Source organism: Spea bombifrons, chromosome 12, assembly GCF_027358695.1.
Source record: "Spea bombifrons isolate aSpeBom1 chromosome 12, aSpeBom1.2.pri, whole genome shotgun sequence".
Classification (NCBI taxonomy): Eukaryota; Metazoa; Chordata; class Amphibia; order Anura; family Pelobatidae; genus Spea; species Spea bombifrons.
This window is the reverse complement of record NC_071098.1, coordinates 6227456-6371634: the sequence shown is the minus strand read 5'-3', so window position 1 is coordinate 6371634 and position 144179 is coordinate 6227456. Positions and strand designations below refer to the sequence as shown.

Genomic DNA, 144179 nt, shown 5'->3' with positions numbered 1-144179 from the left:
AGACAAGCAATAATATGACAAATGACATCATAACTCACCAGAAAGTACATAACAAATTCGCACAAAGACTTCCTACCATATTAGCTGATAGAATCACAAGGAGTACTTTTCCCCCCCGGTATTCTGATTACAATTGAAATATTTTTAATAAAAAAAAAAAAATTTAATTAAAAAAAGTTAAAGTTGAGTTTTATTTGAGTTTATTACATTATTGTTTTTTCTTTTTGGCTGCACCACTGAGTATATTTTTTTTTAAAATTTGCACTAATTTTAATTTCTTTGCCACCCCCAGATCTATTCCGGGGACTAATATAGCATATAGACGAATTAAGTGTTTATACGATTATTATTATTATTATTATACAATATTTTTTATTTTTTTTTTTTAAATAAAAACTTACCTGGGGTATAAGGAATTTACCGAGGATGCTCGCAGTCACGAAAGCAAATCTACTGCTAAAAGGGCCGACTAACGCGATGGTTTTAGCATTATATTCGGTGAAGTTACTTTGCATCTTGATGTAAGGCTTTGTGCACTGGGAGAGAACCTTCAGGGTTCCGTATAAATTGGCCGATTCCGAGCAGGTGTCAAACAGATCATATCCGAGGGTGACGTTGGGGAGCAAAGCGGTGGAATTGTTGATCTGCTCGACGCCGTATCTCATGGCTTGAAGCAAGTGGTATCCATTGGCATTAAATGTCGCGCTGTAAGAAGAACCATTGTCTTATATGAACAGCATGGAACAGTAATGATATCATGACATATAATATTATATTATTACTATTTATTGTTTTATATAGCGCCATCAAATTCCGTAGCGCTGTACAATGGGTGGACAGGACACAACAAGTAGCATATAACATAACAATTATGTCTGATATTTATCCCGGGACTTAAAATTAGGAAAATATCTGTAGATTCTCACTTAAATGATTATATTTAATATAGCCAAATATATCTAAGAAATATAGAAACATCAAATTTGCTGGCAGATTTTTTGCCCGTTTGTTCCCTCAAACCTTAATCCGTCGTTGGTCTCGTCTTAGATTCAGGAGCCGTATGCCTGTCCAATGCATGATTAATACCCTCACTGTATTACCCTCTACCACTTCTCTTGGGAGGCTGTTCCATTTAATCGATCACCCTTACCTGTCGCACTGATCAATCAGAGGTGTGGATACTGTAGCAACATCGGCCTGATGAAACGTGAACAGCCCTCCGATGACATAATCTCCAGCGGTGCTAAATTCATTATTATATTTCATTTCTTGGCAGCCCGAGGTGAGATACACCTGAAGAAAGGCAGGGAAACAGCAAAGCGCTGCTTTTAAATGAGCCATCATTTTTGAAACGGTGAGCAGGTCCGCCTGTTGGCTCGCCTGGCCGTCCACAAGTAAAGCAAGCCGACCTTTAAATGATAGCTTGTGTTTTTTTCTTTTGTGATGCGCGTAAATATATATATAAGATCTGTTACTGGCTCGCCCACAAAATCAGCATACTATATTTACATCTACGCATTTCTTGGACTGTTGTGGAAAGGGGAAAAAACTGAAAAAAAATGGAACGAACAGAGACATACATAAAAACTATTCAGCCATACGTACACTGGGGTTTAAAGGTTTGGGGTCACTTAAAAATGCCCTTGTTTTTGAAAGAAAAGCAAATTTTGTCTGTTAAAATAAAATGAAATGGATCACAATTTCATTTTATCCAGCGCAGACGGGGTTAATGTTGGAAATGACTATTATAGCTGGAAACTACTGATTTTTAATGTAATATCTTCATAGGTGTACAGAGGCCCTTTATCACTCCCATCACTCCTGTGTTCCCATGGCCCTTTATCATTCCCATCACTCCTGTGTTCCAATGGCCCTTTATCACTCCCATCACTCCTGTGTTCCAATGGCCCTTTATCACTCCCATCACTCCTGTGTTCCAATGGCCCTTTATCACTCCCATCACTCCTGTGTTCCAATGGCCCTTTATCACTCCCATCACTCCTGTGTTCCAATGGCCCTTTATCACTCCCATCACTCCTGTGTTCCAATGGCCCTTTATCACTCCCATCACTCCTGTGTTCCAATGTCCCTTTATCACTCCCATCACTCCTGTGTTCCAATGGCCCTTTATCACTCCCATCACCCCTGTGTTCCAATGGCCCTTTATCACTCCCATCACTCCTGTGTTCCAATGGCCCTTTATCACTCCCATCACTCCTGTGTTCCAATGGCCCTTTATCACTCCCATCACTCCTGTGTTCCAATGGCCCTTTATCACTCCCATCACTCCTGTGTTCCAATGGCCCTTTATCACTCCCATCACTCCTGTGTTCCAATGGCCCTTTATCACTCCCATCACCCCTGTGTTCCAATGGCCCTTTATCACTCCCATCACTCCTGTGTTCCAATGGCCCTTTATCACTCCCATCACTCCTGTGTTCCAATGGCCCTTTATCACTCCCATCACTCCTGTGTTCCAATGGCATGTTGTGTTCGCTGATCTGAGTTTAAGTTTAAAAGGCTGATTGATTGTTACAAAACCCTTTTGCGATTATATTACAGACAGAAATGTCCTTTTTTCCCATGAAAGCAGCTCAGTGACCCCAAAGGTGAATAAGACTTACGCTCAGCACCGGCTAGATAATACGTTAATTCAATGAACCGATTTACTAAAGTGTAAGGTGAGATATACCCAAAATATAAAAATTCTCAAGTAACACACCAAGAATTAGGACTAAGTAGTCCTAACATTTTATATAAAGGGAAACGGTTGCTTTTGCAGAATTTAAAAGAACTTTATTAACGCTACCTGTAGCTTGTGCTTTTTTTCTCGGTCGTTGTAATGGTTTGAAGATATTTGGTCTGAAATATTTTCAAGCTAAATGTTAAGATATACATCCACTAGTGTGCCCAGCAGGCCTGTTGTGCGAGGACCACGGGAGGCAGTCTCATTCCTTTACTATATGGATGCCTGGAATGAGACTCAATTATCTTGTCACAGACTGTGTGTGAGTGTGTGTGCAGCCCAAAAAAGGGTCTTCTGCTGCACATGGACCACCAGATGTGAGCACCGACAGCCACAGAACAGAACTCTTGTGACAACTTGTTAAATTCAGTGTATTCAGGTGCAGTACCACTTCACGCCACTAGAAGTCCCTGTGAGGTTACAGATTTGAACTGCACAGAAATCTACAGAAAGAGAATTCTACAGAAGAACGAGCGTATGGTTATCATGTACACCGTGCACGCACACACATGGACTATAAGGAACACCAGCGATTTCCCCCTTTTGCTATTGTAACGGATGCTGGACCCCCATTTCAGAAGTCTTATTGGGACTGCAGTTTTACATTTCACATTAAGGGGTTAAATTGTAATGTCTTGTGTTTTCATTTTTATTTATTTTAAGAATGACTGTCTTGTCTATGTTTAAGTATGACTTCCCTAATCCTTAAACCGCTGTTGTGTGTTCGCCATTGTTGCACGTGTGATGAGATTAGTCTGGTGGTGATGTCCGTGTCATCCCTCGGCATTATGTTATGTGTTAATATTGTAAGCTTGTGATCAGGGCTCTCTCCACCTAATGTATCGAGTTGTCTTAGTCTGTCAGTACTAGTCTTGTCAGACCCCTTGAATATATATATTGTATCAAGATTCATAATATCAACACAAGACAACCACTATTACAGATGTACGTTTCAGCCCCTCATCATGGTCTTCATCAGCGACATGTGGTCGTTGTCTATCGAGGTGCAAAGTAGCAAAGAGTCTACAACTGGTCTACCTTTTACACACAGGGTGATTATACAGATGCAATTCAAATACAGGAGTCCACCTCTTGAGCAAATATTAAAAAAAAAACACACAAAACCAAAATGTAATGATAGGTTCCTTTTATGAATCTGAAATATTTTACAGTGAAAAACAGACATTCATTTTGCGCAACAAAAAAGACAATAAAGAGGAATCATGCTACGAAACAATTGTTTTACATATTACATCTAAAAAAGATCCTATTATATATATTTACAGCACAAATATAATGAAGCTAACAAATTTATTACAGCTTATATGAGACAGCAGCAGAAACCCAATCTCTACTAATAATACTGGTCACCTAATCAACATGCAAATACAAAGAAGAAAAGATTTCCGATGTTTTTGCGTTACAGAGGCAGCATTTCCTTTCACTTATTTTTATTTGAATTTAGTTGTTTTGGTTTTTGGGGTTTTTTTTTTCCACAAAAAATGCAAAGTAATACAATGCCCTCCTAGTACATTACACTGTTATTTTTTTACCAGAAAATTAAGTTTCACTTTTTTTTTTTTAAATTAAAATATTGAAATGATCTTGAGGTCTATTCTTGAGTCCACCTTTCCCTTTTCAAAGGAAGTAGAGTTAAATGTATCAGAATTTCAGATTTTCACCCCAATAACAATTTCTCTATTACGTTTTCTTAAAGACGTAAGAATTGTATGTGTTCTAGAACATATGCTTTCTGAAACGTAAGGTGATTCCAATCTACTGTTCCGATTGTTTCTTTGTATAGTTTTGGATCGCTGTTTTGAAATGTTCCGTGGTGTTTAACTCCTTCCTAAAAAGGATGACGTAACATTTCGGAGTAAAGAAGCCAATGACAATTCCAAAGACGCTGGCTAAGACGGCCACCACGTTGACGGCCGCGATGTATTTCCCCTGATACACTATGTAAGTTGTGAAAAAACCAATCCAGGAGAAAAAGTACACCAGCAGGCTGAACGAGATGCATTTGGCTTCGTTGTAATTCTCCGGTAGATCTTTTCCCATGTAGCAGAAAATAAAACAAAACATACAAAGGATTGCGATGTAAATGATTTCAAGGAACGACCCAACGGAGTCGGTCTCGGAACATTTAAAAATGATTTGATCCGGAAAGGTGGAGTAATTTTCAACTGGCACTGGAGGTTTTACCGCTATCCAGATGACAGAAATGAGTATCTGCCCCAAAGAACTTACGACAATAAAAATATCTGAACCATTCTTCTTGACCCAGATTTCATATACTTTGGGCAGATGGGTGGCCATTTTGAAAATACACACAATCTGGAAGGCATGGACCACGAGGCAAGAAAAACATACAGTAAAGCCTATCGCAAAGACGGGCTGTCTCATCATACATCCGACTGAAGTTGGTTTCCCAAAATAACAGTACAGTGTAGAACACGAAAACGCTAAAGAGGTTAGCATCACCAAACACATCTTTCCTCCGGCCGATTTAACCACGGGGGTATTTAAGTTCATCCCAAAAATAATTGAAATGCCGACGATTAATACCAACAGTACTATAATTGTAACCAGGAGAACAACAGAGATCGGCTCAGTCCATGAAAGGTATTCCAAAGTTCTGTTGTAACATATTTCGCTCCGTGATGGTGACCATTGGTGAAGCTGACAGTGTTGGCATGAGTACGGATCTGCAGAATACATGTTATATAAATAGTAATTTAAGACTGATCCACCATCAAATGCCTGTCTGAACAGTACTGTAATAAATAGGGTCATGAGGGGGAAAAGTTGAGATGGAGCACTTGGGTCCAGCTACTCTGGTGGGCTACAAGAGGGATTTGTACCTCCTTCAAGATAACTATTTTCATAGAGTAGTTAAGGAGTCAAGTGCTAGGCCGTGGCATCGTACTCCAAAGGCTATGATGGAGACTCAGATCCTTGTTAGAACATCTAAGACCCTTGGACTCATACCTAACAGTAAAGACTGGGTAGAGAAAATAAAGGGGGCTAGAAGATATTTGGAACAATGGGCCCTTCCCTTCTAGATATGGTTTTAATTGTGAATTTGAGATGTTTTGGGCTCAACAAAGCTTCTCGAATGATATTTTGTAGATGTTGACTTACCACTTGTATTCAGAAAGGTCATTTTGGGGCAATGAATGCATTCAAAACAGCAAACATGAGAACCGGTCTGTACCCTCCTCTCGCCTTTTCCACATTGTTTGGAACATATGGATTCTGGAACCTATACTCAATACAACAAGAGCAGAAGAAATGACACCCAAGCATGTTCCATTGACACCCAATAACAAACTCAGGGTTTAGTGATACGTTCTCAGGCAGTGAGACGACTTACCGAGTTGTCCTTCGTGTGCCATGTGACAGTTTTTTTCAGGTCAAGTCTTTTTGGATTATTACTGAATGAGCCGATGACATCGAAGGCCGGATTGCCTCCATTCCAGTCCCACATTACAATGTCATAACCAGTGATGGGATCTCCATTTTCATCAAAATAAATGGAATGGTTGTAGAGGCTAAAGTTGACCTTCTTCACTTGTTCTAGAAGCTGAAAACATTGAAGGACTGTGAGTGTCAAAAGACATAAAGGAACATGAACAGGTAAAGAGAAGGGGCATTGAACTAGATTTTATATCATTCATCACCCCAGGAGGGTTACGTTCGGATGGTGTAAGAGGGAACCAGAACCAGTGGTTGCTCTCTTATAACGCAAAGTGAAGGCTCTTAGTCGAAATGTTTCACTTCAACGCACACTCATGGTTTTGTGGATAACCCCATAGATTTTACTTTTATTAAAATGGTCAAATTCCTTCTAGTGAGGCTTCTTATTAGGTTACAATTGGTGTTTGGGCATGGATACTCACCTGCCACGGATGAACGGTCTCCTTACTGCATTGTCCAGACGTGCAGTTGAGTAATTCATGCAAGCCATGTGCAATTGCGTGGACAGCGGAATAAACATTGAAGGAGGCAGACATAGCAAACTGGGTCGGAATGGCCATGGTCTCTAGGGTGAACGTTTGGCACTCCTGGCATCCTTGATTACAGCCGTATTTCCGAGTGGAGCTCACATTTAATGACTTGATGTAATCAACATAAAAGTCAAGAAGCCCCGGCAGACTGAACTGGGTGACTGAGACCCCTAACACTGAGCCGATTTTCTTAATGTTTGGAATACTACCGATTTGTGAGTCAACCGACCAGCTTTCGCTGCCAATCCAAACCAAGTCGGTTACGTCTACCTGAGCTACTTCTTCAAAAAATACCCTGGCATAGGCATAGGCAGCGAAGACCACTATGACGTTGACTTTGGTCTGCTTGATATTTTCCACCATTGTCCTAATGGCTGCTCTGTCCATGGTAATCGGGATGGTTCCTTGATAAGCGACACAGATTCCATTGTTGCTGACCGAGTTGTACAGGTTTTGCACGCCTTGCCTTCCGTAAGCATCATCGCTGGCAACAACTGCGATCCACGTCCAATTGAACCTCTGTAGCATATGCAGCATGGCTTCCACCTGAAGTTTGTCACTCGGGATTGTTCGGAGAAATGAAGGAAAAATCTGTTTGCGGCTTAGTCTCTCGTTTGAGGCCGAATAACTTATCTGAAAAATAATAGAAAAATAAAAAAATCGTAATTTTTTTAAAAAAAATTATTAAAATAATCAAATTAAAATAATTTAAAAATAATATTTAAAACAATCTTGATTTTCCAGATGTATATGTGAATAAGCCAGTAAGTACCTTCTAGTTTACATGAGCCATAAATACATTTATGTTTATATTTGTCAACATTATGGCTAATTTTGATTGGTCAGATGTCAGCCAATTCATTATTGGAACTATTAACTGATTAAAAAATGTGGAATTCTTTTAAAGCCCATGCAAAAATATTTTTTATTATTTATTCTACCTACCTGGGGTATATGGAATACTCCTAGTATGCTTGCAGTAACAAAAGCAAAACTACTGCTTGCCGGTCCGACTAACGCAATGGCTTTGGAGTTAGTATAAGACTTTGTGCACTGGGAGAGAACCTTCAGGGTTCCGTATAAATTGGCCGATTCCGAGCAGGCGTCATACAGATCATATCCGAGGGTGATATTGGGAAGCAAAGTACTGGAATTGTTGATTTTTGCGATGCTGTATCTCATTGCTTGCAGTAAGTGGTATCCGTGGGCATTAAATGTCGCGCTGTAAGAAGAAGACAGCAGGTGATTCTTATATTCCGGCTCCTCCTGCTGAACTTTAACACTTTAAAAGTCAACATTAGAAACCTCATTCCTAGAACTGTTCAATACCCAAACCATTCCCAGAAACGATTATTTCATTTTTTGCTGGGAATACTTAATCGTCATGTGACACAAATGCAGACACTGATAGGTTATTGCCATAGAAACAGAAAACGCGTCCTAAAAAAAATTACAAAAATAATTAAATGACAAATCTGCTAAGGTTGCTGAGCATCCTAGAAAATGTGTAATTAGTAGAAAAGCACATTTAAATATAATATTAGTACGCCTTTATACAGGAAAGCACAACATGGTCATAAAATTAAAAAAGTATATATAAAAAGTATATATCTTATTTTTCTGTGCCTAATACACATTTGTTTTAATATGGTGGATAAAGAATGGTACATTTTCTTATTTTTCAAATATTCAAAGCTCGGCCCTGTATTTTTTTCTGCTTTATAAAAACACCGGTCAACATGTCTCAAATTTTTTTATCATCTGATATAACGTTTTTATTATGCAATAAGTCATTGGAAAAATCAAAAAAGCATACAGGATGACATTTTTTAGGGGATTTTCCTTTTTAAAAAAGGAAACTTGGTTATCTATTATTATTATTATCATTATTATTTTTATTATCATTTATTTATATAGCCCCAACAATCTACGCAGCGCTTAATACAATACATATATTCAAGGGGTCTGACAAGATGAGAATTGACAGACTAAGACAAACCGATACATTAGGAGGAGAGAGCTGGACTCGCAAGCTTACAATCTAGAGGGTATGGTGTGAGGACAATATTTAGTGTTTCTATGTTATAGCCCGGCTATGTATGCTCCACACTGTGCGATTGGTGCAAAAACCCTGAGACTCAGGGTCAAACCTGAGAGTTCCCAGGTTTGTGGATATCCCTGCTTGAATGCAGGTGACGCCAGTTTAATAACGTAATAAAGTAAAGATTTTCTTGAGAAAAGGTGCTAGTGCCATTTGGCGACTTCATAGAATCTTCATGATGGGCTATTAAAGGGTTAATATTCCAGATTCATATAGCAGGGAATATACAGATTAAATTGTAATACCAAATGCACGGTCCCCTTACCTTATGTCACAATAATCGATCTGCGGAGTCGACACCGTAGAGAAGGGCGCTCGATGGAAAGTGAATAACCCTCCGATGATGTAATCTCCAGGGGTGCTAAAGTCATTATTATAGTTCATTTGACAACCAAAAATCATATTTAAATGAAGAAGGATATAGGAATAAGAAATAAACGTCGTGAGAACAAACATAATTTGCTACGAGTCCGGGTTGCGATGCGTGCTTAAGATGTCCCACGAGAAAACAAGCAAGCCGTCTTTCGCAAATATCTGACCCGCCGTCTATTAATAGTAATATTTGCTCTGCCGTAGTGGAGATGCCGGCGGTGGCCAAATACACATTATAAGTACTGGTCCCAACCACAAAATCAGCATACCGTATTTGTGTATGAAGATCCCATTGATTGCTGTGGCAACAAAACCAATACGAAAGAGGAAACTTTAGGAGCAAAACCAATTTTATCCAAACACGAATGCCATAAAGAACTGCTAAAAACCAGGGAGAGACGACGAGTCCTCAAGAGCGCGATATAGAATTTAATATCAGATGAGAATTGTGAGTTTCCCATCCAAGCTCTCGTTTTCTTTTATATATGTTACTCTCTCGTATCGCGTTAAAGAGACACCCGAGGCAATGTAAACTCTTTAATGCATAGATCGCTGCAAGGTCCCTTTAAATGTCCGTGGTGTCCCATCGTGGTATCATTTTCGTGGTATCCTCCCATTTACCCATTTCCACCATAATTCAGCTATATCCCATGTAGGAAATTTATTCGGCCGAACACATCTCCGTTCATGTGATATCCTCACCGGCGGTCGGTTCCAGCGACGGCACTGCGAGCCCCTGTGCAGAAAGCACAACCACTGATTTTAAGTAAGTGCCACGCCAATGTGTAATGAATTGGATTGGGGAACATGCTTTCCTATAATGGTTGTTGCCAGGAACGGGATTACTGAGAGGTCCCGGGACTTTAAGGCCAGTTGCCACCAAATAACATAAGTGTGGCCATCATCTGGATACGTGCTTTACGTCTTTATACCCACACTGCAGGACCCCATGAGTAAATATTAAACCCTATCGGCCACCAGCACACGGGGCATTTGTGCCAGATCCCATTCTGATTGTTACGCAAATAATGTGTCCTACTAATGAGTGAGTGTATATATTTATAAACACGTCCGTGCGTTTTAAGTATCCATTACAGAAGATATTAGCGACTGGCTCAGCAACACATAGGAGCTGCATTTACTGATGGTGGTTATGCAAATAATATGGATAGCTCATTTCAATGAACACTTCAAAGTTAAAACAAAGCAGGCTTATTGTACTTAAGAGATGCTGATTGCCATTGAAGGTTATGATGGCCTTCACTCTTCTATCTCAGACAGCACGTTATCCTTTTGAAATGTTTTCTCCTAATCGGGGTGTAGGAGCATCATTAGCCTGCTATTTGTGGCACATGTGGGTTCAATTTGCACAAACACTTTAAATGGCCAAAGCGGACAGTCTTGTTTCATGGGGTCACGGCTGGGAGGTAGGGCTTCACCAAGACTTTTTATGTGACCTACTGATAGATGTTCTTCTTGCTCATCTATATCTAAAATGAAGAAGGTGGATGGTGGCTGAAAATGTTCACTCTCTGTAGGGATTTGCTTCTCTTTCTTCCCTTCCTCAGCCAAAGCCAGTTACATGGGGATGGATCTTCTAAGTTCCCCCCAAGAAGTGCCATGAAGGGACCACTTAAGCCTCTCAAAGAGAGGTGGGAACCAAAAGGCGTAACCATCATCAATAAGATGAATCTACTTGTATCTGGCTCTACTGTGGCATTTTTCAGTAAGGCAGCCTTGTCCCTATCAATGTCTGTGTTTGCCTGCAGACTTATTCTGTAATAAACTTTCTTCACAACCTGCCAGCCAAGGACCAAGGGAAGTAATAAATGGTGGAGTAGAAGGACCATCAGTTCTCCACATGTGCTTCCAACAACTACCAATATGATGTGCCAAACACACCACTCATAAGATACCAGATGGTTGAGCACGCCCCCAGGTTGGGATCTCCTCGGGGGATCAGGAAGCCCTTTTCTGTCACCTTAAGGCCAGATTCAAGTGTTTGCACCCATCACAGAAGCCACTCTTGGCGTTGGCCAAAAAGCTGAGAAGATGGCTATTTATGGAACTGAATAAATCATTCATATGAAGAAAGCACTTAATTTCCTGCTGTTTCTATACACATTATTGAGACTTTTAGGGCTGTAGAACCCTGCGATACCCTCAGAGTCGTATCTCGGCTGAGACATCCTCGGCCAAACCCAGGGCATTACCCCAGCCTCCCTATACCACTTTAATCTGTGGCCGCCGTCTACCACGCCGAGTGCCGGCGCTGTGGATACATGGACGTGGGAACAGTCACAACTGAGGCTGTGCTGGTTAGACGCGGCGCTCCAGTGTATGATCTCTAATAGGGCAATTAGGCACCCGGTTATGCTACATAGGTAGCCTGGGTAAGAATACACCGCTGGACGCACTCCCACACAGCATACATTCTGTGCTCATGGAAAAGACATCAGGGGAGGGAAAAAGGCTATGTAATAACACAGGACATCGCAACTGTCCTGAAAACTTTAATTGGGATTATGGAGCTCCAAAGCCAGGAAAGTGACGTCATTTCTGTGGAAATTAAATAGTTACATTTGGAAAGCATCTATTGGCTGATAATTTTGCGTCAGATTCGGGTATATTATGTAAGTGACACTGAGTCCTAAGCAGTGCAGGAGGCTGCTGAGGAGGAACACGCTCACAAGCTTCTGTTTGTCCCAAAGAACTTTATTTAATTCATTCTTCACCTCAGGCCTAATTGAACCAATCAGCGCAATGTAGGCGGAGCTAGTCGCGGCGATGCAGTGTGCGGGACAAACATAGTTCACCCTGGGATTCAGAAAGCGCTCTATCTTTACCGACACAGAGCCAGTAATTCTTAGGCACCGGGGGAAGCATGGTTGTCCCGCCTCCCTCTTCTGTACCGTAGGACTCGAGCCTGGCTCCTGGCGCACGCTTGGGGTTCGCTGGCCCTCACTCGGTGCCTAACATGAAGCATAGGCCACAGTGTGCGTGGCCCGGAGCCTCCTCCAGGAACCGGCCGGCGAAGAACGGGTCGGTACGGGCCCGTCGTACCTTGGCTGAGCGCTGCAAAGCGGCTACCGAGGTCGAAAACTGCCCGCAGAGGCCTAGCACATCCGAAGGCGATGAGCAGAGCCGGGAATCGCCGGCCATACTGGTAGAGGATGGCATCTGTGCGACTGTCCTGGCCCCTGGGCAGGTCAGTGGTTTCCATGGTTACTGGGCATGGCTGGTCCGAGCAGCGGGCATCCTGTAGCTGTGCCTGTACTGCAACCCACATCATCCTCAGGCAGGCTCGGCTAATGAAAGGTTTAGGCTGCAGGTTGAGCTGCGCTATGTGCCATGCCTGTGCCATTTTTATTATTATTATTATTAGGCTTTTAGGCCTAGCCACGTTTCACCAATCGCTTATTCTTTTCACGTAGACTTCGTGTTAAGTTCTTCTTACCGATCGCTAAAAAAAATAAACTGAACAGAATTAAACGGAAGAAAACATATGATTAGTGGAGGAATAGATACGTAAGCGTGCGCAGTGCCGCCAGGAGCTGACGGTACTCTGATCCCCTTTAATAATGTCACGTAGCATTAAAGGGCAACCAACATGTCTCGCCTCGAGTCGTTCCAAACCGCAGGTAGTGGACTCGAATTAAGTGTTACCAATAAATATTCTACCATGGGACTTGCCTTTTAAACTCAAGTCTCTTGCCGCATATGGTTTGCAATATAACGCGCACTCTTGTAGGAAGCGGTGATGCCAGTTGATGCTCCGGTTGCCAGCTAATATATCAAGCCGGTCACTGAAGCTTTAGCTAGTGCAGCTGCAGCTGAACCAATAAAATAAGTATTTGGGTAACTTTGGTAATGAGGAATTTTCACGCTTCGTTTTCACGTTTTAGAAACTTACTTTCAACGGCAAGTGCAGTTTGACGTGTCTGTACGGCAGTGTGCAGGTACTGGGCTACGTCATCCACCGGAGCCAGGCTGCCTACGAGCTGTTCTCTCCGAACACACATTCACCGCTGACCATCGAAGGACTCCTGAACAAGAAGTCATCCAAGACGCGAAAAGAGATCCGCATGGAGGCCAGATCAATGCTGCGAGGATATCTGTCTCTGGGTAACGCTGGAGTTACTGCTGAGTTTGATTCTCCCGCGTGATTGTGTATTCACTACCGTTTAAAAGTTTGGGGTCCTTGTTTTTGAAAGAAAAGCAAATTGTGTCCATTAAAATAACATGAAATGGATCAGATTTATCACTCCCATCACTCCTGTGTTCCAATGGCTTTTTATCACTCCCATTACTTCTGTGTTCCAATGGCTATCACTCCCATCACTCCTGTGTTCCAATGGCCCTTTATCACTCCCAAGTTTTAAAACAGAAAAATAAAATATGCCTCCTGGTTTTCCTCTCCCCCGTACTTCCTAACAAAAACTCTGATCTCTTCTAGATTGTAGACGGGCTGTGATGAAAAACTTTAAGTCCACGTCTTCCATTATTCTGCTGGAACGTATAGAAGATGCAGCAACAAATTATATCCGCAGTCACCCAGATTACGCCACTATATTCTCTACAAAATTGGTAAACTCTATTAGTTTCAGCACTTTTCACGTAGCTCTGAATATCCATTGATTGAAAAATCACTAGTCATTAAATTTTAACTTATTTTTTTATTAACAGAAAGAAAAACGTTCACCGTCGTTTGACAGCAAGGTTCTAAGTTCCGTGGGAATTGAAGATCGTGATGTAAATAGCGGCATCAGAATGCCCGACGAGTATGTGTCGGCAGTGCAGCAGTTAGTTCGCGCGTGTGTAGGTAAGCGTTAAGAAGCGGGTTATAAACCTATGGATTTATGTAGTCCTCGCAGCTCATGTACATGTGTCATTCTTCACAAACCATAACTGCTTCCTGTTTTAGTAATTTTTGTTTATTATAAATATATATTATTATATTACATATAAATGTAATTAATTATATTTTATATTATTATGTTATAAATAGATTATCTATCTATCTATCTATCTATCTATATATATATAATAATTTACTTTTCCCAATGTTGGTACAAAAGCCGATCACATGATCAGCTGCCAATAATTCTGTATTAATTCTACATCGTTGGCTGGCCTCCTAATTTTCTATACTATTATATTTTGACCAAATAAAAATGCTTGTTAAATGGAGCCATGGCAATTTATTTTCTCCTATAGCTGACGTAGCCCTTCAGATGAACTCAGTCGATTAAAATAATGAAATATCTGTAAAAATCTATTTAGTATCTCTGTACTATTAACCCTTTGACAGCACAAAAATGGTTATTTCTTTATCTTGTTTATTGCAGAAGAAGATAGTGGCTGCCCTATCATTCTTGTTTGCGGTCCAAAAAATGTTGGGAAATCAACTTTCAATAGATGTCTAATCAACCAATTATTAAACCAGTAAGTAAAAAAAAATATATATATATCTGTATCCACCAAATGTATCGGTTTGTCTTAGTCTGTCAATTCTTGTCTTGTCATATCCCTTGAATTTATGTATTGTATTAAGCGCTGCGTAAACTGTTGGCGCTATATAAATAAAGGATAATAATAAATAATAATAATATATATATATAGTCCCATAATTAAAATTCTTAGTAGGTTTTTACAATAAAATGTGTGTTGTAAGAAAATAACATCTATTAAATTATTTATGTGTATAAATATATATATTTTTACAATTTTAATAGAATTTTGCTTCATTTTTTTGGTGGGTAAACTGTAATGGAAGGATATTTAGATTTGTCATTGTCTTTTACTTGTTAATCTAAAATGCCTTAAATTGTCTCTCCTTCTAAGCATATCATGCGTTGGCTACCTTGAGTGTGACTTGGGGCAAACCGAATTCACTCCTCCGGGATGTGTGGCCTTGATGCATGTTACAAAACCAGTTCTCGGTAAGAGATTGAAGGTTCAGTGTCGCCGTGTAGGGTTTATGGTATACTGAGATTCCACAATGTTTTTACCCAAATAGCTTGAGCTTTTTTATATGTTTTGACGATAGGTCCACCCTTCACTCACCAACGGGACCCGCATAAAATGGTTTACTTTGGGGAAACCAGCTGCGAACAAGATATGGAGCGGTTTATCGAATCGGTGAAATATGTCATCGTGTCTCATAAAAGAGAACATCCTCTGATTGTCAACACGATGGGATGGGTAAAAGGTAACAACGAGCAGTCGCTTTGTATTTGTTTATAGTCGACGTACGCCGCCGTTCAATAGTTGGGAGTCACTTAGCAATTTCCTTGTTTTTGAAAGAAAAGCAAATTTTGTCCGTTAAAATAACATGAAATGGATCAGAAATCCAGCGCAGATGGGGTTAATGTTGTAAATGATTTTTAATGGAACATCTTCATAGGCGTACAGAGCCCTTTATCACTCCCATCACTCCTGTGTTCTAATGGCCCTTTATCACTCCCATCACTCCTGTGTTCTAATGGCCCTTTATCACTCCCATCACTCCTGTGTTCCAACGGCCCTTTATCACTCCCATCACTCCTGTGTTCCAACGGCCCTTTATCACTCCCATCACTCCTGTGTTCCAATGGTCCTTTATCACTCCCATCACTCCTGTGTTCCAAAGGCACGTTTGTTTCGCTGATCCAAGTTTTAGTTTAAAAGGCTAATTAATGGTTGGAAAACCCTTCTGCAATTGTGTTTACAGCCAGAAATGTCCTTGTTTTCCATGGAAACAGCTCAGTGACCCCAAACTTTTGAACAGTGTTGTAAAAGTCAGTAACACGGCTTTGGCCGATAATATTCTTTACGTTTTCATCATGTTATTGCTGAGTATTAACGTGTGTCCCCTTTCAGCACAAGTCATATACGTTCCTTTTGTTTTTAGGATCCGGGCTGCTGCTTCTAATCGATTTGATTCGTCTTATGTCCCCGAGTCACATTGTTCAAATCAACGCTAAGGGTATTAATGACATGGAGCCCCTGACGCTGAGCTACGTTGAAAACGCCCCTGGCTTCCTTACCAAAAGTAGCTATCGAGCCCAAAGCAGAGACTTGGGAATAGAGATTTCTGAAGACGAAGAACCAGACTATGCAGATGGCCTTTATTATAAGTCTGTGGGACATTCTCTCATTCCCCTCGAGACTGATTTCAGTGGAGCAGGAGAGGCCGGAAATGTGTAAGTGGAACCAGAGCTTAACTTTTCCCTTCATTGGACTGTTTTAATTAAACCTTCAAGTGATTAATACAGTTATAAAGATGCAGCGCTTTGTCCTAAGTGATAAAATCCTTAAAATGATGACATGGCAGATTCTGTCTGCTCCGTGGACCCGGCAGACATCCACACGACTCCGATGCAAGACACACGGATAGTCTCTCAAGTTTGTCTGCAGACCTATATTCCCTTATGTATCAATGTCCGTGGAAGCTACGTGGTCCTCAACCTAACCTGAATGAAGAACTGGAATTTGGTTGTGAATAAAGCCCGACCTTTAACCTGTCCTATCTTTTTAAGGCGATGCCATAGTGGAATCTTGCGCGATCTCGCGATGCTGGGCTATGTCAGCAAGTTGCAGCAGTTTGACCCTGAACAGGTTATTCCATTAAACAGTATGCTGCCCTATGAGGTAAGACTTTGTTTCAAATGACCTTTTTCTTGTCCTTGCAGCAAGTTAACATCCCTAATTAAAGTTCTGTAGGCAAGGGGGAAGTGACTTTAAATTAGTTTCCGATCATCATAGGGATGGGGGTTGGATCAGTGGTAGTGATATATATATATATTTATATATTTGATGGCTCTATATAAAACAAAAAATAATAATAAATATATAATATGACTCCTGTATAATAATTTCCCAAGACCTCTATAGTGTGACGCATGTCTTGCGATAGAAGAGATTCATGTTCTGTTCTTTTACAGGTGCCGTTTAACGCGGTCGCATTGCGTGTCATTCATTCAGATGTTGCCCCTTCGCACATCATGTACTCGGTCAACGCCAGCTGGGTCGGGCTCTGCCGGATGCTAGATGATATTAACAGCGTGAACGATGGCCCTGTGATATTAACTCAGACGCCAATCTGTGACTGCTTGGGATTTGGTGAGTGTATTCAAAGTATATTCCAATTCCTCCCAATAACGTATCGACGCATTCACGTTACGCTCCTACTGAAAATGTGCCGGATTAGTCGTTTTTGGTTGCTTTTGTGTCAAAGGAGACTAATAGGTCTGTAAATGGCTCTTTGTTAGGAATTGTTCGGGGGATTAACATGGAGAGAAAAGTATACCACATCCTAACGCCAGTTCCGCCCGAGACCCTACGAACGGTAAACTGTCTGCTGATTGGAAACATTTCCATTCCTCATTCCATCTTGAAGAACCAGGTAATTTCTTCTTTTTGTCTTATTTATTGATGCAAAAAACGCCATCAATCCTTGGTGCGTTACTTTAATTATTGGTTAGTACCAATATCCACATTTTCAGGCTGTACTAATTAACACATAATAATTGGGGCCACACTGAATATTGACGTTGGGTTTTGTAACATACCTTGAGATAAAGAGCCATGTTATATTTATCTATAGGAGTTTGGAAATAGGGTTTTATTATCAAAAATCCCAATAGTGATTGACAATCTCCCTTCAGACTAATTCTCCGGGCACCGGGGACTTCTTTTGCAAGATGTCTTTTTAAAGAATACGATACGTTATGAGCAAAGCCAGAAAGAAGACATTCGGTCCAGGCCTGAACCGCGATACTTGGGGTTGACATACATAATTGCAGAATAAATAAAGCTGTGACAAAAGATAACCAGAGCTATATATCGTAGTTTACAGGGTGATATTTTTTTCCTACTATTTATTTATATTATTTTTCTTACTACAGCCTGGAATTAAAGGGGAAATTCCATATGTAACTTCAGACTATGACTTTACCATTTATGGAGCCGGCAAAATGAAGAAAAACAAGCAGTTAAAGAGACGGGAACACCAATAATACCCAAAAAAAATCCAGGGATCATAAAGTAAATTGAATCGTTTTGTTTTAAATTATTCCCACTTTCCCGGTGGCCAAGAACCCATAGAATATCATTGTGTAAATATGTTTGTTTTTTTTCTACATAAAGTTCTGTTTACAAAGACTTGTTCTGCCATGAGTTTGTCAATAAAAGTTGTTTGTTAAAACAAAGCAAATTTGTAAAAAATATTGGTTAAGCGGAAGAAATGATTTATAGTGCAAACTTCTGACAAACTTGTTTCATATTTACAGAGTATTTTTTATTACCAAAAAATAAAATGAGCTACAAGGTCGTGAACGGGATTGAGTCTTAACGTAGAAGTCCCAGTATTTTTAGTCCAAATTTTTATACATGCGCGGGGTAACGGGCGCTTTAACAAAGCATCAAAGAGTAAATGAGAAACTAAAGGGTTTTCTTAACTAAAACTGGAGATTGGAGGTGAATTGTAGTTCATGGACCTCGTTATGATGGGCTGCATACAGAACTGGGGGGTTATTGATGTTTACATCACTGGGGGTTATGCCAAGGAGTATTTATTTTCCATGGGGGTTTTCCCTTTGAATCATTTAGATGTCTTTCAATCAATCTCCGTAACTTCATTACTCGGACGTGAAACTTCCCAACGTCTGTTCAGCATTCATACAGTTTATAGTGAACTTGGTCCTTTGAAATAACTGCTCTGCAAACACCCAGTTTAGTAAATAAATCCCTAAGACTCCACGAGAGGCAGAGATTAAAGGCAAAATGGCTCAGAGACGACTAAAAGCATTTTTTTTTTGGATTTTTTTCTGCTAATTTTCTTGAATTTTCTTCAGCTCTAGTAATAATAACCCAAGTGATTCCTATTACTTTTACTAAATAACAAAAAGTTAGAAATGTAAGGATATGAACAGCCTCCATTCTAGACCCACAGGAGCCCATCCATAGCCTGCATACAGAGTTGTTCGTTCTTATGTAGCCAGGTAGACCAATCTTAAAAGGACTTTAAAAAAGATTTGCTAGTGACTTCTTATTGTTTATTGGAATATTCTTTTCGATATTGTGCTTCCCAGAAGATTGGAACGCTGCCCCGTTACAACAAAATGTTTAATTTCTCTCTAAAATAAACAATTTTAAAGATATATCTCATTTTGATGCTAATTCTCCTGCTTTTAAGACAGAAGAAGTTTGGTACGAGGCATTTTAAAAGCCTCGTATGTAAACATGTCTCTGAGCACTTCAGATATACTCATGGTCTGGTTTTTTGTAAAGAAATGCCTGTTTGTGGATATAACGTGTTTCTGGATGAACTCACATAAACTTAGCATTTTTTTTTATTTTTTTTAATTTTATTTACCAGAATGTAGAATTGTGGATACAGATGAGATAATATAGTAATAATACAAATATTATAACATTTCTTTAAAGGTGGAGGTTCTTCTCTATCATGCATGATGTGTATTTCGAGGGGCAGTCCCTATAGGATCCCTGTAAATGTACTTTGGAGGGTTTTTTTCCCCCTGAGTTTATGGAGTTTAGGTTTATGATCTTCCAAACGGGTCTAATGCAGCTGCTTTCTCATTATTCTCTTTATTATTCATCTCTATTCAAGGAGGAATCTCAACTTTGTGATACGAATGAGAAAATGACCAACTGGGATGTTTAGGTACCATTAAATCATAGAATACGAAGGTCTTAGCTCACTAAAGAAAATTGTCATAGTTCCCTTGGTCCAAGAGTAGATGAAGACTTGTAGATGATGCCTATAATTGAGGATTTGGAAATCCTTTATTCTTTGTTCTCATTCATTCGCTTTGCCGTCATTCATAAAATACGCAACGCAATTATTGCACGTAAGTCCATACTTTCAGATCGTATAATGGAGTTTTGTATTGTTTATCAGCAAGTCTAAATACTCCTAGCTAATGGATATTTTCTACATTGTCGTATGAAAATACACATTCATTTGCACAAATATTGAGAGATTTTTTTTTTTTTTTTTTTTTTTTACAATTATAAACGTTTGTCCGTCCTCTATGATGTCAATTAAATTATATTAAATGTTGTTATTTTCACTATTGTTTTTTTTTTCTGTGATTAAAACTTTAGTGAATAGAGATTTAGAGCTTTTGGCCGACAATCAATCCTGCACGGTGGCGAAAGAAAAATATATCGGCCATCTGTGCGGTGTGGAAAAATATTTAGGCTGACACTGCTGAGTAAAGCAAATGCGTGTGCAAAACCAGACAGGGCAAATCTACCCCTGGAACTGTTTACTAACCCCAGTCACTGGTACCATGGCCAAGCTGACTTAACATGCCGCCAATAACGTGACAACTGACGGTTGTCATGGGAACAGCTCCTGTGATTTAAATGTTTCATTAGGCACTGGAACTAAAGTTTAAAATAGACTCCAAACGCCTTGTGCCGCGATGCTGACAGACCAGACAGATCAGTTTAAATGACACGTACTGTTTAGACGGGAGCGAAAGGCAGAGTAAAAGTTTTCTGATGTCTCCTAGTACTTTTTGTCACTTTTGAAACTCAGTACAGCGATGAGCTGAGACGGCCTGGAGGTTATGGAGAACAGTAGGAGACCCGGTAACCTGGTACTGGCTTTTATTATAACTCATTGAAAGAATACAAAGTAACAGAAATGATGTCTTTTAAGAAATGTAACGCATCCCTATAGCTGAGATCTGAAGAGGAATTTCATCCGGATATCTTGAGTATCCAATCGTCTAGCGGGACACTTTGGATTGCAGAAGCGTAGATGATCACCTCCGCCATGGCTTGGTGTGGATCGCCTCCTAGTAGCTGATGCGAGATAGGTACGTTTCTTTTCAATGGCTTATGGTTCTATGAAATCAGCAATAAATTATAGAACCCATAAAAATATCAAGTCTTTAAATGATTCGCAGGCAGAGAAGATATCTGATCAGTCTACGGCGCTCTTTCTACAAGAATTTTAGTGACAATTTTATTATTATTATTTTATTTTAGATTTGCAGCAAATGTTCAGGTTTTGTTTTAAAATCTAATTCTAGCTTTACGGCAGACCCCTTATACCTCCCTTATTGCTGCAAATTTCCACGAGGGTACCAGCGGTCCGTGTGCCTAAACATTCTCCTTTCTTCTGTTGTTTTAAATGATGCATACGTGTGTATCCAATCTTAAACATTATTCTGTAACGTTTCTTATCTGTCGTAATCTGAATCACTTTTGCCCGAAAGGAAAATCTGTTACAACCAAATCTGATGCTTGGATCCAGATTGATTGGATGTCTCTTCTGTTGGTCGTGTCCAAGAATAATATAACCCTTTACCATTCAGCTTCCTTTATTATAGAAATATCTATACATTCTATACATTCAATAAGATTATCTGTATATGTATGCCTGCGTATTTAGATGTTCGAATAGTTTCAAGTCAACTCTTCTTCCTCCCCATGATCAGAGACGTAGAGTCTCGGGATTAAGCGCTGCCTCCTTGAATCTCAAGGCCGGGGAGCAGTGTTTGGACTGCTTACTGGGGCTCGTCTCTAATAACTTTTTGGGGGAAATACATGTTAAAGGGACAGGTTAGGGTCCCTGATGACATCACTATAGAAGAATGCATATTAAAGTACTCTGCGTACAACACTCTATGAACGCGTTCTTCAAAGCTAAAGCACTTACCTGACCCAAAAGAGACTGCCCTGCTGTAGCAGCTGCCCTGCTCCTCTATAGCCCGACTGTTCTATCGGCTGATTGGCTGCTTGAAGCAGCCAATCATGGTCAGGAAAGTGTTTGTATTGAAATGAATGGTAGCATTCCTAAAGCCAGCGCTGGAGGTAAGTATAGCTAAGCGGATACACTGCAATACATTCAGCTTGGGGGGCGCCTATGGGGGATCCTTCAGAAACCCCCCAATGCGCTTCCGAAATAGACCGCACGGAAATTTAAAGGGACCACGCAAATATTATATGCATAAAAGTGTGTATGATGGCAGGGATGCCCCTTAAAAATCTGTAGCATGTTTTTTTTTTAGACATAATTACCCTTTTCGATTGTTTTCCACAATAATTAAGATACCGCTGAATTCCCCTTATTACATTGTGTATAATAACCTACTTACTGAGCAAATTATGAACAACACGCAGGGAAAAGAAAACCCGACAGCCGCTCTTGTGCAAATAATTCAGCTAACCCTGAAAAATGAGGGTAAATGTGCGCAGGCTATTTTTCTCTAAAATATTCACTGTTTATTATATGATATTTCTAAAGTTGTATTTGGATATAATAATTCAGCGAAGCGAGCAGACATTTGATCTCGCAGCCAAAGCCAGAATCTGTCTTCTCTCCTGTTTCTTAAGAAAAGAGAGCCGGGGGTTTCTTCCCCTCTGTAACGCTGTTGATAATATTCATTCTTGTCACGCAAATCTTCATACTCTTGGCTGGCACGACAAGCTAGGAAGTCGTTCTTTTTCGCCAACTGGGATCTGATAATCCCATGAATTACTACCAGCTCGGCTGTTTAACTTTACTGATGCCAAGGGATGAGTAACATATTCCTGTATAGTTTCCCTTTTGAGTTCCAGAAGGATTAAAGGTGCATAATTTACTTTACTGAGTGGGGGGTAGATAAGTGGAAGAGCCTCCTAGCAGAAGTGGTAGAGGTTAATGCAGCAAGGGGACTTAAACATGCATGGGATAGAAATACAGCTCCTGAATCTAAGACAAGACCAACGACTGATTAAGGTCTGAGTCCTTACAGCAGGAGGAATGGACAGACCAGACGGGCCAAATAAGGGCGGATCTCCCTTATTCAAGCTCGAATCTGTGGAATCTACCTGCACACCTCTCTAGCCTAGAAGCCTGCAAGGTGTCTGGATGCTAATCCGGCTACTCGCTTCCCTCAGATCTTGTGTCATGTCTGATGTCAACAAATTGCTTCCTTTTATATGATGATGCAATGTTTCTGTGCTCGGTGATGTCAGCGAGGTAACCCGGCCAGAAAACTCTATTCCGGATCAAACACTCGCAGACATCTGAGAGCTTCTTTCACGTTAGAGGACAAATGTTGCGACATTTTCGAAGTGTCAGCTAACACTGTGAATCTTTTTTCCCCCTTTCATCTATGTTTCCGCACAGTGTTATTACTGTGATAGATTCATCCTCCGCTGACCGCAGATCTTCATATTCAGGAAACATAGGAACCCTTTTTTTTGCCGCGTCTGGTAATCTGCACATTTTCTTTCGTCTGCATTTACTTTTTGAATTGTGGATTTCCTGTGGGTTTTTCTCTTCTAAGAAGCAACGCTGGGCAGATTCGAGGGATTCAACGAACCAAACCAAAGTGTTACAGACTTTATGCAAGAATTCAGACAGCTGTTTGTGAACTGGCCGGTTCAATGAAGGGTATTGTTCGTACGGTAAAGTGGTGCGGTTGTATACTAGTTTTTGTGGTTATGGGTGCGTTGGCTGGCCGGCATGTGATTCTTTAGCTGTTGATGGATTTAAAGTTTCGTGATAGATTGGGTCAGCCTTTAGCAGAATGAGGACATTGAGAGCTGTAGTCTTTGTAACCTCTAACGTATTTGTCTCAGTAGAGCAATACATAAATGTTATTATTGGCCAGATTAAGGCATTTTGGGCTCTGGAGCAGTTAGACAAGAAAGGGCCCCTTTTGCTCCACCACCTGAGAGGTACTTACCACATCCACTTCCTGGCACCCAGACATCCTTCATAACCGGTTCTTCGTGCTCCCTGATGTCATTTTCAGGCTTGTAGCTCCCTCACTGACACTGTGCACCGGAGATTGACGTCATTTTCGGGCTTGTAGCTCCCTCACTAACACTGTGCACCGGAGATTGACGTAATTTTCGGGCTTGTAGCTCCCTCACTGACACTGTGCACCGGAGATTGACGTCATTTTCGGGCTTGTAACTCCCGCACTGACACTGTGCACCGGGGATTGATGTAATTTTCAGGCTTGTAGCTCCCTCACTGACACTGTGCACCGGAGATTGACGTCATTTTCAGGCTTGTAGCTCCCTCACTGACACTGTGCCCTGGGAAGCATTATCATTTGCATCATCTGCAATGCTGGGGTCCTGGAGCAATTGCTACATGTCCTTCACATGTGGCCTTGTTCCTCACCACTATTTTATTGATGTACTATAAATACATGATACACAGGAGTCCCAAAAATCTATAAATTGTTTAGTTCTATGTCTCGAGTCACCACAATACACTCAATACATTTGCAGGAAACCAATCCTGTTTTCTTAGACCCCATACCCATTGTTGTCAAACTCCCCTTTATATATAGACTTATTATTATGTTATCTAAAGGAAAAATAACCATATTTCTATAGTCCAAAAACAACAAAAAATCCAAAAATGTATTAGAGATCTACATGCCCCCGCCCCCACCTTTGGCCTAAGCTTAAATTTATCTGTGCTTTTTTGGGGGCTTAAACTTGGTTCTGGCTCAGCTTGTCCCCCGTATCTTCCATCTTATCCTCCTTTAATGACATTCCTAAAAACTCTTTCCAAAGCTCGACTTGGAGAGTTCTATTTTTATTTTTATCTTACATATTTCTCATTGTATTTAATGGAAAATAAATGGAAAATTTTCACTACGCTGACTAAACTATGCCCTTCTCACGTGCAGTCCAACATATCAGGCTACACCCTCGATAAAAGAAATTTAAAGTGTTTCACATTTTTTTTTTTAGTGATTTATTTCCTAGACAAAAATAATAAGTGTGTCTGCTTTAATTCTGTTACATTCTTGCGGAACCAATGATAATTCAAACAAATCTCGCAGTAAAAGATATCAGCATTTTTTCCAACCTGCGGAAAATGATTGATTACATTTTTCTTTAAAAAAAAAAATTGTTCTTTTGTGCCAGGAATTGTTTCTTTAACGGACAATCGGAAAATGCAAAGACGTCTATATAAAGAGCGTCAAGACAGGTCGAGGAATTATTATGTGATTCTTCCATAAAACTCACCCCTGTCAGTTCTAATCATGAAACTTTTACTTACCAAGTCTTAGAAAAACACAGAATCGTTTGGGTTTGTTGGAACCCCATAGTTCGTAGTTCTCTGCCCGAAGAAGGACAACATTTCTTAAAAAAACATTTTATTTTTGTTAAACTGTGGTTGTGGCTCATTGCAGAAGCTTTACGACTGTTCCTCTTGCTGACTTTGAGCTTTACCTTTTTAACTTGCTTGCTTGCTTAGGTGGCATGTCCCTAACTCAAATATATTCTTGAAGGAAGCCATCTTTGATGTTCTTAGGTGGCGCATCCCTAACTCATATACATTCTTGAAGAAAGCCATCTTTGATGTTCTTAGGTGGCGCATCACTAACTCATCATATACATTCTTGAAGGGAGCCATCTTTGATGTTCTTAGGTGGCGCATCCCTAACTCATCATATACATTCCTGAAGGAAGCCATCATTGATGTTTTTAGGTGGCGTATCCCTACCTCATCATATACATTCTTAAAGGAAGCCATCTTTGATGTTCTTAGGTGGCGCATCCCTAACTCATCATATACATTCCTGAAGGAAGCCATCGTTGATGTTTTTAGGTGGCGTATCCCTACCTCATCATATACATTCTTAAAGGAAGCCATCTTTGATGTTCTTAGGTGGTGCATCTCTAACTCATCATATACATTCCTGAAGGAAGCCATCGTTGATGTTCTCAGGTGGCATATCCCTAAATCATCATATACATTCTTGAAGGAAAAGTTTTTTGTTTAAAAAATATAATTTTTTTAAACAAAAAAATTTGATTCATGTTACGTTTCTATTTTTCAACTTTCGAATATCTCTCTCATGTGGCATACTCTTCTAAAAACTGGGACTAGATCTGATTTTTTTGGGGCACGTTCTCCTTTCTTCAATTTTCTTTCTCGGTCTGCCCTGAATCTCTATAGCATGATCTACATGACTAACATGACCCTCCGGCTTCTCCGAGATCAGCAGCAAGGGGTATAGATCGGCCCTTGCCCTTGTACTTCAAGCCTGCACTTACTAAAACTCTGATTTAATTTAGAACATTCTAGATTTAAATTAATTATATTTACAGTATTCTGTATCTCTACCTCCATTGTTTACCTTGAAAAGGCTCAAGGTTTGACCAAAGAATTCATATTTAATGGCTACCTTAAGGTAGGACAACTGCCTACTACTAGAGTATTTCTTTTCATTTCCCGTCTACATGGGACAAAGCCGCGTGGGAAATAATTATGCTTTGCTTGTTGATTATGCTAATCTTAAATGTCATATTTCTTCTGATGAATTTCATTGTAGCAAATGAAAAATAAAATGTTGAAACCGTCTGTAGGAGGCTAAAGAAAGGTCCTTTGTCTGGCCTAGCGCTCAATCCATTGGTCGATCTACGACGGTACCCAAGAGCCGTAGCAGGGTTCTGTCTCCTTCGCAAATGAATTCATTATATGTTAAGAATCCAGAGATTGTTTCTTTGAGAGGAAACACTGACCACCAGATTTTAACCCTCGAGGATCATACAACGAAAATGCTTCAACCAACTGTCTTGAAAAATGTTGAAAATCGGACCGATATTTTTTTGAAGACCAAGTAAAACTCTCTCTACAACAGAGCATTTGTTTTGTTTTTTTGTTTTTTAACTTGGGGATTTTGTATTTATCCTAAAAATGTTTCTGTATTGGAAGAAACGGGGAGCGTACGAGTTGGAAACAGTGCCGGCGTCTCTGACGGAAATGGGATACGGTGCTGTGGAGAGGTTCTCTTGGAGCTCGTCTCTGGATATCATTGAAGATCTTGCTGGTAGGTGACATGAAGTCCAAGACTGAAAGGGATTAAGAGTACATGGGGTGTTCTAAAAGTGCAGAACCTATGTAGTTTCTACATGCTATCAATATTGAATAATGTAGAAATGCTTGGTATCATTAACTCATGGACATGTAGACATTTAACCATTGTCTAATCAGAATACGGAGCTGGACTGGTCCCAGACTCATATATATATATATATATATATATATATATATGTATATTACAATCATACTTTATATGTATACTCTGAGCAGCCATCTTTACTTCCTGATCTCAGGATCTGTGTTGTTTCTCCCCGTTATCTCTCTTCTTCCGTTAGGTTTCTGATTGTTGTTGCGCCTTATCAATTCACGCCTTATTGATGCACAAAAGTCTTCTTCTTACAATACCTGGCTAATCAATTCTGATCCTCCCCTGACGTGTACGAACGTACGCCATAGTTTGTAAAGATAATAAGGTTTTGTGTTTACTGGCTGAAAAATGTAATTAAAGAAGCAATCATGATTTTTTTTTCAATAGTAATTAATGCGAGGTTTAAACATGCATGGGATAGACATACGGCTCTTGAATCTAAGATGAGACCAACGACTGATTAAGGTCTGAGTATTTACAGCAGGAAAAATGGGCAGACCAGACGGGCCAAATGGGTCTAATTCTATGTTTTCTGTTTTCATCCTCCGTGCGCCCTGTCGGGGTACGAAGCCCACCCTTGTTTTATGTAACCCTAAGTTTACAGAATGGAGGACCAATGTTTGACTTGCTTAGATACCGGGATTGCCGAAGCACGAGCACATTATTATACCGATCATCGGGAATAATTTGTATTAATGCTCCTTTAACTATATTCCACTCTCAGAAAGCAACCTTTCAACAAAACTCTTTAAAAAAAAAAAAAAAAAAAGACATTTTTACAAATGTGGAATTTTACAGACATTTACAATTCACTGTTTTGCAGACCATGGTAAAGTACCCCTCGCTGCGCTACGACGCAACCAAATGATTTCTGCTTTAGTAAATGTCCTTTTCTCACGTGCTGTTTTTCCTTCTGCCTCCAGACTATTTCATTGTCCTTCCTATTCTTAATCTAATGAAAGATTATCTTGTTTTTACTCGAAGTATTATTCGTAAAAAGGGCAACAAAAATGATAATTTGTACAGTCTGGCCAATGAAATGTAGTTGCTGGGCTGTGAGCCCTCTTTGTCTTGTAACGTCTTACACTGGGGCATTGTCTGCTTTGTAGAACGACTGTAGGCAGAGAGACCCCCTCAATATGCACATAATTCAAAACCAAAAGAGATAATTTTACTTAGGCCTATTCATGATCAAATTCCATAACTTTAAGTCTCGAAGAGAGAGAGCGAGGCCGCCATGGAGACATTTCCATTGGAACGTTTAATGTTTTTCGATACAATCACGTAAACAATTAAAATCAAGCCGTCGATGGAAAAGCTTTGGTGGAACCAACGAGGTGTTTTGATGCTGCCTCAACAGATGTGACATAACATTTGTGCACGAATGTGGCTTTAGAAACACACAATTTTATGGGAGAAAAGACCCATTTGGCCCATCTAGTCTGTTGTAAAGACCTTAATCAGTCCTTTGTATTGTCTTAGATTTAGGAGCCGTATGCCTGCCCCCTGCATGTTTAAATTCCCTTGCGGTATTAACCACTTTTGCTGGGATGCTGTTCCACTTTTCCACCCCCACTCAGCATAGTCAATTATGCACCTTTAATTCCTCTGGAACCCAAAATTGGAGCTATAAATGAATCTCATGCATGTTTAAATTCACTCTTTGGGAACTTTTCGGCTCCGGCTACCAAGAGCCTATCCTTGCAGGACACGGCCAGGACTACCCGCTGACGGCAGTGGGTAATCCCACCGATGTCAGTGTGCGTTCCCACTGATATCGCAAGACGCCCCCACCATTTTAGGGGTGAAATGGGTGGGGGGTCAGGCATGTCAGGACCCCGGTCTCGCAAACCAGAATATTCGTGTGTCGATCTGGAGAAGTGGTGCTTCTCCCGGAGTTTTCAGGTATGCTCCTTGTATTATTTATTACATATGTATTGGTCAGACCATTGTCTCCCTATACCATACATAGCCGAGTCAGTATGATTTTTTTAAAGTCTCCTTACCGACTGCACCATGCATTATGCATACCTGGCTTAGGCCTTCTGACTTAAGAAACTCGCCAATGGTGGCCCTTCACAACACATAACGAAGTTCATGAGTTACAACTGAAACTCTCCCACTGACTCCTACTTTAGTGAATAAACCCCATGTTGGTGTACCCAGGATTCCCAGTACTGCTCGATTTTATGCCTTTTAAAATAATGTCTTAGGTCATATCCCTTATGCTCGTTGGTACCCAATCCAACCAAGACTTCTGCCTCGATCACCGCGCCACACATGTGCCTGTTGGATTATCTTTTAATATAAAGGAGAAAATCTTCGTCCGATCGTTTTCAAAGGCTTCTCCATCTCGGGGTATCAAGGGATTCTTCAAGAAATAAAGATTTGATTACCTTTGTTGAAGATCATAAATCCAGAATGGAGAGGTCTGGCGCTGCTAACCGTTGTACTTTGTAGCAGAACAAACTATTTTAAACAAAAGACTTTACAATATGAAATCTTAAGAAACGTTCTAAAGGAATAGAATTCGAAACAATATTACATCTCGTAATTCTCTTTTTTGTAGCAAATTCCCTTCTGGATCTCAAATAGATTTTCTCTTTTTCTTCATCTTTTTTTTTTTTATCTGCGTAGCGCCGCATTACGAAAACATCAAAAGATTTATACGGGGATCTTTTTTTCATCCCCAGCTCCCTGGGCAAACTCTGTTTGGAATAATTTTGAGATGAAAGCGAACTGGTAAATGAAATTCTTGGTAATTACGATTTCTTTTCTTATCCGGATTTTCTGTCGGGTTACAGGCGGGATGGAGAGGAGAAGTAACTTCAATAGAACTTAATGTTTTCAGCGTATAGCGCTAATTAAACACGGATCCGACACAAGATAACACCATCAATAGCCGTCGGGATTTATACAGATGCAGGGTTAAGGAATTAAATCCTTCAGGAAGGTCTCAGCTGCTGCAAAAACATGGAGCACCAGACCTTTTATTTATTATTTATTGGTATCAGATTAAAAAGTATCTTTTCACAAATATTGTTTTATAATATAAGTTTTTTATAATATATATTTTTTCTGGCAGCTGCCTATTAGCCATTTGTACGAGTTCTCGCTCTGTTAACTGAGCCCCAATCTATTAGACAAACACCCCGACTCCTTATCATTCTGTCTCATGGTAAACAATAGAAGTGCTCAGTCTTAATCACACAGCCTCTGACTAATGAAGGTCTTTGTAGGAACGGACTTCTTTAGCATTACCGTAAAGCATCAGGTCAGTGTGGTGTTTGAGCCGGGAAAGTCACTGAAAATATCACATATCTACTTATATTTTAATCTTTTCTAATACCAAAGTATGCAGCCCTCAGATTTTCAACTCACCAGCTTTATTATGAATTATGACCATACCTGGGAACTCTCGGGGCTGACCCGGAGTCTCCTGCTCCAGCTCTGCTTCCCTGGGTCTCTGGGTCACATATTACTTTTCCATGCTTACTCCCCGCCCACCGTCCCTTCTACACAAGACCCTATACACAGAGAGCCCCGCCCACATGACAGCTAACCACTCCCCCAGAAGAGGGAGAGCTCCTGGTAGCCTGCGCTGAGAAAATCCCAGGTGTGACTATGGTTGGCCATGCCAAAAGCAGCTGAGCCAGTCCTGCATAGGTAAATCAGGGTAAAGTCAATGAGGTTTGCCCCTCGTAACGCATAGTACTATCAGGCAATTGGAAAGTTCAACTTTAATGCTCCTAATTCTGTGTATCAATCTTAATTTTCTGCGGGGGAGGGGTAATGTACAAGAGGCAGGTTTCCATTCTTACCCGATCCTGTAGATACCCATGAACTTGCCCCTATTACCCCACCACTGATCACTGCAACAAAAGAGGCAACTTCTATCACTTGGGCAATGATTTCAGTCTCCTTCTGGGCCCTCTCGCAGTAAAAGGATTAAAGCTGCTTTATATAAAAAAAATGGGTGATATATCTTTGTTTGATTTTTTAACGTTAACATAAATATCTCAGCTGATCTCTTTAGGATGTTATGTCAGTTACTTTACCCCATGAATTATTTCTGGCCCTTGTGTTTATGAAGATGGAATAACATACATTCATAATTCCGAGCATACCATCATAACTCACCGCATCTTGTGCGCAGCGTGATGTCATAATTAAAATACTTGTATCAAGTGGTCTGTTTCTCGCGTGTCGGGAGTCAATTTATTGCTATTTAACGGTTAGAACTTGCCATTTCTGCTTTGATTTTAATCGTGAGTTTCCGTAAATTATTTTGGTCCAGAGTAAGCTTTAAGTAAATCATAGTATTGTTTCCGCTTACAATTTGGAGTGTTGGAGGTCCTTAAAGAAGCTGAGAAGCTATGTTGGTTTTTTTTTTTTATGTGTTATTTTTTTTTTTTCACTGTCTATCAAAGTCGGTAGAAGAACTGTCTCAGAGCTCCAACACTTCAGCTCCATTTTTATTTGGGCACAGAGAGAGAGAGATAAACAGATTTGCACTTAGAGAATCTCGAGGCTTTACCGGGAATTCGCATGAGAAATGATTTCAGCTTCCCCGTTTCTGTTTTCTCTTCCACTAAAACATTCTAAGCAAGAGGACGGAATAAGGAAAAGCCTCTGCTAATCAATGGGTGAGTCAAACGAGCTTTTATTGCAGAATAAACCAATAAAATAAATAGCTGAGAATATAATGCAACAAAGACTGCGATCAGATCATTCAGAGCGGGAGGGCTAAGGATCTTACTGCATCTGAGCACAGATACCGTTAGCTAAAATATAATTTATTCACTTAGATTAACCTCTTATTAAAGAATAGTTTTCCGTATAAAAATATAGGATTATTATAGTATATCGGCAGCTCCTTGGCAATCCTTACTTCCGTATTTGACTCTGAATCTCTTAGTTTTACTAACTTGTAATGTTACCGAAATATTATTCCTTAACATGAAAAATCACATTTATTATAAAGCACTGCACACCCATCACGGGGTTAATCTATAATACTATATATATATATATATATATATATATATATATATATATATATACTGATGTAACTATACTTTTATATTGAATTTTTGTGTTTTATTATTTATAATAAATATATAAGTGTTAAAATATATATTATATATAATATATAATATAAGTTATTATATTATATACAAATATAACAATAATTATAGCACCATCCTATTCCGAAGCGCTGTACAAGCACTGTATAAAATTTACTGCAAATGAGTTTGACCTCTTTATGGTATTAAATGAGTTAAGTGTATTAGATGGAAATTATAAATTAATAAGCAGAATCTCTTTCTCTATAGCTACAGAGCGTAGATCCAGCCTTGGTGCGGAGCCAAACATCGAAGTGATTTGTGATTCAGACCAAAGAGGCTAGCATTTGAAGCTGTAATACTCTGCATGTCCCTTAGTTCATTTTTCTTTTAACGCTGATTTAACGTAATCATTATGTTCTGTACATGCTGTACCCTACTCGCCTTTCAATATTTGTACAGATTCACCGTATCCAAGCGTGTTCTTTCCTTTTTATGCATTTTTTCAGTATATAGAAGTTTCTTTTCAGACTTGCAGGATACAAAATATCAGGAAAGACGTATTCTGTACAGCTTGGGGGAGAGAGGAGAGGCAATCGGAACATTTTAATAGTTAAAGGGATTTAACAAAGTACAGGAGAGGTTTATCTCAAAGGAGGAGAAATGAGATCATAACCCAAAACTAGAGGGTCCACGACTTAGATGTAAATAAATTTTACTTTACCGAGAAATGGAAAATAAATTGTATTTTAATACAGCGAGGGTATTAAACATGCATGGGACAGGCATACGGCTCCTGAATCTAAGACGAGACCAACGACTGATTAAGGTTTGAGTTTTTAAAGCAAAAAAAAAGAGCAGCTAAATAGGATGAATGGTTCCTATCTGTTTTCTTTGGGGCTGTTTGTGAATAACTGACTTTCCTTCTTTTTTTTCTTTCTTCCAAAACTTTTCTGGGTGATTCCAATGTCTGTTATTTCTGTTAAGTCACTTTACGTAAACATAATGATCCACAGAGACTTTGGACAGAAAATACCCTTTTCTGCAAAAAGTTCTGCATGGCAACAAGTGTCATTTTCCCATTTTTTTTTTCTAAAACATCGGCAAAAGACTTCTCCCACCAGTAATTCTGGGTTCCTTCGCCCTTCTAGGCATGGAGATCGACACACTTTCTCCAGTACCAGTCCAATCCTTTTTAATTTTAATTATGTCATAATCAAATAATCAGTATGGCGACACAGATTCAAAAACGTACAACAGGCTTAAAAATGATAGAAAAGTCATAGGTTTTTCTTTGTCATTCATTAGATGAACAAGCTGTAACAGAAGAGAACGTTCTGGTCTGTGAAAGCTCAGCCTGCCTTGATAAAAGAAGAGCGACGAAGGTAACATATAATCTTTAATATTATTCCGATATATTTCAATATGTATCTCACTGTTGAATTGATCATGTGGCTGTTTCTGTGTCTCTCCTATTGGTCCATCCCCATTCCGTGTCTGTCCCCATGGACATGTGTTGACAATGTGGTTGCATGGCTTTCGAGTTGAACATACGTTCTATATCATATGCCACAGGTCAGTGTGTAGTCACATTTGTTTGGTAAATCCACCGTTTGAACTCCATGGGCCATGAGGTCATCGCTTGGTGGTACTGGTCAAGCATGTCCCTGTGATGTCTGATATTTCTCTCCTGGATTACTTTTTGGAGAACTGGTTTTCCAGATGACTCTTTATAATTGATCTGTAGACCACAATATCCTCTTCTTATGACCACAAACCTGGTATTCCAACCATTTACCCTTCATCGGCTCGGCTTGCCCCAATCTCTTGGTACGTCAAACACATCAAAGTGCTGTCATTCTTCTACATTGCTACTCTACACCAAATAATACTATAGGGTTCTAGAACCCTAAATTCATGACATTTATTCACAATTGAACTTCTATGCCTCTGAAGCCCAGAAGAACCAATGGTTGCCTTATAACATGATAATATCTTCTATGTAAGGATGCCATAGTTAAATAATGTTGGAAGAGGAGTAATGTATGAGGGACGCTAGCCTGACATTTTGGGGTGAAATGTCTATCAACTCCATTGTTACTGGTGATATAGAATTCGTACATCTACCCTTACCCTCTTCTGCTGTGCATGAAGAATATTTAGTTTGCTGTCAACCAAACCATGACTCTTTTCCATTTTCACCAAGTTTCGTATCATTGATAAATGAAGACAGATATTTGCTTTTGATGCTTTGTAGCCTACAAGTATAACCCATATTATTGTTTGGGATAAAAAAAAACCAAACATGACTTTTGAGCCAGAGCTCAAGGACGTTAGATTTTCTATTTACTTCGGCGTAGATAACTCTACATAAACCAGATGCAAAAATCAAGCAAACTGTTTATTTGCATGCGTTATCTCTACTGCCTGTATAGTCAAAATATAATGCACTTAGGCTTAAAGGGACTTTATCATGAAAATCTGGTAATTTATCTTGTAATTCTGTACAACATGAAGCCAAAAACATTTTTATTTACAACGTTTTTATTATTTATCTATTTAAAAAGTGTTTTGAACCGCAAAACAATCATCGATTTTTCTGGTTTCCGAGTTTCTCCTGGAGAGATACATATTATCTAAAACGCCCGTGTTGGGAAGAATGGGAAAGTGGACGATGAAAGGACAAGGAAGGGTTTTTTGGGGGGGGAAATGTTTACAGTTGAATGTAAACAAAAATGATCAAAATCTGGATTGTCCAAAAGGCCTCTTCGTGGTTTGGGTTAAAAACAATCATTGTCTTCTCTGGCTAAAACTAAGATTCCAAGTGTTGTCTTGCTTTATAGAGTTTTTTTTTCACTGTAGTTTTCTGAAATTTCCCACATTTCAAATTCAGTGTCCTTAATCTCTGTTTTTGCCTTAATCTCCAATCTCTCATTTCCATTCTTTTCACTACAGATTCCTTAAATTCCAACTCCAACGACATCACCAACTCTATTTTATTTTATTTTAGCTCAACTAAATTAATCTATAATCCCCATTTTTCTATGTTATAACTCTCTTAACCTGCTGCTTCTCTTCTTCTCCAAAGCTCCTATAACCACAAACTCCTAAAATGCCCAACGGTCATGTCTGAGACCAAATCCGTAGCACCCTATTCTTCATCTTCTCTGAAGTTGTCCTAAATCTCAACAGCGTTCTCTACAGTTTTCCCCATAATCTCCTTCTCCGAAGCTTTTTGCCACTAAACCAACTGAAGAAGGGACCTCTGGGGTCCTCAAAGCATCTTTTTTCTACGTTGGGCCAATAAAACATATTGACTTTTGACTAAAGGAGCCATAAACATAAAATTGAGCAATTGATGATTGACCAGGACTTTCATGACTACCAGACCCTCCTGATATCTCCTGAAAGTCCCCATCCCCATGTACTCGGTAGGTGGATCATGGTATGGTGGAGGCTACTGGGGAAGGCGTATTGTCTTTGTAGCAGGTTCCTTGCCGTGCCACTTTACATGTAATATATGTAAAGTGATGAACTCCGTCAGTAATATGTCACAAGCATTATTAAATACATCAGGAGTATATTTTGTGTATGATTTCCCTTCGAGGCGTAGACCACCTGTTTAAATCCAGGAGGTATTAGATGTGCTTAAATGGGTGCTGGGGTGGAAGGATGTCCTCTAAGCTGAATTTGTATGTTCCCAGGAAATTATTTCGTTAGAATCGGCGCGGAATTCTACTAGAGACCTCAGCTGAAAACACAATGTAAATTTGGAGGCAGTGATAAGTTTGATGCAATTTTTGAGGTTGACCTCACATTTTTTACTATTTTAAACCCAGTTTAAAAGAGATTTCATGACCTACAGACGAATCAAAGCTAGGTTATGAACATTCTCTGCTTTTCAGCCCGGTGAACATGGTGCGTCAGGGCTTCTTTGTTTAAAATGTCTGGTGTGGGTCAGACATTGTGAAATAATGTATGTTAAGTATGCTGAGAACTGCCCGCTACATATAGTGATGTATGTATTTGGGTGGTTCCCTAGTCTTTGGGGTACTGTTTTATTAGAATGTGGCCCCAGAGGGCCCACCTGTAATACACTCTTACCTCCCCAATGGGCATACTCATTATTGATCCCTCCCCATGAAATATCAACAATGTTTTATATTTATTTTTAGTTTCTTTACTTTTATTTGCACTTTATGCTGACATGCACCGTCCGCTATCGTCGTAGGTGTTTAGTAGAAGTTGATACTTTTTCTTCAGCCAAAAGAAAGAGTAATACAAAGTCAAATAAGCATTCAAGACCTCAGAGGTCTCTTTCTCTGATCCAGTGATATACTCTAGTTGGCCTAGGCCCTTCTACCTTCAACAATTCAACTACTCAATGGGACGTTTAAAAGAGAGATCACTGATCCCCCCCCCAGCCGGCCCATTAATCCTGTGGAGGGCTGAGCCGAGTCCTTCTATGCCACACTTGCTTTAAAAGTGGGGTACCGGGATATGATGTCAGAAGTAAGGGGTGTGACAGAGTGACAGAGTTAATACCTCACTGCTCTGATGGAATCGTTTAAGCAAAGAAAAATATTATCATTATTACATTCTATTTACAAACAAAAGTTAACAAAGTAAACAAAAAGAGGCTGCCTTGAAGATGGCAAGAATAGATTTCTTTAGAGGTTGGCCCTTCTGGAATGACATAACGTCGATATTATATTTTCATATAGTTCCATTGTGTTCATAGTACAGCTGCTGGCACCTACAGACCTTTCTGTTAACCCATTAAGTGCCGAAAGGGGCAAAGAAAAACTTTGTAGAACAACACGCAGCTGCCCTTTCTTACATACAAAGGGTTAACCCGAACCGAGTGTTGAGTAAGATTTAGACTTAATCTAATTTACCGTTATTGTAAAGCTTCGGGGATTTAGTCTTCGTTATCCTGTAAGGGATCATCGAGCTGTGTAGCATTTGGAATATGGAAGAGGATTCTTTACAACCCCTGGGAGTCCATACAGGACGAAACCTACATTTTAAAACAGATTGTTCAAAGGTAAGGGCTGAAAAAATGCAAACGTGTCCCGGAATTCGTATTTAATGACAAATTATTTTTCACAAACTCAAAATACAAGAAAACGGGGCCGCTGGAGTATTTTTTTGTATACTTCACGGATGCCTGAGGGTTGTAAAAATGTTCCTCGCTCCTCTTGCATTTTGGAAGGGTTAAACATTACTATTTAAGATAATATCTTAAAAATGGCTTTTTACAATAAAACTTTCCTAAAACAGTGGGTTATTTCCATTGTAGCTAAATGATGATTGGCGATTGGTTCATAACCAGATCTTATTCCCAAATACTGTATATAACGGCATTTCTAATTAAAATAATGGCTGGCTATGTTGTAAATTGCTTGTAGGTTCTGCATTTATTAATTTTTTATGAGTTTTACAGAAATATTGAAGCTGTGTTTTTGTTTTCCATGTTGGACGCATCCTACGTTTTCCCAAAATGACTTAGAAGTTTGTATTAACTCTTCGTGTAACAGAGAGAGAGGCATTTTCTGGGATTCCAGTTTATATTGACCACTATTATTCCGAATAAACTCATCTAACAAAGAGAAGGTGCGTTGCAGGGAGCCAAATGCAAAACAGCCTTTCTTTAGATAAAAGCATTGCAAACCCACTGACATCATACGAGTTAAACGAATGACATCATAAGGATACATAAAATCTCTATTATGTTGGTTGGATTACCCTTGCTGTTAAGTGAATTTGGTGTTTGGTCTTAAACTCATAATTCGTTGGTCGGTATCGTAAAGGGGAACTTCTAGCAAAGTCTTTACAACAAACATCACGTTAACCATACGTTTTCAAAAATATTTATTTTTTTCTGTTTTTTGCCCCATAATATAATGTTTTCTGGCAGCTGCAAATCAGCCATTATTATGAGTTCTCTCTCTGTTATCTGAACCCCGATCTACTAGACAAACACCCCGACTCCTTATCACTTCTGGCTAATGGATGTCTATATAGGAACAGACTTCATTAGCATTGCCATAAAGCATCAACTCAGTGTAGTGTTTGTGTCGCAAGACTGATAACAATGGCGGCCTCCAGGCCTGCAGATAAAGGGCTTGTAGCCACTATTTTCCAATACTGTCGTTACTGAGAGTTTTCGCTCTCTGGTTACCATGATATCTTTAAGCCACACTCAGAACACCCTTTGGTGTCCCGTGATAATATCCTTCCTTTAAAAGATATTACTGAGTACGAGAGAGCTAATTATTTTGCGTAGCTCCAGCTATGCTTAGTCCATCAAGTTCAGCTCTGGTGTTGATCCAGAAGAAGGCAAAGAACCCTCATTAAAGGGATTCCCGAGGAAATATTCCTTCTTGTCTCAAAGATAACTATGATTTCTCTCTGGATCAACCAACTATAAATAATCCGGCCCTTATAACCCGGGATATCCCTGCAAGGGCAGACTAAGAAGCTTTGGGCCTTGGAGGATCTTCACAGGAAAGTCTTCTTCTCAGCAATCTCTTTTTTTTCACCTCACTGACTGACATCTTTTACTCACATTTTTCTGCCTTGTTGCTAAATTTATTCCCAATTACAATTATTCCCAAGTCCTTTTCATTCAACGATCTAGTGGTATAGTGCGCATATTCATTTCTTGAATCAAAATGCATAACTTTGCATTTCTCAACGTTAAAACTCTCCTGTCACTTGGCCGTTGAGTGCTCCAAAGTGACCAACTCTCTTTGCAAAGAAATTACATCTAGTATCAAATAACAGTGGACGTAGAATAGTTATTAGTTTGATGGTAAACACATTAAGGATTTTTTTCATTATTTTAACATGTTTGTGTGTTTTCGGTGCAGTAACAGACAGCGAGGCGCCCCGTGAAGTGACCCATTCCCTACCCCAATATATTCTTCCTTTGGTTTAAGTAACTGATTCAAACTCTGACGTTTACCATGCGCAAATAACCAACCAAACAGCATCATTCAATGGCATTCACTAAAGGGCTCCAGTTGGACTGAAAATAAAGCATATTCTAGTAATTCACGTAATTATCCGTTCAATACATAATTGTATAAGAGATCACCATCTGTGATGACGAAGTGCGAAGGATTCTGTATAGTACGTCCTCCTACCTTACATCTGTTCGGAACATTTTGAAGATGAGAATTATAATTGATTCGGTGTCACGGAAATAGCCGTTTTGCATGAAAACCAAACTATTTTGTTATACTAGATGCGATGAAACCACGGATTAGTCCATTAAGGAGCAAATGGTGAAGAGCCACGAGCCGCCAGCGCTTACAGGTGCCAGAGGGAAGAGAAAGCGCTACAGACGGTGTTTGATTTTAATAAATATTAAAAAGTTTTATCCATATAGTTCAATCAGCCAGAACCCCACCATGTAATACGCATTAAAAACCCATACTATGTTAGCTTCCATGCTTTACGTTCTCAGGATCTAAATGGCTTCTCCTGTCATGAAATGATGTCATGAATTATGAATTATTATTATTACTATTATTATTATTATTATTATTTATTATTGTTTCATATAGCGCCCTCATATTCCCCTTTTGTTACATTGTCACGCTAATTGTTCTCGATTGGATCAGGCCACCTTGCTAAAAGGTGAATGAGCAGAAGGTAGAGAACTTCAGAACCGGAAATTAATTAGGTATTAATTACCGGTAATTGGAATTAGATAGATGCTAGTTCTGCCATACTCAGACAAATATCTCAGGTTTCCTAAACTAAATATATCCATTGATTAAAAAATAAATAAATAATAATTTAAAAAAAAAAAAAAAAAAATAATAATAAAAAAAAAATAATTAAAAAAAAAATACATATATATATAATAAATAAATAAATAACAAATGATTATAGGTAGTTTTAGTAAATTGATTTAGTTAAAATGATAGGTTCCCTTTAAATATTTCTGGAATAAAAACATAGAGCCCGCAGGGTTATGGAAGCCATCGTGACACATCCCGGGCTGCTGTTCAGCTGTGAATGACGGAGATTAGTCTTTGTTTAATTTCAGCTCATTTTCACTTCACGGTCTGCCGGGTTTGATTGGGTTCAACAGAAAGAAATGTTTATACAGTCAGTTTTAAATTAAACACCGAGTGAAAAAAATGGGCGCAAACATCCGAAACACGTTGCAGCTAAAAAGTTAGGGGCGTATAGAAATTTAGGAAGATTCTAATGCATAGAAAAGGAAAAAATGGTTTTAAAGTGGCTTCAAGACTACTGATTGGTTATGGGGTGTAAAACCATAGAACTGAGAATTCTATAATGTGCCAAATATTTACAAAATATGAAAATTCCCAAATAAAACCCAGATTTTTTTTTAAAACATAGTAGATTGTTTAAAAAATGTGTTCTTTCCAAGGCTGGCCTGTGCGGTCAAGTCCAACAGACGAGCTTCTGGAGCTCAAATCGCTTAAAAAGTTAATGCTGGCTCTTATAGAAAGGAGTCAGAACACACAGAGCACCGCAGATTGTTGTGTATGGGGGGTCAGGGTCCCCATGCTGCCCCCTGTCCGCTGCCGAAAGTGCCTACAATGGGCACGTAAGCAGAAGAACTGGACCACGGAGCAATAGAAGAAGGTGGCCGGTCTGATGAATCACGTTCTTTTACATCACGTGGATGGCCGTGCGTCGCTGGAGAACACGCGGCTCCCGGACGCATCCATGGGGGCCGCACCTCGCTACTTACAGGACTCAAAGGACCTGCTGCTGACGCCTTGGTGCAGATACCACAGCTCATCTTCAGAGGTCAGTGGAGTCCGTGCCTCGAAGGGTCAGGGCTGTTTTGGGGGGCAAAAGGGGGACCTACACATTTTTTTTTTGCTAAACTATTTATGGGAGGGTACTAAAAATATATCCGTATTTAAGCTAATTTCTCTTAATGAGATGAAGGACTTAAATCTTTGGTAGCAGCTTGTTCAATACCCTTGAACGCGTTGACGTGATTTTGATAAGTGTTGTTCTGGCAGCTTGGCTGAGAACTTGATTAGAATTTACTTTGTTAATTAATCCAATTTTTCTCTTTCTATTGACCTGTGAAGCAGAATGCCGTGGACGCCAGCGCTTAAGTACTGCATGGCAGTCACAGTGTGTTTTTTCAGTATAAAGTACCATTATAATCTCTCTAATTACATAAAAACAGATGCTTTTCATTCCTCCTTACACAATACATTAACAGCATATAACTAAATGTACTTGATATCTGTGTTAATATTTTTATTAGTTGTACATCAAAAATTAGGGTTTTATCAGATTTCATCGCACAATTTTTTCTCTACAATAGACTGGTAATTCCACGTGAGTCCACTAGGTGGCAGTGTACAATAGACTCATTTGGGACTGCTGTTAATTGTCTAGCAAATATTTAGAAGTTCCAATTATTACAAGGCATGTCAATAATACTCAAATACCCTGCATTCCATGTGCCTCTGCCCCAAAGCAGGGGCTGTTTGAGAGGCAGGGCAGGCTGAGATGAAAGAGAGTAGGGAAATAAAACGATGGGAGTAAACTGGAAATCAATATGGCTTTCACTTAAAGAGGGAAGCAGGAAAGGTAGATCGAAAATCCTCCTGTTATGCCTATTAAAACACCATGTGACAGTTTTGAGATTTTTGTAAAGTATTCCAGTTCGGAAATTACTTTTGCCTTGGGAGCTCTAGACCTTCATCCAAAGCACCTTTTATTTCCCATTTTCTGCACCAATTTAAAGGCCCGGCGAGGTTTCCAGTGATCAGTACCGGGACCCTCACCTTTGTCAGAGATGCTAGGTAGCATAATCATTGGGTCCTGGTTAATTCTTCTATGCTCATGCCCTGACCATGGAAAGTTAGACCTAGAGGTGTTGCTTGAATTCTGCAGGAGTGGAGACACCAGATGAGCTTATTTTCTGAGAGCTTCATAGGATAGGCTACCCGGAGCTTTCTCACGGTAGGGAGGCTCTGCGAGGAGGCATGGCTAGCGGCGCATGAAAGTGGGGCTAGCCAGTGTGTGGAGTGGGGCTAGCCATGCATAGGGCCAGGGTTAGTCCTAGGCAGCCGTAATGGTGGGGAGTGGTCATGGCCAAAGAAAACTAAGACCCCAGAAAGCTGTGCTTCACCCAGAGGTGGTGTGGAGCTTGTGTTAGCGGTAGGTAAGTTCTTGCTACAAAGATGGTATGCTTCTCAAGAAGTATTGGGTTTTGAGATTTTTCTTGAACGTTGAGCGTAAGGGTGAATGCTGGAGGTCCGGTGGGAATGAGTCCCAGAGGTAGGGGGCAGCATGAGTGAAGGCTTTTAATTAGGAAGAGGAGGAAAGCCTTACCCCACGGGAAGAATGTAAAGATCTAGTAAGGGAGTACTGTTACCACTCCTGAATGAAGGTACCTGGACCCTGTTCCCACCTCCTACTAAGCAGAAGACCCAACATGTCCTTCAAGTCAACGAGCCGGCACTTGGGACTATGCTCATTCTATTTGTTAGGATAACAAGGTTATGTGTACAACTTCTGTAAGCTCAGCCCTGGAACATTGTTTAACTTCTTAACACTTGTCCTGCTACAATTACTGCCATACGTGCTTGTTATTCCGTGGAAGGGGCGAATAATTGCAGCTTGTTCGTTATTTTGTTGGAAACATATTCAGCACGGTGTCTCTTCGGTTAGGTATTAAATGAAAATACATTTCCACATAAAAGTCAGCCTACAAATGCCGTTATTCGGCGGATAGGTATGCGCTCTTGTTCCAAGTATTATGAGTCCTTTAGCAAAGGGCTATTATTCTTTCTATAAATAGAATAGGGTAATAATAAATATGGTTTCAATTTGCTTTGAACTTTTCTTTTTTTTAGTAGAAGACCGAAAATCTTATTTATATGAAAATGTTATTTGACGTTTAAGGTCTAATAATTAAACCAACTTCGTTCTTGAGTTGAGGTCTATCGTTTAGGGCATTTACTAAGCTGAATAGAAGGGAGGAAATGTTCTGGACGTGACGGCTGAACCCAGCAGGCTTTCTTGGACCATGATAAGTTCATACAGAGCTGCAGGGTTGGATGAAGACTTCATATCAGGTCCATGTGAAGTCAGAGGGAATCCAATGAAGCCGTTGGGACAAAATGAATCCGATGAGCTGTCTTTGGCAAGTTCCGGCTAACTTCAGCCATCGTGTCCCAATTTGACCTTTTTTGACCTACTTGGCCTTAACGTTAGAAGTTAGGACTGACTTATGGATTGGGGTGGCTGCTCCTTTGCTGCTTACCTACAGGTGCCATCGCCAGATGTTTGTAGGCTTCTAAGCAGCAAATTAACCCCTTAAGGACAATGGGTTGTCCTTAAACCCCATGCATTGGGAGCCCGTACATATACGGGCTTTGTCATGAAGGGGTTAAGAGGTGAAAAGGAACTGACTTGGTTCTAGTCCTGCCTACCCAGACTCTACCCATTGTGGCTGATCTTGCCCCCAGACACAGGGGTATTAGTGTCCTTTATGCCATTCTGTCTTCAGATTTATTATCATTATACCCGCTGCCTTAAATGATTGGGGTTACATAAATAAATCATGATGATAAGAACAATTACACTACTTCTAATAACTGCAATAAAGATTAAATGCTGGGAGCCCTATAACCCCCACTTTACTAATTTTATAGAATATGGTGAAAACTGAAATAGTTAAAGTGCATCTTCTTTTTTCCTATCAGTTCTGTGCACGGGATCATCCTTTTATGGAGATTTTTCCGCCATTTTTGATACTTTTGCTTTCCTCTTCTTATCGTTGGGCAGACAGCTGGAATTCTCTTGTTTTCCTTGGGGAGGAAATGATAAGTTTCATAAACCAATTATTTGTACTTTTAATATCAAATGATATCTCGTTTATAATTTACAGAAAGTCAACATTCCTTAGGCTATTTTTCTTTTGTCGTTAATTCTGCTTTTTTGTGCCCGGAATGCAAGCATTTATTATGTTTTTGTGTATGATACTGGCCGTAGAATGATAACCTGCCTGTAATGCGCTATATACTGACTTTTTGTGTATTTAACCCATTCAGCCCTGTTTAAAACAGCTGGGTAAAACTAGCAAGAAAAGGATGATTAAAGAAAATGTAATTCCAAGAGGGTCGTTTGAGTAAAAGGCTACGGGAAAATGGCTTAAATATTTCCTAAATTATTATTATAAGGAATATATTATTATTATAGCCATAAAGTAACCGGTGTAGTGACATAAATGAAAAGGTGCTGTAAAAATATTAGATATTAATGAGCTCGAAATCAGCAAAGCATGCTTAGTTCAGTGTATTTGATGTGTCAATTTCCTATATCACGGGGAAGAAGATAGTCACTGTTTTATTCAATAAAGTGGGGTGAAACGCTGTATTATTATTATTATTATGGTTATTATTATTATTTTATATTCAATAAAGTGGGGTGAAACACGGTATTATTATAATTATTATTATTTTTTTATTTTGTTATTATCATTATTGTTATTATTATTATTATTATTATTATTATTATTTTATATTCAATGAAGTGGGGTGAAATGCTGTATTATTATTATTATTTATTGTTTTATTATATTTAGTGAAGTGGGGGGAAACACTGTAAATGTATTATTATTATTTATTGTTTATATAGCACCATCATATTCCGTAGCGCTAATACCCCCAGTTCCCTCTCAACAATTACTCTCACATTAATACATACACTGCTCTCACGTTAATTCATACACTGCTCTCACGTTAATTCATACACTGCTCTCACGTTAATTCATACACTGCTCTCACGTTAATTCATACACTGCTCTCACTTTAATACATACACTGCTCTCACGTTAATACATACACTGCTCTCACGTTAATTCATACACTGCTCTCACGTTAATTCATACACTGCTCTCACGTTAATTCATACACTGCTCTCACGTTAATTCATACACTGCTCTCACGTTAATACATACACTGCTCTCATGTTAATTCATACACGGAGTGCCTTTAAATAACTCAGCACCGGTTAACGACTTTGAACCTTTGGAGACTCGCGTGCCGCAACATTAGGCAATAAACCCATAAATAATTAATGCGGTATTATACCAGGACGCAATGCATAGAGATTTCTCCAGTGTTCAAGGATATCTCTATAAAGAGGCGGTTGCTTTAGAACTCCAACCCCACGACACTCAGCCAACGGCATTGGGAACAATGCTTTACTTAGCTTCTTAGAACATCATGGGAGTTGCAGTTCTATCAGAGATGGAAGATACTTGGTTACCGCCAGGACATACAATATTGACGGGTAATGTCCCTCGGACTCCTTGCAAAACAGGGAAGCGGTCAAAGAGCGACTATGTTACTGATAACTCGCTTGCCGGTCTCGGTGGTCAGAAGTAAACCCTGAGCCAATACATCAGTTGGCCAGCGGGCCGGGTACAAAACCTGCCTATGCGGCTTTTGAAAACGTAAAACAAAACGTGACAATGTATGGTTGGGGGAACCAGTCAAACAGGCAGGAAAGAGAGGTTTGTGTCTTGATGCCCATCTAGTTTGCCCTAAAGACTCTTAATCAGTCCTTGGTTTTGTCTTAGACTGAGGATAGCCATTTGCCCATCCCATATATACTATATGGCTCTTACTGTATTAGCATCTACCACTTCTGCTGGAAGGCTGTTCCACCTATCCACCACCCTCTCACTAAAATAAAACTTATTTCTGGTAAAACCTGTAGTTTTAGACTATGTCCTAACATTTCTTCTTCTTTGAAGCATAATTGCCCCCTTGCAGGTATGGAATGAATCCTCCTGTAATGCCAAGGAAGCCCAAAATTCATTGTGCGCCCCCCGCCATCTCCACCCCGGGGAAGTTGCAGTACGGCAACTGCATTTCTTAATTTGACTCTTCTACTAACCCTGTCGCCAATGATTTAGATCCATTTCTCATCATTACCAGGTTGTCCCACTTCTCTGCGACACGGACCCCCTGCTGCTTTTAATGGGTTCTCTATGATTTCTGCCCGTTTTTTAATATCATTTAACGCAGTATCTTCAGAAAAAAACCGTCTAGCGCCAGGAATCCCGATGACTTTTCATCCGCTTTGAAGTTGTGCGGCTTTTCTGTTTTCTTTAGTAGGAGCGCTCTCTGCTTGGCGCGTGTTTATCCAGCGCCATTTACTGAACAGTAATATTGCTGTTGAGCCGCTGAATATTTTGCCGGCTCCGGCATACTTCTCGTTGTTGGCATTTACACCTCGATAGCTTCATTCCATCTGTCATTCCCTGATTCATAAAGCTGTGCCGGTTACCGGCTTGGCTGTCATCGCCGAGCACTTGCCGTTACATTTCGCTGGACTGATTCCACTTTTATACTCGGCCGCATACGTAAGCACCCGTGTCCTAAAACCTTTCAGTGCAAGTGAACTGAGATACAAGGGGTTAATTTTCTATGATTAAAGCCATTCTACAATGTTCTGCTCCCATACAATTTGGCCCATTGGGCCCTGGCCCATTTTTTTTAATGTAGATCTTAATCAGTCTTAGATTCAGGATCCATATGTCTATCCCATGCATGTCTGAATTCCCTCGCTGTATTAACCTCTACCACCTCTGCTGGGAGGTTGTTCCACCAATCAACCACCTTCTCTGTAATGTAAAACATCATGTTAAATCTAAGCCTTTGAGCTCCTAGTTTTAGATTGACATCCAGGTATAACGTCTCTCCTCCTTTGAAATCATTGTGTTCTATACTTTGTTGCACATACTGAAAGTACCAAGTAAGAGAGCAATGTTTTCTGTTTCGCCGCCACACATTGAGACAGCCACAGACAGCGAAAGAGATTATAAGATTATCGGGAAACCAGACTTTCTTCTCTAAACAGTCTGTCTACTAAAGAATGACCCGGCTGCATTTTACGCACTTAACTCTTCTGAGTTCATCTATTTCATCACCTCTCGTGTAGAAATGTTATTTAGTGGAGGTGGAAAAGTGATTTCATAGAGAAGAAATGGGGCAAGTTGTGAAAAGGATCATCCAACCAAAGTGGATCCAGAGCTTGGCCTTGACACTTACCCAGACACTTACTCGCACACAGACACTCAACACACATACACACACTAATGTACTCAGACGCTCACATTAACACACACATACAGACACTAACACAACCAGACATTCACACTAACAAAACCATTCACATTTACACAACCAGGAACTCACAGTGACATTCACACCAACTCACACACTAACATACCCAGACACACACTAACATACCCTTACACGCTAACATATCCATACACGCTAACGCGCCCAGACAAACACGCTGACATAACCAGCGACACACAAACCCAGGAAGGTCCAACCTCGGCGAGGCGGAGATTTCTCGAACTTCACCTCTCCAACTTAATTCTGCATTCATTCCGGTCGGCTCAACCCTTCTTCCTGAACATAGTTCATAGTTAACTTGAAACGTTCAACACCCCGGTTAGTGAATTGCGTCCCTTCAGTGCGGATGACAAAGGCTGGTGGCTTCTCGTGCAGTACCCGCATTGAACAGCAGGTGGCAGCGCACAACGGTCATCTCGTCAGATGTTTCCCATTTCTGTTCTTGCGAGTTTTCTCCATCAGCTGATGAGTTTACCACCAACAGCCCATAATCTTTAATAAATCTGTGAATTACTAAAGATAGTATTGAGGGTAAAATGATACTTCAGGACACCCCCAAGAATTTGCCTTTAAGTACTGGTGGGCCTTTGGTAGCCAGATTTAAATATACAAACATACTGTATCTGACAGCTGGGATACATGAAGAAGGCTCCTCAGTCCCAACCATGTCCTTTAATACAACACAAGAAGAAACAGACAGACAAAAGAACTTATCGGATAACGAGCTCTGGCGTTCTAAATCCTAAATTCTAAATCACAGACATGCTCTGCAAGCGAGGTCACGTTTAATCTAATGCCTAGTTTCAGCCTTCTTACTGGATATCATGTTTATGTTTTCTGATTAGTTCACATGGCTGGGCTTTAAATATTAATATTATTATTAAACATGTGTATAGAGCAATACAGTGAGTCCGAGTACCTTCTTCTTAAAATAATAATAATAATAATAAATAATAAAATACTTAAAACAAGTCACAAATGTGATTCTTAAATATTATATGCTAATAAATTGCTGGGATGAAAAAAAACCCTTATAATATATTTCACCTGGATGTTTAAATACACCGGATAAACCGGATGCTCTGTGTCTTGGTTTGCAGTAGAATAATATTACATAGCACTTCAGGCTCTGTGTGTTTGCTGAATGGGGGAACTAAATGAAATGCATCTAAGTAAATACTAAATGTGGCCCAGCATCCATTATTGTTAAGATAAATGCATGCCCTCTGAAAGAAATCTTTCCCGTAATGAAAAGAGTCTGTATGTACAGACGAGAGGAGAGCGTTTACATATGACTAGGCAGATTTCATTTGGCTTTGCGTCAAAACAATTAGGAATGAACAGAAGAAGAGCGCATGTGAAAAACAATGATTCCTACCAGGGACGAAGAAACCAGTCCCAATAATTATGTCAGCTGTCTAAGTACTGTTAATAATACAGCGGGTAGACTTTATGGGCTGATATTATAAACGATAGCGGTTTATATCATCGGTGGAATGAGGACCTCTAGTCTGGAAGGAAGAGGCTTGTGGCCCCCAGAAGATTGGGTACCTGGGGTTCCTCTGTGGCTCTACCAGTTCCATCGCTAAGTTCACGGATGTTGTTTTAAAGCACGACACATCTGGCATTGATCAAGATGCTCTAGATGCAAGAATTGCTGTTGATTCCCTTTGCATAAAACCTTGGTGGATTTGTCAGATGAGCTTAGTATGGTCCCTCATCAGGAGAAACTCTATCGGCCAACAATGGTAGCTGATCTTGGAGGAAACCAAGTCATTTGCCGATCTGCTGCTCCATGGTGGTCATCAAGGACCCAACTTGTATGAACCCAGCAGAACGATGAGATCTGTGAGAAAGTTCTTACTCCAAGGTCAGAGCAAAGAAACCAAGTTGCACTTGGGTTGTCCTGAATTATAGAAAAAAAACTCAGGTCTCGGAGGGGAAAGGACCCCTTAAGATATGACTACCCAGCTGGCAAAAGTCATCGGCTATTTATTTAATGTCACAGTGTGCATGTGAAAGCTCTTGACTTAGCAAGCGGGGAATGATGTTTTCATATCAAATCTTGCTGCACAGCCACAAAAGGCATCTGCTGGTCTCAAAGGTTTATCCACCGAATAGACTTGGAAAATGATAAAATGGACCATTAAAATATCACAGGCCATAAGGTGATTTATGTCTACTGAGAATATTATATCACTATAAAATGCCTTGGCTCCTTGCTGGTAAGAGCCATAAAAAGCATATTTCCAGAGACCAGGAAATTTTCCTAAAATAAACACCTGGCACTCTACACTTTCACATCTGGTCCTTGATACTTTTAAGAAAACCACAGTTTATAAACTTAAAAAGGAAATATACCCCTGAAGGAAAAATCCACTCTTAAATTGCCCCTACCATGAAGAACATGAACTGTATTCCTCTTTCCCAGTCCATTATCACAAGGTATGAACCTTCCTGCTTCTCAAGGTCAAAGCAAGTTTCAGTCTTTCTGTTTCAAATTTCGTGTTATTGTAAGCAGTGCCTTTTGAGTCTTCACCAAAAGCCGAGGTTCAGACCCACGCTGGCCACCTGGCACAGCAGGTAAATCCCAATCCAGTCCTGCCTAGGTGGGAATAAATACTGTGGCTATACTACTTCCATATGGAAAATGACCTTGGCGCATTGTAAGAGAAAAGCATCATGGTAACCAGAGAGAACCCTAAATAATGCTAATGAGAATAAGACTAGCCTGTCCTGCAGTGAGTCCTCCCTCAGAAGCCACTCAAGTTTTTGTTACAAGGGAAACCAAACCACCATATCAGATCTACCCTACCCATTAATGTTGTCTACTCCCAAAATGCTGGTCAAACGTCTTCTGCACAAGGGTTCTGAACCCCCAAAGTTGTTGTCTCTCTAGGCACAATGAGCGAGGAATTCTAGTCTAGGAGTGCCTAGACTATGAAAAAAAGTAAAATGCAACAAAAGCCAGCAAAAAAACCCTGAACCTATGCCTGTATAGGCACGTCTAAAAATAGTTGTCTGCATTGACAAGGTCCAGAGTCACCGATGCGCTGGAAGAATTCTAGGTGGAGGCATGCAGATAAGGACACAATGTATCACTTTTCGCTTCATAACTCACTTGACTCACGTAACAATAATATTGTAAAAGAAAAAAAACACCAAAACTTGAAACAGTTGTGGCTTTGCAGAAAATAAAAGTAGGATTGCTGGAGGAACGTTTGCAGGACCAGACGGGGGATGATGAGGCATCCATGGCATTTTAAGGCCAGTAGCCGTCTGATGACATAAGTGCAGCCGCACGATATGTTTTTATGCTCACGTGGCGTGCAGCCAGGCATGGCCACGCACCGTGACACCCGATCTGGAGTGGCACATACCCTCCCGGTAGAATAGAAGCAATTATAATATAATAGATATTAATTAGCAAGTTTGGAAGTCTCTATGGTGGAGGAGCCTAAATTCATGTCTGTTGCTTGGTTGTGGGTCTGTCTTTTGAGTCAGATCACATGTATATGAGAAGGTAACACCTGGCCCTATAGATGCTTGTGGAGTTCGGTGTGTTTGCCTGATTTGGGGTAAGGTGCGCCTGTTCACTGTTGATACAATTGCTGGTAATTGGAGCTAGACTTTTTATTTTTCTACACGGTTGGTTGTTGGGTAAGGAGTAAGGACAGAGAACATCCAGCCCTTCTGTTGGCCTTTGGCTGAGAAGAGAAGGAAGGTCTGTACCTAGCTTTGAGGAAAGTGACCTGGTTGTCCACCATGTTGCCATTGTTGACATCACCAACATTTTTGACGGATTGCACTTCTGTACCAGGACATGTTTTGCTGAAATTTGGGACTTCCCCAGGCATGGGCTCATGGTTAGATAAGTCAGCAACAATTATAAATCATCTTTGAGTCATATACAACGTTTTTGGAACATTTATGGTCAAGAAGAAAGGATTATTATGACATCACAGGCGTCATTTTGCAAGGTAATCACCAAGGGTTCTCTGCAAAGTAATAATGGCTGGATCCTGGATGGACTCCACATACACATGAAAGGGCTATAATAGGATAGACCAAAATCCTCACCCCATTAAAGTACATTGTTGCCCTCGGTTACTGTTACAGAGGATCAACAACTGGGGAGAAGCATCGCATGCGCAGATCAGTTCGGAACGGATTTGGAAGAGTCCGCTTTGTTGCTTACGGTAACTCCTCGAGAGAATATACAGTAGGAAAACAGAAAATTAATGTACTAATCCCGAAGATGCAGAGTGTCGTCTTGGAAACAGAGAGCAGGCATGGAAATTTTTTACATCAGTACAGTGACTGATATGAGAATTAACCCTTTGTAACCGCCTAGCACAAATCTCCTCTCTCTGCACTGTGTTCTGCCACATGGGGGGCAGTAGAAAAGAATACGCTTCAGTGGAATGGATGGTTTTAGAGGACCCGGGGTGGTACCAGTGGTGGACGGCACAATGGCACCGGTCACCTAACTTTAATCCCCAATCCTTCCCCGTGCGTGTGCCTAGTGGCCACCAAGTCCTCGAGGGGTCTTGATGATGTAATGGATGATCTCCTGACCAAATACATGACCCCAAAAAATGGGGTAACAGCCAGGAACGGGCTGAGGATAAAAAAAGAAAGGGTAGTGGCCGATTCATCACATGCATGCCCAGTGGCCCATTTTGGTGGAATGAGGACCTCTAGTCTAGAAGGAAGAGGCTTGTGGCCCCCAGAAGAAGAAGATTGATTGATCTTTCAGTGATTAATAGATTTGGAAATCAGAGAGCAACAGGCTATTTATTTTTACATACAGTATATTTTTACATATAACATAGGCTTTTACGGTGCCAGTAAATGACATCACCAGGTCACGTGCAATCTGCTCGATCTGTTTGGACAACAAAGTTCCTGCTTTGTTTTCATGACTTCATTGTGACTGCGCCATTTAACGGTGGAAATATTTCCCCACAAGTTACATGCGTACATTAACAACAAAACAAAATGTTTATGACGGAAACTATGATGTCATGATATTGTTACACGCACAAACATATACCACGGTTCCTTTGGAATGTTTTGGGTCGGAGAAAAACACCTTCTAGATTGTAAGCTTCTTAGCTCAGTGTACTCCTTACCGGTCAAAATTGTTTCTTGATGCATTGCTTGTTATGTCCGTTGCGCAATATGATGGCGCTAAATCAATAAATAATAATAATAATAATATTAATAATAATTATATTAAGGCTACCTACTTGGGCTATCGCTGGCTTGTCTTTTCCAGACACTGCAGGCTATCACACTATTGTAAAAATACACATTTTCTTTTCTTTTTCTTTTTTTTTCTTGTTTTTTTTTCGGAGGAAAGGAGTTCCTTTACCTATTCAAAACGTACTTATTTATTTCATACCACGGTATATTTATCTGAAAGCACAAGCAGGCTCTTTCAAGTCTAGCAGACGACTGATCGCCGGGCTCATCTAGGCATTATTTAACCGGGTTTTATTGTCTACAATTAAAATCCTGTAAGTCCTGGCATGTCAGCGGGGCTTTGATTTTCCTTTCATAACAATCATCCCACATGCAGGGAAGTATTTCAACACGCAGAGCCTCTCTGTTTGTCTAGTCATGCATTCTCACTTGTTTCGTACATTTTTTTTTTCCTTTTTCCCCCCCGTTTTTACACTCACGCATGTGTCTCACTAGGTGCGGCTAGGAGCGTGTACACCGGTGTCTCGTCCGTAGGAAAAGGGAACCTTGACTAATCCTTCGCTAGACAAAGCGTGTCCTGGGTCGTTTCTGTAAGGTGTGGGAGGAATCGGGAGCAGATCTGCGCCAGTGAGGGGAAAGAAAAGAGAGAGAAAGAAATGAGAAGAATAAAAACAGCTGTTAACACCAACTAAAGATAGAGAAATACAGAACGTGGTGTGAGTGGTGTCAGCGCCGAGAAAAGTATTGGTAACAGAACTGGAATTTATATATATATATAAAAAATCACAATAAAATACATTAAAAAATAATAAATACGACCGGTTATGTATAAAAAATATGGGATTATTCTCGCAGTTTGGCAGCTTTGCATTACATTATTTAGCAGCCCCAGAGTAATCCCCGCGCACATCTCCTCGTTACTGCGCTAGGATCCTTCATATAACTGCTGCCCGTAGGACTTGCCTTATAATTTCCAGGACATCTGTCCTTATTGAACACGCTTTTTTCCCCATTTGGCACAACAAATATTTATCACGCTAAAAAAAACCCCTCTATTTGGCACCTTTTCATTAAGAAATTGCTTGTTTTATTCTTTTCTCACCTTTGAAGAAGCCACGCGGCAAAACACGTTGTTTTTTTTTTTCACTGTACAAGAATAATTTGTTTTATACACAACCGGTTGTATTTATTACATTTTATTGTGAATTCATGTATTAAAATGGACAGTCTATTAAACTTTTCCTGTTATTTGTTGGCCTAATCTCATACAAACTTGGGGTTTTGGAGACACTTGGGATTCTCCTTAAAGACAATTGAGCCATTGGCCTCCTTACTCAGTATGTTTTCACACGTTTATTATTATTATTCTTATTTCTTAGTAGTTTTATTGATTCAGTTCCATTCATATAGATTTCTGACATGGTCTGTTTTCAGTGTAGTTTGGTAACTGAAGTCTTTTACTGCGGGAGATGATTTGGCCTTTTGAACACCACCTGCCATTGAAGACTTCAGCGGTTCCTCTCTCTTGAGTGGGACTAAAAAATTGAGCCTTCCCTCTAGCATGGGCTATGGAGGGAATAAAGAGACTACATAACCCTATGGAGGGAATAAAGAGACTACATAACCCTATGGAGGGAATCAAGAGACTACATAGCCCTATGGAGGGAATAAAGAGACTACATAACCCTATGGAGGGAATAAAGAGACTACATAACCCTATGGAGGGAATAAAGAGACTACATAGCCCTATGGAGGGAATCAAGAGACTACATAACCCTATGGAGGGAATAAAGAGACTACATAGCCCCATGGAATGGGGATGGAATGGAACGTGGTTTCATAGGAAGAAGATTGGGGGTCCACAGTGGGCTCACTTGTCACTTTGGAGCACTAGCACACAATGAATGGAAACACTACAAAAATAAAAAGAACAGTTCCGGACTCCTATGGGTGGGAGAGGTCTACGGCACAAATAGAGATCTTTTTCTCTTTAAAGAGAAGCTATCAAGCTTTTCCTGGCTGTGCTAACCTTGGTCTCGTCTGTATTTTTTCAGCACAGAATGATGACCCAAATTATATAAATTTTTATTTTTTTTGAAGACCATTCCTTTTAAACGGAATTAATTTATTCTAGTTTTGTAATCCCATTTAGTTCATCATTTGGTTATCTAAATGATTCCTTTGTGATGATTTTTGGCCACCAATATCCCTTAGTACATCAATGGAAAGACTAGGAACTGATAAGATGAGTCTCAGAATAATTAGGAGAAACTAAAAAGCAGCTAAGCCCATCTCTAATCTAAGATCAGAAAAGCGGTGTTCGGCTCAGCTCTACAAATACGGAAACCCAATGTTAGTGTTTCTATTTTAAACTGATTTCACTGAACAGTTCCAAAGTTTTGATACATCTCAACTCTCCAAAAAGCCGTAGCCGTTTCATGTTACCTGGGGTTGTGTAACAGGCGAAAGCTGTAATAATATTGTGTTTATGCTAAAACAAAAAAAAACGTCTTTGAGCCGGGTTACCAGAGGCTACTTAACCGATCCGTGAATGCATTCGCTTGAGTCAAGGACGGGTCTGGAAACCAAATATAGTCTTAAATCTAACAAAATCTGTGAATGTTAAAAATGTGAAGGAAACTTGGCAAATTTCTAAAACTGAACTGTTTTCATATGAAAAAAAAAACCTTCAACAGTTTGAGTCTGGCATTGTGAAAAAAGTATTTATAACTTAATTGTTTAAAAAAAATCAACGGTATAGCAGAGCGATAATAACTTTTGGTTCTCGACCTGCAGCCCCCAAGGACTTGGAAGGAATCAGATTTCAAGATTTTTGTTATGTATCAGCACAGGTGGTCTTGTTTTCTCCATGGCTGAAATAGTTTTTTTTTAACTTAAAATCCACCTTGTACCGGAGACATATTCTGGCCCAGGCCAACAAGGAGCAGGGCGGCAGGTCCAATGGGGGGGGGGGGTTTGAAGACCCTCTGCTGGAGGGAGCCTCAGGTTTCTACTCAATGAGCCAATGAAAAGTGAGATGAATAGCAGAAAATGTTATGGTTTCCGAAACCACCAAATATGCATGTGTTAAATAAGTACATACAAGTAAGAACACATATGTGTATTAATGCATGTATGTCCAGTCCATACGCTTCCAAAAGGTTTACAAAGGGAATATGGTAAATCCAGAGTCCCGGCAACGAAAGGTTAAATTAGAAACGTGCAGCTGCAGAGCAGAATGGGAACGTTAGCATTAAATATAATTCTGGCTCCGAGTCCTGTCTGGTTCTAAACAACATGGTTGTTTTATGCGGGGTTTTCATCATCTCATGAAAGAGCAGTTAAAAATACCTGGTAGAAAACGGAAAATTACAGTTTTAGAGCTAACATTAAATATAAAATGTATGCTATTTCCAAATCAGTGCCTTGTCATTAAATGCTGCAAACCTAACCTTAAATATTTCCAGATGCTACACATGGGTATAAACATGGATTCCATCCATGGAAGAGACTTCTGAGATCCTGATGTGACTTTAAGATTTTGTATGTTGCCCCAAATGAAAAGTTTCAGCTTTTCCTTCCTATCTTCACCCTGAAGAAGAGACCTCTAAGGCCCCGAAAGCTTTACATCTTTTCCTAGGATGGCACAAAAAAAGGTACCAACACCAACTAACTATACATTAAAAGTGTAGGGATGTCTCCTATGCAGTACAAGCCCTTGAAATTACAATTTATTTCACATCTGCCCCCAAAGTGTCCTTGTCATCCCTAATTAATCTAAGCAAAATAAAAAACATCAAACACCCTTACACCTTTAGATATTTTTTCCCCCTTGAAGCCCAAGGTATCTCATGCTTCACCTATTTTTAATTATTATTTATTGTAATTATTTTATTATAATTATTTTTACAAAAAATAAATCTGACGTAACTTTATATTCACTCTGTTTTATTTATAGAGCACCGGTAGATTCCATAGCACTATTACAATAGAGGCGGGTGAAAAATAACAAATAACAAATAACAATTAAAAAAAATCATAAATTATTATTAATAATAATAATAAAATAATTTACAAAATTGATAATAAAATATATACATTTAGGGTATAGTGGTATAGAGGGAGAAGAGAGCTTACAGTCTACCCAGTAGACATAATGTCAGGGAGTAGCCAGGCTTCTGTGTCTTCTTGGATTTAGAAACATGATGCCCAAACAGGTGTTTACTGAAGCCACTGTTCACCTGGGGAGGGATGCACAAGGAAAGGCCCTGGAGGTTTAACTTCCAGCCATGAGAACTCAGTGGAAGGGGAGGGTGCAGGGGAGGATCAGGCAGAATGAGCACAGCACACACAGCCAGCCTGGAATATAATACAGAACAAAAGTAGCCAGGACTCCAGAGCTAGCACAGGATCAGCATTCTGCTGTGAATCATTCAGAAGCTCCAGGTCTGAGCCTTGAAGAGCCTTCCTCATCCCCAAACCACCAAGGATGCTCCTCCTCCTCCTCCTCCCTGAGTCACAGCACAGTGAAGGATCAGCCAGCAATCCCTGTGGATAAGTCAAGGGGAATTCAGCCCATTTACTTCTCTGTATGCTGATCCATCTGGGATTCCCACCAGACACAAAGTGCCCTCTCTCTCTCTGGAAAGAATTACCCTTAATGCCCCATCCAGCGTGGATGTATAACCAGCAAGACTACAGCTGGAGGGACTCACCCCACAGATAGCTGAGAAGCCTCACTCCATCTGTGTGAAAGGTGAGTGAGGGGAGTGCAGGGCTGATGTGTCTGGCATGGAGACTCCTCGCCTGCTGGCTGCATCGAGCCTTCTGGGTCAGGCGGAGTGGAGTTGACTTTCACAATGGCCGGGGAGTGATTAAAAATGCAACAATGTTGCATCTGCCCCTTGGCTTTCTTAATGATTGTTTCAAGTTGTTATTGTTTGTAATTGCTTTTGTTTTGGAAATAGAATGTTTTGTTACTAAAGGGGGTGTAAGAAACAGAAGATTATATGTATGTCTGTATGTATGTATATATATATATATATATATATATATATATATATATATATATATATATATATATTTATATATATGTGTGTGTGTTTATATATATATATATATATATATATATATATATATATATATATATACCGGTATATATAAATACACAGATGAATTCAAAAGGGAAGCATCTCACCTGAACTAGCATTAATTATAAAGGGGTGCTGCTGAAGACCAAACATACACAATTCATAGAGCAACATATATATATATATATATATATATATATATATATATATATATATATATATATACACACACACACAGGTTGTACTACCATATACATAGAACAAGCAGGTCCCTAATTGACATGGTACGTATGCTTGAGGATGTAGGGGAGAGACCCCTGTAAGTTTTAATAGGGGTTTGTACAATAGCTATAGATATAATACATAGCAATACAATATATGATACAGATATGTACAATATATATATATATATCATTGCTGTGTCTCTGTGCCCTCTCCAATGACACAAGGACCCTTGATGCAGAGGAAATCATGAAGACGCTTAGCATTTCTTTAATGCTATCGTATTTTATATTTTATTTTCTGCCCTGCGGATAGAGATAGTAAGCCGGGTTAAATATTTGCACACTGAAGGTGACTGCTGGATTTTGGCAAAAGGTGACCAGGAATTGTACTGTTTTAGCTATCAGTTCTATGCCTTTCCGCTCCATTAAGCACTGAATTTGTTGTAATAGAGAATATTGTTGTGGTGTAGAGAGCCGTTCTTTTGTATGATGGTCATGTGTGTGTATATATAATATACATACACATTATTATATAATATATAATATTATATGCATCCACAGAAATATAGCATGTATTCCAAAGTAATCTGTTATTCGAGAAACTTTAATGGAATATTAAGTTTAGAGTTAGAATTTTAATGTCATTTAATGATGAAAAAACATTATTATCAGAAGGAAAACACAGCTGAAACTTCCATTCAGTTCTATTGTCTGTGAATTTGGCTTTTTGTGACCTGGTGTGACTTTTCCGGGTCAGTAAAAGCTCCTTGGATAAAGATGGCAGTGTCAGATTATCCAGCCCGCTTCATATGTTTCTTTTCTATACATTTTTTGAAAAAGCGTCACCTCCCACCGTGAGTTGAACATAATAATAAAAATGATAAATAGTTGCATTTGTGACACTGACAATAAACCTAGCGCCGATCAGGCTCCATAAACTTCAAACCGAGTAAAAAGTAGCTGTGAAATGCACCGGGTTCCTAGCTTAGCCCACAGATTTGTCCCTCTTGTCCAGGAGCTCAGAATGTTTGCCGGGTAGGAAAAAACATTGAATTTGATGGCAGATAAGACCCATTCGCACCATCTTTCTGCCCATTTATCTTGATGTAAAGACCTTAATCAGTCGTTGGTCTCGTCTTAGATTCAGGAGCCGTATGCCTGTCCCATTCATGTTTAAATCCCCTCGCTGTATTACCCTCTACCACTTCTGATGAGAGATCGTTCCATGTATCATCCTCTTGGTAAAGTAAAACGTTCCTTACATTACATATCAACATCTAACCTTCTAGTGTTAGACTATGGTCTCTTGTTCTTTGAAGAGTGTATGACAATATTCTAGGGCCTTAAAAGTCACAGTAATGTATATAGAAATAGATTTGTACATTAAATGAAGTAAATAAACAACACAATTCTTCAAGTTTCTTACTCAATTATATACATAATTTTATAACAATATAATATTAATAATAGGATGCAAAGTAACAAAGCCACACTCCCTAAACAGAAATTTCCTTTGGGATGTGTGCTAAAATTATCATTTTCTTCTTTTTTGTAAAGCTGTTCACTGATAAATAGATGCTGTTTTAGTACAAATATGCTGGAAACCGACTTTTTTTGCTACAGGCAAATTTTCAAGCCTCTAAAGCCGTAGGGCTTTAAAAAATATGGAACCATGTAACTGGGGAGCATGATTGGGCTGGTGAGCTCAGAGAATACCCTGTTTTGGGGCTATTACATAGATCTCGCTTTCTATCTTGATCAGTGGTGTTGAAAGGATAGTAAGTTTTATGAAGATAAACCCATTAATCTATATATATATATATATATATATATCTGGGTTGCAGAGAGAGATACTCAAGTTCTTCAACTATAACCTATGCCAGGCTGCCCGTAAAGTTCAGCAGTATCCTCGCATGTTGCCAGCCTACCATGACTGTGCAGCGTTTCAACGAAGCAGACAGTGATTCATAATGAATAGCAATTAGGTTATTGAGGTCATCGATGACAACCATGCATATTCAACAAGGCGAATAATGAGTAACAAGATAAAGCAAGCAAAGTAAAATGCATTCATGCCCATATGGGCATCTAAGTCCTGTATATCAGGAGTCTAAGGACACTTTGTATCTCACTTCTTGACTCCTTCTCATGGTTATGTGCGCTTTCTCTCATTTCCAGAATGCCTGCTGTTTTAGACAGAGCTCTGGGCCCAGCATCGAGTTGGAAATGCATGAGCCCGAGAGCCCCGTCTTCTGAAATCAATAAACCTCTTGCCATTTTCTCACTTAAATGGCCTATAAAAACTTGTCATTGACCTTGAGTACATACGTCATGTAAAAAAAGACTTGAAGCTCCAGTTGTTAGACTTTGGACCATCACCTAAACCCCTTCCAATTGACTTCTGGTACCCTGTCTCTGCATCACAGTTCCTTCTTAGATATGAATAATAGATTTACTGATACCCAAGGTCCTTGTGAGGGTTTGGTTTGGTTGATATTGTCCCCTGGTTGTACAGGAAGGAAAGAGATTAGAGGTTAGGTGGGGACATTGCTTTCCCGTATCCTACATTTAACAGCTTGACAAGCATCATTTTATGCAGTGCTGCCTACATAGATTACGATAAAGTCCATAACCAATCTTCGATAACCATCGTCCCCTCATATTACAAGATCTGCATAATCATTACTTTAAGTTTTCCATCATATTCTCTGGAAGTTTAATGGTTCTGGAAGGGAAAAAAAAATAAAAAAGGCAGAACGAGCAAAAGAGAGGTGAGTTCAGGACAAAGGAAGCAATTAGTTATTTAAAATACATCGGAGACTAGCTCGGCCAAGAACAGACAAACCTAATAGATTTATGGAGAGTCCCATCTGGTGGGACCGGCGTATCAGAAGAAGCCTGTCCACAATCCCTGGTCTACACTTTGGACTTTAAAGGGCATCAGTAAGGTGCAGCTGGTTCCCTCCAGGCACCATTGATGGTGCACTGCTTTAAAAAGGGTCTAGAGTCTTCCACAAACAGAAAAACATATAAATACAAATAAATTTGGCGACAGGCAAAGACAAAAGGTACCGGGTCATCTCATCTTGGTCCAACATAGGATTACGTTCACAGCTCGCTCGCTGATGCGCGTGTCAATCTCTGGCTGGCTTGTAGGAAAAGACACAGCGTAACTTCATACGTAATAAGCCTGTGAACCAGTTAAGATCTGAATTAATGCCAGATATACTAAATAGTAAAACTATATAAAAGAGAAGAATCAAAAGATATTTAAAAGGGGAACTTCCACCACTTTTTTAAAAATATTGTGCTGTTTTAAAATCTAGTTTTCAGATAACTTAACTACTTCAGGCAGCTGCATATCAGTTTGTGTTCTTTTATCTGAGCCCCAATCTACTAGACAAACACCCCGACTCCTTATCATACTGCCTGTGGGGAAAAATAGAATGGCTCAGTCTTAATCACCCAGCCGGACACTGTCTAATGAAAGTCTCTCTCTCTCTCTCTCTCTCTCTCTCTCTCTCTCTCTCTCTCTCTCTCTCTCTCTCTCTCTCTCTCTCTGTATCTATCTATCTATCTATCTATCTATCTATCTATCTATCTATCTATCACATCATCACAAAGCAAGACAACATAGAAATCATATAAAATACACAGTAACACGTATGTGTGTGTTCCTGTGAAATCGCAGCATGAGGTTCGTTGATGAATGACTTATTATGATTATTTTCACTTAGATTGTATTAGACTTCAGGAAATAGCACTCCTGGGATTGGCTTTATAAACATACAGAGATTCAGTTAATGTAAAGCTGATAAAGTCAAGGAGGTGGATTTCTGCCAGTGTCCTTGCCAAGGCAATGTTTGTCTTATTAAAAAAAAAATCGAATGTATAACCTCATTTATCACATCTTTAAGCCAACGTAAAGGCAAAAGTTCATCTAAGAGCAACTGGGTCCAGCACTAAAATATATTATTTTTTGGATTTTTTATATTGTTATTTTATTATTTTTTGACATACAAATATAACATTTTTGGGTCGGTTTTACATATTCCTTACATTTAAAAAAACCCCATGGGGTCTAAATCTAGCAGGTCCACTATCTGCTAATCCGATTTATATACTTGGTTCAAACCAAGGTCATAAAGACACAAAGTATCGGTATAATGTCACCCCTAGCCACACCTCATAAAACTTGGTGAATTATCCACCAAATGACATAAATGTTTTTATATTATGTTTCAAGAGACAATGGATATCCAGGCTTTCGGTCAGTCCAGGCTTGCTCCCATTGAAATCATACGGAGTGCTTTCTGTGCATGCGTACAGTGATCTTATTAGATCTTCCAGCACTCGAGCTAGTTATCAGTGAGTGTACCGCGAGTGTGCACTCGTAGGCATATGTGTATGGATACCTCCATGCCTTCGCAGAGGAATTATGGCAATGTTAGGCTCAGATCTACTATCATAGGCATTAAAGTGCATAGCATGTCCCTTTAAATGTCAGAGATAATGTTCATGAACGCTCATTAATTTAACTTCGTGTTATGCAGGCCAGCAGTCCTCCACTGGGTTGCTCTTGATAATGCATGAGGAGTTGAAACCGTTTAACCCACTGTGACTCATGGTTTAGTGGATAAACTCCAAAGGTGTCCAAAGAGGCTACAGAATTGGTAACTGGTGCTTCCCAACTCATTCGCTAGGAGTAGGGACTTCCAACGGAGTCATTAAAACAAAAAAAGCTTTTTAATCTCTCAAGTGTTGAAATGTTCCTCAGAGCTGCTAACCTGCTGAAGCGTTTCCAAATTACTAAACACGCATTAGGAAAATGTGAGAATTGCTGCAGAAACAAAGTTTGCAAAATCACTTTTTCCGAAGAAAAATTTATGTAGGATTAGAATGAGAAAGAGGCACTCGAGCGCTTAAAGGTGGTTTTGATCCCAAATGTGTTTCTTGCGCTGACTAGCATGTTAAGCAAAACCTTAGAAGATCCGTCACTTATTACTTCAGTCACTTTTTTTTAATCACATAAAAAGCTGAGTGTAAGCGTGTGCGCCGGGCCCTCGCTACCGAATGTATCGGTTCGCGTTAGTCCGTTCAGTTCTGGTTTTGTCAGACCCTTTCAATGTAAGACGCACAGTGGAAATTGTGCTATATAAATAAAATAAAAAAATATCATAATTTTCAAAACACAGAAGCATCTGTGGTTTCTATGGCAACAACCTATCGGTACTTGCTTTTGTGTCACTTGAGAATTGACGGTTCCTGGCAAAAATTCTGAAAGAGACAATGTTACATAATGAAAGAGTTAATCGTGGAAAGGGTTCTAGCATACAACAGTACTTGGAATTGTCCTTCTAATGCTGAATGGGGTTACAAAGGGTTAATTTCAGCAGAGTAGCTGGAACTGCACCTTTAACAAAAAATATTTTAATTCAAAACATGGACACTGGTTGAGATAAGATGTGTGGCCGTACTTTCATGAGACGTTGTGGCGTATTGGTAATGGAATAATGTATTTTATTTTACATAATTTAACCCCATTTCAATACACATTAACTCTTTCATACCCTTTCATACTTTTCATATTATTGGGACGTTAGATCATACCTTGGAATTTTTACGGGTCAGGTAGCCTCTGTATTGTTGCAATGTGCTTGCCCGGGGGCAAAGTGTCCCTGGAATTTAGTTGTGATGTTCGCCGCTATGTATCATAGATTACACGGAGCCTTCCCGTGTGTTAATATACCTGATCAATAACAACACCTCCTGAACACCTAGCAGCGCGTGCTTCGATCCACGTATTTTCCAAGATATGTTTCCCTCGTTGTTTGGTTAGCAGCTTCACCTGCCAATGTTTTACATGGCCGAGGGACTTCTGTTGTTTTATGGTGAAATAACATATAATTACCGCCGTCTGTACAGACTTGTTGCAGCGCAATGCTTGGCACAATCACACTGCTGCACTTGAGGTATGCATTCAGATTTATGTGTACTTTCTAATGAAAACATCTACAATAAGTTAGGAAAATATATTTAACCTCCATTTAGGATCTTGCTTAAGTTTATAACGATGGAAAAGGCAGCCTCATCTTCCATGTCCTTTGAACTACAGTTCCCATGATGCTCAGCCAACGTCCGCCATTGCTGTAGTCTGTAAAGAAGAGCTAGGTGGGCCCTGTGTAATGCATTTTCGAAATGACCTCTCTATGCCTTATGCATTATGGAGAGGGGGCACGGCTCTTCCTAAAGGAGACACATGTCCGGGGGTGGCCCTCTATAATGCACAATGGACTTGGTGAACTGAAACTGCAACTCTCCTGCAACATTTACTGAGTACACTTTAATGAATTGAAACAGCAATCCACCCAAGCTCACACTTTAGAGAAAAAACACTTATAAGAAAAAAAGAGACGAGGCATAGCACCTCATACAATAATTGGGGGTTTTAACCCCCCCACTCTACTATTCATCTCTAGATTGTAAGATTGCGTGCAGGGACCTCTTTGCCCGATGTATCAGATTGTCTTTGTCTACTCTAGTGTTGTCATATCCTTTGACCAGGCCTTTGGCCGGATCCTACAGCGTCCAGCCAGTTGCTGCATATGGCCATCTGCAAGCTATATGACCATAAAAACATAGCGTGTGGCCACCCATATCAGGCCACACTTACACCATGAGGTGGCTGCTGACCTTAAAGTGCCAGGGCCTCCTTGTCATCCCCAGTCTGGTCCTGCCTTTGAATGTAGGAAGCGTTGCTTCTAAAAATACAAAGCCATTGTTCAAGTAGAAAACTTGTGCGCTCAAAGCCCCACACATGAACATACATGGACAAAGCAGCATAAAATGTTTCTCCTGCGCTTTAGAAATTTTGGGTAGCAAAAGCAAATGAGAACAAACAAGCTACATCTGATTTGATTAATTTGCTTCTGCGAGACGGATTACTTTGTAGCAGATGCCAGCTGGTTCACAGCTTCCAGGTACAATGCGCTACGCAAGTTCATGAACCAGCTAAGCTACCTGCCAACAGCAATTTGGAGCTTTTAGGTCCCTTATGTGACGGCTTGAACTGGTTCACGCTAACTGGGAAGACGTCAGAAAAGCTACTGACTGTAAATGTATTATGCTTATGGTTATCAAATGAAATACAAGGTATCTTGGCCTGTAAATCTGCACAAAATCATGGGCAGGTCTACTTACTAAGTTTCCAGTTGTTGATTTACGGAGGTAACACAAATGACTTTACTTAAAACCACTCATTGAAGCCACCTCAAACAGCAGCTCATCTATTCACAAGTCAAGTCATTGACAAGTTGATTTGGGAGGTGTCAAGTGAAACATTTTACATCTTCCGTTGAGTTCCCATTGTGGTTCACAAGAGCATTATAGAATCCCGCTCTGACCTCCAGAAGGATCTTGATGTACAGAAGATGGTTCAGAGGAGGGCGACTTAAATGGTAAATAGCTTACTGGATGATCAGGAAAAACTAAAGGATCTTAATACGTGCAGCTTTAAGGAGAAGAGATGTGAAAGAACCTATCACAAAAGCTTCAAAAGTGGGGCCAATACAGTGGGGGAATTTAAACATGCATGGGTATAAAGCTATCTTGAATCTATGACAAGACCAAGAATAGAGTCTCTACATCAGGATAATGGGCAGGCTAGAGGGACCAAATAGGTCTTATCTGCAGTCAACTTTTTTTTCTATTCCCTTTTAGACTGTGGTGAAGTTCACCCCTTGAACCTTTGTAAATAGACCCCAACAACAGAAATAAACATGGTTTAGAGCAGGAAAGAAACATTTAAGGTGGCTTTGCTAGTGACCGTCCATCAATTTTTAAGCAGGAGTAATATCAGATACAGAAGTGTAGCGTTTCAATAAGAAGCTATTGTCAATATTTGTGCAATGTGATACGTAATAAGGATGCAATCCTATATTATTAGGTCATGGATACCAAACTGTGATTTATCCAGACCAGTGGGAGCCGGTGGGGGAGGAGGAAACCGAATTCTCTTATTTCTAAATAAATTAATTTCCATTTCTGGCTAAAAAGACCTTGGTGAGCATCAACATCGTTTTTGTAGCACAACCCTCACTTTTATTAACGCTCAGAGGGGCTTTAGTGAGGTTTTCAACTTGAGACACATGATATGACCGCCAGGAAATCACAATGCTTATCGGACATCGGTCCAAACGCAATATTTTTTTTAGAAATACTTAAGGCTAAAAACGTTCACTAACTTTTGTACCATTGTATTTTTGTTCATTTCAAGTGTATTTGTCTTGGGGCTGGTTTTGAATCCTCAATGTGTTGCATGGATGAGTGCCATACATGGAGAAGAGGCATTAAGGGGGTCAAGGAACCTGCAGTCTTGATCATCTAAAGAAAGAAGGAGTGCCGGCCAAAGCACACCCACAGAAATGCTCTTATATAACATCACAAAACAAAAAGAAACCAAGTTTAACTTAATTTTTCCAATAAAAAAATGTTATATAAATCCCACTGCACAGGGCTATGAAATAATTTTGGCCCTACTGATCTATGGAGGGCCGGAATGGCAATGTCGAGGCAGCCCTGGCACTAGCCACTGTCCGCATCTGGAGTGGCAGATCTGGTGAGTGTGTGGTCAGCCACTGGCCCACCATGCATTTGCCCGGTGTGCCAAATGGCCAGTCCAGGTCTGGATATATGATAAGGTATATCAATAAATGACTTGCAAGAATACATTGTATGGGACAAACAAGACACAGCGCAAAGGAAAGTATTAGATAATTACAGAAGAACGTGACGGCAGCTCACAGCTATTAGGTCCATCAAGCCTGGCCCTCTACTCTCTTAAAGCAAGACCTCAAACCTTACTTGGTCCTTCACCCTGTCTTATGTTCAGCGCAGCCTTAAAGAGCCGATAAACTCTTACAATAACTTTGACATCTCTGATAGAAGCCATGGTTATTTTTTTCTTTTCCTATTGGAATTTTCAGAGTTGGAATTTGCCGAGATACATCTCATTTTCTGTTGCCGACTGGCAGCTGATGGGCTTCTAGATGCATGCTGGTGACGGTCAGTCAATCAGCCGAGACCTAATTCTCTGCCTGCTTTTCCTCTTAGATGAGCAGCGTTCCCATTCCCAGTTGAGTGCTAAAACTTCCGATCTAAGAGGAAAGGTAGGGTGAGACTTGGGAACGCTCTAGTGTCTACAATAGATGGCAAATAAAACTGGGTGTAAAAACCTAAAATGTATTCCATACATCATATATACCTGCTGCTATTTGGTTCTTAGGTTCATGCATGTTTTAGCAATAGGTTGGCTTGTGATAATGAGTGGTTTGGTGATTCCAGTAAATCATGGCGCCTTATTCTTGATACGTATCCATACATTTGGGGTGCGATTGGTAAAATAAAACACAGTTCCAGTGCCCGTTTGTGTCCACTGGGAGACATCTTCCGTTGTAGCAGGCTGCGTATGAGCCTCTAATAATAAAGTACGCCTGCACGCTTGCGGTTCTGTTTTTTTTCATGAATATTTGAGTTTAAGGCAGCGATATAAAACTATAACTATCACATATATTCCAACTGGGAAAGAATAACACAGGTAATTTGTTTCTGGACTCTGTAATAAAACAGTACATGTAAAATAATGTTAAGTTTTCCAGCGTCCCCGGAGTGCGAGGGGGTAAATGTTTAAATGTAATATCACCAAAAACAGTGACACAGATAAATACCGATCATGTTCCAGCTTTAATAAATGGAATTATACTAAAAGTTGGGAATGTGCCAGTTCCCCTTTAAAACAAGATTAGCAATGCGGTAAATGGTGAATAACGCATCACACAGACGGTTAACGCACACGCACACGCACACGCCTCTGGTCTCATCACATGTACTTGTGTTGCACAATAGGACTCATCATGCTATAAAACAATGATTCAAATAGGGTCAGACTTATCCCTTTTCAGCTGTGATTTCCAAGGCAGCTGTATTTGCCGATGAATCAGCGATGACTGAAAAACCAGAACTCAATTCCTCACTAGTTTTTATAGGTAATGCTGTTGGCAGAAATGGTGAAGATCTCCCCCAAAAATGTCAAACCGAATTCTGCATAACTATTGCCCTGTAGCATGGATGGCATTTCTGCAGCTGTGAACTACAATGCCCATGATCCACAGCCGGCAAAGTATCATTGGGATTTGTAGTCTACAGCAGATGAATATTGAGGTACGGCAGCTCGATTCTGGGGCTATGGCAAAGAATCCCCCCCATGGCAACCTGGGATGGCTCCTTATTGCCCGCATATCTGGATATAATGTAACACTATGCAGGATTTCTATGGCTTTCAATTAAAAGTATATTATTCAGGAGGAAAGGTACTTTTCATGGCTCCATTTGCCCGCCATTTGCGTGAATTGTTAAATACCTGCACACTTTGTCATTGAATATGTGATTTCGTACCGTACCGGTCTCTCACCTGTATCAGTGTTCCTGGTTAGATATGGGTCTGCATGCTTTACAGATGACCTTCTAGGAGGGAGACAGAGAGGTGATATTCAGGGCTCGATAAGCAGAACCCAAATGAAAGGTGATTCCAGGTCAGGGCCGTCCATTAGGATGTTCTGTGACGCCAGGTCAGGATTGCCCGCTGTTTTGGAGTGGAGCCGTCACACAGTCCTAGGTAATGATGAGCCGAATCATAAACTTTAAAAAAAGTTTCTTTTACCAAGTTCATTAAAATTCACAGAATCCATGGGCAGGCTCCTTATCAACACTTCTTCTAATGATCTCTACCTTAGAACAGAGAGGGAGGCAGGTGGGAGGGAAGGAAATATTCTCCTAAAGTGGCAAAAAATGTGGATGCAACTTCATGGGGAGTAAGAAGTGCTAAATGCCCCCCAGCCAGCAAGTAGCCTCCTGTGCAATTCTGATTTTAAAAAAATAAATAAAAAACGTAAGCAAAGCTGCTATAAAATTATAAAAATTGCTAAAAATTGGAACGAAGAGCTGACCTATTGTATCATTCTAAAAATGAATTCTCTTGTGGTTAGATGTAGCTTTTTGTGTCCTTGCCTGCATTGAGAGGTACGAGACCTTGTGATCTAGAAGGTGGGTCAGATTCAGCATATGCCTGTCCAAAGCTGACCACCTCGAATTAGGTTTTAAATATGGCTACAGTTTTAAGCTTGTAACATTATGGCAACGCTCTCTACTAGGCCACAACAACAAAACCCAGCAGGAAGGAATCACGGCGTCTTGTATATTGGGCGTCAATATCTCTGTAAATAGTTTATCATGTGTCATTCTTTGTGTAAAATGTGTAGTGTTATTTGTATTCTTCATGGGGTTTCTGGGCAAGTGTCTGCTTGAGGGCCCCAGAACCATCTCAAGGTACCCCAAGTATCACAGAAACTTCTCAGCACCCTTGTCCTTCCTCAGGGGCCGGCCTCATCCTTTGAAGGTTGGTTGGGTTCTCCTTGTTGGAGTAAACCCAAAACGTAGGATCCATGCCTCTGGGTTGTTGCCCTTTTCTTTGCTTTGTCGTGTCTTCTGTTTGACCCCATGTGGAGGTGTCAGCTAGAATTTAGAATAATGGCCCTAGAAGCATGGCAGGATTTAGAATAATAGCGTTCCCTGTAAAATATACAGTGTCTGTCACCTTCCCATTGTATATGTTTCCGTCGTTTAGTAAATTATACTGATTGAATGACCTTGACAGAAAATTGTTTTAGATGTGTGCCAAGGCTCGCTGCCGCCTTGCGCCGGGGACAGTCTAACCAGACATGTTTATACAGCTGCAGGCATTTGCCAAATTAATATACGGCAGCCCGATTCCGAGAGGGAACGGGCACATTTTTAACACCCTGTTGTTTGCACTCCAGCAAACCGATTTAGTTGAATGCATTTAAGAGTTTAACCCCTGCCTTCCTGCTATTGTTAGCAAAGGTTCCTCTCCATTCTTGCTCGGCCTCGCGTTACGTTTCAGATGCACTTTTAAACCTCTGCTTCCCGACTTAGCCTTGACAACAAAAAAAAAGGGGGGAAAAATAGAAAATTTATGAGGATGCCTTTTCACATCCCTGAGCGGATTGAAGGGCTGTCATGGGAACAGAAAACAAGAGGAGACCTGAAATTATTCAGCGAGGGAGAGCACTTTTTTTACTTTGTTTCATAGCTGGGTAGGAGGCTCTTGGTTTCCTTGTCCTCCAACAGCCGCTAAAAGGTCCTCCACCTGTTGTTGTCCATCGTATGTCATTACGGGAAATACTTCTCAATTCCGCCCCGAGACCCTCTTAGTTTAAGCTGTGGTTTCACTGTAGGGGGATTTGTAAAGCTGGAACCACGCAATTACGTCTAAGGCTGGTGACGACGGACACCACAGCCCTGTCCTCCCGTACTGGTGGAATTCTCCGAGGATCACATGGAATCACGTGGGACGTTAAGGTTCTTTGATCTGTAGTCTGATTAAATGTATCTCTCCAAAGGGAAACGTACGGCAGCGAAATGGAAAGGCCCTGCCTTGTGTTTATTTAATGCTAGCTTTCATCTTTTAGAGGTAGGAAGCACCATAAAAAAAAAAGATTGATATTAGGTTCTCCGCCGAGTGACTCATTAGTTGAAGGAAATTGAGTACAATAAATAAAACACAGTACTTGGGACCCTGCCTAAATTGTTATAATAAATGACGACCGATTTGACATCAGACGGTCAGTTCTTGTTCTTTTTTTTTCTTTAAAGAAGACATGGTTCAGGGGCTCTGCCAGATTTAAAATTCCGTCCAAAATATCAAAGTATCGGTTAGGCCAAAACGTGAATTAACACACAGAGCGTTCTGTAGCACTTAAGATGAAGCCGTACATCTAGGATACATATCGAGATATATTATTTGCATTTAGGAAAGTATGATACATGCTTGAATTGTAGTCAATGTGTTGAGTAACTGGGATTCAGCTATGTTGCCCTTAAAGATCTTCCAGAAAAGTAGACTATCCTCCTATTTCTTTGGTAATTCAGATATAAATCACCATTTTATTTTGCCAGAGGAATTCTGCTGGGAGTCGCTATATGGGGTCTTTGTGGTGGACTGATAAAGGGTTGTGTTTTTAGAGTTCCAGGGTCATCATTGTGGTTTAAAAGTTCCAAGGTATGTTTTATTTCTCAAAAATAAATCTACAAAAACCATAGTCAGCCAAAAGATACAAACCTAGAATCGGACCCAGTCGGCCCGTTCAGTCGGCCCTTTTTCCTGCTGTAAAGACTCAGACCTTAATCAGTCGTTGGTCTTCAAATGAAACATATTATTGTAGCAGTTTAAGGCATGTATATTTTTTTTAGATCCAGGGCTAATTTTACCTCACGTGATACATACTGTTAGGTCATTTCCATCTCCTGGAGGTATACGGCGTCACTAAGATAAAATGTACCGTGAAGCCGATCAAACATGTTGTTGCGGTTGCTTGTGGCTCTTTAAAATACCCAACCGCTGATTTCAGGGTCGTACGTTTACTCAAAATCCGAAAATCTTGTAAAAATGTTAGCTTTTAGTTATGGCGACTGGTTGCTATGCACCCGAGGCACATTCCACTGTTACCTGTTCAGAGATGAGTCCTTGTGATGATCATCAATCTTTGGAGTGTCATAGATGGAAAGCAACATTTTAAAATACAGATATAATGTAACATCAAGGTAGACAGATGTTCTCTAAAGTTGAAAAGAACAATGGGAAACTCCATTCAACTTTAATTTAAATTAGAAACATGGAGAAAGCAAACCAGGTCCAAAAAGAACTTTCCAATATTCTTGTGATCAAAAATGAGTTCCAGAATCTTTAAACAGATCTTTGCCATCAATAAGATTCCCAAATTGCCTCCAACGAGGGCTTTGTTGGCCCTTGAAACTTTAACCCCTTAATGTCAAAATGCATTGTTTTCAATGGGTTTAGGGACCGCCCATTGTCCTTAAGGGGTTAAAATTAATGTGGCAACAAGAGATTTGGATCTGGCTTAATTTAGCCGTAACATGTAAAATAAAACAAAAGTGACAGATTCAGGAGATACTTGGACAGCGGATATTGAATGATGGGACTGAAGTCACTCTTCAGGCGTTGAGTGGTGGCTTGGAGTGGTTACTTTCGACTTGGAAACCTCGGCCTTGTCTTCTGGACCGTTATTCTCACAGCACGTGGTGAAAATATACTCTTCAACCTTCTTCCTTGCAAGCAACTAACTGTTTCAACAACTTTGAACTTAATAATGCTCGCTACAGTGGCAAGATGGCGCTTACGTTGTGTGTTTTCTTTTTTATTGTCCATCGTGGGAAGATTAATGACCATTTTGTTTGTAATGCTTTGTATGTTTTTTGGACTTTAACCACAATGGCAGATGCTGCTACCGACGGATTTCCTGTGTTTGCCTTTTTTTATTCTCCATGGAAACAAGCGTTCTTTTAAAGATTCTATAAACTCCCTTATACTTGACAGCTGGACATTGATGCATGATAAATTCAATGTATCACTCAGCGGCATTTTATTATTATTTAAAAATGCGTAAAAGATATATAATTTCCACCATCGCTATAATTTTATATATTATTATATATTTTATTAACATAAAACTCAAGAATTTCTAGATGTTAAATTTGGAGCAGTCAGGAGTAAAAAAAACCTCCAAAAGTTAGTATACCTCCCCAAAATGTCTCCAGTTTTGCCTAGAGGAATATTCCCAGAATATAAATTAATTATGAATGCGTTGTCTACAGTTCTAAAAACATTTTTTTTTCATTTCTGAATGAAAGTTTTGTTACACAGAAAATGAAAGGGCAGATTTTGCTGAACAGCTTTTCCGGATCAATGAGTGAAAAACTAATTATGGCCATTCGAAAAGCTGTGGAATGTACTCTATATGTTCACATACATGTCTCGTTTTCATAGTTCACTTGACATAAGAGGATTGGAAATTAGTTGTTTTTTTAAAAAAATCCTCCTAAAATATGTCAGGCAAGAGTAATATGCAAAATTCTTCAATATATATACTGCAATGTTAACACTTTAAGCACCAAGTAGAAGTATCTTAGCAAGAATCAACAAAGCAATTATACATTTTTTTTAAAAAGTATCAATATTGTTTTGTTTTTTTAAAAATTTGCTCCAAATTTTTGGTGAAAGGTTTTATAACTAAAAATAGATGATTGCCCCAAGTGCCAAAAGCTTCATAAATTTCACGGTATATAGACCATTATGGCATACAAATTGCAAACATATACTGTAGATGCCGTCAGGGCTGGTCCTAAACCAAATAGCACCGGGGACAAGAAGCCCCTTTGTTGCCCCACATCAGCGCACTCCATTTTTTTTTTTTTAACTCTTAGATTGCCGTTAAAGACATAGATCTCTTGCGCATGTCCTCCACACATTATAGAGGCTTCTACAGTGCCTTCCAAACACTGGGGTTAGGATGAGTGTCGGCGCTCCCTGGTCCAGGCGGCTCTTCCTGACTCACCCGATGCTTAGACCGGCTTTGGATCCCGTCTTTGAGCTCTGTTGATTATTCTCAATATTTTATATATCAAATTCATGGTTTAAAAGTTCTGATTTCCAGATGTAGGACAGGGCCGACGAAGTGCGTTGTTGTCCACAACAGTGAAATAACCGGTTTATTAGCAAACGCACTTTGTCAACATCTTAAAATCTTAGTCGGTACATAAAAAGCTTTTTAATAAACACATCGCAGAGCTGGCGCTTTTACACAAACCGTCACAGAATAAGGCGAGGACTTGCTTACAATAAAAGGAAATGAATTGGCTAGGAGGTATTGTTTTGCTTAGCAGACATTTGCTTCCTAATTCCTGCTATGCGGGACACTGATATTTAGGAGAAGAAAAAAAAAACCAGGCGCACATTGCCTCCCGAAGGAGTCCCTTTTTAGAATGGGGTATTTGGTTAAGCCCAGTATTAAAGTGACAGCGGGTAAGCGGCACGGTGGGGTTGTGAATGTTGGTGAAGATGAATGGTCATTTATGACCGTTGCACGTTTATAATTATTCAACTAAATTCTTAGATTTCCCACTTTATTCATTTAAATAGTGCCGTCATATTTGTAGCGCTGTACAAAGATTTACTGAAAATAAATCTGCTTTATTTTTACAAATTAATTTCAGTGGAATGGCTAATAAACATAACACCAAGAATATAATGCAAATAAAGAATTAAGAATGTACTTTTATTTTGCTATATTAATATTGACTACAATGAGAAATTAAAGGGGCAGTGTCCCTTAAAACGACTAATCCATGTTTGCACTTAAAAGCATTTACAATGTTGCTTACAATATTTGTTTTGCTAATGAGCACAAAAATTCGTCATCATCTCGCCCTTCCTATGAATGTTTATGCAGAAAAAAGTGACTATTCCGCGTATTCTTCTGCACAATTGCATTGATTGCTATAAAATCTTATAAAAATGCATGTTTCTGTTAAAAAAAAAAATTTAATTTTTAATTGTGTAATTTGTAATGTTACCGTCATCCTACCTATGATTAACGTATTAGTTCTGGATAGAAGTTTGGCCATAGCTAGATGATTCATTTCCGCTAATATTATAGCAAAAGCTGGCTTTATCAGTAAATGGTTGTGCAAGACTGGGCATATTCCGTAGGGCTTCCTAAATAAACCCAACACTACCTAATAAAATAACGAGTTTATTATACCCCGCCTAATGGAAACAAATGCTTGGCTGTTGTGTTATTTATACTGCAGCGTGTTTTTATATAAAGGTACGGTTTCACTTAGGAAAAACATTTATTCTTTCCTCTCTTTATGTTGAGTCACGTTCAATTCTGTAATTCCTCGTTCACGTCTGTATGGAAACGCACAAGGACCAAAAATACCAAAGGAGGTGTTCTAGAAAATAGTAATTGGGTGGGAAAAGGGGCAAATGGATATGGGGGATTCTGCAGAGCCCCCCATGCACAAAATGTCAATGTATGATAAGGCCTTTAATTTACACATAATGGGTCCTCTTCTTTGTTTTAAGGGGCCATTGACCTTATAATGTATCTTAAATTAGATACAAATAAACAATGACTTCTAACAATAATTCAACCTGAATTACAGAAAAAAAGGCATTTTGTTGGCACCGTAAGATCTATTATTGTAGCTATTTTTGGAGAGGCAGAGAAAATGAATAGCCATATCATGTTCAGACAAATTTTATGGATTATAATCTTTAGAACAAAAGGATTTTATGGGCTTTTTTTTTTTTTTTTTTAAACTGTACCAGGAATTATAAAAGAACATTGAATTCAAAATGTCATTACATCACGTCTATTATTCTTTTGTTCAAATGAAAATATATTTTTGGCTTTGTAATTGTTTTTCATATGATCTTTAAGTGTGTTTTTTTTTTTAATAGCTTAAATGTTCTCTATTGCGTGTACCTAGGCCTGGTGCTTAGACTATATAGGTGGGCTCTGCTAGTGGGTATAACTATGTACGCTTCGTGTCCAAGAGCCATAGGCATACCCGGGAGCAGGACTTATGCCCCAATCTCAGGGTGAAGGGGCAGATTCTCAGGACCACAAATTCTGGAGCCCACTCCTTCCTATTCTACACCGCCGTGATCATATATAATACCCGGAGCATTCAGGTGTTGAACCGGAGAAGCAACGCTTCTCACCGGGTCAAGCCTGGAGATTTCCTAGGTATGGTCCCTACATAGATTCTTCATGGTGGACTATTAAAGGGTTAATATGAAGAGTCTCATTTAAAAAGTTCCCAGGTATAGCCGCAGGACACCCAGTTTTGAGAACATTTGTAGTTTGTGTTCTTGACTCTGACCAAGTTGAGCAGAAGCCAAAGGTGTAACTAGGTCTCTTGACGCCCTTGACGGCCTTGGCCTGACACCACATTCTCTTCTGAAAGCCGAAGAGGCACAGGGGCATTGCCACCCAGCAGCTCAAGTGTGCTCCTCGCCACGTGGCTGCCCTTCTTACCCCATGGCAGTTAAGGCCCTACGAAGTGATGGCTTCTAACGCAGTGGCAAAGTAACCATTTACTACACGGAGCCCATATCCATGACACCAAAACAAAAACTGCCAACTATCCCCTTAAACTTTTTACTAGAGTACATAACTTCCTGTATTTTAACGCCGCCATTATAGACTCCTAATAAAAAAAAAACCACATCACCACATTGTATTGTGATTTACAGCGTTCTGTAAATGCAGAATCTCCTTTTATATAACAGTAAATGGAATAGCATGGATTTCAAAATGGCAGGTGGTAGATCACCGCCGGGTTACCAAAGTAATGAACGGTTTTAAGTTCGGGATAGAAACCACCCGCCGCAGCACACATCCCTTATAATTAAGGGGCTGCAGAGAAAAAAAACAAGTTGTAATTCATTTCTTTTCTTAGATGTAAAATTCCCTGTTCAGCAAAATATATTTTGGTCGTTTACGAGGCATTATTCAGCTGCAATAAAAGCAAATTACTATCTACAACGAAAAGTTACTCACAGCTATGAACTAGCAGTATATAGTAAAACAGAAAATTAAGTAAATTACTCACAAAAAGCTACAAATTGCGCAGCATTATATTTTTATTTATGTTTTTGTGGCATAGACATTTTCTTGATATAGGCCTTTGTGGCCTGTTGATTTAATGTGGACTGGCATAACTGATCGAAAGACGTAGGCCTCAAAAATAGACCCTGTTAGATCAGCATAGAGCTAAATTGTTTAGTCTGGAAGAATTAATACTATTCTTATATTAGAAAAAAACCCAGCGCTGTATACAGGAATAACCCCCCAGCGCTGTATACAGTAATAACCCCCAGTGCTGTATACAGTAATATAACCCCTCAGCGCTGTATACAGTAATAACCCCCGGTGCTGTATACAGTAATAACCACCAGTGCTGTATAAAGTAATAACCCCCAGCGCTGTATATGTAGGTTGGGATTGACAGAAATCTGCTTTTATCTAATTTTCTTCCAATAAACTCCCTTTATCTGCAGGCCTGGAGGCGGCCATTGTTGTCAGTCATGTGATATTTTGGGTGACTTTCCCGGCTCAAACACCACACCGAGCTGATGCTTTGTGTCAATGCCAATGAAGTCCATTCCTCTACAGACATTCACTGGTCTATGTTGAAACAGACTTCATTAGCATTAGAGAGTCCAACTGTATGATTCAGACTGAGCCATTCTTTTGTTCCCCACAGGCAGCATGATAAGGAGTCGGGGTGTCTGGTAGATCGGAATCCGATAACAGAGCGAGAACTCGTACAAATGGCTGATAGGCAGCTGCCAGAAAACATTATATCACTGGACAAAAACTACAGCTGTTTAAGAAAAAATAGAAAACTGTAAAAAATCTTTTTAAAACGTATTTTTAATCCGATGTCAGTAATAACAGCATTTGGTGCGCGTTTCTCTTTGAAATACTGTACGTGCGACTGATAAACAAATACCTGCCCTGTGCTCATTGTGTGTTTTCTGTGCCGTAGGTATGTCACCATGCAGACTGTCAGCTAATGAACCAAAAGAATCCTCTGAATTTGTGTGAGTCATGTGATATCGAGTTCCACAGCACCATGCACTTTGACAGACATATACGCTTTGACTTGCCCCCTCAAGGTAAGAACGTCTAACAACGTATGGATATACAGTACGTGTTAACGATTGCATTTCTTGTTAGTGGCCATTTATTCCTTCATCTAAAGGATTGATCACAAATATAATAAAAATAATAATAATCATAATAATAATAATAATAATAAAAAGCTTATTTCAGCTGCTATGGCACCAACCTGTATGTAATAATTTTTTTGGAATTAATTGCGCATGTTTCAAATTTAATGTGTTTAATTAAGCAGAGTAGGTGGGACAGCATCTTTAATCTAGCCGTAGTCATTAACAGACATCTTCTGCCTGCTACATGGAAGGGGACATGTGGATTATTTGTTGTCTCTTCCTACTTATTCTTAATTCTTTGAGATATTCCGAAGTGCGGTACTGCAGAGAAATAAAAAAAAGTTTATTAATTCAATTTAATTTAAATTTAATTTTTACATTTTTACATTTAAACAAAAGGCAAAAATATCTTAAATTCATGTTTCAGCATTGACATGTTTTGATGTAATGGAAAATTATATTTTATATCATCCATAATGTGAAAAACTGTTTTGGGTGCTTTTTATATACAAAATCAATTCAGTTCTTAGTGTCCCCTTTTCTAATTTCCAATAACTTTCTTGAACAAAGGAGCGCTTTATAATCAGAGTTTGTTCATAAAAGGAGATTTGTTCCTTGACCACACCTAACATTTAAATATAATGCCTCTCGTAATCACTCCTCTGTTTACTTTCCAAGCGTATATATATTCTACACTGCGTAGGTACCTAATTATTAATTTATTCCATAAAACTCCTTTTATCTTTCAAATAAAATAAAAGGATGTGGGTTTTTTTGTTTGAAATTGTGCTTGAGCGGGGAGGCCGCTTTATGGGAGGAACATTCATTGTTGGGACTCCTAGACACCTACTGATAATTTGTTCTCGTCTTGAAATTCTGCTATTCTGGACCATCATGGAAAGGAAAGATAAATATTAACACAACTAGGAATCGTCAAAACATATAGTACGCTGTGAACACGTCTGCATTTTAAGTGTAGGGTTGAAGGTACTGTGAGAACCAAGGAACGTAGGAGCGTAGGAACGTTAACAAGTCCTCTTGCAGGAGCTGTATAACTTCCTCTTCTTATTGTTACAAGAAGGGTGGCCTGTTGTCATTTTACAAATCGGGGAATTATGTGCTACTGGCCCAACCCAAAGATTAACATCCTGTCCCAAGGACCACCAATGAGTCATCATACCTAGGACCTCCCGGCCAAAGCTGGAGATTAGTCACAATGACAAATATGATCATGCTTACAAGATTTATGGCTTATCAAAGACCATGGAAGTTGTAGCTCCACCAACAACCTGTGGGCTACACTCACCATAGATCATAATTACAATTTCATATTCTTGCCGACCGTTCTAGGTGCTCAATGTGACTTCCACAATCACAAGACGTCATGGAACCTTTAAGCTAGCCAACACCGAGTGTACTTGCCCAGAGTCCCAACCTAAATTGGTGCTGATTTGACCCAAGTTGCACTCAAGTATCAGGGAACAAACCATTCGCTCTAACATAGCAGCTTGATATGTATTCAGATCCCTAGGCATCCCGCTGTCATACACTGCTTTGGGGACGTGTCTTCAAGGCCATTTAAGTTAAAGGGGTGAGAAGCATTTTGTTTTTGAGATGGAACTGCATACAAAATAACAAAAGTCACAGGGATCTTAATTATACTGGAATTTTACAATTACTTAAGGCACGTGACCTGAATATATCTTACTTAGTGAATAATAGCACAGTCTGAAGAATATAACCTGCGAGATGCCTTCGGTTTACTTTAAATGGTATTTGGATTTGCCAAGAAAGGCCCTTTGATGTGTCCTCATATCATGCAGGAGCTGTTTAACAGAAACATTAACTTGTAAAAAGTACAAACCTCTGGTCAAAATCTCATAAACATCTAAGCTTCATTAAATCGACACTGCTCAATGTCATTACAGTATGACATTACGGATGGAGGTAACATGGAATATACATTCATAACTGGAAACAACGTTCTTTGATCCTAGGATGGATCCAAAGTTGGTTCCTCCAACGTAGACCCATGGGGTCACCAAACACTACGTGGCTACTTACAACGTGGCGGCTTGCATCAGGAATTCTACTATTGACAACTCATTGACCCGAGAGTAATTTAAAATTGTCTTATTGGCTCCCACCAACCCAAATTACCCTGGGGCTAATCCAAATATTATCCATTTAATCGTTCATCACATCATCCTATGTCGAAATAGCCGCAACCAAATGGTCCTTGTGATAAAAAATGTAACTTGTGTGTCTCCGTAACTAACATCTAGCAGCCGGTGCTTTGTGTTTTTAGTAACATACAACATTTCGGGCGCTTTATCCTGTAACTATGGGCTGTGTGTTATTACTGCATCATATGATTTTTGCGGTGCTGATGTTGCATTACTGGTAAACTTCACATAGCAATTATATGACTGGCTTCCCTTTTATAATGGGGCTTTTAGATTTTTCCTGCAGTTGCTTTCCTGTCTGGTCAGTCTGTAATACTTTGTTTGCACACCCATTAAATTGACATTTTCTCTTGAAATTTGATACGGCGGCGTATAGCACAGAATAGCAGAAATTTTCCTGCCTTGCAGGGAGAGCTACCACGGGGCTGCCAAACGAACAGATGTAGGAAGACTTTTTTTCTTTTCTTCCTTTCTAAAATTATATCTAATTTAGAACACCGTGCAGTCCACGGGGTGACAGGTACGGCACCAAAAAAAAATAATAATTCCATTGGGTCTTGTATTTTTTTTTTTAAATTAACTAAAATCTCTCTCTATTCTACCATTTTATTTATTTTTAAGATATGCAAGAAATCCATAATTAGTACATTGACTACATTAAAATATATTATATATATATATATGTGTGTGCAAGTACTTCATAGAGCTCAGAATACCTGGTTCATTCATACTCACCGGGCCAAACATATTTATGAATAGATAAAAATAATAATAATAATAATAATTGTTCTAGTCGCTAATAAATAAATGTGCAGCTCAAGAACAGATTGAACGTTTTAATTGTTACTGATGACTCTAAGCCACATGTACAACCCCCTAATGAAATGCTATCAATATGCAATTCACACATTCACTCGTTGGATCGTATGTCGATTACACCTTCGCACAGTCTGTAAGAGTTTGACTGTTGATATACAAGCGCCCAGGGTACCGATATTCTCCCCGAGAGCCTCTAGTAAGTGTTACAGAAGAGTAGAATGTCAGCCTTTTTACAGCACAAAAAACTCCTCTCTAATCAGCCTTTAAATCAGCGCAGACATATTGGAGGCATGGGGGAGTGTGTCCAAGCACGTCGATGGGTTCTGCCTTGGATGCCTTCAGGGCTTCAGAAGATCTCACAACTCCAAGCATAAGGCAGGTAATTAGTTGGTTCGAGGCAGCTGTTTTTGAGCAAAAAATAATGCCAGGTGTTAGACTGCGGGAGTCTTTTTCTAAAGTGATTTTATAGTCCAAGACGCATCTGCTTGTTTTTCTTCAATATCAGTTTTTGATGGAGCCAAAGTATGGTGAGTAGAGTCTCCTTGAAAACTCTCAAGAAAACTTACACCAAGTAAGTCTGTAAGAAGGTGTATTTCATTTTACCCTGAGATTTAAGACCCGGGATAGGATGCTAAACCTCATGGAGAGTCGACGCCATCTCTACCCAAGATTTTCACCGTATTGCCTGAAAAAGCTCATTTTGGGCTTATGGTTCCTTGTCCGTCAAGCTGGCTTGATCTGAATTCCTCCCAGGAAGAGCTGCGTATAGAATAGACCTTAGAAGGGTCCAAGATAGAAAGAGACAGTGTTAATAACATTTTACCTACCGGCCCCGTCTGGCCAGAAGTTAATTTTAGTGAATACCTGGATTGGAATCTGTCAGGCTTTGAGCGGCCAACGTGACTTTTTCTAAAATAACCCCAAGGCCGTGAACTCTGTTGTTCTATTATCAGTGGAAATATTAGCTGGCACCGTCACAATCAAAACCATTTGCACATTGTGGAAAAGGATGTCAGATCTTAATGGAAAATATTTAAGGGTATTTTTCTATCCATTCTTGCAATGGGAATTTGGGATTTAGTATGGTTTTTGTGCTTTCCTGTCCAGACATTTTCTTTTATAGATATATAGCTCTAATTTTAGTGTTATTCATGGAGTTTTTGTTGGGTTTTTTTGAATAAAAAAATCCACTTTTGCCCTTAGAATCAGTATCGCATAACCATGTGTTTGCCAAATGGATGGAGGAGATGAGTATGGTTTAAGGTGTAAATGGGGTATGGGTAACTCGTGCCACATAATTTCTGCTGTTCTATGTTTATATATATTAATGATTTTTTAAGAAAAAAGACCTTATTCTATGTTTCCCTGTAAAACGAAGAAAGTGCGTTGCGCATGGCTGATTCTCATTGTCCAGTGACAATGGGCCAATTGAAAGACAACCAAGTCACACAACTTTGGTACACTTTATAATGATATTGACGGGTCCAAGATGAGTTGTGCTGCCAAGATGGGTTTTTATGTATGATTGGTAATAACGCCATATGTTTTGGTCCTCTCATGGTTTGGTGAACATGTCTCAGAGGTGATACTCAAGAGTGAATGAAAGCTAACACAACATGTTCATTTTTGATAGGTTCCATCCTGGCCCGCAACGTCTCCACAAGGTCATGTCCTCCACGCACTAGCCCTGCGTCCGACATTGAGGAAGACGATGACGAGTTAATGGACGGAAAAGGGTAAGCATAACTTAAGTAGAATTACTGAAATGAAAGGGTTGTGTAAGGATCACAACGGAACGATAACACTGGAAGCTGGAACTATCCTCACAGAGCAGTCTGGTCTGGAGCTCCGGTTATTCTGTCTACCGGTTTAATTACTCTTGTGGTTTTTTCCTTTTGGGATTCCTCGATGGCCAAGTTTCGATCCATCGATGGCCAAGTTTCGATCCAAGAGCGATCTGACCTGTGGCGAGCCACACGAAAAGTCTTTGGCTTGTGAATAATATCCTTTTAGTCAAAACATTGTAAAGTTAAAATTCTGCGCTTATTCGGGTTGCTCTTATTAATGCGCTGACTGATTGTGTTTAGCATTTGGTTTTAAGGTTTTACAAGACAACTGTGTTATTTTGTGTAATTTAATGCAAAATGGTGTTAAATTTGGCTACCTTACAAATAGTGACACCAACATTTTTTTGTTTAATAAAGGTTAATGAGCCATGTGGCTTTTTTTTTTTAAAGTTGACTGTATGATGTATATGCTGCCATCGCTTTTGTCCATTTGCCTATGTTTTGTTGTTACAAAAATAGTTTTATTTCAAACAGAAAGTTGTTCAGACGCTCCCAGCCCTTTGATATCTGTTTTCTGCGATATATCCGTCTGTGACAGTTAAACGTTACATGCGCGGTCAATGTATACATTTCTAACGTTACGTTTAAAACAAGCTGAGTGGCCAGAAATGGCTCTCCAGACATGAAACAAAAAAATAAATACAAAAATGGTAAAATATTGTATTTTAAGGCATTGGGTAAAGGGGTTGCAGGTCGATCAATTATATAGCATATAGTTCTAGATTTTTGGTGTCCTTTGAGTGTTTTTTTTTTATACTTGGTTGATATGAAGTGGAAGGGCAGCTATTGGTTCTTTGTCTTTCTGGAAGATAACTAGTAAAAGGTGAACTAACAAATCTTTCATTCCTCCCTGGAGACCAATGCAGACATTATACAGATTCTGTAATTTTTTTTATTTATTTTGCATTGTTCCACTTCCACTGAAAGAGTTAAATCCCCAATCACACTGTGGTTCAGACGAGTGGTTTTTATTTTCTGGACAGGGTTCCCTTCTACGTCTAATGATTGCCCCATAAAATAAAAGTCTTGGCACGCTGAGAATGAAAGCTTTCACCAGCAAAATCCATCGAACTCGGCGGCAGCTTTAGTTTACAAGGGCGGTCAGAGTTTGGGTGAATAAAACACAGAAGGTCGATTGCAATTGAGATGTCCACCTTCTCATCCATTTATTACTTTATTAAATCATTTTAAGGATTTAAATGTTTCTATCAGATCCTCTCTCTTCTCTCATCCACGCCAGACATATTGCAATCCACGATAATTTCCTGATTATTTCATATCCTGAAAACCATTCACCGTTTTAGTTGCCCCCCTTTGACCTCTCTCCAGTGCAGTGTCGTGAATAAGTATTTGCCCCTTCCCGATTTCCTCGTTTTTAGCATATTTGTAACACTTAGTAGTTTCAATTTTAATATTAAACAAAGATAACTTGAGTAAGCACAAAATGCAGTTAAATGATGATTTCATGAATAGAAGGAAAAAGGCCATCCAATCGTACCTGGCTCTATGTGAAAAAGTAATTGCCCCCTTGGTTATTAAATCAACCTATTAACCAAATGTTATTAATTTTTGGGTTCAATATCACTAGACAGTTACCCCTGGTCAACTCCAATACCCACTCACCGAAAGGTCCAGGGGCTTTAGCAAGACCCCCATGCACATGTGCAGAAAGAGCGTTTCCAAGAATGCGTGTTTTACAACATACTTACAACATACTTTGATATGCAGTCTTATTTGAGCGTACTGCTAGAGATAATCCTTCAAAAATTACTGGGAATATTTTTAAAGATGAAATAATAAAAAAGTGAATTCTCAAAGGTGTGTGTGTGGGGGGGGGTTGCCTTAGACAAAGCCCGTACATGCACGGGCTCAAAATGCATTGTTTTTAATGGGTCCCATTGTGCTTAAGGGGTTAAGAAGCCCAATGTTGTTTTTGGATCCACAGAAATGTTTTGATGTCCTCAGCCATGATCAGCCTGTATTTTGACACATCTATTCTTTCCAACTTCCTTCTCTTGCCGACGCTCGGGGTGTTGGTAGATCCTGACCACAGCTAAATTCTCTGCCGCTCCCCGGCTGCAAAAATACAAGGAGCCACCCTTTTTAGGGATAGAGATACCCGTTACAATAAGGCAAGGGAACGTACAAGGACAGGGAGTGTCTGCAAATCCAGCCGGTATGCAATGGTACTCCAGCCTCACTTGTTAAATCGCGTATGAGGACCAGACTTTTGTGCTAGCATTCTGAGCCATTTTATTACCCCATTAGAAAGATGACCATATAATGGGGACAGTCATAAAAATGTATCACAAAGAGCAGCAAATATGTTTAATAGCCTCGATTCGGATGTCTTTGGCAGTTAAGCGTACACAATTCCCACATGGGGCACTGTGCCTGCGCAGACCAGAGAAAGGCAGGACATTGTGCAAGCAGGGCTTTCTACCTGCTGTTGGGTGTCCTGTTGGGGCCATTGGTAAGCAAGTTAACAGTCATTGGGTATATTGTTTCCATAATTACCTTCAGAGAACTTGATAATCAACATTAAATGTGTATTTGCATTGTTATAAAGAGCTTAAAGCAATAATAATGTGCAAACCAGTTAGCTCATCAGGACCTCTTGAAGTAGGCATGTCACATGAAGCAGTAGTAGAACCTAAAACCCCATATGTTCCCAATTTGTTTCAACATTTTATTTTTTATAGTAGTTTTATCTTTCCTGCAGTGAGTGCATACAATGTATCCTCTTAATACCCTACCGGCATTCTAAAAAGAAGCCATATATTCTTCCCACCTTCGATACTTCCAGATCATCGACTTCTCCATGTGACTTTTGCTATCAAATCATTCTATTCTTCTCCTTCTCTGCCAGTATGTCTTATGTGTGTTCAAGTTTTGGTTAATTGTATATATTTTTGATGTTTCTTGTTAATTTCGTATTCTCCTACCGGCCCTCTATAAATAAAACATAATAATATTCTGCCACCACCTGTTCTTAAACTACAAATCCTGTGATTCCCAGCCAACTTTGTGGCTAGCTGGGCATTATGGGAATGTATCCAAGACTTTAATCCCTGGATATTGCCCAATTGTGGTTTATGACTTGCTGGAAATCATGGTTTGGATTTTTTTCATGGACGAAGTCACCCTTTACCATCAATATGAAGATTTCCAGCGAGTACTTAGCAGAACCATTTGCAGGAAGGAGATTTCCTCCGTGAAATATGTCTGGTTTAGTCCTCACATCAATCTCCAGGGGTTCTCAATGTTCTCGCACAGAAAGCTCACATTGCGTGATTCGGGGATATTTACCTTTTGAGGTGTAATGTTAAGTACACGAAATAGTCATTTTTGCCATTTTTCTATACTGCAGGGACAAGAAAACTGCAGGACTGAAGTTAAGCAAGAAGAAAACCCGGAGAAGGCACACAGATGTAAGAAAAAACATGTTCTGTAATGATTAAAATGTCTATCTTTACGAGTACGTATTGTATGCATAAATCCTATTTCCTCCCAGAGGCAAACAGGCAGCTGGCCGGTGAAACGAAATGCAGAATAAGTAGACAATCCAGATCCAGAAATATTCATGTTATAACCCAAAACTTCACAAATAGGCATGATCCTTACATGACCATAACAGGGTGGCCCTCCAAACTGGGGCCTTGTTTTACAAGGCAATAGGGATGACCAAGGGTCTCGTTGTAGACCCAGTGCCATGTCTTTGGCCAGCTGGGAATCCTCTGACCTCACCTGGACCTTCTGCATTTTAACACCCAGTGTCCGCACGTCGGGGGCCACCCCTTCAGGAATGTGTGCAATGTTTAAAAAATGTCCATAGCGCAAGACAGCTGGGATTTTAATTTATGAATGTGGGTGGACAACACCTATTTATGCTCGATCTGTTATTCGCCCACTGGCACTAATAGGCTTGGATGACGCTTTGTTATTTGGCTACATAGTAATCATCATTGGACAAAAGACTTGTCCATCAATTCTAGATGATCACAGAGCCATGTTGTTGCTTTTGATCCACTAATTATGCTTCAGACAACCCCATATCACATTTTTTGCTAACTTTTATACCATTGTGTGTTCATGTTTGCTGGAAAGACATCCGGACAGTTGTGTATTCTGATTGGTATAGGCTTAGGTCAAGTCCTAGGGATGGAAGCCCCTCTACTGTAAATCTGGGGGCAGCTTGTCCTATTGATGATCAGGATCGTCATCAGAGATCATCCTTTTAGCCATTCTATTTGTACTGTGGGGGTTTGTGCCTTGTCGGCATATTTTAGGTAATATCTTAAACCTGGCACTTCTGTGGGCAAGCGTCGGGACATCATGTTGTATCAGAGGTATAGAGGTAGGTCTAGGAGGACTGGTGCCCCCTGCTGGAGGTGCAGCCCTGTGTCTGGACCAAGGCAGCACCAAACCTAAATACATCACTGTCTCCAGCCCTTTATTGAATATTCCTTTTGTGTTTAATTGCGCCAGCTTTGCAGGTAGAGAACACCATATGTTTACCGTTCTTCCCAAAAGGAACCCAGTCCTCTGCTGAATTTTCTTCATAAAGTCCCGAGGGATCATCTAGCGTTAGATATTCAAATACACAGAGGGATGTCTGTTATTGGTCTTGGACGTGTTTACAAACCAGTGTTTTTTTCCCCTTAATTTAATCAAATATTTAATCAAATATTTAACTCTAGTCCTCCAGGGCCGTAAACATGCCATAGGTTTTTGGAACGCAATTGGAATTCCTAATTTGAGCACAAATGGATATGTATCCATTTCGAGTATGGATACATATAATTCCTGGCCCGTGTATAGCCCTCGAGGACTGGAGTCTTGCCCCTCTGATTTAATCTAAGAAATAAAAAAAATAAGCAGAAAATATTTGTCCGCCCAAAGAGAGCCAACCGTAAATTGTTTCTACAAAGAAATAATAAGCAGGTTATTTGGTGCTGGTTATGGATCCGGGGGGAACCCGTTTCATTGTTGCTGCAAGTTCTGCCCACCTGGGAAAAGCTCGTAGCACGAAAACAAGTAAAAGTGTTTTTAATGGAAGACACCAGTGAGCTGCGATTGATTAATGAGCTATTTATGGACAAGGTAGCATCTGTTTTCTCCACTACGGTAAGAAATGTAGCGATTGTGCAACTTTAACCATCTTCGCTGAGCCGTGCTAGCAGCTGTGCTGGATCTATGCTGGGACTTTGGCCAGAATGTATCCCATGAGCTGCTGAGGTGCAAAGGCAGATCGACACAGCAGGGGCAGCCCTTCAGGTGTCTCGCTGACCACTTTGGGGGTTAAGTGATTGAAAAGTACTAAGTCATTTGAAGATGACCCGATTCAGAGTACAAGTCATCCCTTTTATCCCCATAACTCCCAACGTCTGCCCCTCACACCCCTGTCCTGCCAAGCTTTACCCTTGTCCCGAGAAGGGGGACAGAGATAGAGCTCAGTGGGGAAGTGGGATAGAGTAACAAAATGACCCCTTGCCATGTGTGTTACTTGTAAAAATCTACATACAATGTGTTAGAGAAGTAAGATGTAAGTATGTCGGAGTGAAATTGTGTCATCAGACTTCCCTAAATAATGTTTCCCCGCTTGTTGTTTAAACACAGTCCAGTTTTTGAAGTTGAAGTTTCATTTCCATTAGCTTATGTTAATAGGTGACAGGTTTTTCTTTAACCGGAGACTCTTATGGAATATTTATACTTTGTTCTAATATTTGTCCCCGGTTTATCAAAGGAGGAGAAATGTCAGAACAAGAGGCCATAATCTAAAACTAGAGAGTCAAAAGCTTAGAGACAACATGAGAAATATTTAGTTTACTAAGAGGGTGGTAGATAAGTGGAACATCTTCCTAGTAGAAATGTGAGAGGCTAATGGAGTAAGATCATTTAAACAGGCATGGGATAGGCCTATGGCTCCTGAATCTAAGACGAGACCAACGACTGGTTAAGTTCTGAGTCTTTAGATCAGAAAAATGGGCGACTAGATGGGCCAAATTGGTCTTCAAAATTCCATGTTTCTATGTTTCTAAAGGGGGGCATTTGACCCCATAGCTGCTGCTCTCCTATGCCTAGCCTATGGGCTGTCCAGTGAATACCTGGGGGGGGCGGTCACTTTAAGGCTTCTTAGGATTCTTCACTGGAATCTTCATCTCTCTGTGAATCCTGCAGGTTGTTTGGAGTTTTTCTCCTTTGCTGATGCGGTTTTATACAAAACGAAGCAGCCTCTCTCAGCGCGAACCATATGTCTGGCAGGGAAACTGAAGCCCATGTCAAATTTAAACTGAGGGAAGAACTGTCTGGACAGGGATGTCCGTAATGATAACCAGTAGCCACAGGATTATTTCCTTATGTGTATAATGAATGATTTATGATGAATTGTTAATGTACGCTGTGACTCAGTGCTTGGAACCAGACGATACAGTAGCTCCGAACCATTGTTCCAAATGCTCGTTCTCCGTCCATTAAAAACGATGTTGAAAAGAGTAACTTAACTATAATGTATAATGTAATCATCCAATAAACAGCTTGCAATTCAGTAAAAATATATATATATTTTTTTTTTAAAGGGACGCTTTAGTGTCCGCTCCAAAAAAAAAGAATGCTTATTGAAGTACATTAAATAAATAAATAAATAAATAAATAAAATAAAGTACTTACGTTAGGAAGAAGCTGCAGCAGAACAACTCCTCCAATGTCTGCGGTTCAGCTGCACCGATGGGCCGTTTTGCCAGCCACGTATATCTCCCCTATAGCTGGCACTCTAGAGGTTAAAGATACAGTCATTTTCGGCACATTAAATAGCATTAGAGGCAACGCCTAAGGTAAAGCGAGCTGCAGCAGACACCTCGGTGAACCCAAAATTGGCAAGCGTCCATGAAAAAAAAAAAAAGTGAGATCAGGAAGGGAAAGGGAGGACAGGATCCACGCTGAAGTAGGGGAAACAGAACCGGAATGACTACACCAGCAAGGGATACACGGGCACATAGCAACTAAACAATAAACGGGGCCACCGAGAGTAACATCGGAGAGCCAGGAAGTCTGTAGCGAGAAGGTTAAAGGGGCAACGTCGCTACTCGCTTTAATGCCATGATGAGTGCTCATAAAAATGACTTATTTGCAGTGTAATTAATGTCTGAATATAAGAAATGAGCGGGGGCAAAAGTATATATGTAATTAAAAATTATATATAAATTAAATAATAACACCGCCAGCTCACCCAATATTGTAAAAATGATGGAAAAGGCCAATTTTACTAAAAAAATGAGTTTCCACAATCAATTTTAGCTCATGCGTCATCACATTTTGTCATTTGTCGCATACACTGTGATGTCATAGGGTGGACATTCGAACTTCCTGCGCTGCTTCCATAGATCCTGTGTTCCTATTGGGGGCTTTGTGGAAATACTCCTTTAGGGAGAACATTTACCAGACAGACGTGTTGTGTATCATCATACCTGGGAACTTTCTAAATGAGTCCAAATATTAAATATTGAAATATTAATTCTTTAATAGCCCATCATAGATATTGTTTGCAGTGACTTGCCGATTGTGTTCACCAAATGACTCTAATGCCGGTCTAAGAAACTTGACTTGGCATTATTTAAAGACTTAATTGAGTCACCTGCATTCAAGAAGGAGTATCAACCGTAACCTACTGGTCACAGTAATGTAGAATAGGAAGGAGCCAGCTCCAGACTGTGTGACCCTGAGAATCTGCCCCGTCACCCTGAGACCCTGAGAATGGGACACAAACCCCGAGACCCAGTGCCAACCCCTGATTGTTCCCATGTACGTGTATTACCCTATCTACTAAAAGAAAGAAATAAAGATGTTTACAAAGCAAGTCCAAGAGCCTTCATGACAGCGATCTGTTCTTCTTTACATTATTTATATTTTTACAGCAGGCTGCTTTGTTCAGAATGTTCTCAAGGGGAAAAGCGTAAATGAATCTCTCCGAGGGCGACTGGCAAAGTGTTATGTGAATAAAAGTGCTGCTTCCAGTGCTCCAAACACACGGGAATAATAAAACGTATAAGAAAAAAAACATAGTAACATAGAATCTGCCGGCAGATCAGAGCCGTTCGGCCCCATCTAGTCTGCCTGTTTTCCCCTCATTTAAAACCTCAAACCGGAATCAGTCCTTGCTGTCTTCTTAGATTAGCTTCTACCACGTCTGCGGGGAGGCTGTTCCATTTATCTACTACCCTCTCAATAAATTAAAGTTACATCTAAACCTCAGACCCTCTAGTTTTTTGTCCTTTCGAATAAACGTCTCTCCTGTATTTTGCTAGAGAGCTGAAATGGACACTTATTATGCGTATTGTTGAGACCTGCTAGCACTCGCCATAGTTCAATGGTCCTTGTCATGATAGAACATTCTGATGATTATTTAAACCGTGTTTAAGGTATTTCTACCATAGTTTCTTTTCAGTGTATGATTTGGGATGGAGACATACAATGGGCTGCTTGTGTTCAGCTGTTACAATGTCCGGGTCCATTCAATGCACGTCAGCGTCTGAAAGCTTTAATGGAGCCGGATCAGCGAGCGTTCTAGGTGGTCGCTTTGTGAATTGAATAGTTCCGGCATGATCTACGCTCGTTTCCATTGTAATAATTGTTTTTTTTACTCTCCATAGTCCTGCGCCTCCAGTGCTTTGTGTTTCAATGATCTTCACTCCTTCCCATTGTAATAATTGCTTTTAATTAGGAATACCTAATTGCTTTCTTATTTACATGGACCAAAGTTCTTAAACCACTAATGGATTAACAATGGGGCACAAACACGTTGTGGTTTTGTTTCAAACACCTACCTATCACATGTATGAGTTACTTGTATAGTTTTCTTAATCCCATTGGTCCTAGCCCACCGCTTCCTCACTTAGCGTTAAAGGGATGGTGCCCCCCCCGCCACCATGCCGCATGCATTTCATATGAAGGGCAACGTCACAAACAAATGTTTTCTAAGACAAATTTTACTAAAAATTACTCTTACATCCCAATACCTACCTGTGATGGATCTAACGTTTGGGGAAAGCTTATGCTTACAAATATACAATACGCCCCCCCAAAAAAAGATCCATGGCACAGGATATATCCTTTTATGTTAGTCCGCATGTGGAAAGCCATCAAAAAGATTGATTCTGAACTTTTTTCCGCTCGCGCCATTCATTAAGCGATTGGTTTTCACCTGTGCTTTTCCCAGCTGTTGCCTTTGCGTGCGTAAATGGGTCTTTTTTATGCCATAGAAACGTAGAAGGCAGATAAGGACCATTGGTCCCATCTAGTCTGCGCCGGGGGAATATCTCTGTAACCATGGTGGAAGTGACTTCATTTCGTATTCATCCATGGCGAGAGATGCCTTATTATACTTAGCTTTTGCTTAGCCAGCGATCATGATTGGACATCTATTTGGTTTACCTGGCCATGGCATGAGTGCCCTTATAATACTATAATAATAATAATAATAATAATAATAAATTCACTCTTATGTGAAATTCTAATTAGCCAATGTAGGTTTTGGCCCTAACAAGGGGCCATCTTCTCCCCATGCCCCCAACAACGGCCCCTTGGAAGGTTTAAAATGTACGTTGGCTAATTGACATGCATAATAAGTAGGTTTTTTATTTATTTTATTTCTTTTATTTTGTGCTTTATTATTTCTTCTACTATCTGTTATTGAGGGTTTTCTGGCAGGTCATCCCTCTACCAGCAACACCTCGATGAATTGGTGATTATTTAAGCTTCGGTTTGCTCCCCAATTGGCTATTTTTTTTACCGTCTTATTTTACTCAACTTGCGGAGGTGAAAAATATGTAAAATCTCGCTAATGTTAACTATTATTTAAAAAAAATAAATAAAATAGCCTTTGAACCCATGACAGCTCTGAAGAGTTTTATGTTAAGAGATCCATTAAGGGCCTCGTTTCGGATGGAGCCGAAAATAAAAATCCTTTATCTAAAAAATATAATTTATATTAATATCTGTTTTTTCAATAACACACATAAATTATTCATTTTTATTTAACGTGTTTGGCTGTGTTTTTTACATTGGGCAATAAGAGCTGAGAAACACAGCGTGTAACAGTTGTGTCATGTGTCCATCAAAGACGATATTAATAATGTTTTTCTTTCTCTTTTGTCTTAATGTCTTGTGCTGCAGGACCCAAGCAAAGAGTGCTTCACCTTAAAATTTGATTTAAACGTTGACATAGAAACTGAAATCGTTCCTGCAATGAAGAAAAAATCACTGGGGTAAATGCTTGTTTTTTTCTCTTAAATACAAAAGTTTAAAAAGTAACACAAGTCAATGTAATGTATTGGAAGACCATATAGCCACAGGACTGTAAAAGTTGTCCGGCTTGCAGACTGAATAACACATGTTCCTTTCATTACAATCTGCAATGTGTCACCTATATGGAAAGGTTGTCTCTTATAGACATCGACGTTGTATTCTTTTGACCACAATCACTGGAAACCGCATGTACAAATCACATGGGGGGAAAATCTCCTAAAGGATGGCCAGAAGTGTTGACTCAAAGCTCCTACAGACATGGCAGACAGTTCCTTAGATAGAAATTTATTTGGAAATACTAGGGAATGTTGTCTCCAGAGCTAGATCAGTTTCCATTGGATTCAGCGACATAGAGCCTCCTTTCTAGAGAAGAAGAAGTACCTGTTGCCTGGTTTTCATCTGGAAGGAGGGTGAGATCTGCCCTTCTCTCATCACTCCATTCCTCTTCTGTTGAGAGGTCCTGACGGGAAGCTTCAGAATGTCACGGTACCTTGAATCGTCCGCCAGCGCACAGAAGTGTAAAGGGTTGGTCTGCGCTGGCAGAAAGACAGGCTTTTCCTGCAGTGAAGACACAACAACAACAGACATTTCACTTGATGTCTCATATTAAGCTCTGAGATGGAGAACATTCATTTAGAACATGACCTTTTTGATTCCATTGCTCGCTTTGCTTCTTTTTATTAGTTACGCTCATTAACATTAGACACCGATAGTTCACTGCATAACTCACTTATTGAGCCCAAAAAGCTGACCTTTTAGCTCGGCATTCCGATGAAAGGCCAAAGAGATATTCTGTATAACGTTTACAAAGGTGAATCTTCTGCAGGCATAACTGAACTTCAGATAACGTATCTCATGAAACAGAACGAAGAAGATTTTCTCTCTCTCTCAGAGGAGTATTGTTAGGGATTCATTGAAACACTCTGTACAAAGCACTGCTCCAAAACTCTGGATGAAGTGTCTTCTAGATCGTAAGGTTCCCACCAGGGGTAGGCAGCAACATTCTTTGACTAAATGCCCCACAAGCAACAATGACTTCCACAAACCTTGTCAGGGACATTGATGTCCAGGTACAAACACTTTGCCTACCCCTGGTTCCCATCCATATTTGAAGTGGCCATTTGGCTTATGTTTTCATTATATATGGTTTCATCATCTTGGCATAAAGGTGTATGCGGTGCACCATGTTCATGGCTACTACTTGTTGCCCCAGAAATGTAAGACCTCTCAATGATACCCTTCAGGAAGCGTACTCATACGCTGATCTATACATCATGTCAAGGGTTGGTTTACTTCTTGAGACAGCAGAAATGATTTGATCATTTTCCAGCTGGGGCTCCAAAACACATGACTTCCTGGGCTTAGAGAAGGTTTGATTTGCATCGTCCAGAGAGACTTAACAAACATTTACATGCGTAGGATGCTATTAGAATCACATGTGGATTCCAGTTTGTATCTGTACATTACCTATAAATAAAAGCCACTTGTGGCTAACCTCCGACACGCCAGCTGGTGAAGACTACAAAATTTTCCATATTGTCCGGCCGCGCATTGGGGGAACGAGGTTCTCCACATCTGGATAGCCAGAAGGTCATCAATCTCCAGATCTTGGTTTTCTGCAAGTTTATTTTACCAGGGCAACAAAAAAATGCATATATAATCAACATAGGTGGCACCAACTGGGCATTCTAACACCTTATTCAAAGACATCAATGTAAACCTAGCCCAATACCTAGAATTTGTCATTTGTGTATTAATTCATTTACTTTGTTTCATTCAAGGGAAGTTTTGATACCGGCCTTTGAAAGAAAGGGAATAGAACTGAACAAAGTGGATATATTCCTGGATCAGTCCAACACACCTCTATCACTCAACTTCGAAGCGTACAGATTTGGAGGGCATTATCTTAAAGTGAAAGGTAAGAGAACCCTACAGTGCTTCTCATTGTTGACCATTATCCTTTACAAACATCTGAAGCTGTGTTTACAATCGGTCATAAAGGTAGTGGAGTAATGGAGTTCTGAGACTCATGATGATGACGATGATGATGGCAAAAGGGACCTAGAAATTGTAAGCCATTCAATTGTAACCACCTCTGTTGAGTACAAACAATCATTAAAATGAATCATTTTATTTGACTCTTCTAATTGCCCGAGTAGTGTTTGATCACCCAAAGGCAGCCATGGCCTAGGGGAATGTAAATACATTCCCTTCAGCAAACATCTCGCAGCTGCATAGTACTGGAAGAGGATTTACAGTAACTTATAAAGTAGGAGTTTGCTTTCATTACAACATCCCCATGTGTGAATTATCGGAAGGCATTCCAGGACTCGGTAAAGTCATTTGTACCCCAAGCCCTTAGCAAATGCTTGGGAAACTCCAAGAGTAGGATGCACCTTCAGGAAACGGTAAACAGGATGCTCCATGAGGCTTCGGCTTGCAGTGAAACAGAAAGCAGGCAGCCTGCTTGTTCCCTATGCAGGCAGAAACGTCTGTGTTCCGAGCGGTTACGATCCTCCACGGCTGCCTGTTACATGTCATTGACAGCATATAAAGGTAAATCACATTTGGTGCTAATATGTCACTTATTTGTCGCTGTTAACCCACGCTTACCCCTTTGCATGCAGAATGAGCTAACCAGCGTATTTTCTTTAACCTTTTCTGTACGAGATGGGGTTTCTCGATATGTCGAACCCGTAAAACGGTCAGTCCAATTAAGGGCCGGTTAAATAGTTCATTTACGATCACGGTCTTCATAAGGGTTAATTTCGTATAATGATCTAACTGTAATTCTTCATTTGGCTCCGACAATCAGCCAGATGCTGGTGTACCTTAGCAGCCAGTTAAAACAGATAGATTTACTGTACGTTATGTAATACATTGAGAACAAAAAAAAAAAAACTATAGAAAATAATCTGTTAAATAGATACACTTTACGAAAAGAATGGTGTTTGTAATTAAAAGATTATAGAGTTGCTTGTAGGCAACAGTAACAGTAACCTGGCTCGTAACCCTTTGTATTTTTGTCTGTTACCCGTCCTTGCTTTTTGTTTGGGTAACCCCAAATTGTTTTATGATGCACTACTTTTTACTCATTGTACATCGCTGTGGAATATGCCGGTGCTATATAAACCAATAAATAATAATAACCCCATCTCCCTGTGCTTCTCCTGTGTATTTACTAATCCCAACTCGCTTTTTCTCATTATCCTTTTTCTCAGTCTCTCGTTCTACACTTCTCTTACTTGCCTCTCACCCTCTCTCTCTTGGCCTCTCTTTCTCTCCCCCCTCGCTCTCCCCCATCCTGCTTTTCAGTCCTTAAATGTCCTTTGTTGACCTGCGCTCTGATATCTTCCCTTTCCTGATCTGGTTTTACACCCAGTCTTTGATGTCATTGTTCCTGACAGTTTCTCTGTATGAAAACTCACAACGTGGGGAATTTTACTAAACTCGTAGAAACATAGAATGTACGAGCGGGCGAGCGGCTCGGCCTATTTAGTCGGCCCTTTCATCTACCTGCTGTAAAACCTCAAATCTTACAATGTCTCGTCTTTTGTCCGGGAGATCCTTACGTCTGCCCCATGCGGGCTTAGAGTCTATTTTCCTGGTAGGAGACTCATCTCATCCATCTATTATTCTTCATTTACTTAAATCCCTTTCTAAATAAAGTTATGCCTTTTAGAATTTGCCTCATTGTTTCCTCTCTTACCATTTAAACGATTTAATGTACTATTATTTAAAGCTAAAACTTGGGGTTAGTGAACTTATTCTATTCCCACTTATTATTTCTTTTTGTTTTGTTTCCAGTTTCTTTCGATTTATTTTTTTCTTTCTTTTTTTTCTTCTTCTCTCTTTTTTAGAAATCTGATCTCTAATCTACTAAGTAATCCTTATCTGGACTAAAAGAAGGAAATTATAGGTCTTTATGCAAAAAAACCCAAAACATAGATATGCTCTACTTCGTAAGCTTCCGAGGGGGACCCTCTTTTCCCAATATGTCGGGTCGTCTGAATCTGTCGGTCCTAGTTTGGTCAGACCCTTTGAATGTAGGGACTACAAGGAGCGCTATATAAATAATAATAATGAGATATTTAACCACTATTTCTGCGAGAGAGAATGTTTTACGAGCCGTCACACTCTGATTAATGTGTGCTGAAGTGCAGATATTGCATAATCGGTATTTAATAAGCAGGTGGCATTGGCATGGCTGTTGGCATCTTGCTGGGAATATGTCTGTTCCCAATATGCTTCCGCGAATGCACGGGTAGCTTGATTTTATTAACAAGCTGCTTGTTAAATCTGTTTCACTTTTTTTTTTTTTTTACCCATAATTCTCTGCCGCTGATGCTTTAACCCTACTCATTCCACACGGATAGCTATGATTCCCCTTTTTTTCATTCTTTATTTTGGTAAACCTAAAAATAGAACATTTTGAGATGAATAGGTTTGTAAAGGTTATAAAATGTGTCAGGTTATACAATCTTTACGTTAGTGGCCAAGATTTGAATTCCAGCTGTATTCCGATTGGTTAAAACTACAGGAAGTTTTCATCTGAGCATTTCCTGAAATATACAAAAGGGCTACTTTGCTACTTTACTAAAGTTAACTCATAGTGGTTGCTCGCAGTTCCTGCCCAGGGTTGACCTCCTTTGGTGCGGCTTCATTAAAACAAACTGGTGCTAACTTTCTGATTATTCAATATGTTTAGTAATACTGTTTATAACGTCAAAAGAGTTCTATGTACGCTACCGTTCAAAAGTTTGGGGTCACTGACAAATGCCCTTGTTTTCCATTCTAACATAATTGAAAAAGAACTTTCCAGCGATCAATTAACTTTCCAAAATCATAAACTTGGATCAGCGAACAGCGGGTCTTTGTACACCTTGGAAGAAATTTAAAAATCAGCCATTTCCAGCTAAAATAGTCATTTACAACGTCTGCGCTGGATTTCTGATCCATTTTAATGTTTTTTCCATGGGCAAAATTTGCAATTTTTTTTTGTTTTGTTAAAAACAAGGATATTTCTCCGTGACCCCAAACTTTTGAATGGTAGGTTATGTATTTTAATGAAAGCAAGATATTTTTTTTACAGTAACACATTTCCACCACTAGAGGGAGCTGTATGAGCAACAAATATTATAAAGGAGTCTGCCAGCAGGCAGATTATTTTGTGACTCTTACATTAATATCTGTATTCATCTGCTTCTTCAGCCAATTCTCAAACTTCTTTTGCAGAGAAAATGTGTCAAATCAGGCAAATGTTGTAACCCTTTAAATGCCAGGGGTCTTTAAAACACAAATCAGTCTTCTCTTCGTCCCCCTGATCTATAGTATATTAATAAATATCACTCAAAAACGGTCATATCTGGTTTATTTCATGTGTATATTCGTTTACATTTGATATAAAGAATCCGGGTTTTAATGACTGATTTGTATTAACCGTTTCACAGCCAAACCAGGTGATGAGCTGAAGGTGGAGCAGGCAGTGAAAGATTTTAGATCTTTGAGTCTACCCATAATGAGGAACACAGGGGCCACATCCGCCTACATCTTCAACCCCGCGGCGGAGAGATCTGACCAGCCGCCGTTCAAAAAAGAAAACGCGGATATCTTGGTGAGTTAAAGATATCAGTGACCCTGATGTCCCGATAGAACCGTGTAGTTACATATTCCGTGTGTTCTTGCCTGGTACACCTGGGCAGGTACAGGTAGACATGACCGCTTAGGATAATGAATGTTTGTCAGTGTGGCTTCATGCCATAGAGATTCAGAAAATCAGGAAGCCAGGAGTCAATTGTCAGAAGGTAGATATAATCGATAAAATTGGCCCATCTTGTGTGCATTTTGTGAATAACGTTTCATGTTGAAAACTATATTCAAGATAGATTTATAAATAACCCAAGCTCTCTTGAATTCAGTTACTGTGTTTGCCTGCACTACTTCCACTGGAAGTCTGTTCCATGCATCCACTGCCTTTTCCATGAGTTAAAATGTTCTCGTTACCCCTCTGGATGGTGATTTCCAGCTAGCCAAATGAGAAACTCAGGCTACAATCCCGCTGTCAACAGCCGCAAGCTTCATCTCATATTGCTGATCTCTTATCGGTAACGTTGGTTAATGTGTCTGCTGCTTGGGGTTATTGTGAAAATGAATAAGCAGGTGAAAGGGTTCTTGACGCACGAGGGAAACTCTTAGTTTATTACTGTTGGACCACGCTCCTGTTGGATTAACTCTGAGGGCAATAAAGGTTTTTTTTAATCTCTTTCCAATCGCATTGCTGCTATTCTCTTATTAGTTGCATGTTTTTGGGTTGTTCAAATAGCGCCCCCTACAGCCTGGGGCAATTAAGTCCTGTAGGTCTTGTAGATATATATTTGTAGATATATTATATTATATGCAGATATATTATTGTTATTGGTTCTCAAGGCTCTTCTAGTATTAACCCTTTAATAGTGCATCTCAACCATCATATGTAGTGACAAAGAAATGCCTCTAATAATGGTTGTTATGACAACCATAATGTATCAGTACAAAGACATTCTTATTTAAGTCACCTGTATTCAAGCAAGCATTTATATTGTGATAAACCCCTTAGCACCACTTAGGATGCTTCGATATCCGCTCCAGACTGTCTCACCCGGAGAATCTGCCCCTCCAACCCGAGACTCCGAGAGTCCGGTGAAAACCCAGAGACTCGGGGGAACCCGTTCTCGCGGATGTCCGTGACTTCGTTCCCACTTGCTCCTTCTTCTGCACTTTCTCTTCAGCGTGACATCCATGATCTAAGACCAAAGTCCGCGTAGATTATGAACTCGCAAAGTACGCACAGAAACTCATTTACTAATCCCTGTCGCCAATCCCGGCCGTGTTCAGTATCAGCGGAGCAAACACTTAAAGGGACATTAACACCGGATTTTTATTTCGTTTGGCAATCGGTCACAGTGAAATCCTGCTGTTTACTTTAGAGAGATTATTATTATTTATTGTTTTATATAGCGCCATCAACTTCCGCAGCGCTGTACAGATTTATCAGCTTTCCCCGTGTTTCTCAACTGAAATATTTGTTACATTCTTTCAATGCCGATATGGGTAGATTTTTTTTAAAAGTCTATCATGTCCTCCCTGGTGTTTCTGGAATACCTGTACGTCTCTACGATCATGCGGTATTTTTTGTATTATTCTGTTGTCATGGTAACAGAAAAGTGTAACATTGAGAAAAAAAGCTCATCCAACAACATCTAAAGTCTTTTCCCATTATCTTATTAATTAAAAATATTTAAAGGGGGATGCGTAGAAGAAATAATGACCCTTCAGACGATCAAAGCTCAATTTGATTGGCTGCTAATGCCCTATGACATCATAACCTGGTACAAGCCAACAATCTGTTCCTTTGGTAGCAGCCCCGGCCCCCTTATTGTTTTAAAGTAGGTGTTGTCATCCTGAATGTGTTGTTGCTTTCATTTTCTTTAAAGTGTAGGAAATCTGTGTTTAATAAAAAAAAAAAATACAGTGTAATGGGGGGGAATAAATTCCCCTGATTCTCGTGGTCAAAGTTTTCAAACTGTCTGAAACTTCAGTCCGTGTAACATATGTTTAGAGGGAATCTGTGCTGAGTGTGAGCGCCGGCGGTCTGCTGACGGCGTAACTCTCATTACAGTAATTCTCAGCTGTCTCCAGCCGGGAAAACCAGAAGAAAACGTACACCATAATCTCAAGGGTGACTACCATACCTCCCAAGTGACTCTGTTTATTAGGGACAGTCCCTCCGTGGGACACAAGTCCCTCCGTTCCTCTTTCCTACCCTGATATCTCTCGTGTATAGACAGAGATGTCTCCTAATTGACGTACTATACCCAGTACAAAAAAAATAATTCTCTGATCATTAAAGGTGTTGGGAGGTATGAGAATTAGTCTAGTAGGTACTGGGTTAGGAGGAATGACCCCGGTATAAGGAGGATCTAGCATAGACAATTTATTTCCATCCCTAAAAGTTATGATGTGAAGATCCATGATAGGAGGCAGCATCTCAGAAGGTTACTGAAGATAAGCAGGAGAAACGGATCGGAGGGTTAAGGACGTTGGGACAGGTCCTGACTCTCTGCTCTGAAACAGGTTTAATGTAATTAGGCCTATAATATGTATTTTTTGCGCTGCACTCTGTACTTTTTATGTCTATAAAACACTTCGGTAAGGTTGTACCCGTCACGCTCGTCACAAAGAGCATAAAAGACAGCTTTGCATACGGCGCGTGTTGGACTTCACCCTTCTCTATGATCATTTACGTGATCCATGGGGTTTATGTGAAGAGCCGGATATACGTTATACGGGAGAATAATATCACAGGTCATATTATATATATCCAGCTTTTACCTTAGAATCAGCAATGTATTGCGGCCAAGACCAACTAGATCTAGGGTGGCGGGTCCAGGGGGATGGCGGTCCTCCTACCTCAAAATCAAGGGGGGGCAGATAGACCTCTGGGGTGGAAAATCACCTCAATCCATGTCATAGCTTGAATGACCAGCACAGTGGATGTGTTTGGTTGGAGAGAATGAAAGTGCCAGAAATCAGTTCTGTCCCCAAAAATGCAGGACAGTTGGGAGGTATGATACTGTGGTTGGTAACTCACAAGATGTCGGAGCTATGATTTACGGTGGTGGATCTCTAGACAGAAATATATGGCCATCTTTTAAGATCTGAGCATAAAAATCAGTGGCGTTGGCTGCTCGAACCTTTCTAATTTCTAAAACCCTTGTAAAAGTTTCAAAAAATAAAATGAAAGAATAAATAAGTGAAGGTGAATATAAATAAGGGAGATATTTGGATAAAACATAAAGGAGGGCATTAATGAGGGTGAATGGAGAGAGTTTTCTTGTCTTTGTCCCTCCTTGGGAGAGATCTGTGGACGTTCACACAAGTGGCCAAAAATATAAAGATCAAATCTCCATTTACTTGACTTTTGGTAAAGTTTCCAATTCTTTTTACCAAAAACTTGTTATTGTGAGTTCCAGATATACAGTCCTTGAAAAAAACACAACTTTCTTTGCGTTGTTTTTGATTTAGTTTTCAAACATGACGACTTTGACGAACGGCCCCCCTTTTGTTAGTGAAACCTTGTACCTAATCCCTAAATCTGGGTAAATTCCCGCGTTATCAGGCGTTTATTTGCGGAGCTGTCATTAAAAACTGCTTAAGGCAGCACCTACCGCTTGATCTGTTTACCAACATAAACGGTAAACAACTTAATATGTGTGCTGAGAATTAACCTCACCCGATCCCAAGGACCGGCATACGCAAGGCAGCCTTGATTTTAAATTTAAACATAGAAAAATAGAATTTGACGGAATTTGACTCATTCGGCCCGTCTAGTCTGCACGTCTTCCCTGCTATAAAGACCCAGACCTGAGTCGATGCAGATACAATTACAAGATCTTACAATAGAACCTTCAGGTTACAATCTTAAAAATAATAATAATAATAAATAATTAAAATATGGCCATAACGCGATCAGAAATCGAGCCGCGGACTGGGTAGCTCCTGACTCGCTAACGTACGGACTGAGCCGGTGATTAATGGGAGGGGGCTGATAATGGGGTTATCTTTATTATACCCAACGGAATCACTTTAGATAGTAAGAAGAAGGCAATAATGAAGACTCTGGTAGTTATTAAGACACCATATCTTTCCCAAGGTTAGGAAGGTCCAACCGACAGCATGTGAAAATGTTCATCGAGGCAGGTTATCGCTCTGTCGCTACTATAATGAATAGCGACCTACGACGGAGAGCATACAACCTTCCTTTCTATAATAAATCAGCACTGCAGAGATAAAAAAAACAGTGCTTCATTCCCGGAACGGACTGGGCATGACTAGGTGGCCCTGGCACTTTAAGGCCGACGGCTGCCAACTCACCTTAGTGCAGCCGACAGCGGTATGTCAGCGGCTGCACGTGACATTCTTTTTGTCACGTTGCTGGATATGAGGGTCCGCACAATGCGCTTTTAAGCTCAGTAGCGTGCGGACGGACAGCTCCAGCCAGCGTCCGCACATCGCAGCGCCCGATCTGGCTCTGGAGCAGCAGGTCGGTAGAATATAGAGAGCCGTCGGCCAGCAGCCGACCATGTGTTTGCCCCGCATGCCGGATAGCCTGTCCGAGCCCGCTTTATTCAATGCCAAATGTGCCAAATATAGCAAATAGTATAATGGAACGGGAAATTCTTTTTATCGCTTTAGTAGGACGCTTGTTGAGGTTTTTTTTAATATTTCGGTCCACTGCCGAATCTTCAGCTTGTCGGGAGCCGCCATCTTTTGATGCAATTCTTTTTCATGAAGAAACTAATAAATAATGCAAGAATGCGTTCATGATTGCAGATGTTTAAGGCTATACATATGAATACAATATTTGCCTTGGCAGCAGCATTTTAAATACTCCAAACGTGACATTATTCTGTGATACCGAGACAAATCCGCTGGCACCTCTCATAAATGATGTCGTCGATTAGGTGCGAATGGATTTAAGAATACACGTCTCGAAGGAGGCGGCAGTCGGGGATTGTGCGTTGAAGGCATAATATTAATGTGGTTAACATATCTACCACATAATAATATATCTCATACATAATAATATTGGAAAACCACAACTGCGTACATGGGGTATATCACCGGGGGAAAAAATTATGAAGTTAACCTGGTTAGTTAGGTCACCCAAGGGAGATTTTGGAATTATAAAAGTTTATATATATTGGTTTATTCAATGAGTTGACCGTAAAGTTAAAAGGTTAATAAGAAAAGTTGATTGATGGACGTGTGTTTTTTGTTTCCAACTTAAATTATGTTGCTACAACGCGAACAGCAACTTGAATATTATCTGACATTCTAGGTGCTGCCAAGTGGTCACAAACTCAAGTTATGGAACTTACTACCAAGTTTTTGTGAGATGGGAGACGAGCTCAACTCACTAAGCCCAACTGTAAAGCAGTTGAGTTTGAAGTTATGTAGATGTTAGTGAATATGTGAACTTGTGGTCTAGCAGACTTACACAAGTTGGACTCACTAAATCAAGTGGACCGCAAACAGCCATTAGGGAACTGAATGGAGCCAGCCAATATCCAAAGCAACTTTTATCTTATTGTAAACTTGCTCCCTGTTTATCAGTATCATAGCTTGTAGGAGAAACCTTCCCACCGTGGGCCTTAATTAACTTATGATTTCCTGTCTTTTACGACATTTCTGGCACATTCCATATAGTTTCAAAAGCAATTTGAAACCAATCTCGTTCTAGTATGAGGAAGCGGCTCCCTTTGTGGCCGGCATCCTTTTTTAATTATCATAATCTCTAATTAATCCTATCGAGGCCAAATGAATGCGTTAACTCACCTGCAATGGAGAGTTCAGTTGCGAACATTTTTAGTTGAAGTTGATTGGGGTTTTTCTTTGGCCAACATAGAAAAATATGTAAAATTATATATGTTTTGGGGCCCCCAAAGCCCCCCCAGCACTATGCTTTATAAAAATGAACATGTTGGTGCATTACGTTTGCCCTTAAGAAGCAGGTTTAATTCATAATCAAGATGAAGGTCAAGTTTCTTTTTGATTGTCCTAAATAACCTTGGTACAAACATAAATACCGATAATGGAAAGTAGAAATATATTCTGTATAATTATCTTAATTTCCTCGTTTTAAGATCCCAGAGAAATGGGTTGTGTATTTAAAGTGGCTACAAAGTAACACGCGCTGAAAATAAAGTTTTCCTGTGACTTTTTTTTCATACTTAAAAAAAAAGTATAATCATTGAATCTACTGATTATCAGAAGGACCGTAATATTACTGAATAATCAGATTAATCTGTTGATTATTCAGCAATTGTCGCATGGAAATAAGACATGTTTTCACTCGCTGGATATTATGATTTCCCTTCGTCTTCCCCCGTGCCGGTCATAGAAACAGATCTCAGTTTACAGGTTGACGGAAGAAAAAAAAATCCTGCGATCCTAAAACCATCAAGGAATGTTGTATTGGAATTTGGTATTAGAATTCCGATGGTGATTCCTCTGTTTTTGGAAGATCTGGTGGTGTTTATTCAGTTCCTGTTTTTTAAAAGTGGCTATTTGTACATCTGTGTCTTTGTGTATCTTGTTTCACTCGAATGCCCTTATCCCGATGCCCCGATGTCACAAATGAAAGTGCTGAAAAAAGCCGGCCGTTTTTGAAGTTTGAAAAGTCTGGTCCCAGTACATTGACGGTGTGTTATTTGTCTTTTGTTTCATCTGATGGGGGGCCAGGATCTCATGCATACGGTACTTTAACGTTTAAAGAAAACTATTCGAAAACATTAAATTAGAAAGGTATAGAAAATGGTTAAAGAGGTAGAAAGAAATAAAAAAAAAGTAATTGATGTTTTTGTGCCAAATATATAGAGAATGAGTAGAGTGAGATTTTTATTTTCCTTTTACCATTATTGTATCTTTAACAAATAACATACCGTTATTATTATCTTTTATTTATACGGCGCCAGCAAGTTCCGTAAGGAGACCCTGACTCGCAAAGCTTACAAACTACAGTTGCGTACTATAATAAACAAATGGGACGTTCTTTATTTTTGTCTTTTAGCTTTTTTGTATTTTCTTGGCTATTTTCTTGGTATACTTGTGTCTACATGGAATATTCTTTGCGTTGTCATCCGGTAACAAGTGAATACTACTAAGAAAAATGATTAAAGGGGTTGTGAGGGATTCCATCTTCACGCTGTGTCGGTTGGGAGGTTTAGCCACTGGTTTAACGAAAGTCTGTGAGCTCCAAACTCACTTAGACGTCTTTCATACAACCTGTAACCTACATTCTGTCTGAATTATGAAGGGAACTAAAGAGTTACATTTTAAAACATCAGCGAGTCCATATTCCTAAGATTAATTCCTTTTCCCCCTTCATTCTCTGCACTTAGTTATCATATTCTGGTTCGTAACACAAAATATGGAAAACGTGAATGGAACGCAAGGCGAAACGACATCAATATGCACTGCCCGGGGTTTTTATATTTGCATATATCGCGTAGATTAAAAATAGAGGTGATCATTAAGCAAGTAAACAGATGTTGTGTTGTTTCCATGGAGAAGGCAATCAGGAACCAAGCGGTTCAAAACTTTGCTCTCTGATGATTACAGACACCTCGTATATCTATCGTCAGGGGTTTCCTCGGCCACGGTATCAAAGGTGAATCGTGCACCTGAAGCCTTGCTTATACAGTAGTGTCGAGCGATCGCACGCACTGTGAGGAGCTAACCCAGAAAGCTGGAATTTTGAATGGAATCGTTTTTTTCTGGACATACTTTGTTTTTTTCCCCATTTTCTGTTGGTCGAAATGGATGGTTAGCAACCTGGAATGGGACAAGAAAAATGTTCTTCTTTTGACCATTAATTAAAAAAATGAAGGGGTTTCGGGCTAAAACGTGGCACGTCCAAGAGGAGAAATCTTTCAGAGCTTATGGCGAGGGCCACCTGACTCGTCTTAGTACATTGCTGACCTACCCAACGTCTGTTCTTGGGACAGAAATGGAAGTGATAGTAGCCACCGGTCTTGTAGCAGCACGAATCCAACTTTTTAACTCACAATCATGGGCAAAGAACAATGGCGAGGAGAACCTGCATGCCATCAAACCCAAAATGTCAAGTAACACCGATGCGCAAGTTTACCCAACTGAGAAGACAAAGGAAGACAAGGATACTGAGGTATAAAATAGCAATCTTTTGTGTGTTCATTTAATAATTTCCATACAAACTACCGACAAACAGTCTGAGTTAATTCACTTTGGGCCCAGTAGGTTCACCGATGTCACCTAATGCTCCATTAAGATCTTGACACCCACATGGTCATTTATCTCTGATATATTGGATGTTTATGAGTATGAGTGGAAACCCTGAAGGGCGAGTGAAGATTTAGTCTCTCGGGGGATGCTCACTCAGCAGGTTGCCCTGGTAGAAATAAGAATTGGTGTCAAAAGGTTCCTTTCATTTGTACCTCTACCTGAAATGGTCCTTCTTTTCAGTTGGAAGGCTGTTCTTTTACCCCGACTGGTTGGTCCATTGAATGAGAGGTGTGACCCACTGAAATCTGCGCATAATTACTCCGTCCATTGACTTAATACATATATTGTCTACGTTCTACACCTAATCGCATTAAATAAACATTATTTGTAAATGTCTCCAATCATCGGGTTCCATAACCTTTTGTTGGTGAAAGTGGTGGGAGTGGATAGATACATCATAGTGATATTATATTAATTTCCCTTGGAGTATTTTGAACCACAACATTAACATAACTCCCCGTTCAAAAAAAACTCCATGGTCTGTCCAGGAATGAATGTTATCTATTGAGACAACCGTCGCTAACGTATTAACCAACGTTATTTCTGATGCACCTGTTGTGTATTTCCTCCAACGTCTACAAACAGTTGGATGGAATACATTCATGACGTTATTTCACTGATATTATTATCTATGTTTAGAGGTCTTGCAGGCTTTTTATGAAATGCACCCGAGGCAGGTACCCAACTATCTCTTAAGTGACACTTTTTTTTTCTTTTGGACTAAATGTCATCCTCACAACTTTATGGGGCAAATGAGACTAATGGTTGAGACGCCGGTCTTTAAAGAAGAAGGTTGGCTCCAAGACACCTTCCCGTTTACTGCGGAACTAGGTGACAACTCTGTGCTACTTTTAACTTTCTTTTGTGTCCGAACCGTATGACACGAAGACTCGAAATCTGATAAGGCCAAAAGCCACAGTGATACCAGCCGCCGGTCTCGTTTCTGATTAGAACGATCCAATATTCTTATTTCTAATGAGGTGACAGAACCTTTTTCACATCCAAACCCGTAAAAGACAGGCTTCAAAGCATGGGGATCGGTCCCATTAAATTTTATACGCTAAGTAAACCCATATAATGACGTTTACGGAAATGTCAAATATTTTATTTTGTAATAAAATGAAATGTATATTGTAGAAACCCACCCTTAGTGGATGTTATTCCTCTGCTGTTAGAAAGCCCCCTCCTTTACATGGAAGCACTTGTGTTAAATGTTTAATGCAGAATAATAAAAAAAATTCTAACTATTTGAGAAAAAACTTTCCCGAGTCTTCTTGTTCCGGTGTGTGGATCCCAGATCCGCTCGCCTGTATCTTCTTCTTAGGTGTCACTATGTTTATACATAACAATGTATCAAAGGAATATTTCCAGCCGGCGGCCGAGGGCCGACCGCCGCACAGCAAACAGCTTTAAATCCTTCCATTAGGATTAACAATACATTCTGAGAGGGATATGTTCTTTTATCTTGCCCCTTTTATTGTTTAATCCGTAGTACCTGACACTGTCATTATAACCTCTTAGACGGCACTGAAAAGTATTCTAATCCTTTAACTGGCACAGATGTGAACCTCTTCTGCAAGTACCAACGGGCCACATGTGATGCATAATCAAATCATAATTAAATCTCACAATAACTAGAATGGCCGTCTCAAACACCGGCAACTCTTACGATGATGCAGCCTCATCATCCCCAGTCTGGTCTCGTTAACTATACATTATGGACCATTATGGACCCTCATCGTCCATTTGGCAAAAGTTCACTATGGTTGGTCCTTCATAATGCACAGTGAGCTCGGTGAGTTGGAATGATTAACCCTTTGAGATGTTTAGGTCATAGCAATTAAATAGTAACCCTCTGAAAAGGTTATAGTAGACTCGATATATGTCTGTACGTACAATTTGCAGCATATAAAAAGATGTTAATCAAATATTAATAAAAGGATATTAGTATCAAACATTCTATGAAGTTGGTTGTTAGGGTATCACCCTGTGGTTCGCTTAAAGGGACCCCCCAATCATCATATAAACTGTAATGCATATGATAGCTGAACGCCATCTTATATTTTACCCTTTTTGCATTAAAATTCACCATGGGATTTCTCAGAATCCTCTCCATACATTAAGTCTGTTTCCTCGGCCCCTTGGTCGGCAGTGCGCATGCATGGATTGTGCTAGACAGTCCTTAATTTATACACATTTCCTGGTTCTTTGTCAGTAATAGACCCAATTACTTAATTAACATAAAATATTTGGCAAGTCAGTAAAAAAAAAAAACATAATAGCATAATATTAATCATAATAATAATTAATAATCAAGCAACACCCCAAGTATCAATCTCTTCTGCATCGTATGACATTACTTAATTATTGCAGAACATCTAATATGTTTTAAAAATCCCCAAGATGTTTTCTTTCCCATAATGATACTCGTTAGAGTTAAATAAAAGATAACAGAAAGGAACAACAAGGAAACGGGAAGCAAAATAATATATGATCGTGTTAAAGTGTAAACTGCACTATAACGCTACCCAGCCCTTCATAATGAATCTTTAGCGTCCCTGCAAGCATTTAAATAATCCAGAGCCTTAAATTCACAAAAGCTTAATGACATACAGGAGGAGACTCTGTCCGGGGCACTCAAAGGGACTTTACAGCCATCATATACTATTATTATTATTATTATTAATAATGTTATTATTATTATTATTGTTATTATTATTATTAATAATGTTATCATTATTATTATCATTATTATTATTATTATTATTTATGATAGTTGAGTGATCCCTTTAAATTACCGTGGTGCTCTTGCAAATGCATACGAATCCCCCCCCCACATGCCTTTGCCCCTTTTGCCTGGCTCCCAACAGCAGCTGCAGCAGCAGGGCTGCAACTTCTAGGTCGATTACATTTTTTTTGTTTATTTTAAATGCATATTGAAGTACTCACAGTAAACTAGCATTATTCACCCAAATCATCGCTGTAAATCTGATTCATCAAAATGTTTTTTTTTGTTTTTTTTTTATCTTTTCATATATTTTTTTTTTGCAGTTGTACGATTTCCAAGGAGATTTGAGAAATCTGGTACAGTTTTTTTTTTTTCCGAGGGCTGAGAGTGACACCGTTTTTTTTGGCAATCCGTGTCTTTGTACAGAGAGCAGGTTTAATAACGAGCCATCTGGCATAATTAAAACGAGAAGCAATCGGTAGCCAGGGACAAATTTTTGGATTGCTAATTATCATCACATAAATGTGATTCATCTGTAAGTCTTGGCAGTGAAATCCCTGCTTTTAAAGCATGATTATCTCACCTCATTGTAAGTATTTAAATGTCTTTGTGTGCAGATGAGAACAGTCTGCTTCACTGGAAAATAGAATATATATATTTATCTTTAATATATTACATTTTAACATAAAATAATATAATATATATATATTTATCATTAGCATGTTATTTTTCACATAAAATAAAGTTATTTATCCTAAACATTATTTACAGTACTATCAAAATAATAAACAATATTAATAAACAATGTAGCAGATTCATTATAGAAACAAAGCGTTTGCCGGCAGATCAGACCCATTCGCTCCGTCTAGTCTGCCCGTAAAGACTTACGTCTTTTTTTATATAGCGCCATCATATTCCGTAGCGCTGCACAATGGGTAGACAGGACATAACAAGTAGTATGTAACATAACAATTTGACTTACAGAAACAACAGGTTAGAAGGGCCCTGCTCACAGGAGCTTACAATCTAAAGGGAGTTAGGGTGTATTACACAATAGGTAAAAGTCATACGCCTCTACTGTGTCTGCTGGGAAGCTGTTCCAGGCTCCTTTTTGGATTCAATTTGAGATAGTAGCATTATGACATGACCCCTTTAAAATCATAAAATCGTAGTACGCAATGTATAATCTATACCTGTCGTTATTTATATATATATAATTAGGAAACAAACATTTTCCTTTTCCCATTCTACTAATTGTCAGTAGACAATAATGTGACTGGCCAACATGGGGTTAATAGGAGCTTCATGTTAAAGGGACCGTCACAGTTTACACAGAGCGTTGCTAAATGTTAGTTTAGTCTCCTCCAAGGCATTTGTTTGCCCTTTGTGTCAGCCTCCCAGCTGCTTTGTCTTTTTGGCTCCTGTTACAGACATCTGGAGCCCGCACTGTTTAGGAATCAACAGCATTGGAACAAGAGAGCGCAATGAATCAAATCGCCGCCATGGGCTCGCCCCGAAACGTAGACAGACACCTGTGTACCATGGGACAGATACGACTAATACGCAAAGGATGTATATAACATATATGTATATCATGTATGAACTATATATATATATATATATATATATATATATATATATATATATATATATATATATATATGCAGAACATAGTTTAAAAAAATTATTAGTTTTTAATAAATAATATAATCTGGCTTTTCTTTTCCTTTTATCGGGGGGGGGGCTTGTTTATTCAGTAGCCCCTCTGTATAGGTGGTTGGCTAAGGGTGTTTAGGGTAATAAAGAGAGAACTTTAGGGACGCCTCTCTGTCTTTCTTACCACCGTGTGTTCATTCAGTATTTAGATGTATGTGAGGTGGGCACATTACTATTCATCCTAATATGAGATTATTATTATCTATTGATTGATCCATATAGCACCATCATATTCTGCAGCGCAGTACAATGAGTAAACAGAATACCAATAAGTAGCGCATGGCATAATGTTCAGCGCTGTCCATATATTTAGCGCATACCCAGCAAATACCATTCAGAAAACCCCTATCTGCGGCAGAACGGTTGGAGATCGCACCTGCTTCTGTGTTTTTTAGCTTTCGTCCGTCTCTTCAAATCATCTCCAAGAAGCTACCCCCTAACTGGGGTCTTCTCCATCCACTTCCGTTCAAGCACCGCCAGTTGCCACTTAATTAATGCAAATCCGTTCACCGATTTTCCATGTCCTTCAGATGCAAATACTCAACCATTGAGAAATAAAAACACGACGTTTATCGTAATTGGCGCTGGAAATTCCAGCGGAACGGAAAGAAAATAATTAATAATAAGTAGTGGTGTATTTACTGTCGGTGTTGCGTTACCCGGGGCTGCCCCCTCTGTGCCGCTGTCCTGGGTTCGGGATATGACGTAATAACCCAGTGCGGCAGAAGGACATATACGTTTACATATATATATATATATATACGTTTACATCTGTTACGTGGTCTCTACGACAGGGCGGTGATTATATTGCTATTTTAATCATTATATGATAAGTAAAGAAGTCTGCGGGGTCAGTCATTGACATAATGATAAAAAAGATTATACGAAGACATATTAAAGACACACAAACGACCCAGATAAACGCCATTGAGTAAATCAGAGAATGGACAATGAGCGATCAACAGGGGTGTGAACGGCTGACTCTGTAAAATGAAACGTGCATTATCTGTGTATGGCTACAGGAAGCTATTGATAAGACCTCAATATAAAGGAAGAATGATTCATTTTATTTCCAGGTGAGAAGAGGGTATTGTATGAAATTGGCGCATTAACGATACACGCGCTGGCGATTTTGTCAAATTCCTGGAGACTTCCGCTGATCGGTAATCCACAAAAAAAAAAAAAGCCACGTTCTTCTGATGGCGGTTTGGACTTACTGCCTCTGCTTACTAAGGGTGATAGGAGTGAAATTCAGTAAGAATATTATAGGAGTTTCTAAATCAAATCTATGAGTAAAGTAAACTTGCCTGACGCTTTGCGATGTATAATATACATAAATGATCGTGCCACCTGTGCAAACTCATGGATATTAAAGCTACCCTGTCGTTGTGTTGTTGACAGTATAGTAGCAGAAGTGGAAGCCAATGTATGGATCGAGAATGAAAGACATTATATGCCGACTCCTGAAGCATATGGATCTTTCGATAGAGGACTGCAGCCGGGATTTCTTGTTATAAGGACTATAGGCTTAATATACAGATCTTTTAAGTGATTATCACCAATAACCTTCCAGATCACCAGCTTCTCTGTGATTAAACGCTGCTAGCGTGAAGCGTTTTAGGGATTTCCATTTTTTCCCACTGAATTGTTTATTCTCTAAAAGGAGACATAATTCATTTAAATCCTCACCCATTGAACTATGCATCATGCAGGGCCAGCTTTGCACTTCTTGCTGGACACATTTGCCTGTGTTAACATAGAAACATGGAATCTGACAGCAGATATGCACTATTTGCCCATCTAGTCTGCCCGTTTTTCCTGATATAAAGACTCAAAGTTTAATCAGTCCTTGATCTAGTCTTAGATTCAGGATAGTGAAATACCTATTCCATTCTTGTATAAATTCCCTCGCTGTTTAAACTCTACCACATCTGCTGGGAGGCTGTTCCACCTGCCTACCACCCACTCTGTAAAGTACAACTTCCTTTCATTACATTATTGTAAGTGTTGTCCCTTCATAATGAATAGACGAGTGAGGAAGCTTAATCCAACCTCCTGCGATCTCTCATGTCAACTCTTTCTCTGAATAAACAAAAGAGATATAGATTCAATCAAGATGGCACATGGCTAGCTGGATATCCCTCGCTGGGCACAGATGGCTAAATAAACCCAAAATCCTGGTTGCTTTGTAGCCCTAGAGACCACAAGGTGGAGATTAACTTGACATGGGACAATGGTGGTCCATTTCAGAAGCCAAACCATCAATACAGGCTTCAATACCTAAAGCCATGATTGTTGACTGGAGATGTCATGTAAACAAATATGGCGGTCCATGTCATGCAGACATCTGATGATTAGCCCAACGTTCTGTAAAAACAAAAAACAATATTCATGGTTTTCCTTCTAGAAAGGAAGGCTACATTTCCGAGCGATTACCTGGGGTTCCATTAAATCTAGTAACATAATAGTGCGTACTTTGTCTGGACAGACATACGTCGGATAGAATGAAGAGAAGTCTGCCGTGGGAGACGAATGCAGTTGGATTTCCATATGAACGAGATGTTTATTAAACCAAATGGGGAGGATGGATTGCTTTACAATCTGGAGCATTTAAATGCAAACTCGTGTCTGTTACATTTTACTTTCATTGTGTATTCTTTGATCTGTTGGCCATGTTAGTTTGGGACGCAGACTCGCATGTAAATGGTCTTCCTAACTAATTATTTAGCATAATGAATCAACAATAAATGGCTCCATAGACCCACTTTGCCAGTGTCTAGAAAAAGCCATACAGAGGCTTATTGTAAAAACCAGTTGGAGGTGTGAAATCTGGTACTTCTGCTGCATGGTATCAACCTGGTGTTTTGCTACAGTATCAAGGAAAAGTCTGACCAATCAAGCAAATAAGTCTTTGATCTCTGCTCGGGCCTGAATTGATGGAATCTAGTGGGTGACAGGAGGGACATTAGTGTTAGGTGTCCAGCAACTCCCACCTCTCCTCATATATCTCCTCCCTTCACAAAAACCTTTCAGTATTCTGTGTACCTCTTGGCGAGGAGGTACTACAAATACATCTCAGAGGCCCAAAGGTCTTGCCTTATCCTGAAGACACGTGAAGACATATCCTTCATTGGAAACCTTTGACAAATATTTTATGGGAGCAGCTGAAAGCCTCCTGAAGAAACATTTAAGCATCAGAACTTATTCTGCGACGGGGTGGATGGTCAACACAAAAGCTACGTTTTGGTTCCTCTGTTGGTGACATGAAGGAGAAGTCCATAGACTTCGAGAGAAACATGGGACGACTATCTGCATGGAGGAGCTGGGATCATCTTTCTGTAATAGACGAGGTCTTATTGACTTACTCGTCTGATTTAGAGGTATTTGATGGATCATCTAAGGCTTATATGTTTTATTCGTATTCTTCTTCTTAAATTTGGCTCATTTGGAACCCTTTTATTTCTGCGCATTTGAAGAATTAGATACATAACATCATTTTTATCTAACCTCAGGAACAAATCACCACTTTTTTATGTTATATTTAAATATATTTAATTTATATAATTATATATAATTTATGTTTTTTTAATGTTTTATGTTGTTTTGGATTTTTTGTGCCTAGATAGAACTAGGACTTGTCCTTTATCATGTTTAAGGGTTCATGATGAGTACATTAAAAAAATATCTACATACTAAAGGGGAGAGAGGGACAAACTATTGAACCTATAGTGATACAATAACTAGTTTAACACTTTGCTGTTATGCCATAAAAATGAATATTATATTATTATTAGTATTAGTATTATTATTAATATTATTATTATTATTATTAAGCCAAATAAATAATTAGAAAATAAGTAATTTATGTCCATTTATGCATATCCTTTAATGGTATTACATATGAAATACAGCTCTTGTGGCCCTCAGCCGCCATGTAGCCAGACAAGTGCTAACCTGTTGACTCCAGTAACAAATTTTTTTTCAACCATCCCCTAAATACTTTATAAAGAGGAATAATCTAAATTTGGTGTAATATTCCCTTAACCTTTTCAGTGCCATAGTCCACTTCCATGGCACCCTTTAGGTACCGCAGTGTTGTATCAGACAAATACCTAAATAAAATGCCTTTTTTTTTGGGTATTGAATAGGTTCTAACTCCTGTACATATGATATGTGTTTATTTGTACGCCAGCCCTCGCACAAGTAACTGTTTGCTTTTTGGCTATTTTTAAGTAGGTGCTATAAATCTCAAATTACTCACTGTTTGTTTTAACACACAATGGCTGAAAAATCTTGTTTGTGTTTATCATGTCTTTGTTACCCAGTCTGCAGGCAGTTTCTGATGGGGTTGTTCCAACATGCCCTGGAATCTCTGCTCCGTTATATATATATATATATATATACTTTCTATTCGGCGTTCCATGGTTGAGTTAATAGCATCAGTTGCATCTTATATATTTGAAATATATGCAAATATATGAAATGTAAAAGAATTTTGGGTCTGTTTACATGCATGGGATAGACATATGGATCCTGAATCTAAGACCAGACCGACGACTGATCAAGGTTTGAGTCTTCACTGCAGGAAAAACAGGCAGAATAGATAGGCCAAGTTGTTCGTATCTGTCGGCATATTCTATATTTCTATGTTTAGCAACGGGTCTTCCTTGGGTACTGTTATTTATTTAAAAAATGGCAAATGTTACTATTATTATTATTATTATTATTATTATTTATTTATATATATATTCTGCTGTGCTGTACAATGGGTAAACAGAACATAACAAGTAGCCCATCACATAACAAGTCCGACTTACAGAAACGCTAGGTTTAGAAGAGCCCTGCTCGAAGGAGCTTACAATCTAGTTATTGAATATTCCGTAAATTATCATTTTCATTTCTTTTCCCCTTGAAAATTAAACTGACATCACCAATACAACCAGTTAATTATTTTTCTTGTTTTTGGCACATTTTTTTTTACAAATAAAATGTTATTTATTAGAGCCCGTGGCATTAAAGAGACGCAGAGCCACCTATAGGCTGAATTTGGTAGTGTCGGAATTTTAGACACATTTTAGAACCCCAGCGGTATCTCACTAAGCCCCTCCCACCTCATGCAAATAAACACAGGCTGTTGTTAAAGGTACAGAGTGAGAGCACAAAAAGGAATGCCCCATTGCCATGCCAGCGGTATTAGCCACCCCAGCAATGTCATCCGTTTTATTGACTATTGACTTCTTACATTGGGATTGACACAAAGCACACAAGAGCTGCGTCCCCCTCTCAATCGATCACGAAATGGGATTTGATATTAATTGGCAGCTAGCAGAGCAAGTTAAAAAGGCAGAGGAACCGGTGTGTCTTTCGTAACAATCACGCTATTCCTTTAATACATTTTTGGAGTCGTTTTAATGAAAAATTATGCTATTCATTCTATTATCGGAGCGATACCTTTTCAGGCAGAGGTAAGTATTATTATATACATAAGATACAATACAGAATATATAATATATTATTTCTCTGCGATTTACTGTGAATTTTATTTGTTCTTTTTTTCTCTATGCATCAGGGATGTACATCGCTTAAATTGTTAAAAAAATCTATGTATTACATTTTTTTTATATTGCGTTTTGTTTTGTTATCTTTATTATTTCAGTTTAGGTAGAATTTTGTACACCCACTTTGGGGCAAACGGTTACTTTGTTATTGCAGACGGGTAGGATGCAGATATGTACAAGGGCTTCAGGGTCGTTATTACGTATTTTTAATCAATAGAACATTATTATTGCTAGTTTTTTTTATTAAGCCCCTAAATTCTCTGTGGGAGGCGAGAGAGAGAAGGAAATTACTAATCCGGATAAAATAGAGAAAGGAGAAAAGAGTTCAAAAAAAGGGAAAGGTGCTTTATTTTGAGTACATTTTGATTTTGGGAGACAATTATTGCAACGGTCTATTCTCTAAAAAATCACTAGATTCCAGCTCATTGTGCGTTCGCCGCAGAATGATTATTTCAATGTAAGGAATGGTCCGAGTTACTTGTAAAGCCCGGATAATAGCTGTGTCTGGGATTAGGCAGCTCCATAGACTTGTAAGTAGGGGATTTCTCTTCTTTGTTTAAGTGAAAGGCAGATTTTTTCATTATTTTTTTTTAAAAAGTGGCCTTTTTGTGTTTTTGTGATCTTGATTTTTTGCAACGAGTTTGGGGAATTCATCTGCAATATTTTTCACATAATCTGCTTATTATATAATGATCTGCCCTTATTCCATATTTTGTGTCTCCTTCCCTTTCAATATGTTTTTTTTTTATAGAATTCATTATATCAGGGCATATATTTTACATATGTTATATATTTGTTTTTACATTTTTTTGTTTAGGCTCCTGGAAGAAGGAGGAAAAATATGACTGAATTCCTTGGGGACGCCAATATCCCAACTCAAGACTCAGCCCAGAATTCCAGCTCTTCTCTACCCAACAACGGCTCGGATACCTGGAAAAATCGCGCCGCCAGCCGCTTCAGTGGGTTCTTTGGATCTAGTGTTACTGGACCGTTTGGAAGGGTAATTATTGATAATGCCAATTTTTGGCATTATTGTGCATTGTCTTGTCAAGTGTTTACATCAAAATCAAAAGAAGTCAAAATCTAAAACTAGAGGGTCAAAGATTTAGATCTAGTATAAGGACGTTTTACTTTACTGAGAGGGTGGTAGATAAGTGGAACAACCTCCCAGCAGGAGTGGTCGAGGGTAATACAGTGAGAGAATTTAAACATACATGGGATCGGCATACGGCTCCTGAATCTAAGACGAGACCAACGTCTGATTACAGCAGGAAAAAAGTGCAGACTAGATGGACTTATGGTTCTGATCTGCCGTCATATTCTATGTTTTTATATAAATCAGTATTATTCCTCATGTATTTCGGATAATATATATATATAATTAGAATGCCATGGGCTATTTGCATTTAACTCGTTGACCGCCAAACATTGTTCAATGACGCTGATACTAAAAGCTACAAGCAGTTTTGAATCGGAGAAAGTGCTTTACAATGTGTGGATTTAATCCGTAGCGTCCACCTCTACATTCAGATGTAAATTAGTTCTATTTCATGTAATTGTTCTTTGTTTCACGCATTAGTCTACTTAGTGACACTTTTCAAGTGGTCTGGGAAAACATTTGTTTTTCTGTAAAGTTACTGGAAATAGTAGTCGTTAATGATGAATACCAATGAAGGGAGCATAAAATAAAGGACCCCCCTCCAAAACACGCGTTTTTAACTTATGATAATTATTAATTAAGAAACAAATTATGGCTCACTTAGTATATTGTTCCATATACAGCCGGTTCAATTATTACTAAATCCTCATCGGGATTCAAAATATATATATATATATATCTATATATATATATATAACAACTCTTTATTCGCAATAATTGGCACTGCAATATTGGATCTTAAGGAGTTAATATTCCTAAAATCGTACTCATGACCACAATTCGTATTTGCGCTATGACAAATAAAACAAGTTTTTATTTTGTCGAAGAAGCCCCGGTCAGACAATTTCCAACTTGAGTTCTGGGATTAATGATTTAACGCTCGCAAAGAACTGGAGCGGAGGTTTCGGAATATTCTTTTGTCCCTTTCCAATCTGGCCGACCCCAACTCCTTAGTATCATGTCACGGCGTCAATGATTCTGAGACGGCAGCCTGGCCTCATTGTTGGAGGAGCATTCAATGATTGCACCCTCGCCTACTCTTACCAGCTGTTCCTTTAAATGCGACGGTCCCATGGGCTTCTAGCACGAGCGACAGATACAAGAAAACAAAGAGGGGGATCTGCCGGGTCCCTGGGTGTCACTTCTCCTCCGATAATCACATTAGCTTCGCTGTGTCTCATTTACATGGAATTACCGCAGCTTCTAGATATTGAGTTAGAAATCCAGGCAGCGCTGGCTGATACTCGTATAAAGCAGCGTTAGTCTTCACAATCCAGGGAAATTTCGTGATAAAATATCCATATATGTCTTTTTTAGGAGATCGATAAAATGGAGCAATTGGAGAGCAAGCTTCATTCGTATAGTATGTTCGGGCTTCCTAAATTGCCACAGCAGCTTTGTTTTGATCAAGATTCGTGGGAGGAAGAAGAAGATGATACTAACTTGAATCTTGAAGATAGCTGGCAGGAGATCATTGAGGGTCCTGAGGTAAGATCTCTTAGGATGCAGAGAGTCATACAGAGATTATTATTTTTATCATAAATCCTGTAGAAAGAGTGAATGTTTAATGAAATATCAAGTATTTTGTCTCTTATACATTGGTTTAAAGTGTTTTACGTAGGTCTCTTTAACAAAATTCTCTCTCTCCTCTTTTGTCTCTATCGCACATTGTTTTTCTTTTTTCTTTCTTTCTCTTTCTCCTCCATGCCTTCCTTTCTTCTCCCATTCCTTCCTTCTCTCCTTCCCCTTGCTTTCCCTTTGCTCAACATTTGTTTCTCCGTGAATTATATTTCAGTTAAAACTATTGAAATGCAGATATTTATCAGCAGAAATAGATTTATCTTTCTAAAATGTGCTGAATTACATTTTTGGTTGTCTGACACAAAAGCAGGTAGCTGCCATGGAAACTTAAGAAAGCTTCTTAAATCTCAGCGTCTCAGTAATATTTATGTTATTCAGAGGAAATAATGACATTTACAGATATTCCATGGTTTGTTTGTGGAGTGGAACCGTACCCTTAATTCAGTTTAGTAAATCAGTAGTTAGGATTCTGGAGTATGGCAATACCAAGCAACCGAGGAATGGTAGAACAAATGTTCCTTTTTCCAACAGATGTTAACGCGCCGGCAGTGCCACCAGCAGGAGGCCATCTGGGAACTGCTATACACAGAAGCCACGTATATCAAGAAGCTGAAAGTCATTACAGATGTAAGTTTTATTTTTACTATGTGTGTATATATGCACAGAACTATATGTATCTATATGCTGGGTGTGCTGTATGCCACAATGAAGAAGAACGGGGTAAAATACATTTCCACTTGTCTTTTCACAGCTTTTCCTTTGCTGCCTCCTGAACCTTCAAGATTCAGGGCTCTTATGTGAGGTAAGGAAATACTTTATAAATGCAATATTAAAAAAAAAAATTGTCATATAATTTTGCGAAGCAACATGGAATGGGGCGTCAGCATTACTTCCTTGATGCTGTTATAGGTGTGGTTATATGGTTATGTTCACATGTAAGAAGGGGTTAATGTGTCCCTGTATCATATAACAAATGAAGAATCCTGATTTGTATTTTTTGTTCCAAAGGTGGAGCCAGAGAAGCTCTTCAGCAATGTTCAAGAGATCATCCAACTCCACCGGTCCCTCTGGAGGAACGTCATGGCGCCAGCACTAGAGAAGGCTAGAAAGACCAAGGGATTGTTCAACCCAACTGATTTTGAGAAAGGATTCAAAATGGTAAGGAAGCTATTATTTTGAAGACTTCTCTCAGATCAGATGGGTTCTGTCATTCACACACAAGTGGTGACTATGCTTTTAGAAGATCTCTAACGTAAGATGGCATGGAGAAACTAGGGATATAGCGAGAACTTATGTAGGGAGACTTGGTCTCATCCAACCCTGAGTAAATGTCTTAGTGCCCTGTAGGGAGTAGACCTCCACATCAGAGCTTTACTAATTAGATTGTAAATTAATTATAGTTGGCCAAATGCACTGACCTTCCTTTCTCCCCTTTCAGTTCGAATCACTTTTCAAGCCATACATCAGATATTGTATGGAGGAGGAAGGGTGCATGGAATATATGAGAAACTTGCATCGGGACAACGAGCTCTTTCGAGCTTACGTTACGGTAAGTTTTATTGTTTTTAGCGCCACTCATTTTTTTTTTGCTTCAACCTATATGTGACAATGACATCCAATTGGACCACTTTATATAAATATATAAGTATATTCAGGTTGCGAAGCCCCCTTATTAAAGGCTTGTAATGAGTTTTCATCGTTCAAGTCCCATAACATTTTGAATATTAATACGTTGGTTTAGCTGTCATATAGTCTAAAAAAAATTGAATAATTAGTTAAGACATTTTTAACTTTATCAACTGTTTTTTTTAATGTTTTGGCAAATTTTTTACATTCTTGCTGATTTTGTCTTTTTTAGTGGTCTGAAAAACACAAGCAGTGCAATCGTTTGAAGCTGAGCGACATGTTGGTAAAACCACATCAACGCCTTACCAAATATCCTTTATTGCTCAAGTCAATCCTGAAGAAGACGGATGACCCTCAAATAAGAGAGTCCATCATTATCATGGTAAACATATCTTTATACGTATATAATATGTATATTTATAAGTATGAAGGATGACAGGGGTTGTAGAGGCTGAAATATCAGTAATAATGATAACTTTGTAATCACAGATAAACTCAGTGGAACGTTTCATCAATCACGTGAACTCACGCATGCGCCAAAGACAAGAGCAGCAGCGACTGGCAGCCATCATCAGCCGCATCGATTCCTACGAAGCCGTGGAAAGCAGCACCGACGAGGTGGACAAGGTAACTGCGAACGTTTAAACTGTCTGTACATTTTGCTTGTTGTGTAGCACATACTCAGCTCATAAAACCGGTTTCTAATTTGGTTAACTCACCGAACTTTGTTTTTTTCTCTTGTTAGATTTTGAAGGAGTTCTGCCGGCTGGATTTAACGGCACCCATGCTTGAAACTTCTCCTGATGATACACGACAGCTTCATCACGAAGGATGTCTCAAGATGAAAGAAGGAAAGGACAGCAAGGTAATAATTACTCCTCTTTCCTCATCGGCCCCAACCAGAGGGGACATTAACCCCTTGATGACAAAGCCCGTACATGTACGGGCTCAAAATGCATTGTTTTCAATGGGTTTAGGGACTGCCTAGCTTAGGGCACAAAAGGGAGAGAGAGAAATAACCACATATTAACCCCGTACCCTTTGTGCTTCCAGATGGATGTGTACTGTTTCCTCTTTACGGATCTTCTCCTCATTACAAAACCAGTGAAGAAAGCTGAAAGAACCAAAATTATTAGACAACCTTTGATGGTGGATAAAATTGTATTCCGAGAGCTTAAAGACCCTGGTAAGTGGCAACATTTATGTCCATGCCTCTTATCACAGCCAAACCAACTCAATACAGTCCAGGTTAAATGTAAATCACATAATCAATAGATCACAAAACTACCCAGAAGCTGTTCCTCTTAATAATATATATCCCGTCTCAAAGCTTTGTTAATTTGGACAGCACTCTGCACATCCTAGAATAAATACCAGCATGTATATACCAGGTTACTATTTGGTTTTACAATTTTCATAGATTAAGTTAACCATTTATTAACCCTTTATATATCTATATATTTATAATGACATCACAGGGTCATTCTTGTTGATCTACCTGAACGAATTCCGAAGTGCTGTAGCTGCCTATACCTTTCAAGCAAGCGGACAACAATCTTGTAGACGATGGATTGAAGAACTTTGCAATGCGCAGGTAAATCCTTTTAAGTATTTAACATTGTTTTACAGTAAAAAAGACGTCAATGGGTCAGAAAATTTAGTATGATGTTTCAGCCTGCTCATTAGGAACAGCCACAAATACATATAATTTTATGGGACATGCATTTCCGCATTGGTGCTTACGTGTCCTTGGATCCACAGGACCATGGTTACTGTAGCTCTGTAGATCCTTGGATGTAGGTTTCTATCACCTAATGTATATAATATAAATGTTTGAACAATGTTTGAACCACCTTTGTTCACCCGAGAAGGACCCAGTAAACCACATTTGATGGAGGATGCTGATTACTGGTTGAGACCTCACAAAGATCACTGATCATGTACTCAACATGCCTTAATTTGTGTGGGTATCCATTAGATCAGAATGGATGATTAATCACTCTGTTTGTTGACATGGCACCCTAGAACCTTTTACAAAGATTGCGTCAAGAGCATGTAGAGAACCAGCAACAAGTGCCACATCTTCAGGAAGAAGAGGAAGATATGGAAAGCGGGACCTCGGCAGCCAGTTCCCCCACCATTCTGCGTAGAGGGAGTACGGAAACGCGACAGAGGTAATCTTTGAGTCATAAAGACGTCATTGTGTTTTTGCGTATCAGTCATAAGCTTGGTAATCACTCTGTTTTCTATAATCATCTATGTTTTGTCTGAATTTTGCAGTCAGTCTGACAGCTCTACAGAAACTATTTCTGTCGTCGTCATCGATGCCAGTGAAGACTTTTCTTCTCCTGAGACCGAACAAGGGCCGTTTGGTTCTCAGTCAGATGAAACGTCGATTAGCACTACAGCTTCATCCACTACACCCACAAGAGACATGTTTGAAAGCATGGAGACTTCTGAATCAAATTCAGCTATGGATTCAAATTACCTGAAACTGGAGCCAAATGCATGTAGATCTTCATCGATAGACAGCGCTTACGGGACACTCTCTCCAACGTCACTGGAAGAGTTTGTAGAACGCCAACAACAAGAAATGGCGGAAGAAGAGAGAGAATCTGTCAGTTCCCATCGTTCCTCTTCTCCAAAACTCCGTAGGCGAACACCTGTACAGCTTCTTCCTTGTAGAACCAAAGTTCTGAAGTCCAAATCAGAAGCCAATATTCTTCATCTGATATCCACATGCCCTTCAAGTCATACTAATGAGGAATCTCCTCTTACTCAAAGCAAAAGCTTGTGCGAACTCTTTATGTCACCAAGATCAGACTGTTTCCTAAATATGGAAAGCGACGGCAATGAGATGGCTCGGTATGTTACGCATAGGACTAGCTTGGTGGAACCTTCACTAAACAAAGTTGACCAGCACATTGTGAAACCAAGACGTCAGTCTGACTGTTCAAGTAGGAAAGTGGTCAATTTAAGTAGCTGTAGTAGCAGTTCATCCGAACTTTCAGAATCAGAAGACATCATCTTTTCAAAAGACGCTGGTCCGGGAAAAGAGGAGGACAAACTACAGGATCCACTGACGGAACGTGAGCAAATTAACTCTTTCCAAGACTCTGAGAGTGATTCTGGCTCACAGCTGTATAGCGGCTCTTTTTCCGATCGGTATGCGGCTGAGGAGAACGAGCGAGAATTGGACATTAATAATGCTTCTGGTGCTGCGAGAAGAACAATGTCTGATCCTCAATCGTCACAGCACAGGAAGCTCACTTTGGCCCAACTGTACAAAATAAGAACCACTTTGCTCCTCAACTCCACATTGACAGCTTCGTAAGTATTTTATGCTATTGTGTAGTTTCTCTGAACACTTTTCATGGGTCAAATGTCCAGTTTTCTTCTTCTTTCCTACTTTTTTAATCATTTGTGCTCCAGAGAACTGGCGGTGAGCCTCTGGATGTTCTCAATCCTCTTGGATGCAACACATGGCTCCCACTCCTCCTTCATTTTCTTTTTCATCCTCTATTATTATCATTTAACTGCTTTCCCCTCATCCCTTCTCATACTTTTCCCTAGTCACATTTCCACCATTTTTTTTTCTTCCCGTACAATTATTGTCTTCGCTTCATTCTATTTCAACATCATCTTTGACAAAAACTCATCAGGCGGAAATACTTGACGTTTTAATTTCTACATCTTCTCTAATATTCACTGTTTTCTTCTTAATTTCAGAGAGGTGTAGCTTTACAGAAAAAAAAATATCCTGTACATATTTCAAGGTAAATTTGCGTACCTTCGCGGGACATTTGATATTGAGGATGCCGAAATGAATTTGCTCCAGACATTAAAGAGGACTATGCCTGAGAATCAAGAAGTAAAAGGCGGGCGCGTATTTGTTCCTGCGTGCGCATGGCTAAAACTGGATTACTTCTCAGAAAATTTGGGGCATTTTTTCCCAGAATCTCGGGGGAAAAAAACAAGTTATCATATTTGCACTTTGAGAAAACTAAGAGTGAACAAGCCAAAACACACCAAGAGGGTTTAGAATCTCAAATAAACAGAAACGGAAAGGCGTTCCTGCGACACGTTAACTAAAACAAGTCAACGAGAAGATGGAAAGCAATTGGACAAAATAAGAAAAAGTACATACTTTCCAAATTTTCATGGCAAAATCAGTAATCCCCACGTCAAACACATTTTATTTTTTTGCCTGGTTATTTAAAGAAATGCTAATTGTTTCCTACTGGTTACGAAATACATTTGATCTATACATTTGTAGAATTGTACAATCGCAATGGAGGATGACGTTTACTAAGAAACGTACGCGACGGGAAAGCGACGGTTCTGGAGTTTGGAAATGGAATCCACATGGTGCTGGCCTTTTAGAAAACTTGAGTATGAAGTTGACTTAAGGTTTAAGTATCTAATAAATATGTAGACATTGAAACGTGGGCACACCGAATCATTGTGCGAACCGATAACTGTTTTAATCATGTGGGACTTGGAGAAACGTGTTCTTGTATAATAATAAGTAGCCTTTGTAGGGATATATATATATATATATATATATATATCAGATATGTTTAGCACCATATTTATAAAACATGTTCTATAGCTCTATGCAACGGAACATAAAGGAACAGTATTATAACGTGACGTGGTGCTTGCCAATTTTTTAAATTATTTTTAATCGAAAAACAAAGCTAAACCGGGTTTCTTTTTGGTTTTTTTTTGTGAAGTTATTTAACACTGTAAGGGGCACTTTATTTTAATAAAAATTCATGTGCAGAGCCACAAGTATTAATGACCTGCGCGTGAAAGTTTGCTAGATGACAATAATTCAGTGTATCTCTCTGTACGTCGACTGCACTTAGCCGTTTAAAGATATCCCACTTTAACCTCTTAATGACAAAGCCCGTACATGTACGGGCTCAGAATGCATTGTTTTCAATGGGTTTAGGAACCGCCCATTGTCCTTAAGGGGTTAAATAACAATGTATCGTAGGTCGTCTTTTCATGGTTGATATTACGCAAAATAGTTTAAATTCACTCTTTTTTGGGGGGCAGTCCATTAGCAGGACTTTTTTTTTAATTTATTATTTGTGCTTCCTGATGGTTATGTAGTTTCTCTAAAAAAAAATTATTATTTGAAATTTGGAAATGTATCAAATATAAAAAATATATAATGTAATATAAAATTACAAAACCATCGCAAAGTTATTTCTCTGTCATATAATTTCATTCTGTAAATATGGTTTTTTTTTTTCTTCAATAAATTGGATATTTTCAGAAGTGCCGTTGAGCTGAAGAGTAAAAAAAGAAAAAAAAGACAAATTAATATGTTGGTGGAAAATGTACAGTTTAGATAATTAAACCATGACTCGATGACCACGGGTCATAGTTATAATCTTTGTTTTTAATTACAATAAAAATAACTGTGGTTGATATTGTCTATTTTTATGTTTATAATCTATATTTAATATATGAGAAGCAACTATTTAGTATGTACTTGTTATTTTAGCATGAAAACATGTTGTGCCTTTACCGGATTAAAGAGAAAAATAGTATATTACAAAAAAAAGTAATTTAACAGAAGCGTATCAAGTTGTATTTGATAACAATGAGATTATTTTCCCTGCCCAAGATAAGAGACCACATAATAACACTTTTAAATTACCAAATAAACATAAATTCTTGTTTTAGTGCCAGTAGACATCCTAGCACCCAATCTGCCACTGTCCCCTATACTGCTTTCCTTCTGTTTGTAAATAGTATTTTTTTTTGGTAGCAATAAAACAAATACTAAGCAATTAGTCTCAGAGAGACAATGGGGCTTATTCAGTAGACAATGAGTTGTGTATTGTACTAGGGCCAACTTGGCCTCTTGGGTTTGGCCCTTCTTAATGGATATTTAAAAAAGGTGAGATGAAACATGAGTTGAGATGGATTGAATAGAGTGAATTGAGCATTTTGAATGGGTCTGGTACACGAGCTGCTGTGAATTTGATGTCCACGGGGGGTCAAGCCTCACAAATGTAATCAAGACCTAAGCCTAAGCAACCAAGATGGTGGGAAGAGCAGCCTGGTTCTTTCTTGTGTTAGAGTTTGAATGTATGGCCATTTCTAATGTTTTTAAATGAATTTGCATGCGCAGGCCACGTAGAAACATGTCTTCTGATTGACTGGCAGGCCTCAGCCTCCCTCAAACACCAATTAAGTGCATGCGTGGGACTGTGGACAGCCAAGCTGAGCTGCCACTGGACCACTGTTGAAGGTAAAGGAAGTTACTGGAAACTCGGAAAGTGCGATTAGTATAACGTTTTTAGATGGCGTACAGTATAATGCAGACACAAGCTGGCCAGCAGGGCCCTCTCTTACCTCATGGTTCGCTTAGTTGGGTTTGATACCCCATGTATTATATGAAACATGTCCCATGTTGGTGAAACCATCATTTAAACTAAATAATACATCAGAGGTGCCACTTCAACACGGCAGAGGGCAATGAATCTTAGGTTCGGGAGCGACAGAGCAATGGACCATTCTACAGTCAACTGACGCTCAAAAGTCTAAATCCTAAAGAGAGACACTTCTACAAAAGATACCTATAAGAGAGAGACAGACCTATTCACTAAACTCTGAGCTGGTTGTTTTAGAGACAGAATAATAACCCAACTGATTAATAGTCATTAAAGTCTGCGTTGTCATTTGATCTTGATTGCCCCAACTCAACAGCATTCACGTTTCTGTACGTGGCGGTTATATTACAGGGCAGCTCAGTGAGGTCTTTGCGTTCGATTGCTAAGAAATGACATTTTTCGAAAACCTTGGTAATTTTATTTAAAGGCCAGCATCATGTCGGTATTTTTCCACATACTCCAACATATTCTGCTTTATTTTGTTCTCACTTCCTGTTTCCTGTTTGAGCTTTTCCGGGGACAAATCATGCACACGGGGATTAAAAAAAATCTCGCCAGCAATTGTTTTGTGTATAAATGTTTAATATTTATTACGTTTTTTTTTTCTTTTGTTTATTTTATAAGACTCGTGTACATTGTTCCTTTTGGAAAACGTTCACTGTACATTTACTTACGACACTCGTGTATTAATTGTTTTTTTTTTGTTTTTTTTTACACCTGCTGGTGAAATAATTGCAGTTATTTTATTTCGTTTTGCTCATGTAGTTACTACATACTGCTACTTTAACACTAACAGAAACTATATGTAATATTGTACAATTTCCACCATTTTTTCAAATTTAAAACATAATAAATAAAGAAATAATGAGCAAAAACATCTTTGTTTTGTTACTTTTTTACAGTTTTAAGGTTTCTGAGATGAACCAGTGTTTCGGTGATTCTGAAGGGTTTTCTGGTAGGTTTTACTTTACTGAGAGGGTGGTAGATAAATAGAACAGCCTCCCAGCAGAAGTGGTAGAGGTTACTGCAGCGAGGGAATTTAAACATGCGTGGGATAGGCATATGGCTCCTGAATCTAAGATGTCTTATAAAATTATATGAATATAATTATAAGTTTGGGGTTTTTTAAAAAAATATATCTAATAAAGAACTAATAAAGTTCACATTTTTAGATTCATCATTGCAGAATAAAAAACATGTTTAATCACTAAAGAAACCAAAACCAGTAAATTATCTGCAAATTATAAAATAGATTGTAAGCTTGCGGGGACAGACCCCTCCACACCCCATGTGCCAGTCCCCCCCCCCTCATTATAACAGCAGTACGGAGTCTACTGGAGCTCTATAAATATGACGTAATGCATGATTTTCATTATTATTTAGTAATACGACTTCCACATATATAAGTATTGTCCTCTTCTGCTGGGTGGCAGCGCAGCATGTGTTTTTCCAGCTGCTTACATGGCAGAATGACACAGTCTAGGAATTTGTCATTGTTGAAGAGCGTCGGGAGTCACGTTCTCCCACCCACTGCAGATGGTGATTGAGATCGTCTGACGGCTTTCACACGTCTGTCGGTGAAGTGACAGCCGGCAAAAAGTGAAACTAGGTTTCTTTGAAATGTAAATTTCCACTATTGCCGTTACCCATGTGTTTAAGGGAAAGCCTGTCTCTGTCACAGAGGGAAATCCCAACTAGAGTTCGTAAATGACAGATGTTATTACTCGCAGAAGTGCATTTTTTTTTATATTGTTTGTACGTACGTAATGAAAAAATAATTGATTTTAGTTAATTTTAAAGGCAACTCTACATTTTTAAATATCCCGTTTACGAAGGGCCGGACCGGACTGGTGATGACAAGTCGGCTCTGGCACTTTAAGGCAGGTGGTTGCCAAGCTTTCTGGGTCTGGCTACGCAGAGCCCCCCGTGCGGGATGCGCGTAGGAGGGTCTGCTGGCGTCGGTGGGCGGTCCCATGGACGCCGTGGACAGTCCCCCTGACGTCAGTGGGCAGTTCTGCTGGCGTCAGTGGGCGGTCCTTCTGACATCAGAAGACACACATCATTATCGGGGGGAGGGGGAGGGGGAGGGGGACGTGCGGTAACAGCGCCCCCGTGACCTGGGCATTCCCTGTACTGACACGGAGACCCGGATAAGCAGCGTTTCATGGGGATGTTAAATAAAGATTTTTGTTTTAACTTTATTTAACATCCTCCGTATTAAATAAAGTTAAAAAAAAAACTTTATTTAACACGGGGGCTGTTAAATAGTTACAAAAAAAATAAACGATGTTTTAATTTAATTCCCGGGCGGCGACCCTGTTGCCATGGCAGCCGCACAGGTCGCACACCCCTAAGGCCGGCCCTGGCATCAGGTGTCTATGGAGTGATGTCAGGTAGCAGCCCACCAGGCATTTGCCCGATGTGCCAGATGGCCAGTCCAGGCCACATGAAGGGGCATTAACTTTTTGCCCTTCTCCCCCTTTTGTAGATCTTTGTTGATCCCTTTTTGTTTCACGTTTGGTTCTTTCTAAAGCCTATTCGCCATTTCCAAACACAATGATACAGAACTTACCTCTGACCTTGTCCTGACTTATAAGTGCCACTGTTAGACGGTTTTGGGTGTTAAGCTTGGGGGATCCGAGACATTATTTATAAGATTTTTTTTTTTTTTTTTTAAATGATACATGTAGCCCTGGAGAATTACCTCAGTGTGGGATTCAAGCAGGCAAAGGCCTCAAAATATCACATGACTGACAACAATGGCGGCCTCCAGGCCTGCAGATAAATGGAATTTAATAGAAAATGAAATAAAACATGAAATTACTGTATGTCGTTCTGTACTTTAAGACATATTTTTCCCTCTTTTTCAAATGTTATTCTCTGTCAAACGTTAGTCATCAGTGGGTGTTTCTGCATTTTATGTAAAACTTTATGGTATCCTCTGCTAACCTTTTTTTTTTTTTTTTAAAAAAGCCGGCTTCATGAGTTTCTTTTAAATGTCAGAGGGTTGGGTGAAATATAAACCAAGTCACTGACGTTACCGTTTCCTTCCCCTATTACAGAGTTTTCATCGGCCACGTAAAATTCTTTAGGTTTTTGTAAATTGTGTCAAATGGATTTATTTTTTCAGAAATGCTTTTATTTTATGTGGTTAAGAAACTGATTTGGTTAAGAAGCGCATTTCCCGTGTCTGTGTGTGGGGGGGCATCACTGTATAGAATGATGTACCTTCGATGAGAAGGAACCCTACATTACACAACAGTGCGTTCCGTACGCTTCAAACAGCATACATGTCTTCGGAATGTGACCAAATAGGATCTTTATTTTCAATGTTCATTGTTTTGGCTAAATTTAAGCTACAATGAGCATTATCTGCTTCCTTCTGCTGATCACGGTAAGCCATGACTTAAAAATCTGTTTCGGAAAAATTTTAATTCACAAATGTTTTTAGTTTTGGTATACTTTAATAGTTTCGGATAATTACTATACGAATGCCATCTAAATAATTGTGATTGTAATTGTGTAATGCTAAAATGTCACAACATATATATATATATATATATATATATATATATATATATATATACTGTACCATGCTTCTATTTCATGTAAGAAGATGTTGATTGTTTGCTAGCAGATATATTGAATTCGCTACCATATGGCTTATTGTGATTTTTCGGCCTCTGAACTCTTTGGAACCTGTGACGTTTAATTGGAAGCTGGCCATGTTTAGTGGAAGCTTGCCAATTTCAGTGGAAGCTTGCCATGTTCAGTAGAACCCTGCCTTGTTTAGCGTTTAGAACTAAAGGTGCAAAGGTGCACTTGGTACGGATTCTCTCCTCCTGTGTCCAAGTTGGGTCCAAGGCGTCTTCAAATTTTATTTGGGAAGCTCTAGATTTAGATATATAGTGATAGGAGTTGCTAGCATTAGCCTTACTATCCTAAGATGATGTTTTTCCTTTACGTTGTTTAAGAAACCCCCACCTGGGTCTCAAATCTTGTGACTCACCAGCTAAAATGTCTCATTTGTTTCCAAAATATATTTGAACATTTTGAACATAAGCGCACCTAGGCTTTTTGAAGCTGTCCTGAATATGACTCAACTTTTTTGTGTATTTATTTCTGTGACATCATATTCTAAGTTTTTTTGATACTTATTTATACATAACATGTCTTGGGGACGGCAGCGAGGATTTTCATGTTTCAAAAAAAAAAAAAACAGGTATATAATTTTCTCTTGATTACCTTGGTAAAGTCATTGTAATTACTTATTAACCTCAAAGGGCAAGATCTGAATTTTTATTTTGTTTGTGATGTATTACTTTGTAGTTATTTTTTTTTATTTGGGTTAGTTGGAGTTTTCTTTGTAATTTGTTTGGCAACCACTATATATATATATGTATATATTTTATTGTGTTATATAGTGCCAACATATATGGCCTTGCTCATATATATATATATATATATATATATATATATATATATATATATATATATAATTATTTAAAGAAGACACAAAGGTGGGAATATGTATTTGTCGTTCATCCCCCTAAAAGTCTGCTTAACCCATACAAAAACCGCCACGTCTGGTGGTGTAGAAACACTGATTTCTGAATACAGATATAGTCACTAATAAAAAGCCTGTGAGTTTATCATTTTATTCTTCTTAGGACTACTTGAATCATTAGATTTATTAGATCACCCCCCCCCCCGCATGTGTTGAGAGCAGAGCACTTTCCAGAAGCAGTGTGTGTGAGTGTGTGTGAATGTGTGTCTGTGTGTGTGAGTGCGCTGTTTGTTTGAAATGTGGGTTTCCTGTTTCACGTCAACCAGACTGATCTACTTTCAATATAACACCTTACTCAGCTTTTCCTGTTAGAGCCGCTTCCCTGAACTTCGTAACGTGCCGCTGCAACAGATATAACAAAATATCAATCAGACTGTAGTGGGTGGAACACTTAGTGATTTCAGAATAAGGTTCTACAACCAAGTTCCGAAATACCTTTTTCTATATATTCCTTTCTATGATGTAATGGGTTGTAGGGTGCTGTGAATTACTTTATTGGCTATTATGATGTAGTTGGTCTATGCATTTATCAGCAGGCCTAGTCTGGCCATCAGGTAAACTAGTTGAACTGGTTGAGCCGGTGGCCAAGGTGCCGCACACCTACCTTGACTGCCATCCAACAGCAGATTAGGTCCTTCACTGGCTGGATCTGCATTGAAAAATCCAATACACTTACCATATCACTGGAACTATACTCTGCTTTTTAAGATCTGGCGAAGAGACCAGTGTTACATTGTATCGACTATTCCGAAATATACTAGTCTGGATATTTGTTTCACTTGCAATTGGGGTTTATTTCTTCTCAACCTCTAGGAACATGTTTTGCCCCTGCGTCTCAGGGTGAATGGGCAGATTCGCAGGGTCACACAGTCTTCTACTCCGATTTGATGATATCCAAGCATTCCCACTGGTGCTTTCTCATTGCTACATCCTAGTTGAAATCCTTGCATGACCACAGTTGACAATTGAGAATATTATTATCGCCTGAAAAATCATGGCCCACAATTCTCTTTGCAAATAGCTTTGTATTGGGAGAAAAAATATTAAAATATATAATTCATTAGCTTCTGCCTTGAATGTGTGAGTAGACCCAATCTAATCTCAATCACAGTCTCAAAAACAGAGAGGGGATAGCCTTAAATGCAGAGATATTATCTTTAGTTGTTTCAGAACCTCATACACATTATGAAATATCATAAACATTGTACTCATCAAAATTTGGGTAAATATTGCTGGGTAAGCATTCTTTGGAAGCAGTGCTTACAATGCGTACTTTCAATGTGTTTTCTTTCTCTTTGCTACAAAGTACTTTGCAAGGAGTCAAACGCAAGGTGGTGACCTCATAACTGAAGTTAGTTGATGTGGTCTCAACAGCCTGGCTTGACCCCGATTGTCAAGGTAGCTGGAGAAAGACTGGCTTGTGCACAGGTTTAGAGAGCTGAGCAGGGCTAGTGTCTGGGCTCAGGGCTCAGGTTGGCCAGTAACCTCTAGACGGGACCATTAATGGTCAAAAAAATTATAAAACCATAAAAAATATTAGCAATCTACATCGAACAACCTTAAAAAAACCTGAAATACTAGTTAAAATATATATCTTTTTATTATTGGAATAAATGTACACATTTTTTAACGTGTATTAATTTCTTTACAGGTCCTTTTTGCTAAAGCTATAACGAATGAGCGAATGAACAAAGCATCAAATAAAATGAAGTTCCAATTGATGAAAACTGAACTGAAAGAAGGGAAAAAAAGTTTTCGGATCAAACGATCTGATTTGAACAGCTGCTGGGGTAACGATAGCTTATTCTTTGATGAGAGTGTAAGCCTTTGCTGTAAAAAATGTCCCAAAGGTAAGCAAATCAATTAAAAATGTCCAATGTTATAATGATGGGAAATGTTTCTGGATTTATTTTTGTGTTTTTATTACATTTAAACAGGATCTTAAGCTTTCTCAAAAAGTATCGACCAACAATGATTCTACTCTCTTGCTCTTCTTAGTTTTAATGGATCATTATCCAAAAGAACCACATTTGGGAAGAAGTCTAATAAAGCTTTTATCACACAAAAAAGATTCAAATTAGATACCCCAATTACTGGACTGTTCTCGTAAAATATATCTGCTTAAAATATCTAGGAATCACTAAATAAGAAAAGTAACCCAAACAAGTCCGATGAATGAAAAGTAACCAAAACAAGTCTAAAATGAATGTCGGAATTTTATAAATTTAGTACATATGTTATTATGTAATATTTGGGATGTTTTTTTGGCCACCGTTACCTCTAGTTACAATTATAATTATTTAATGTTCTTTTGCCAAATAGGGTAAAGTTCTTTAGTTGTTAATGATCATATTTATATGATGATCTGGTTCTAATAAAATGGTTAGATGATGGAAAATATTCAAATAAGTCCAAGTTAACCGTATGTTAATAAATTAGCCAACTGTTTTGTTTTAGGCGAATACGTGAAATCCCCGTGTTCTGTCGAAGGACGCGACCCCGTATGTGAACCGTGTGGATCTGAAACATTCCTTGAATTTTCAAACTACAAGACTAAATGTAAAGCCTGCAGCCATTGCGACGCAGGTAATGTATACATACCGTGATTTACTCTTGCGCAAGCTGGTGTGGGTTGGAGGACATTGCTGTCTACGTTAGTATAGCTGGTATAACTAAGGATGTAAGAATCTTGTTTCTTGCCATGACATTAACACGTTGTGACGGACTGACGTGTCATGAAAAGCAGACAGAATAATATCTTTATATATTTATTTTTCATTTCAGTCACAGAGAACACGGAGATGAGATGTTCAGCCACTAGTAACACGAAGTGCACATGCAAGGAAGGAAGATACCGGGATTCAGCACACATCTGTATAACATGCAGGAAATGCGAGAACAGAGAAGTCATCAAAAACTGTGCGTAAATGAACAAGCCTTCAGAAATGTATATTATTACTATTATTATTATTATTATTATTAACAAGCCTTCAGAAATGTATCAGGCTCTCCCATATTATTATTATTATTATTAACAAGCATTCAGAAATTTATCAGGCTCCTCCATATTATTATTATTATTATTATTATTATTATTAACAAGCATTCAGAAATGTATCAGGCTCTCCCATATTATTATTATTATTATTATTATTATTATTAACAAGCATTCAGAAATGTATCACGCTCCTCCATATTATTATTATTATTATTATTATTATTATTATTATTATTAATAAGCATTCAGAAATTTATCAGGCTCCTCCATATTATTATTATTATTATTATTATTATTATTATTATTAACAAGCATTCAGAAATGTATCAGGCTCCTCCATATTATTATTATTATTGGTAGTAGTAGTAGTAGTAGCATTATTATTAACACGCATTCAGAAATGTAACACACTCATCCATATTATTATTATTATTATTATTATTATTATTATTAACAAGCCTTCAGAAATGTATCAGGCTCCTCCATATTATTATTATTATTATTATTATTATTATTATTAACACGCATTCAGAAATGTATCACGCTCATCCATATTATTATTATTATTATTATTATTATTATTATTATTATTATTATTATGTGTCATTATGTTAATTAACAAGATTCTAAATAAATAATAATAATAATAAAAATAAAAATAATAATAATAATAATAATTGCATTGCTTGGAATTTTGAGACATTCTTCAAGATTTCATCAGGCCAGAATGTGAGCCGTAGTTTTATTAATAACAAAACATAAAGGACCCCTCTGATATAGTATTAGGGTGTAGGATGTCCTACTGGTTTTCCTTGGATTTTTGCTGACATCTAGTGGTCTGAGTAGGCGGTTGATTTCCAGTCTCGGTTTTTTCGGCTCAGTTTACTTGCTGGAATATATTTCTTTAAGGTTTTAATCCCCAAACCATCTCTTCCAGTCTTTTACGACCAATTCACCCCCCAAAAAGTAGACTAAGAAGGACTATTATTCTCTGCAGTCTAACATTACCAATCCCAGTACTCGACACTAGTATCTCTAATGCTAAGAATAAAAGGAACGTTCTCAAAGGCAAGAGAGTAACATCAATGAAACACTCAAAAAAAGGTTTGTTAACTACATTTATAAATACAAATCATGATAAAACCATCCGAAAAGGAAGGTCGGCTGTCATTACCGAGCAGAAAGTAAGTAAACCGTTCACTAGATGGAGAGGATCCGAGGTTTAAGAGAAATTTAAGGACATTTTACTTGCTTTAGAAATAAATTTTTACTCCTTGGATTAGATTAAGCGATTGCTCCAATAATTTGTAAAATACTTATTATTTCTGCTCAAAAGGCACGTTTGAAACGTACGCAACACATACATCAACTCAAGAGAAAATAGCTAAAACATTGCAGGCTGCAGAGGTGGTGGACACGGCTAGATACTTACTTTACTTTACTGAGAGGGTGGTAGGTAAGTGGAACAGTCCCTCAACAGATTTGGTAGAGGGTAATACAGTGAGGGTATTAAACATGCATGGGACAGACATACGGCTCCTGAATCTAAGACGAGACCTGAGCCTTTACAGCAGGAAAACGAACCGACAGGCTGAATGGTTCATATCTGCTGTCAGATTGTATGTCTCTAGGATTCTGTTGTGGGAATGAAATTGAGAAACGGATGACCCGAACTGGAATTAAGTAAAAGTCCCATGAACACCCCAGAGAAGTTGATTTTCCTAATCCTGTAGATTCTTCCTGTGTTTCCCCTTACCCTTATTGTTTCCCCCAACCCAACATGATCTGATAAAAAAATGTATCAAAAATCTGTTTATCTTGTATCTCGGTTTTCTCTGACTATCGATCATTACGGATCTATAACTGCGATGTTATTTTATTAAACCACCGACCTGTTCTGCGTCGCGGCACTAAGGGGAAGTCGGGATAGAAATGGGTGATTTGGGACCAACCTCATAAGCAAGAAGGACAGCTACAGAGAGCGAGTGAGGAGGGGGCCGGGACGGTTTATGGAGAAAGAATAAAAAAGGGACAAACAAGGAAATTTCTGTTACCCCAAACAGTAGTGTGTATACATTTATATATAACTCAGATTTAGGATTTGCTTTAAACTGTATATTTTAATGAATTAGTGTTTATCTGACATTAAGTAAGAGTTTTGTTAAATTTTATTTTTTGTGAAGTTGAAAAGGATGTATTTTTATCACTGAGGTTTATGGTAGAATTTGTAAAAGATTGGCTAATGGGGGCTCCCCAACCAGTGATTACATCGTATACCCTGTATGGGGGTTTTGTTCTAGAAAGGTCACTTTGTTTACCTTAGATACAGTGCGTTGATATGGAGGATCGTTGTCTGTTCTGTGGAGTTATGACATCACAGATGCGCAGGACACCTGGCAGTGCATACAAGGCACAGAACAATCAGTTGGCTCGCTACCTGACACTCAGCTGCTTGCAGTAGTGGTGATTTTGGAGAAGAGCGATGGCTGAAGGTGGAGATTATATGATAAATTATACAGAAAGTGAGACGATTGAATGGAGATCTATCATGGAGAAGGATGACATCACGGGAAGGGATTTCCAAGATGAGGACTCTGGAGAAGATTACACCGGAGATCTGGAGACATATTTCAGAGATGTTCTCTTTGGTGGACGGGAATTGTCTTCCTATGAGGATGAGGATGAGGACGAGTCTCCTCAACAACCATCCGAGGACGTGGAGATGATGAGCATTTCTGAAAGCAGTCTGGAAATCCCTCCAATTGAAATGAGAGAGGAGATGAGAGCGGAGATGAGAGAGGAGATGAGAGCGGACGCCGAGATGCCGAAAATAACACCCCGGCAAAAAATGGCAAATTTCTTTCGGAGGGTCTTCAAGCCGAGAAAATTCACATTTGTCTGCATGTGCGCTTGTGGAATTGAGTAAAAGACCCATGAAGACCCGAGAGAAGTTGATTTTCCCGATCCCGTAGATTCTTCCTGTGTTTCCCCTCCCGTTATTGTTTCCCCCAATGATCTAATAAACAAAAATTACCAAAAATCTGTTTATCTTATAGCATTTTTCTCGTTTTCTCTGACTATCGATCATTACAGATCTATAACGGTCGCTGCAATGTTATTTTATTAAACCACCGACCTGTTCTGCGTCGCGGCACTAAGGTGAAGTCGGGATAGAAATGGGTGATTTGGGAGGTTTGTAGTCACTGGAACATTTCATGTATCGGTGCGCAGCTCGTATATATGTGTGATTGTTACTGTAGACACAATTCTCACCACCCCGGCTACAGCCAACCTCATAAGCAAGAAGGACGGCTACAGAGAGCGAGTGAGGAGGGGGCCGGGACGGTTTATGGAGAAAGAATAAAAAAGGGACAAATGGGATAAAAAAATTTCCCTTTCAAAAACAAGGACATTTCTAAGTTACCCCAAACAGTAGTGTGTATATATTTATATAAACTCAGATTTAGGATTTGCTTTAAACTGTATATTTTAATGAATTAGTGTTTATATGAAATTAAGTAAGAGTTTCGTTAAATTTTCTTTTTTTGTGAAGTTGAAAAGGATGTATTTTTATTACTGAGGTTTATGGTAGAATTTGTAAAAGATTGGCTAATGGGGGCTCCCCAACCAGGACAGCCCCGGAGGGAAAGAATTGGACGGAGGGGCCCCATGAATGAAGTGCCGGACGAGGTACCCATTGTCAAGCCTGGTTAAGGGGTTAAGGGATGACTAAGCAAAATTTGGGCGCTGAAAGTGTTAAATTAGTGGCACGTGCAGGGCCAGATGGGAGGGGGTAATTACCCTCCTTGAGGGGTATATATTGAAAGGCCTTGCACTATAGGGGCAATTATTTTAAAGTGCATTTTCCCGCCCATCCCTCCCCTAATTTTCGGCATTTGCCGGGTACTCAGGTTTTTACGCTGGTACGGTGCAGGAGTTAACCCTCTATAAGAATGGTTACTTGTGGTGCACAGAGGTGTAAGTGCAGGACACTCCGGGGGCATGCGCCCCTGTGAATCGTCTGGTCATGTGACTGCCGCGCTAGGGGACGCCGGCAGTTCCAGCAGGGATACAGGTGGACACGCCCATACCAGCAGGTTACTTCATTGGTTATTAATTTGGTTATTAATTGGTTATTAATTGGTTATATGTTTGCTTTCATTTTGACGATAAATATTTATTTACTGTGTCAAAATGTATTTGGTTGACACTTTGTAAAACATTAATAAAGGTTGAGTGTCGCGGTGCTGTAGTTATTTGTAGTCCGCACCGCGGACAAATAAATTCCATATCTGACGATTAATAAAGTTTTGAAATAAAGAAGTGTATTTTGTCTTATTTGTAAGAGGGACCGAAACTGGACGCCACTTCATTCAAGTGATTACATCGTATACCCCGTGTGGGGGGTTTACTAATTATTATTTGGTTTTGTTCTAGAAATGTCACTTTGTTTACCTTAGATACAGTGTGTTGCTATGGAGGATCGTTGTCTGTTCTGTGGAGTTATGACATCACAGATGCGCAGATCACCTGGCAGTGCATACAAGGCACAGAACAATCAGTTGGCTCGCTACCTGACACTCAGCTGCTTGCAGTAGTGGTGATTTTGGAGAAGAGCGATGGCTGAAGGTGGAGATTATTTGATAAATTATACAGAAAGTGAGACGATTGAATGGAGATCTATCATGGAGAAGGATGACATCACGGGAAGGGATTTCCAAGATGAGGACTCTGGAGAAGATTACACCGGAGATCTGGAGACATATTTCAGAGATGTTCTCTTTGGTGGACGGGAATTGTCTTCCTATGAGTATGAGGACGAGGACGAGTTTCCTCAACAACCATCCGAGGACGTGGAGATGATGAGCATTTCTGAAAGCAGTGTGGAAATCCCTCCAAGTGATATGAGAGAGGAGATGAGAGAGGAGATGAGAGCGGAGATGAGCGCGGACGCCGAGATGCCGAAATTAACACCCCGGCAAAAAATGGCAAATTTCTTTCGGAGTCTCTTCAAGCCGAGAAAATTCACATTTGTCTGCATGTGCGTTTGTGGAATTGAGTAACAGACCCATGAAGACCCGAGAGAAGTTGATTTTCCCGATCCCGTAGATTCTTCCTGTGTTTCCCCTCCCGTTATTGTTTCCCCCAATGATCTAATAAACATAAATTACTAAAAGTCTGTTTATCTTGTTGTATTTTTCTCGGTTTTCTCTGACTATCGATCATTACGGATCTGTAATCACAATTCTCACCACCCCGGCTACAGCCAACCTCATAAGCAAGGACAACGGCTACAGAGGAGAGGGCTGGAAGAGTCGTTGGTCTCGTCTTAGATTCAGGAGCCATATGACTGTCCCATGGATATTCAAATTCCCTAACTGTATTAACCGCTACCACTTGTGTTTTCACTTATCTACCACCATCTCAGTAAAATATCATCTACCTATGTTCACCACTTGCGCAATCAAACTATTTGATATGTGTGTTTGATACATTTAAAATAAAGTATTTCACAAATAATAATATATCTATGTACCTTCTAACGTCATTTATACAACTTCCTAGCCTTTTTATGCTTTAGTAGAAATAGGTGTTGTTAAATATAGATACATTGATAAACTAATTAGATGACATTTTAATTAGTTACCAGATCAGTAGGTGTAGATCACTGACCCCTAGGTAAGGTGTTTGCAAATAAGGAGCCAATTGGTATGGTATGGTAATTACTGAGGGGGTGGTAGATAAGTGGAACAGTCTCCCAGCAGACACGGTAGATGCTAGCACAATCCTTGAGAGTACAAAATGTCCCCACAGCCAAAAAGTGAGCTATGGGTACTGCAGGGGTTAACACACCAAAAATACAAGGTTTAAAACAAAAAAAATCCCCCCAGACCAGTATCTCATTTCCGGTGGTTTAACATGCAAATTACCATATTTGCTATTAAGATGATGTCATTGCGTGGGTCTGTTTCCATGCGCGTTACCTTGTCGGTATCACCCAGTTAGTCACAGGGATCGGCGTCACAGGCAGCAAATGAAGAACCCCCCCCAAAGAACGTAACCATTAGTGGATGATAATATAATAATACAATAAACACAAACAATTGTATATTCAGTAACCAAACCATTAACATTGTAACTGGTAACGTGTCACGTGACATTTATTCCACCTGGCACCATTTGAAAGACATAAAGGGAGCAAAGTGTGCATTTCAAATTGATATCTTTGGTTGGTAAAACACCTTTTTAGTGACTTTTTATCACCAGCTTCTTTAAGCTTCTGCCTGCATTATTCCTAATGGAAAAGGAGACGGTATATATTTTAGAGTTAAATGCAGTTTTAAAGAAATGTTACCATCTCGGCAAGCAGGGCTGGGGCTAAAACATGTAATATAAAAAAGGAAAAGTAATCAACAAATACATTAATCAGCAAAAACTTTAATAAATGCGATGGAAATGATGACTCAATTACATAGCAGAAGTTCCAAGGGCGAAGGATCTTTAAAATACTCTTACCGTCTTATATTTCCTAACTACTTAAAACGTACCCTGTTAATCACATTTGTACTCTAAAGGCTCAGCGAATGAAGATGCCGTATGTGGAGATTGCTTACCTGGATTCTACAACGATGAAAACAATTGCCTGCCTTGTACAGGGTAATTTCATTTTATCTTACACCACCCTCCTTTTGTCTCCAGCCCTTCAAACAATTCTTAAAACCCTCCTCCCGGGAGGGGTTAATGATATAAATGACAATTATAGCTGGAACTGGCTGATTTTCAATGGAATCTCTTCATAGGCGTACAGAGGCCCTTTATCACTCCCATCACTCCTGTGTTCCAATGGCCCTTTATCACTCCCATCACTCCTGTGTTCCAATGGCCCTTTATCACTCCCATCACTCCTGTGCTCCAATGGCCATTTATCACTCCCATCACTCCTGTGTTCCAATGGCCCTTTATCTATCCCATCACTCCTGTGTTCCAATGGCCCTTTATCACTCCCATCACTCCTGTGTTCCAATGGCCCTTTATCACTCCCATCACTCCTGTGCTCCAATGGCCCTTTATCACTCCCATCACTCCTGTGTTCCAATGTCCCTTTATCACTCCCATCACTCCTGTGCTCCAATGGCCATTTATCACTCCCATCACTCCTGTGTTCCAATGGCCCTTTATCTATCCCATCACTCCTGTGTTCCAATGGCCCTTTATCACTCCCATCACTCCTGTGCTCCAATGGCCCTTTATCACTCCCACCACTCCTGTGTTCCAATGGCCCTTTATCACTCCCATCACTCCTGTGTTCCAATGGCCCGTTGTGTTTGCTGATCCAGGTTTAAGTTTGAAATTGAGCTATACAATTAAACCGAAAAACTATTTGGCAAAGCTCTGACTTTCACAATTTATATATTTTCAGATCACATCAGAATCCACTTGGAAATAAAACTAGCCCAGAGTGCTTAAAGTTGAACAAACCAAGAACTGTAGGTGAGTACGTCTAACCAAACAAGAGCTTGTGCGGCTGTCGCAAAATGTTATTAACAGCCTGTATTAATTATTGATGAATTATTTAGCTGTTACATCACATTATATTTTTTCTGCTGGTTCTAGATCTCCCGGTGGGGTATCTTATAGTAGGTGCTTTGGTGCTTCTTCTGTCACCGGTGGGAGGTCTTCTCATTTACCGGCGTAAAAAAAAGATGGTGGGATCTTTGGGTAAGTCAGTATTTAAATCTTATTGTAATAATAGTTTTAAAGGATGCCTTGGGCGAGACAGGGGAGGAAGCAGGCTGACCTGTGGAGGTGAGAAGAAAGGGTAGCTATACCTTCTCTACAATGAAGCACCTAGACAATGTTTTCTTGGCGGATTAGTGGGACCAGGCATAGAAATCTGCCACATTCCGCCCCATGCATGCCATGACATAGGTTTTTCTCATCACAGGTTTTTCCTGCCCCTTTTTCTCCATTGAAACAGGGCTTCTTGCCTCCTATTATAGAGGTCTACCTCTGTCCTCTGACATACTACCACCATTGTTCCTCTATCCCATTATAAAGCGGTCTAAATGGATGGGACAGAAAGGTGTGATGCTGACGCACCTTCACTGCTACACCGCCAAAAATACATTTGTTGGAACTCTGTCTCTCGATCTCTGTCCACCGCTGATCTTAACTGGAATGCAATGTATTGTATGCAAAAAATAAAGGAACTAGAAAATATAATTACTAATTTAGCCTTAAGGTAAAGTTGATCAGGTCCTTATTTGTTAGCATACAGGATAGTATTATTATCTTTTATTTATTTAGCCTCAACAATTGGCGCAGAGCTTCTTACATTCAGACAAAACTAGAATCGACAGACTGAGACGAACCGATACCTTATGTAATGAGGGCTCACGATCTAGAAGATCTCAGCCCTCTATAATGTATAATAGTTGAACGTATAGAAGAATAGGCTTTCTAGAAATACAAAGAATTTGTGCTTATACATTCTAATATATTCTTCTTTTGCTTTAGGAAAACCTGTGTTTATACCGGTAAGAATATTTTTTTTTATATTTGTATAAGATATAAACTTGGGGGGGGGTTACTTATTTCGGACCCTGGAGGACATTTTTTTCTAGTGAGAAAGCTCCATAGGGTATTATATAAATCATAATTGTATCTCTTTAAAAATATCTAAAAAAAAAGTAAACATATATTAAAAAGAAAAATTCTTCAAATATAAGACGTTGCAGATTCTAAGGTTTTCTGTATAATGTTTTCTGTATAATGTTTTTCATTTTTTTTCGCAAATACATGGAGCCATTTGAGTCCGTGCTTCCTGACGTTAACGTGTTAATTTGCACGGTTTGTGTTATTAGTATAGAGTGTATATTTACCTTCCTGTTTCCTGGAGTTGCCTGGAAACCTTGTCTTTCAGACAAATTAAATTTTCAGGACGGTATGCATGCATTAAATATGTGTTCCATGAATAGTTCATGGAGTATGCTTTCTCCGTGAATCATGCTAGGATAACACGAACTTATGCAAAGTTTACCAAAGTCTACATATGGTATACGAACAACAGAACTTCGGACCCTTTAAATAGGACAAAACATCGGGAATTAATAATCCAATCCATGGGCGCTTTAGATGCTTCACATTTTTTTTTTAATTTTCACATTGATATGTTACATCAGAGTTGTCAA

At 39.3% G+C, this 144179-nt stretch overlaps 2 protein-coding genes across 3 annotated transcripts; both read left to right on the top strand.

The window, feature by feature from the left end:
• Positions 1 to 12125: 12125 nt before the first annotated feature.
• NOL9 (nucleolar protein 9) lies at positions 12126 to 18624 on the top strand. The gene is made up of 12 exons (XM_053451682.1): positions 12126 to 12437; positions 13135 to 13354; positions 13686 to 13816; positions 13916 to 14051; positions 14578 to 14674; positions 15074 to 15171; positions 15279 to 15440; positions 16122 to 16413; positions 16750 to 16861; positions 17155 to 17332; positions 17482 to 17615; positions 18118 to 18624. The coding sequence occupies exons 1-12, from the start codon at positions 12207 to 12209 to the stop codon at positions 18226 to 18228; spliced, it is 1902 nt and encodes a 633-aa protein (XP_053307657.1). The 5' UTR covers positions 12126 to 12206; the 3' UTR covers positions 18229 to 18624.
• Positions 18625 to 26948: 8324 nt separating this feature from the next.
• PLEKHG5 (pleckstrin homology and RhoGEF domain containing G5) lies at positions 26949 to 125454 on the top strand. 2 transcript variants are annotated; one of them, XM_053451769.1, is made up of 22 exons: positions 26949 to 27039; positions 33555 to 33631; positions 77439 to 77568; positions 82264 to 82366; positions 85848 to 85908; positions 92648 to 92739; positions 94561 to 94697; positions 98230 to 98393; positions 117462 to 117644; positions 119121 to 119291; positions 119916 to 120011; positions 120136 to 120186; positions 120393 to 120542; positions 120823 to 120933; positions 121243 to 121392; positions 121500 to 121637; positions 121756 to 121875; positions 122064 to 122196; positions 122489 to 122604; positions 123036 to 123184; positions 123291 to 124340; positions 124740 to 125454. In XM_053451769.1, exons 1-22 carry the CDS (start codon positions 26973 to 26975, stop codon positions 124747 to 124749), a joined length of 3459 nt encoding a protein of 1152 aa, XP_053307744.1. In that variant the 5' UTR covers positions 26949 to 26972; the 3' UTR covers positions 124750 to 125454. The 2 variants fall into 2 exon arrangements, with proteins under 2 accessions (XP_053307744.1, XP_053307745.1); XM_053451770.1 differs by lacking the exons at positions 26949 to 27039; positions 33555 to 33631; positions 77439 to 77568; ... (3 more) ...; positions 94561 to 94697; positions 98230 to 98393 and adding an exon at positions 105994 to 106505.
• Positions 125455 to 144179: the final 18725 nt, after the last annotated feature.

Coding starts and splice junctions, on each gene's coding strand:
- NOL9 (XM_053451682.1), top strand. CDS start 12,207: ATGAAGCATAGGCCACAGTGTGCGTGGCCCGGAGCCTCCTCCAGGAAC. Junction 12,438..13,134: donor CTGTCCTGGCCCCTGGGCAG/GTCAGTGGTTTC, acceptor TTCACGTTTTAG/AAACTTACTTTCAACGGCAA. Junction 16,862..17,154: donor ACAGTATGCTGCCCTATGAG/GTAAGACTTTGT, acceptor GTTCTTTTACAG/GTGCCGTTTAACGCGGTCGC.
- PLEKHG5 (XM_053451769.1), top strand. CDS start 26,973: ATGGGATACGGTGCTGTGGAGAGGTTCTCTTGGAGCTCGTCTCTGGAT. Junction 119,292..119,915: donor AGATCATTGAGGGTCCTGAG/GTAAGATCTCTT, acceptor TTTTTCCAACAG/ATGTTAACGCGCCGGCAGTG. Junction 120,543..120,822: donor TTGAGAAAGGATTCAAAATG/GTAAGGAAGCTA, acceptor CTCCCCTTTCAG/TTCGAATCACTTTTCAAGCC.